General features: G+C 36.7%; 10 protein-coding genes across 30 annotated transcripts in view; 6 read left to right on the forward strand and 4 right to left on the reverse strand.

Moving 5' to 3' along the window:
- The window catches only part of tjp3 (tight junction protein 3), a 19,760-nt gene extending 962 nt beyond the window's left edge, over positions 1–18,798 (forward strand). Inside the window, exons 1-31 of one of the 6 annotated variants that reach the window (XM_079889833.1) lie at positions 2,752–2,913; positions 4,968–5,024; positions 6,141–6,265; positions 6,441–6,543; positions 6,637–6,904; positions 6,980–7,083; positions 7,159–7,348; positions 7,425–7,494; positions 7,574–7,668; positions 7,822–7,903; positions 8,574–8,665; positions 8,810–8,894; positions 9,485–9,588; positions 9,676–9,760; positions 10,508–10,584; positions 11,848–11,935; positions 12,024–12,103; positions 12,232–12,304; positions 12,460–12,524; positions 12,615–12,678; positions 13,355–13,511; positions 13,599–13,707; positions 13,848–14,067; positions 14,185–14,384; positions 14,511–14,606; positions 14,687–14,763; positions 14,873–15,083; positions 15,207–15,307; positions 15,565–16,095; positions 17,306–17,352; positions 17,457–18,798. In XM_079889833.1, coding sequence (XP_079745959.1) covers positions 2,890–2,913; positions 4,968–5,024; positions 6,141–6,265; positions 6,441–6,543; positions 6,637–6,904; positions 6,980–7,083; positions 7,159–7,348; positions 7,425–7,494; positions 7,574–7,668; positions 7,822–7,903; positions 8,574–8,665; positions 8,810–8,894; positions 9,485–9,588; positions 9,676–9,760; positions 10,508–10,584; positions 11,848–11,935; positions 12,024–12,103; positions 12,232–12,304; positions 12,460–12,524; positions 12,615–12,678; positions 13,355–13,511; positions 13,599–13,707; positions 13,848–14,067; positions 14,185–14,384; positions 14,511–14,606; positions 14,687–14,763; positions 14,873–15,083; positions 15,207–15,307; positions 15,565–16,095; positions 17,306–17,352; positions 17,457–17,604 — 3,828 coding nt within the window. In that variant the 5' untranslated portion in view covers positions 2,752–2,889 and the 3' untranslated portion in view covers positions 17,605–18,798. Of the gene's footprint in view, positions 1–2,751; positions 2,914–4,615; positions 4,883–4,967; positions 5,025–6,140; positions 6,266–6,440; positions 6,544–6,636; positions 6,905–6,979; positions 7,084–7,158; positions 7,349–7,424; positions 7,495–7,573; positions 7,669–7,821; positions 7,904–8,573; positions 8,666–8,809; positions 8,895–9,484; positions 9,589–9,675; positions 9,761–10,507; positions 10,585–11,847; positions 11,936–12,023; positions 12,104–12,231; positions 12,305–12,459; positions 12,525–12,614; positions 12,679–13,354; positions 13,512–13,598; positions 13,708–13,847; positions 14,068–14,184; positions 14,385–14,510; positions 14,607–14,686; positions 14,764–14,872; positions 15,084–15,206; positions 15,308–15,564; positions 16,096–17,305; positions 17,353–17,456 lie in introns of those variants that run through there. The other 5 variants (XM_079889834.1, XM_079889835.1, XM_079889837.1 and 2 more) reach the window with 5 other exon arrangements.
- Positions 18,799–20,108: 1,310 nt separating this feature from the next.
- Positions 20,109–37,170, forward strand: arhgap45b (Rho GTPase activating protein 45b). 4 transcript variants are annotated; one of them, XM_079890082.1, is made up of 23 exons: positions 20,109–21,092; positions 21,909–22,305; positions 25,173–25,316; positions 25,807–25,891; positions 27,215–27,287; positions 27,479–27,539; positions 28,164–28,298; positions 28,476–28,537; positions 28,625–28,735; positions 29,837–29,917; positions 30,023–30,190; positions 30,272–30,409; positions 32,237–32,427; positions 32,509–32,630; positions 32,756–32,854; positions 32,973–33,074; positions 33,157–33,320; positions 33,403–33,591; positions 33,681–33,818; positions 34,543–34,781; positions 34,899–35,136; positions 35,288–35,381; positions 36,003–36,829. In XM_079890082.1, exons 1-23 carry the CDS (start codon positions 20,967–20,969, stop codon positions 36,344–36,346), a joined length of 3,501 nt encoding a protein of 1,166 aa, XP_079746208.1. In that variant the 5' UTR covers positions 20,109–20,966; the 3' UTR covers positions 36,347–36,829. The 4 variants fall into 4 exon arrangements, with proteins under 4 accessions (XP_079746208.1, XP_079746209.1, XP_079746206.1 ...); XM_079890083.1 differs by having other exon boundaries at positions 20,110–21,092; positions 36,006–37,170; XM_079890080.1 differs by having other exon boundaries at positions 20,111–20,574.
- Positions 36,897–41,371, reverse strand: polr2eb (RNA polymerase II, I and III subunit E, b). Its single transcript, XM_079890160.1, has 8 exons — positions 40,867–41,371; positions 40,520–40,694; positions 40,283–40,398; positions 38,345–38,425; positions 38,202–38,260; positions 37,987–38,065; positions 37,827–37,902; positions 36,897–36,981 (listed from the first exon to the last, which is right to left on the reverse strand). The coding sequence occupies exons 1-7, from the start codon at positions 40,921–40,923 to the stop codon at positions 37,837–37,839; spliced, it is 633 nt and encodes a 210-aa protein (XP_079746286.1). The 5' UTR covers positions 40,924–41,371; the 3' UTR covers positions 36,897–36,981; positions 37,827–37,836.
- A 15-nt stretch (positions 41,372–41,386) lies between these two features.
- Positions 41,387–47,185, forward strand: gpx4a (glutathione peroxidase 4a). Of its 3 annotated transcripts, XM_079890157.1 has the most exons (8): positions 41,387–41,466; positions 41,537–41,738; positions 42,951–43,045; positions 44,301–44,445; positions 44,522–44,673; positions 45,356–45,380; positions 45,520–45,579; positions 46,828–47,185. In XM_079890157.1, exons 2-8 carry the CDS (start codon positions 41,559–41,561, stop codon positions 46,858–46,860), a joined length of 690 nt encoding a protein of 229 aa, XP_079746283.1. In that variant the 5' UTR covers positions 41,387–41,466; positions 41,537–41,558; the 3' UTR covers positions 46,861–47,185. The 3 variants fall into 3 exon arrangements, with proteins under 3 accessions (XP_079746283.1, XP_079746282.1, XP_079746284.1); XM_079890156.1 differs by lacking the exon at positions 41,387–41,466 and having other exon boundaries at positions 41,590–41,738; XM_079890158.1 differs by lacking the exons at positions 41,387–41,466; positions 41,537–41,738 and adding an exon at positions 42,453–42,794.
- A 2,287-nt stretch (positions 47,186–49,472) lies between these two features.
- On the forward strand, positions 49,473–74,970 carry pip5k1ca (phosphatidylinositol-4-phosphate 5-kinase, type I, gamma a). 2 transcript variants are annotated; one of them, XM_079891168.1, is made up of 18 exons: positions 49,473–49,801; positions 57,568–57,599; positions 57,713–57,799; positions 59,517–59,647; positions 59,724–59,841; positions 59,949–60,101; positions 63,240–63,539; positions 63,619–63,824; positions 64,899–64,982; positions 65,105–65,153; positions 65,799–65,883; positions 66,584–66,745; positions 66,833–66,974; positions 67,064–67,093; positions 67,916–68,020; positions 68,852–69,008; positions 73,240–73,329; positions 73,463–74,970. In XM_079891168.1, exons 1-18 carry the CDS (start codon positions 49,690–49,692, stop codon positions 73,463–73,465), a joined length of 2,046 nt encoding a protein of 681 aa, XP_079747294.1. In that variant the 5' UTR covers positions 49,473–49,689; the 3' UTR covers positions 73,466–74,970. The 2 variants fall into 2 exon arrangements, with proteins under 2 accessions (XP_079747294.1, XP_079747295.1); XM_079891169.1 differs by lacking the exon at positions 73,240–73,329 and having other exon boundaries at positions 73,463–74,419.
- Positions 74,971–75,234: 264 nt separating this feature from the next.
- hnrnpm (heterogeneous nuclear ribonucleoprotein M) lies at positions 75,235–82,242 on the reverse strand. Of its 7 annotated transcripts, XM_079891176.1 has the most exons (16): positions 82,001–82,190; positions 80,750–80,925; positions 79,365–79,417; positions 78,746–78,753; positions 78,559–78,652; positions 78,180–78,458; positions 77,941–78,094; positions 77,785–77,834; positions 77,632–77,692; positions 77,442–77,540; positions 77,301–77,342; positions 76,860–76,931; positions 76,675–76,779; positions 75,998–76,581; positions 75,727–75,778; positions 75,235–75,631 (listed from the first exon to the last, which is right to left on the reverse strand). In XM_079891176.1, exons 1-16 carry the CDS (start codon positions 82,036–82,038, stop codon positions 75,468–75,470), a joined length of 2,031 nt encoding a protein of 676 aa, XP_079747302.1. In that variant the 5' UTR covers positions 82,039–82,190; the 3' UTR covers positions 75,235–75,467. The 7 variants fall into 7 exon arrangements, with proteins under 7 accessions (XP_079747302.1, XP_079747296.1, XP_079747297.1 ...); XM_079891170.1 differs by lacking the exons at positions 78,746–78,753; positions 79,365–79,417 and having other exon boundaries at positions 80,740–80,925; positions 82,001–82,242; XM_079891171.1 differs by lacking the exons at positions 78,746–78,753; positions 79,365–79,417 and having other exon boundaries at positions 80,740–81,856; positions 82,001–82,239.
- A 1,704-nt stretch (positions 82,243–83,946) lies between these two features.
- On the reverse strand, positions 83,947–92,510 carry marchf2 (membrane-associated ring finger (C3HC4) 2). Its single transcript, XM_079890151.1, has 5 exons — positions 92,340–92,510; positions 89,769–90,039; positions 89,446–89,650; positions 88,374–88,583; positions 83,947–87,052 (listed from the first exon to the last, which is right to left on the reverse strand). Exons 2-5 carry the CDS (start codon positions 89,942–89,944, stop codon positions 86,894–86,896), a joined length of 750 nt encoding a protein of 249 aa, XP_079746277.1. The 5' UTR covers positions 89,945–90,039; positions 92,340–92,510; the 3' UTR covers positions 83,947–86,893.
- A 2,821-nt stretch (positions 92,511–95,331) lies between these two features.
- rab11ba (RAB11B, member RAS oncogene family, a) lies at positions 95,332–100,234 on the reverse strand. Of its 2 annotated transcripts, XM_079891280.1 has the most exons (6): positions 100,101–100,234; positions 99,116–99,158; positions 98,500–98,695; positions 96,194–96,387; positions 96,021–96,101; positions 95,332–95,722 (listed from the first exon to the last, which is right to left on the reverse strand). In XM_079891280.1, coding segments are annotated over exons 2-6 (618 nt in total). In that variant the 5' UTR covers positions 99,117–99,158; positions 100,101–100,234; the 3' UTR covers positions 95,332–95,576. The 2 variants fall into 2 exon arrangements, with proteins under 2 accessions (XP_079747406.1, XP_079747405.1); XM_079891279.1 differs by lacking the exon at positions 99,116–99,158 and having other exon boundaries at positions 100,101–100,226.
- A 1,446-nt stretch (positions 100,235–101,680) lies between these two features.
- LOC307169468 (interferon-induced protein 44-like) lies at positions 101,681–104,146 on the forward strand (the record flags this gene model as incomplete). Its single annotated transcript, XM_079890136.1, has 7 exons — positions 101,681–102,200; positions 102,369–102,423; positions 102,497–102,692; positions 102,802–102,954; positions 103,032–103,203; positions 103,280–103,377; positions 103,608–104,146. The coding sequence occupies 7 exons, from the start codon at positions 101,681–101,683 to the stop codon at positions 103,776–103,778; spliced, it is 1,365 nt and encodes a 454-aa protein (XP_079746262.1). The 3' UTR covers positions 103,779–104,146.
- A 450-nt stretch (positions 104,147–104,596) lies between these two features.
- Positions 104,597–107,955, forward strand: LOC307169464 (interferon-induced protein 44-like). 3 transcript variants are annotated; one of them, XM_079890123.1, is made up of 9 exons: positions 104,597–104,689; positions 104,991–105,044; positions 105,410–105,956; positions 106,119–106,179; positions 106,253–106,448; positions 106,558–106,710; positions 106,784–106,955; positions 107,040–107,140; positions 107,356–107,955. In XM_079890123.1, the coding sequence occupies exons 2-9, from the start codon at positions 105,042–105,044 to the stop codon at positions 107,524–107,526; spliced, it is 1,404 nt and encodes a 467-aa protein (XP_079746249.1). In that variant the 5' UTR covers positions 104,597–104,689; positions 104,991–105,041; the 3' UTR covers positions 107,527–107,955. The 3 variants fall into 3 exon arrangements, with proteins under 3 accessions (XP_079746249.1, XP_079746250.1, XP_079746248.1); XM_079890124.1 differs by lacking the exon at positions 104,991–105,044 and having other exon boundaries at positions 104,652–104,689; positions 107,356–107,953; XM_079890122.1 differs by lacking the exons at positions 104,597–104,689; positions 104,991–105,044 and having other exon boundaries at positions 105,375–105,956; positions 107,356–107,953.
- Positions 107,956–142,751: the final 34,796 nt, after the last annotated feature.

The following is a 142,751-nucleotide window of genomic DNA, read 5'->3' on the forward strand; positions in this document are numbered from 1 at the left end:
AGCGGTTCTTTAATAGGTTCTTCTGTTCGAAAGAACCGATTCGTGAGATCAATTGCGACAGAGCTGCAGCACACTCAGCCTCATCTGGCTTAACTGGTTCTGTCACTCATTTGAGTCAATACGTGCTTTGTAGTTTCGCTGTGGTTTCGAGAAACCGCGTTCCTATATATCCACATTTCTCTCCAATGATGTTATTCTCAAGTCTGTGAGTCAAGGATAGGCTAACTTACTAGTTTTGAAAAGCACTTTTGGCTGTTTTTATTTGGTTTGTAGTAGGCCCATAAATCAATTCAATCCTTTATATTTCATTGTACGAGTTTATATGCCCCGAAACTATTAGGTGTGTTGATGTCTTAAGGTTTAAGCCAGACTGCCCAGCTAACAAAAATTTGTTTTGAACATGTTTTGCTAATGTTCCTATTAAGTCTGGACCTTCATAACTTTAAGTTTCTTAAATGTTTTAAAAATGATAGCAATTTTTTGTTGGTTATGCAAATATTCGAGAAAATGTTAAGGAACGTTATTAAAGACCAGATAACTTTGAATGAACGTCCTATTAATGTTAGCATAATGTTCGTTCATAACCTTGTAAGCCAAAGTTCTAAGAGTGTATCTGCTAGCTGGATGCGTAGAAACAAATGACATGTTCTTTGTTTCGTAATGTTCTCTGTTATGAAGCAGAACAACAAATGTAATCAGTTGTGAAGAACTGGGCTGGACCACCAGAAACCCTTGGTCTCCTATTGTGAAGGCGTTACTGTTTGAGGGGGCACACCTTAACACAACACCATCTGACATTTTTTGCTTTCCTCCTACATTTCCTGTCAAGAGTGTTGGGCTGAGGGTGTGAAATGATTCCAGTAATTTTGTTACTTCCTAAATTTATATTTGGTGTAACCACAGAGATGAAGTCCACCTCTTTTATGTGGGAATTCCAGCTGTATTCCCCTAAACTTTGTTTTTATTGTTGCTAAGGTGTGAGAGTGATTTTAGCACGTTGCTATGTGGTTGCTGGGGTGATCTGGGATGTTTCTCTTGTGATATTGTAGCCTCTAGATATGGTTCACCTCCCACCTTCAATGCAAGTCTCGGATTTTTCGCCCGTAATTCGTTTGTTTTTAATGACTTAAAGGGATAGTACACCTTAAACGTTTTACTCAGTCATGGTGTTCCAGACCTGTGTGATTTTCTTTCCTCTGCGTAACACAAAAGAAGATACATTGAAGAACCAAGCAGTTTTCGTTTCCATTGACTTCCATTAGATATTTCTCAAAATATCTTCTTTTATGTCGCACAGAAGAAAAGTGTTGCAGGGCAAATTACTTGGGTCAGTGCTCGTTTTTAGGCCGGGATCTAATAATTTATTCTAAAATACATATTCCATTCGCAAATAATCCTTTAAGTGCATATTGCATGTCTATAATTTCTGAATTAAAGTACATTTTTAAATAAATATTTTTGTATTATGAAATAGTTTAATATTTTGGGGCATATCGACAAAAATCTGGTGTGACCAAAAAAAAAAAAAAAAACGGAAATGATGTCATAGAGAGGACAAGTCAAGGTCAAGAAGTATCTTAATATGTTTACTTTAAGGCAAAGTTAGTTTAGGTTGTAAAATGTCATGTGGTGTGACCTCAAAATGTAATGATATTTATTAATTAATATGATTTTTTTTTTTTTTATACCTTTTTTACCAATTTTTTTTATTTAAATAATGATTGTTTACACATGTATTCAAGGTTTAGAGAAATATGTTCTTTGTACCTCATGTTATGTACTTGACGGTTGTTCCACATTATATTTTTAGAGTTTTTAAATTGACACGTGTTAAAAATTATATAAAAGTTTTCCGAAACCAGCATGAATATAAAGAGTACATTTCAAAGAATTTGGATGTATAGTTTTTTCTTTATTGTGGACAGTGTTGTTATTGTTAACTAATACTAAACCTATTAAAATAGTTTTTTAAAGTTAAAAAAGTTAAACATTCTTTAGGAGGCACTTCCAATTGGTTCACTTTTAAGCAATATGTTAGGGAATATCATCTCCAGCTTAGGCTACTTTATTTAACTAATATTACTAAAATTAAAATATATCAAAGCTAAATAAAACCTAATAAAATGACAATAGTACATGACAAAATTACTAAAACTATATGAAAACTGATATATAAAAAATAAAAGCTGATTCAATAGTAATAAATACTATAATAGTATATAAATAATAGTGAAATGGGCAATTCTATACTGTATGTCACTGACCCACATGCTGAAGTTTAATACTTATCGTTAGTCTTTGTGTTCAAGGCCAATATATGCAGAAACATTCTCTGGGCCAGTGTGCATATTAAACATTAACAGACTGAGGTAATGATTGTCAGTGGAACCAAAGTGCCGTGCAAATCAACGTCCTTCAGGAACTCGCTTCAGAAAAAAAAAAAAAAGCTACTGTTGTGTTTTCTCAGGCTCACAAATGATTGAGGGCATTTTAGGGAGAAAGACATTTTTAAAACCTGGATAAAGAATTGTATATTTAAAGTTAAACACATCTTCCATCCATCGTTAGTCTTCATAAGGTGGCATCGCCTCAGTGAATGGAGACCTTCCCAGCTAGATATCCCAGTTCCTCCTTAATTCCTTGAGGAAAAATGAATATCAGAAAGTACCAAAGGGTTTGTAGACCTAGTGGGCGGAGCTTTCCATGGGCTCAGGTGGGGGTTTATACAATTGTTTTGTTTTTTCCCTCATTACCATTCAGTAGGCTGATTCCTGTGGGGACAACTGCTCGTCATGTAGGCCTACATCTTTAAAAATGGAGATATTATGTTGAAACAGATACTCTGCTTGGTTTACGTTCTCATTCTAGGTGTTTTGTTTTGTCTTGAAAATGGAAGTGAGATTTAAAGGGACGGTAAGTCCATAAAGTATCTAGTTGTTTATGCTAGTTGTTGAATGCGCTTAACATGAGCTGTCTTAAGTTTGCTAAACAGCGTGATGTGTCATCTGAGCCGTGTAATGACAACAGAGACGAGACTGTAAATACTGACTGGCACCTGTTGGACTTGAGTGTGTTGCTTTTGTTGCTGTGAAGTAAAATAGCCTATATTACATACATATTTGTACTATAAATTGATAAATGGTGTACTTATTTGTATAATTGCAGAAGTCATGTGCTTTGCTCAAGGGCATGGTTGGGATTTTAACCCGTGACCCCAAAGGGATGGGCTAAATCGCACAAAAATGAAAATGATCCCATAATTTACTCACCCTCAAGCCATCCTACACTGTAAAACATTATATGATCAATAAGTTATGACAACATATGGTTTTACATTGCGTTAACTCATCAAAATAAGTTACTCAATTTTCTACTTTTTTTTTAACAAGTCAGTTTATTGTCATTTAAGTGGAAATGACTTAAACATCCAAGTTGATTTTACTTAAATTTACGGCAGCAACTTTTTTTCATTTATTTTTTATAGTGTACGTCTACATGACTTTCTTCTTTCAGCCAAACACAGTTGGAGTTATAATAAAAATATCATGGCTCTTCCAAGCTTTATAATGGAAGTGAGTGGCACCTTGTTTTTTGAAGCCCAAAAAAGCACATCCATCCATTATAAAAGTAATCCATACAGCTCCAGGGGGTTAATAAAGGCCTTCTGAGGGATTTTTGTTATAAAAATATCCATAATTACAACTTTATAAACTGTAATAATCACTAGCCTCCGGTAACGTCAAGTTCAATACAGGTATTACATAGTCTGCCGTTCACTTGGGATAATTTAAATTTTTTGGAGAACTAACCCACAATAAATCACACAAAAATGACATTTCTGTGATCATTTCAAACTTTTTTTTTCGTGGAACGCAAAAGGAGATATTTTGAGGAATGTCCTGGCTGCTCTATTCAGTATAAGTAGTGAAGGGATCTGGGGGCTGTCGAGCTCCAAAATGACGAAAAAGCATCATAAAAGTGGTCCATATGATTCGAGGATATATGATACCCGTCCACTTTGTGTCTGTAGGGCTTTAGAGGTGGTGAGCAGTGATGGAATTCATAATCATAAACTACAGCATAGTCAGCAGTATGTTAGAATAAGTAAGAGTCATATTCCATGAAGGGAGTTCCCTGGAAAAGGGTAGTGCTGATATTTGCATCCCTGGTTTCATCAATATGAGCAACTTCCTTTTTGACCATCATTGTTGCCATCAACAGCAGTCATAGTTTCATGATGTTTCATATCAGAAATCTACGCAATTTCAAAGTATTACTAAGCTATTTTGTGGAAACCGTGATACATTCGTTCCGTTTTGCTAAGGTCGATCAGCTTTTGCGAACACAGACTCTCTCTGACCTTTGCAGCCAATAAAAACATGGGAAGCATTCCAGGAATTCTCTAGTCCAATAGAGACTGCTCTCAAAGTATGTCATGATGATGGTTGCAACAGGTCTTTGTTTGGCTTCAAATCAAATGTGAACAAGTTAAAATAATTCAATGCGAGTGATTCAGCCCTTATTTTTTATTTACAATAAAGATATTAACTTACATCAACCGTGCTAATTATGAACTTTGGAGTCGGGTATGCCCCTTTAAACCCTCTTGTAGCCTACTGATAATGGCTTGACTAGTCAATGTTCGGTTTCACTCAACGAATGTCTGCTGAGAGACGCGTGTTGTCAGACTGTTTATTGGTGAGCCGTTGGTGAGGAAGTGTCGGGTATCAGTGTTGTCACGCGCTGGCTCCGCCCCCTTGTACCTGTATGGCAGGAATTCAACAGGTGCGAGCATGTTCAGCTAGAGCCGGAGCTGACAAACAACAGCCGAGAGAGGCCCTCAAAAACTGGCACTTTTCGTCTCAACCGTTTTCCTTTGGTGGTTTGTAAACGTTGTGATATCTGGTTGTTGTCGTTTGTTTGACGTTGCGCTAATAAACGTTACAACCACTTCTTTATCGTTTCAGAAAACCGACATGGAGGAGATGACGATATGGGAGCAGCACACGGTCACGTTATCGAAAGTAAGTTTCGGATCGAGGGTTTAATTCGCCTTAGCCACACCTTATCTCGCTGTGTACAGGTGTGTCTGAGAACGTGACACCAGGTTTACAGTTTCCCAAACAATTGAAAGTCGAGGCGGGTTGAAAGTTTTGTGAGCAATTATGAAAGCTGGAGGGTTTTTTTTTTCCACCTGTCACTGGGAGGCACCCGAAATTTTGGAATGTCAAGTTTAGGGTCATGTGGTGCATTTCACCATAGAAATAAAATTGCCTTTATTCTTTAATTAAAGATTTTTTTTTGTTTGTTTGTTTGTTTATCATTTTTTATTTGTTCATTCTTTTTTCTTTTCTGCTCTTTTGTCTCATTTAATTAATTTATTTGATCTTTTTCTTTTGTCTTTCATGTTTTTTCATGTTATTTATTTTTGTTTGTTTGTTTTGTTTTGTTTTTGTTTGTTTTTTTGGTTAATTTTTAGTTTTTTTTATCTTTTTGTTTGTTGTATTTCTATCATTTGATTGTTCTCTTTTTTTCTTTTTCATCTTTTTCGTTTGTTCATTCTTTTTTGTGTTTTTGTTTCTTTCGCTATTTCTTTTTGGTTGTTCTTTATCATATTTGTTCATTTGTGTTTTTGTGGGTATTTTTGTTTTCGTTCTTTTTTTTTTTTCTTTTTTTTTGTATATTTTTTTTTTCTCTGTTTTGATCTCATTCTTTAATTTGTTTTCCAATTATTTATTTCTCCTTTTTTCTGTTGTTTTTGTCTTTCATTATTTCTTTTGCTATTTCTGTCCTTCTTTCTGTCTTTCGCTCTTCCTTTCTTCTTCTTTTGCGCTTTCGTTCTTTCTTTCCTTCGCTCTCTTTCTTTTGCTCTTTTGTTCTTTCTTTTTTTCTGTCTTTCTTTCTGTCTGTCTTTTTTCTTTCACTCTCTTTCTTTTGCTCTTTCTGTCTTTTGCTCTCGTTCTTTCTTTTGCTGTTCCTTTCTTTTTTGTTTTTATTCTTTTTTGTTCATTTCTTATTTTCTCTCGTTCTTACATTTTTCATTCTTATATCACTTATTTGTTCTGTCATTTTTGTTTGTTCTTTCATTCGTTTTTTGCTCGATCGCTCAGTCTTTTGTTTGTTCATTCTTTCGTTCACAGGATTCCAAGGTCGGCTTCGGTTTTGCGGTCTCAGGTGGGCTAGACAAGCCCAACCCATTAAACGGGGACACAGCAGTGGTGGTCTCTGATGTCCTTCCCAGCGGCCCCGCCATGGGCCGTCTTCAGTGAGTACACGTCCACTTCTCCTGCATTCAGACCCACACTACTTCCTCTCACACATCCTGTGTAATCCTGTCAGACCTGTCAAGGCTGTGTACAAGATGGAAAAACCAACATACTCAAAACATATTTGGCAGATGATTTTTTGTGATAGAGACTCACATGATTCATTGTCCACAGTACACGAGATCAGATAGCTATGGTGAACGGTGTTTCCATGGACAATGTCACCTCACTCTACACCATTCAAAATCTGAGGAAATGTGGGAAATTGGCAAACATTGTAAGTAAGAACATTCCCAAAAACATTGCCAGAACAAATATCTAGGTAACATTTTTGCAGTTTAAAACCATTCTTGTTTTGTTCATTTTGTAGACCGTGAAGAGGCCACGCACAATTCAGATCCCTGCGAGCAACAGACCGACTCGTTCTGCCTCACAATCCAACATACTAGATGACGACGGACCTCAGAACAGAGGTCAGCGTGGCACTGACACCAGCCGTAACCGACGAACTCGAAGCGTGACACCTGACCGCAACGGTCATGACCTCCCCATCATGTCCGGCTTCAAGAGGCTGCCCAATCAGGATGTGCAGAACAAACCCATCAGAACAACCCTGATCAAGAGAAAACCCACAGATGGTCAGAATCCCATTGCTTTGCATTGAGGAATCATTTGTGGTTCTTGCCAAGATTTCAACATGTTTCTCTCTGCAGAGTACGGAATGAAGCTGGGGAGCCAGATCTTCATCAAGCACATGACTCCCACCGGTCTGGCTGCCAAAGAGGGCACCCTTCAGGAAGGAGATCTTGTTTTAAAGGTGAGGAGCAGGTTCTTTAGGAACCGTTCCATCGCGCTTAGATGTTGTGTAACCTATTTAAAACTTCTTGTGTAGATTAACGGCATGACGACGGAAAATCTGTCCCTGCTGGAGACCAAGCACCTGGTGGAGAAGTCTAGAGGGAAACTGACCATGCTGGTGTTGAGGGACGACAGAAAGTTCCTGGTCAGCATTCCTGAAGTGGAGGACAGTCCTCAAAACAGCGCGGACGAGAAGAGGGAAGACAGTAGCTCCGAGCTGGAGGGTGAGAGTCGATGTTTTTACAGCTGATCTCTTGGTTTTTGGAGTGTTGATACTGACTTTTCAATTTTTGCTTGAAGAAATCTCAGACCTGGATTCTGACAACCCCACAAATCGAAAATCCCGTCCAAGAGAACGACGTTCTCGCAGGTGAACACCTCAACTCTGACCTGATTCTCTGACTCTTAGTTAAATGATCTTTGCACTAACAGAGCTCATTGATCCACAGAAGTCGTGCCAATCCTGTGTCTAAACCACGCGAATCTCCGCCTTTGCGCTCTACACTCACAAGACCGCCCGCCCAGTTGATTCCCCCTCGCAGAGGTGAGCCTTAGCGCAAAAACTCAATGGGTCTCATTTATGAAACGCAAGTAAAATTGAATTCAATATGGCATTGTCATGGCCAAGAGGTTTTGACCCATACTTTACCCATAGTTGTTTATGCAATTAGCTGACTGATGCTTTGGCCTTGTGCAGTTCCCTCTGAGTCTGAATCGGACCGCAGCAACTCGCCTCCACCGTCAAGACACGACACTCTCGATAACAGAGACCGATACAAGTAAACATGGCTTCATGTGTATTCAGCTCTGTAATGTATTGTTTTTCATTTGTTTTGGGTTGCACTTTATTTTACAGTACGTGTACTTAAAAACAGTACTTTGCTCGCCTAAGAAAGCACTGGGTAATATAAGGTAACTACATGGGTTAGGGTTAGGTTTAGGTGTAGGTTCAGGGTTAGTACATGGTTATTAACCAGTTATTGTAATTACTATAATAATTATATAGTATGTACATGGGGAACAGGACTGTAAAATAAAGTGCTACCTTGTTTTTTTTTTCAGAAATTGTGATGAAACTGAACTAATAAATGGCTTATAAAATTACTTTATCTCTTTTTGGTTTTTCTCTGTCTATTGGCTTTTTTTTCTGTCTGTTTTTATTGTTTTTAGTTATATGGATGCATGGATTACATGTTATTTATTTTGTGGGGTTTTTTGTGTTTTTTTTCAGGATTCTTGCTTATTTTATTTTGTTATTGTTTTTTTCTGTTTGGGTTGTTTTGTTTTGCTTTTAGTTTCTTTGTGTTTTTTTATTTTGTTTTGCTGTTTTATTTTTCTGTATTTCTTTTTTTTGTGTGAGTGTGTGTGTTTTTGTTTTGCAATTGTGTTTTATCATGCTACTGTTTGTTTGGGTGAGATGCGCATGGGTCACATGTTTGTCTGTTTCAGGGTTCTCTCAGGGGTCTCCACACTGCCAAACCCTCGAGCCTCACCCGTCACCCAGAACTGGAACCCCTCCACTGCCTCACGACCTCGCAGAGGTCTGCCTCAAAATGCGATTTTACCATATTATTTATAAACCAGCTCTGGAATCAAATCACTGAATGATTCAGTAAATTATATGTACGAACCTTGTGGACAATTGAATCTCTATAGTTTAACGACTGTTTGTTTTGTGTTACCAGCTGTTTCTGAGTCAGATTCAGACAGGAGCGCCTCTCCGCCCCCCAGACGTGAGAGTCCCAGAACTGAAAATAACTCCAGATACAAGTATGAGTCAACATCATGAGCATCAAACACCAAATGCAAACACAATGTTACATCTAATGCACATTTTCGTCATTGAATTGTCTGAAAGACCATCTTAAAGGTTTAGTTCACCCAAAAATGAAAGTTCTGTCAATAATTACTCATCCTCATGTCTTTCCAAACCCAAAAGACTATCGTTCATCTTCAGAACCCATATGAAGATCTTTTTGATGAAATCTGAGACTTACAGAGTCTACACAACTACCACTTTGATGCTTTAAAAAGTTCAAGTTAATCTATATGAATTGAGCGGTTTAGTCCAAATTTTCTATAGAGACTCGATCACTTTATATGTTGAACAGATTGAAGGATTTAGGCTTGAGGATGACTGAGTAATGACAGAATTTTCATTTTTGGGTGAGGAACTATCCATTTTAGTATGGTTGTAAATTATTATTCCCAACATGTTCCATTCTTGAAAAATTGACCAGGTCCGAATAATGTTCTTAAAGTTAACGGTTCGAGAACATGCACCGTGACATCCTTTTTCACTTCATAGGATTTCAATAATGTATCTAGAAATATCTCCATTGCCTCTTCTCTTCTCCCAGGGTGCTTCCCGATCTCCCTCCTCCAGGAATGAAGTCTTCCTCTCTTAGCATGTCTCAGGATTTCCCCCGCCGCATGGCCTCCCCTTACAGGGCTCCACCCAGAGGTGATTTTCCCCCCCCTATGGCACTTAATTTTCAGTTCTGTATGCCATTTTAACAGACTCATTCAAGAGCGTGTCTTTCCCACACAGCTGCATCAGAGTCCGAATCGGACGATAGTACCGGACCTCGCAGACAGGGGACTCCAGCCAGCCAGGAGTCCCGCAATAGATACAGGTACACATGAGGGACGCCTCACTGCCACTTTTAACGCAACTCGCACCGGACTCTTTCAGTAGGGCCAGTCATCTGCCTGTACACGACGAGATAAAAGTTGATTCTGTTGTTTTTCATTTATTTGCTTTGTTATTTTTTTGTGTTGCATTATGTTGCTTGTATGCATTCATGTATTTTTCTTTCATTGTGATATCTGAAAATGTGAAATGTGTTCTTTTAAAATAAAAGACCGAATCAACCTGAGTTTTCTCCTGTACTATGTTGATTTGTGGCTCTTGAAAAGGAAATATTGCTCCTAAGACCTAGATAGCATCTTGTATCCAACATCTGAATTCATAAGTATACAATCAAATTATCCACATAATACAATAAACAGCATTTATATACACACATTATGTAAGGTTTTAAATGTTATTTCATTCTCAACAACCAGTGGTGTAATGGAGATAGAGGTATCATAGATATGGATCTAATGATCTTTTTGATACGTTTAGTTTAGTACTTTCTGCTTGTCCATATGAATCATTGATTTTTGGGACTTATAATTGACCCTATAATCAGTTATGGCAGAGGATAGTCCACCCCTTTCAATGAGAGAGAAACCCCCAGAAACCCTGAGGTGAATATCTCCCTCAATGATTTCACATTAGTTCCCACTCTCCTCATGGACAAGCATCATTTAGTATCCCCTCATCCTCCTTTTTCCCATCCTCTCTCACCCTCCCATCTGCCCTCTTTCTCTTGCAGGGCGACCCCAGAGGTCACGGCAGTCCCTATAATGGAACCCCCAAAATGGGCGAAACCCTCAACGCCTGTACAGAGAGGTACGAGCAAATCATGAAGGGAATATTCAAGGTTAAATGAAAAAATGTATGCAATGACAATAATTTTTCTTAATACTTAGAAAAATAATTTCAAATATTAATGTGTCATTTAACTTAAATATTAAACATTATTTTCTAAATAATAAAGTGTACATTGCTGTAAGTTCTGTAATTACACATCATTATTTACACATTAATTTTCCATAATATATAAATAATAAATATTGATGGCATAAAAATTAACTACGAAAAACTACTTAATTTCAATTAAACATTTGAAGTGTACACTGTTACACATTATTTTCCAAATATGAATGTGTAAATTACTGTAAATTTTGTAATTGCATATTAATATTTACAAATTAATTTTCCGTAATATATAAATATTATATATTGATGACATGAAAATATTTTTTCTGTCCGTTTTTTTTTTACCTTGTCCCTCAATCTTAAGTATGCAAAATATTTTTAGATGTTAATGTGTATATATTAAATATGTAAATATCCATGTGTACATGATTGTTATTTAAATATTAGTGTGTAATAACTGTACATTTTGTAATTGTTCATGCAGATTTCACATGATATATGATATTAACTGAAAAATATATTTTTTATATTAAAAAAATTATTTAAATTAAATATTTAAAGTGTAATTTATTACACATTATTTTCTAAATATTAATGTACTAATTACATATTCATATTTGCACATTATTTTTCTGAAATATATCAATAATATATATTGATGGCATGGAAAATGTCATTTTTTTTGTACCTCAATGTTAAGTTTAAATATTTATGTGTAAATATTTAAATATCCATGTGTACAGGATTATGTTGTTTAAATATTAGTGTGTAAATTATGTAATTGTTCATACACATTTCACATTAATATTTACGCATGCATTTCATAAAATATAAATAATAAATATTGATAGCATGAAAATAATTTGACATTTTTGTAAGTATGAAAGATATTTTTTAAAATTAATATATAAATATTTAAATGCTGATGTGAACATTATTTAAATATCATTGAATGAAATTACTGTGAATTCTATCATTTTTCATACACATTACAAACTATTTACACATTCATTTTTCATAGAAGTCATATGAAGTATTTTTGTGAAGTAATTTTTTTATGAAGTAATATGTCATTAGCTATTGCAGTTTTAAATTACACTCTTTGCATTTTAAATTCACTGCCTTTGAGTTATTAGCCACCCATAATGGTCTCTAATTTGCATATTTAATCAGCTCCTTCAGAATCCGAGTCGGATGCAAGTTACAACACTCCTCCGAGATCACAGTCTCCAGTCAGTAAAAACTCGAGAATCAGACAAGGGTAAGATATACTAATGCTGTTTTATTTGTTTTGGATTATTATTTTGCATATAAAGGTGACCACTATTTTCATTTTTGTTTCGTCTCAGAGCTGAAATGCAAGTGCCAATCATCAACAACCGACAAGATCCCCCACTCAGATCCTCTCCTGCCAGACCACCACCCGAGTGTATGTATAATACACTTATTACATGAGTGTCTGAGTGGTCGTTAGAGAGAGATGCCATTCATATTGCCATATGAATGAATGTACATCTTTCTTTGGCCTTTGTAATGTTGTTTTGGTTGATTCGCCAGATTCCTCTGAATCAGAAAGGGCCCCGTCACCTCTCAGGAGATCTGACAGTCCCAGCCACAACAGCGATCACAGGTTCAGAACGCCTCCTATGATCTATATTTATCTAATCCACACTTAAGATAGCAGATTATGTCATAGTGAAGGTCAGCAAACACTTTGGTTGCAACCAAACAATTCCGGTCATAGTCGCTTATTGCGTGAATTTGAATATCGACTCTTTCTTTCAGTTTCCCACATGCTAATGGAACTCTCCGCTCCAACATATCCATTCCCAACCACACCACGTTGAAATGTGAGTACCATTAGTCCAAAAGCACACCCATAATGCATTGCAACTTATTGAGTGACTGTCGGGTACTAAACTGTAACTGTTTTATCTCAGCGAAACCTGTAGAGGAGCCACTTTATTCACTTCCACCAGACGCAGTGCCAACACCAAACCTGGGGTGAGAAATGTAGTTTCTTTGTATGCAGATATATATGGTTTCAGGTTCACATGTGTGTCATATTTCACCCCAAAATTAAATTGGGAAATTTTTATTTTTTACATTTTCACATTTTCTTCACAACAACTTTAAAGCATAAATAAGCAGAAAGACAAAACAACAATTACTACAATGATGTATAAATACTTTATATTTCATTGATTATATGTATTATATTAAATATTTTATATATAAATGTATTGTATTATATATTTTATTACATTATTTTTTATTTATAATTCATTTAAAATAAGCATACATTTAAAATTACAACAAATATTACCATGGTGTATAGAGATACTTTAATTCAAAATATTTTTTATGTTTATAATTAATTTAAAGACATTAAAAAAAATAATAAACATGATGTACATTCATATTTACATTCCTTTTATTATTTTAATAATATCAATATTTATAGTTAAATATAATTTGAATAAGCATGAATGATTTAAATGATAAAAATTAATTAAAATGATTTGTTTTTATTATATAAAATATTTACATTTAATTTATTATATTTTGTTTTTAATATGTATAATTAATTTAAATAAGCATAAATTAAAAACAGTACAAAATATTAGCATAATGTATCAATACATTTATTTAAATAATTTTTTATATTTTTTTATATCAGGTACAGCTCGGACCAGAACCACATCAGCTTTGTGAAGGAGGGCAATGTTGGGTTAAGGCTGGTGGGAGGAAATGATGTTGGCATCTTTGTTGGTGGTGTCCAGCCCAACAGTCCAGCCCAGAGGCAAGGCATGGCCGAGGGTGATCAGATACTGGAGGTAGGACCAAAGAACCATGTACACACATGATCAAATCTATCAGCTATATTCTCCATTCTTCAAGAGTCTTTTTTGGTATTTTGGTAGGTAAACGGTGTAGACTTTAACCACTATACCAGAGAGGAGGCAGCTATGTACCTCATGAACATCCATGCTGGGGAGCGAATCGATATTCGGACTCAGAACAAAATGGACAGTGAGTGCCTTCATGTCCAGACCTTAGGATGTCACTTGTGACCAATCCTTTGCAGTATTTCAAACAAAAAAGTCAAATTAGGGAAGTAAAATGGATTACGAATGCCATTTCCAAATTAATATCTGCTCTTGCCCTCTTAGTCTACAAGAAGATTTTGAAGTCCAGCCTTGGTGACTCTTTCTACATCCGTACACACTTTGACCATGTGGCTGACAGCAGTCTCGGCTTGAGCTTTACCAGAGGTGAGGTGTTCAGAGTGGTGGACACTATGTATCACGGGAAGCTGGGAAACTGGCTAGCTGTGCGCATGGGCAATGATCTACATGAACTGGACAAAGGCACCATTCCTAACCAGACCAGGTTTGTTAAATTGCTACTTTTAAAGTCTTCCATCCATAGATATGGTTAGTCTGTTTGCTTGTTAAGTTAAGTATGTTACATTATAGTTCCTACATGTACTGACTCTCTCTACTTTAGGGCTGAAACTCTGGCCAATTTGGAGCAGGCACAGAGAATAAGTGCGGCCGAGCGCCAAGCCTCCGGCCCCAGAGCCGAATTCTGGAAGCTACGGGGCTTAAGAGGGGCCAAAAAGAATACCAGAAGAACCCGCGATGACCTCCTACAGTTAACGATTCAGGGCAAATTTCCAGCATATGAGAAGGTCCTGCTGAGAGAGGGTTAGTGTTTTGTTTTGTTTTTTTATTCAACTGTGACATTTTTAATGTCATGTACCTTAACAGCGATAGTGGACTATTTCTAATGGAGTTTATGGTTGTAACATGCGTTTGTTTGCTCATATGCAGCCAATTTCAAACGGCCAATTGTCATTTTGGGTCCTCTGAATGACATTGCAAATGAGAAGCTGGCCCGAGAGTTGCCTGATGAATTTGAAGTTGCAGGTATGAAAAAAACGAGAGAATTTTTCAGTTGAAATTTCTTCACTGTCAAATATTGAATATTCCATTTTATTGGCTTGTAGAAATGGTTGCCAGGAGTGGAAGTGAAAGTTCATCCAGTGTCATAAAACTGGACACAGTTAGGCGGATAGCAGAGCTGGTAACCTTTTCTTATGATATAGAATTAATGCTGTCAGTATAAGCCAACATGACCTCAACCAAACACCAACTAGTTTTCAGCCAACAAAGTATCTTGTTTTGACTTGCAGGACAAGCATCCCCTGCTAGATATTACACCAACTGCAGTAGAAAGATTGAATTACATCCAGTACCATCCCATGGTGCTCTTCTTGGATCCTCATAGTCGGAAGGACGTGAAGGCCATGAGGCAAAAATACATGCCAGGCTCCAACAAGAGCTCTCGTCGTCTCTACGCTCAGGCCTTAAAGCTAAGGAAACACTATAGCCATCTATTTTCTGGTAAACCCTTCAAAGCCTGTCTTCAAAGTTTATATTCTCTGCTTAAATCATTTCTGAAAACACTTTCAGAAGCTTTTTATGTGTTCTGAAAGGCAATCTCTGGTTTTTCTGTCTCCTTAACAGCACGCATTGATCTTGAGCCTAATACAAATATGTGGTATGACATTTTGAAAGACAAGATTCGGCAGCAGCAGTCTAAACCCGTCTGGGTTTCAGAAGTAGCGGTAAGAGCCCTAGAGTTTTATAATGATACGCTCACGTCTTGTCGAATTAACGTAATTACGAGTTTTGTCTTTGCTGAACTCTTTGGAAACTCAAAACTTTATGAAAGCTCCAACTTGACCATTGGGACATCATGCAAAAAAACCAACAGCTATGAAACAAATCTCTGCGATAATTCTGACAAGACGTGAATTTAGGATTGGTGGAGAACCTACATGTCATACTTGAATTGGTTAACGAGAACTTGGTCTATGTCTAGTTGGAGGGAGGCGCCGACGAGGAGCTTGATGCATTGAGCCGTGCGAACAACTCTGACTACCTTAGTGGTGCCAGTGACTACGAGGACACTGACGGTGAGGCCTTCACAGATGGCGAAGCCTACACTGACAATGAGGACCTGGAAGAGCAAACACAAGGCATCGCCAGACACCGCAGCAGTGCACTTGCCCGCTCCTCGGAGCCCGCCACTGGGCAGAATCCTAGTCCTGAACCTTCCTACCACCTAGAGCCATACCTGGAGGAAGAATCCGAGTACACCCTACCTCCCGGTGAAGTACCTCCTATCCTCCACGTTCCAGAACCCCGTTCTCCACGCGGTGTCACTGGCTTTCACCAACAAGAAGACGATGTCCCCTCGCAGCGCAGCTTCACGGATTCAGACTTCAGCACCGGTGACATGGCCGCACCACCGGCACCTTCTGATGTGCCGCCCAACTTCAGGGCACCAGATCCCAAAGAAGTCCAATCAGAGACCCCTCCACTGTCAGTTATAGAGGAGAAACTACAACAGGTACCATATATATCTAATACCCATGTCACTGACCAATTGACAACATGATTTATTCAATTAGGACATGTTCTTAAATAGGACCAATCTTCGCCTAAACATACATTACCTCTAAATGCAGAGGGAAATAATAGGTTTCTAATGTTCTTCATGCCACTGATTCTAGAGGTAACCCAAACCTTGAACTTAAAATCTAATTGGTTGATTGATCCACTGAATTACAGTTTGAGTAGCACAACATACTTTAGTCAAATAGGACATCTTCATCCTTAGTAGGTAACTTCACACCACTGATCCCCAGAGGTAACTGACTGTAAAACCTGATTAGTTGATGAATCCACCTTAAGTAAAGTTTGAGTACCGCATCATTAAGTCCTTGGCCCTAAAATCTGACCCTATCTGATCCACTAATATCACAGTTTGAGTAGCATGGCATGATTTAGTCAAGTATGATATTTTATTGGATCTATTGGATTTGATTGGATCTTAGCAGGACCAATAATAGCCAAACTTACTCTAACCAAAACCTACCTATAAAAGCAGAGAGAAATAATTTTTTCATAATGTTCTTCATCCCACTGATCCCAGGGGTAACTCTGAGCATAAAATCTGATTTGTTGATGAATCCACCTTAAATAAAATTTGAGTAGCACGTCTTTGGACTTTGCCAAGTAAGACATGTTCCTGGAACAGCATTCCTCTCTGAATATTTAGCCCTATCCCTACCTATAAACCTAACTCTACCCATTACCTATCCCTAAAATCAGATGAAAATAATAGGTGAAAAACACTGATGTAGAAAGCCTAACCCTGGTTGTAAGCCTAAACTTGACATAAACTGTAAACTTTTAAAGTTACCAAATCTGATTGGTTGGTTGGAATGTTGTTCAAGGATCAACAAAGATGTTGATTCAGGAACATGTTGCACTTGGTGAAATCACATTCACCTAATCCCAGAGGTAATCCTGACCCTAAAATGTGGTTGATTGGTAATTCCGGTTTGAGTGGTACAGCATGATTGAATTAAGTTGTTTGTTTATGGATCTACATCCTTAGTAGAACCAACAAAAGACAAATCCTTTACCCTTACCATAGCCTACCCTAAATCTTACTGTAGGACTTAAAAAGATGGTGATACAGGAACATGTCCTACCTTAAGTCATGTTGAGGTATTTGATTACGCTATTCATCATTTTGTGTGTTGTTGTTTTAGGCCCGTATGGCAGAACCAGAAAGGAAACCTTCCCCTTCATTTGTAGTGTAAGTATTTCTATTTGATCTTTCAACTTGTGCTTGATGAAGAAAAAGTTCTGTATCAATTTATTTTTCATTTTTAAATGCATTTAATAAATCTTTTCTTTTAGATTGGCACATCACGAAGCCATGCAAATCCGGAGAACACAAATCCGAGGAAGTGACAGTGACAGCGATGAAAACGCTAGAGATGATGACGAATTTGGTATTGATGATGAAACTGATGACATTGAATGGGGACCTGCCACAGAGCTCTAATGTACACGGATTGTACTAACATCACAAACAAGCACATGGACCACTTATGTCTTATTCTGGACCTGTACATTTACACAACCAAACTGGAAATAACTTTTGTGTGTGTGTGTTTTTTATCAAGTGTTCTTATGGACTTGTTATAGATAACTAGTCTTGGATTTATTTTAAAGATTTGTTTCCGGAATTGCTTCCTTTTTCTGGGTTTTGTTGTTGTAACGGATGTGCTGAGGTCTTCCTCAGGATTATTTCCAACAGAAATATTACCAGTTGTAATAAAGACCATTTGGGTATGTTTTACCCTTTTCAGTAACTCGCTATGTATTATATTATTGATGTTTTTTTTTGTAATAAATGGAACAAACCATTTAAGCCCAAATGATGAATAGTGTTGGAGATTGTACTGAAATTGATCTAACTTCTGGTAAGTCTTCTCCACAATTTTCTGTCGTTCATCTTACTCAACCTGCTTAAAAGGTGAAGTGCTACATTTCCTCTAGCTGAATCAAATGGAATTGCAACAATTCTAACTTTTTTTTTTTAAGTAGGTTCTTTGAACATTCCCCGAACTCCCACAAATTGATAACCCTTACCCAAACAGACACAACATTGTTTGAGCTCATTTTGCTTTTCTAGGTTGGTCGGGATGCTCAAAAGTGGTTACAGTTTTGCAATATTTTGAAAGTGCCATAATGATACAGATTTGGGTGAAATCAACCTACAAATGATATTTATAGAGTTATAATAGATCTGTTCAGTCAATTTTGTAGACAAACTAGAAGGCTAAATCATGAGTTCCCTCCTAGGGCGTCTCAATCAGCTCCCTAGTTTTAGCTCCACACAATTTAAGCGCTGTCTCAATCACAAAATCCTTCCAGTGCACTGGAATGTTGCCTTTCAACAATGAACAACTACTCTCACTGTGGCTGTGTCCCAATTCAAAGTCTGCATCCTTCGAAGGCCGCAAAGGTTGGACTGAGCATTGTTAAATGGGATGGTCTAGCCTATAAAGACAGTTCTTGTAGTCAAGCACCTGTGACAGCTGCCATTGACGAGTGACAGTAACATTTGTGCTGGCCTTTTTTTGAAGGTTATACTGTATTAAACTGTCTGAAACCAAAACGGGGTTTACAAACTGTCTAAATGTGTTCACCCTGGTCCATTTCTGTATATAATAAAGAGTAGGCTATAAACTATATAATTGCGTCTTAGTAAGATATGTCAACATTTGAACCTCTTTAAAGTTTTTTTATTTATTTATTTGTATCAGATATTTGAGTAAATTGAAACCCAATACTTGCGTTTAAAAGTGTAATTCGGCAATTTCTCTAAAAAAAACCTCCTGTCTTCACAAGCGTGCAATGAATTCTGAGAAAGGCAAGGCCGTGAAGGATCCATCTGTTGTATCCTTAATTTCACAGGAAACGAAGGACGCATTTGAAGGAGCCTTCTCATTGGGACAGCCTTCGTTGTGCCGCGGTGACGCAATCAGCCTTCGCGAAACAAAAAACGCACAAACCAACACAAAACATATCATGTAATGTGACCTTTTTAAAAAGACAAGCAGCATGTAAATTTATTCTATATTTACATTATAGAATAAACCAACATCGCTAGACAGTGGTGAACATTCTAGTTATTCATATATTTTTTTATTTATAATTTATAATATTTCATTTATAGCTGAAATGTTGCAGGATGTAACAATCGAAATAAAAAAATGTAATCGTCCACTGACTTGCCATTCCAAATCTTACCAACAGTAACGATATCTTGTATTTTTGCTATTGGTTGGCTTTAGTGAATTTATTTGCATACTGAATTCTGATTGGCCTTGCATTGCAAAGATTGTTATGCTCTGTCTTTTCAAGACACGGGCAGATCTCGTTTATTTATAATGTAGTAGGGGACAGGATGCTTCAGGTTCTAGCGCATTTGATTGGACAGGAAAAGCTGAAGTGCAGCATGATGTCATCAAAATCATTGATCTATAGGCTAGTGGCAGAAGTGAGAGACTGAGTTTTGAATGTTTATATCTTCTAAAGTCAAATTTTGTCATTGTCTGCATCCGAAATCGCATACTTTCCTACTATATAGTAGGAAAAACACAGTATACACAAGTATGTCCGAATTCACAGTAGCCTACATTCAAATTATTCACACTATAGAACGTATGCCTACTTTTTTTTAGATGTCATGAAGTAGGCTAAACTTGTTCAAAATAAGAGAGCTATGCGATTTTGGACACAACCATTGAAGCACTGGCTTATATATAACAGTAGCCTATAACGCTAACCTATGAATACTAAAAAACAAAAAACTTAAATTTTGATTTCATGGCGACTTTAACACTATTATTTTAACAGTTTGTTTCATTGAAATTAAACGAAAGTAATTCAAATCAGATATTTTGTCAAACAAAAAGATTTCAAGAAGTTTGCGAAAGTGGGCGGTGATTTATTACTTAATTAAACCACCGCAGGTGTCAGACATTAACGACGAACTGTGGAGCAGTTGGCCAAATCTTATCTTTTCGAGTTAAAATGATGAAAATCGCTGCGTAAACGCTGTTTGTTAGTTTCAACAAGCATGCATAATGTTATCCATCCCACATGTTTCTACACAGCAACGCAGTTTCACTTGTCAAAGGGACTGAAAGTGAAAAAACACAAAAGCGGATGCGCCTCAGACTGTTCTGATGTGTGACAGTAGATTCAGTCAATGTGCGATACTATTGGAGGAGCGAGACAGAAGCTCGAGCTCGGAGTGTGTAAACCTCGCATCAGCGCTTTGAAATGGGGAGCCGGGGGGTGGGCAGGGGGGTTATATCGTAAACTAAAAGACATACGCGGCGGATCTAAACATCTAAAGCTTAAAATGTTCTCTAAAAGGACAAGGGAACTGATAAAGACGCACTCCATGTCAAAGAAGAGCCGAACAGGAAGCAGCCAAGCGCCTCTCAACTCTCCATCAGTAAGTCGCACAGCATCTCTCGCCTTTTCCTCCTGCCAATCAACTTGATTGACATTTCACCCTCGCGCTCATGTTTTCGTGTCGTTTTCGACGTTGTTGAAACATATGTGTTTTTATCTGTGTTTTCAAAAACAAATATAGACTTTAAAGCGTATAATTAGACAGTTATGCTACAAAGAAAAGGACGGACTAAACTTCCTCAGTGTGATATGGCGCAGCAAGGTGCAAGAAGTTCAGGTTTTGCCTTACTTTAGACATTTTGTCTTTTTCATTTCTGGTTTGAGGATTTTCTTTAGACTTAATTACTTTTCAAGGCATATGTTGCAATACAATTATGAGAAATGATGGGAAACAGTGTGGAAAGTTGATTTTGTAACGGACGGTAGCTGGAAATGTTAAAGCGTGGATCGAGTAGCAAAAGCTACAGTCCTTACGCCACGAGTCAGAGAGTGAAAAAATCAAACAGCAAAACTAAATTGGACATCTTGCCAAATAGACCAAACGTCTGGCTCAAACAGGTGGGTTTTTATTGAAAACTACTGTAAATGTTTGTATGTTACTGTTAAAAATATGGATGTGTCGTGTAATAAGTTATGACAACATGTTTTTACTTTGCTTTAACTAATCAAGATAAGTCAAGCGATTTTCAACTTTTTTTTTTGTTATACAAGATTAACTGATTTTAAGTCAGTTTAACGTTATTTAAGTTGAAATGACTTAAACATCCAAGTTATTTGTACTTAAAATTAAGGCAGCAACTTTATTTTACAGTGTACAAGTCAACCAGAGCGGTATAACCAGATATTGTAAATTATTATAATTATTTTTTTTTTTTTTACCTTATAATTGGCTTAACATGGAATGTTTTATCTTTGTTCTAAAAAAAATTCTTGCTGTTTTTGATGGGGGAAAAATATAAGCAAGCTTCTATCTATCTGTTTAAATGAAATGTCCTTTTTTGTTAATTCGATTTTGGGATAACACTTTGTTTTTTGGTCTTTTGACACATTGGTTTGTGTAGTGCATAATTTTTAGGTGTTAGTTCATTATAGATGTGACATTTTTGGTTGCTTGTCCTTGTGTTCACTCTTTTAGGAGTGTTTATGGGCCTCAGCTAGGCCTGTTAGTGTGGCATCAGCTCTTCGGGGTGTGACAGGAAGTAGGCCACGGTTGCACAAACGCTCTTGTGAAAGAAGTTCTGTTTACTAACAGCCATCTATTGTAGTCAGCCACAGATCTTGTTCTCCATCCGCAAACCTACGTTCTATGTTAAAGTTTGCATGCCACGTTTATCAGTTTGCTCACACGGTTTCCCTTTTTTCGTCACAATCCAGCTCTCTGCTCTTCAAGAGCAGCCTCGGAAAGATGTCGTCGATGCCGCCGCCTCTTCGCCCCAGACGTCCTCTAGTCTGTCTCCATCCATCCTGGAAGTCCCGTCTTCCTGTCCCGGTACTCCTTTGACCCAGCACACTAAGCTGGTGGGCTGCCCGTCCCCAATGGGCACCCTAAAGCGGCCAACTTCTCTGAGTCGCAATCCTAGCGCAGCCGGCTTCCCTATCCAGTCTTGGGTCTTCAGTAAGGGTGCAGGAAAATCTGTCATCTCCCAGAGTCCTTCACCAGAGACGCCCGAGACCACAGTGGCTATTGAGGTGGAAGACATCCCGTCGCTGCTGCGTATAGTGGAGCGGTTTGCCAAAGCAGTGGAGAAACTGAAAGATGTTGTGCTTGAAGGTAAGATAGATGATGATTTTGTTGGAGAGAATCTATATGACATGGATTATTTGGGGTTTATAAGTTTTATAAACATTTATTAAACGTGTGTCCGTATTTATCTTTTAACTGAGATGTGCACAACAGCACTCCATACTAATCTGCCTCATGACGAATTGCACGTCGTACCGCAAACATCACCTTCCGCTGTGGATCATGTGATCGTGGAGGAGAGAAAGGGGCGGGGCTGAGTTTGCTCAAGAGGCCCTGTTCTTTCTGTAGCTGCAGTGAGGTTGAGTTCCTGTGGTGCGCCACAGTGGCACAGGAAACGGTACTCTCAGAAAACACCCCCTTCCGCTCTCAGGACTCGTAAAGCAATGTCATTTAAGCACCAAACCTGTAGTCGTACCCATAAATACCGAAATCAGTTATTATATTTGAAGCTTTCTGACAACTCGGAGCTTATGAACCGCTTTCTGACAACTCGGTAGAGTCGAGTAGGCTCCTTATAAAAGCACTGTGTTGGTATAATGATAAAGTAATACCATGGTACTTTGAGAGATTCTGTTAAACCTTTTTTTAAACCTTTTTTTGTGGCGAAGAATCCAATGAGAGTCAACCCTTTTAAATAAAACAAAAAGGCAGCTATAAATGTTCACATTTTGGGACCCATTTTGCATTTTATAAATAGTTATTGTTTATATGAGTTGTTTGATTTATTATACTTTATCATATTTGATTGATTAAAGCTATTGAATGATTAAATATTGTTTGGGAAATATTTAGTGTGTATTACACTGAGATATTTGTTCTATGCAGAGTAAAGTTAGATGTATAAATCTGAAGATAAATATTGATCAATTCAAACTTTTTGTATAGCTCTTTTCACAAAAATGTTCCCAACCAAGAAGCAATCCCCTAAAAAGAAAACAAATTCTGTTCAACAATTCTTGAAAGTTGTGTTGCAAGGAAGGAGAGAAGAAATTTGTGTCTTTTAATTTTCTGGCAAACTCCTTTACTCTGCATATAAATGATTTAAAAAAATGACTAAACTAAATTTTTAGTTTAGTGTAGCTTAACTTGATTATCCTGTTTGTCTCAGAGTGGGAATTCATCTTTGACACTGGTATCATACAAATATACATAAATACACCAACATAAAATTACACTAACTTCATAATTCCTTGACACATATCAAGCATCCCATAATAATATTCAAAAGGTTAATCAGAACAGCAAGTTAAAATAGAGCTATAATGCCATTATCTTGGATCAGTTAGAAAAAACATCCTCATTTCAACCATTTTGTCATGTTTTAGAAATATCCAAAGTACTGCTTATGGCATGGATGCGTTTTAGTGGTTGATTGACCCATGGCACATTTTCCACCAGGCCTTTCTGTCTTCACCAGAAGCTTTTTTTCATTATTATTCATTGCAAGTGGCCTACTTTAAAAAAAAAAAAAAAAAAAAGTTCATTTGTTCGTTGTTCAATTGTTCGTTGTTCATGCTTCCCACTGCTGTATAAGTCAGGCTGAAGAGAAACTCAACAATAACAGTTCTGGCCTAGGTGTTTGTACTTGGAGAGTTACAGTTAGGAGATACGACTGGAGGAAGTGGCTTGTAGACGTGTAGACGTGCAGACGAGAAAGCAGTGCAACACAGTGCTAACAAACGGTCCGTCTTGCATCATCTTGACTGTTTTAGGATCAGTGCAGATTTCTTATGCTTCCTGTCAGCATGACAGACATTGACGTTTCGGTTAAAGGGTTTTTTGGGTTCACTAAGAAATATCCTGGTCAGATTTCTCCCTATAAAAGAAACATTTTGAGAAATGATTTAAAACTAAGCCTAATTTATTTTACTAATTTGTTTTTGTTAGTTTAAATGGTTCTTTGTCTTTGTTAATTGTTTGTTTCAGTTTTTGTTCAATTTTGTTAAATAAATAAATGGACAAACAAAAATATTATTTTTAATAAACGTTGTTGTTGTTGTTTTTTATTTGGTAATGTTTATTTAAATTGTTTTATCTTTTTGTTCAGTTTATTTAAATTGAGTTTGTTTGCATTAACATTTTGTTATCAGTGAGGAAAGCAGTTGTTCGCCATTTTGGCACAAATTAGACGTCTTGGACTGAAATGAAGTTTCTGAGCTTGTGTGTCTGAAACCCATTTTCAGCTGATAAGAATGGATGTTGTGTAAAGCTGCACGATTAATCTTTAAAAGATCGCAATCTTGATTCGAACAGCCACACGATCTCATTCCTAAATGAGTGGTTCTCCTGTGTCTATTAAACTTTTGACAAAATCACACTGGAACATTAAAATCTGTGTTCGCGCTGCCGCTGATCCAGAGAGAGCAATTATCATGTATAGGTATGAAACGACTTTGCAAACAGTCTTTTCAACCACACAGTTTTGTTATTTCTGTTACAAATATACCTATTATCACAGAACTGGGGAAAGTTTATAGTTTGGATATAAACACTGATGTCTACTGAAGTGATCAAAATGGAGATTGGCGCTTCAAATAACGATTACATCGTTACGCCAGTAGGTGGCGACAGGTGACTCTGAAATTCAAGAGATTCATTCAAAGAAACTCAGATTCATCCAGTAATGAAACAAGTGAACTATGGAGTGAGCGAGTCATTGAATCATTCACTCAAACCAATTTTTTTTAATAAAAAAATAATTTTAGATAATTAAACATTTTAAATGGACTCCAGCAATTAACATTTTTCAGAAAATCTAGTAAATTACATGTTATTTAGTTTAATCTGTTCAGGTTTGTGGGAGAATCATGATCTCAGTTTGAAACGCTAAAAAATTGTGATTCTCAATTTATCCAGAATCACGCAACTCTAATGTTGTGGATGTTTTTTTGCAGACAAACAGGAGAACCGGCGTCCGTTGGCCCATGAGTGTCTGGGGGAAGTTCTGCGCATCCTTCGGCAGGTCATCAGCATGTACCCCCTCCTCAACACGGTGGAGACGCTCACCGCTGCCGGAAAACTCATCTCACAGGTTAAAGGTTAGAGCAATCATATGCTAAAATACCAAAAAGAATGTGACATTTGATCTTAAAGGATGGATTTGTTTTTTTCTTTGTCAGTAGTGCATCCGGTTTTTAGACTGAGGCACGTTCACACGACAATGATGAACTAAAAAACAGAAATATTTTTCCTTTTCGTAAAGACGACAATGTTGTCAAAACGATCCCCATTCACTCGGATCCACAAAAACAACTCCAGGCCAGTAGTTGATGTCACTTTGTAAAGAAACACTACTATAGACTGAACACGTAATGCGCATAATGTCACCATTTTCACAAATTCGTTTACACTGAGACATAACGGTATCATTTAAAAAAAAAAACGTGCACTTTTAAACCCGTTTTCAAAAGCTTGCATTTTCAGGCGCCCAAAACGCCGTTGTCATGTAAATGAACGGCCAAAATGCATACGTTTTTAGTTGAAAACTATTTTTAAACCATTTACCGACCTATTTTGTTTTTCCTTCAGGATACCACTATGAAGTGTGCAATGAAGCGGACAAGAAAGATTTTGAGAAGGCCATTGAGACCATTGCTGTAGCTTTTAGCAGCAAGTGAGTATGGAGAGCTCAGTGTGAACTGATTACACACTATTAATGCGTTTCTGACTCTGATAAGAAGAGATGTGTGAAGTAGATGTGACTTTATATCTATCTCATCATTGCTACTTTGTTTCTTGGAATTGCAAACTTTACCTCTCAATTGCCTTTTCTTTTTTTTTATATACACGTTTTGCAGTATGCATACTGAGCATTAATTTGCTGAATAATTAGAATACATGGATGGTGTATTACATTTACCAAAATGTGCAGTACACAACCAGAGAACACTGCTTGGGATACTGTATCCCACAATGCAATGCGGGCGACTTGATTTTCTATTTTGGATGTGAACTGGAAGTAATTTCAGGCATGATTTTTAACATGTCTCCTTTAAATAACTTAGTTGATGCCTTGAGTGTCATTTAAATTAAAAAGAAAAATTTTAAAAAATAAGTGAGGTCGTGTGATAATCTTGCATAATTTAGCTTTCAATTAATTCAGGAGGAAATTAAACATTTTGTTTTTTTGGTATTTATTGAAAATTAATTTGGGTTGAAAATTACATATTGTTTCATTGGTATTTATTTATTTAGCTTTTTCAATTTGTTCAGGTGAAATTGCACATTGTTCCTTTTGGATTTCTTTTTTCTTTTTTATTCACTCAGGGGGAAATTACACTTGTTTCTTTGGTATTTTTTTATTTAATCTGATTAATTCTAAGGAAAATAGCATGTAGTTCCTTTTGGAAAGTTTTTTTTTTTTTAAATTGTATTTTATTTTCACAGTCGAAATGAATAAACGCACACAGGAATGTAGTGCCATGTGGCGTTCTTTGCATGCGTTATGAAATCTCTGTTAGATTGACATTAATCGTAGCTCTACAGAAATAACAGGAAGTTGATCTGTGGCTTCTACACTTACAGCCTAAAACCCTCAAGGATCTGTTTTTGAGTTCGAGCTGATCATTATCAGCACCTGATGTGCTGCTGTTTTCACTTCTAGTGTTCTGATTCCTGATGATGTCCTGCTGTCATATTCATCCTGATACACTTCGTAATGGCTGCGCAAAATGTTGCTCAAATGTTCATGAGAATATCTTGCGTTGATTCCCTTGCGGCCGAAACATTAAATCATGCACCAGTGTAGCGTGATGCTGTTTTTGTGGCAAGAACAAAGTAAAGAGGAAGTTGTGAACCTAACACAGGCATCTGATTATTCTCCATGGTCATTATAGGCATTTTAGTGTATAATTCAATTGCAGGTTGACTCAGTTTGCCCTCTAACGTTACATTCTGATACGTTCAGAGAAAGCTGAGATGTTATTTCTGTCCTCAGTGTCTCTGAACTGCTGATGGGAGAGGTGGACAGTAGCACGCTGTTGTCCGTGATGCCCACTGAGAAGAGCAGGGTAAGTGTGTCAGTTTCACTGCCTGTAAAGAGCGGATGTTGCCAGCAGGTTTTGACTTCCTGAAAGTGCACTTCTGTGATTCATGCTGTTGCTCTGTGACGCAGTTGTCCCCTGAAATAAGAATCACATGGAACACAGTATGAAGGTGTTTTACATATATATATGTGTGTGTGTGTGTCTTCTCTCTTCAGTCTATGGAGAACCTCTCGGGTCACGAGCTTTTACACACGCGGAGTGATTCATCTGAGCTGGGTACATTTTGACAAATTCAGACATACAGAAAAATAAGTAGGAATGCAGTGATGTTATAAATGATTCTAATCAAAAAGCCTCCTGCAGAACTTTTAGAATAATTTATTTACTTTTTATATTATAAAACTCACGTATAATAAATATTTATTTAGAGATCTTTAAAAAGTCTCCTGAAGAACGTTTTAAAATTAAGATTTACTTTTATTATTGTACATGTATGTATTGTATTTACTTTAGAACTCATTGTATAATATTTAATAATTCGTTTATTTGATCTTTAAAAAGTCTCCTTAAGAATGTTTAAAATTAATAGTAATTTTTATTGTAATGCGAGAACTTTAAAAATGTCCTTGCTGAACATTTATAATTATAATATTCATTATAAATGCATATTTAGTTTATTTATTTAGAGATATTTATAAAGCCTCCTGAAGAGCATTTTTTTTAAATTAATATTTATTTTTAATATTGCAATAAGAGAACTTTAAAAAGTCTCCTGCAGGACATATATTATTATTGAGTTATATTATATAATATTAATAATTATTATTTCAAATATTACATATTTACTCCCCCCTCCCCCCCCCCCCCCCCCCCCCCCATAAATGTGTTTGTGTGCTGCAGCGATGAGCTCTGAAGAGGTGGACATTATCCTGCAGCGCAGTGAAGGTGGTGTGGACTCGGCTCTGACGTACGCTAAAACCATCTCCAAGTACATGAAGGATCTGATCAGCTATGTGGAGAGGAAGCTTGCGCTGGGTAGGAGCACTATAAAGACAAATAGTGATGTTTCTATATAAAACACGATTCTGATTGCTTGATCCACATTATGTAGTAATTATTGCAAATAATAATGTTTTACAATGTTTTACTTGTTTATTTTCTGCCTTTTTACTTAATATTTTACATATTAAATTGCAATTCATATTTATCTAGAGCTGGAGTTCTCCAAGGGCTTACAAAGGATCTATCAGTCATGTAAACAGACCATCACGCAGGTGAGATTTGATCATTGTCTGCAGTTCTCAGGGTATCTGTTGTTTGTTTGTCTGTCTGTCTCATGCATCTCTTTTTGTGTCCATCAGCCACACATGCCCTTCTTCTCCATCTACTCTCTGGCTCTGGAGCAGGACCTGGAGCAGAGCGCTGGGATGCATCAGGCAGCCTCCACCCTGAACAACCAGACCTTCATCATGGTAAAACAGCCATGTCATCCTTTCATCAATAATAATAGCTGTTGTTATTATTATGATGATGATTATTATGAATATGAAAATAAATATATAATATTTTCATAATTCATATTTATTTATACTTTTTTCATAGTCCTATTATATATATATATATAATTATTTTATATATAATTTTATAAATAAGTTTTTTGAATATCATATATTAACTAATTATAGAATATTATATTGTTTTAAAGTAAGAGACATCTATTTGTTTTAAAGTAAGAGACATTTATTTTTAGTTTAAGATAACTTGGTCTCCTGCTAATCTTATTTAGTGATACAATTAATAATGTATTCATGTATTTACTTTAAAACTCATAATTACGTAATATTATAGTATTTATTTAAAGATAAGAGATCTTTTAAAAGTATCCTGCAGAATATATATTAATAATAATAATAATAATAATAATAATTATTATTATTATTATAATGTGGTTATTCATAGATGTATTATATGTAATTGTTGTTAAATATATGCTAATAATATGGTAATAATTATAATAAATTATTTAATAAAATATAATATTAATAGTATGATAATACAATTAATTATTCATTAAGAACATATGTAATTATTTATAATTGTTAAATATTTGATATAATAATTGTTTAGTTATATTATATAAGTTAATAATATTTTTATTATTATTAGTATTATTTGTATTAATATATAAAATGTATAACTGTAATATTTGATATAATTGTTACATTTATGACATAATAATAATTGGTATTAAATAGATGTTGGAAATAATAGGTGTTGTGGTTAAGTGTTAATAGTCATTTTATTATTATTAAATTTTAGTTGTTGGTGAATATTTTCTTAATACTTTTTAAAGTTGTTTTGTGGTTGTTTTTGTTATTAAATATGTAATGTTGTTGTTGTTGAAAGTTTTTATTATTACTATTATTTATTAATTATTCCTCTTTAATATATGTAATATGTTAGCCCTAATTATTTATTTTTTTCTAATTGTTCACTGATGGTGTTAATATCTTGAAACCTGGAGCATGAAGTATTTTGATTTTTGAAGCATTGTGTGTTTTGTTCATCCACAGCCTCTGCTGCTCCGCAAACAAGAGCACGAGAAGAAACGCAAGGAGATCAAGGAACACTGGCTGAAGGCCAAGAGAAAACTGGTAACATTTACTATCATTCATCTTTTTAGCTATCAAAAACGCATTCAAGCTCGAGCCAGGATGTGTCAGTACAGGTCTATGAACGTTGTGTGTGTTTGAACACAGATGGAGTGTGAGGCGAACTTGCGCAGGGCTAAGCAGGTCTACATGGCCCGCTGTGAAGAGTACGACAAGGCCAGGACTGCCGCTAACCGGGCCGAGGAGGAGGGCGGCAGCTCGACCACCAAAGCAGTCGACAAGAAGAAACGCCTGGAGGAAGAGGCCCGCAACAAGGTCAGCACTCCCTGCCAATTAAGACACAGTAGGAAAAGTGTTTGAGCAGGTTGAGTTTTTGAAACTGTGTGTTTGTCTCAGGCTGAGGAGGCGGAGGCCACGTACCGGACCTGCATCGCAGATGTGACCACACAACACCAGGAGCTGGAGCACATGAAGGTCACGGTTCTGCGGCAGATCCAAGAGGTCATCAAGCAGACTGACCAGACCATTCGCTCGGTATGTGCCTACATAAAGCTCAAAACAAACACTCGCTATAGAAATCAAAGGTTTACAACTGCAACATGATACAAAGTTTCATTTGCATCATAAGAATAATAATCTAGCTAAATTAAAAGATCGGTTACTGTTGCTCGTCTTAGAACAACATTCATTTTACCATCAGAATTTATATTTCTCGATTATAATTAATTTTTTATTCCTTTAAGTCCTGTAACTTAACACTAGAAGTGCCAGAATTCCATAACTACTAGAACTGCCGCAAGCGGTCATTTTGACCACTAGATTCCAAACTCTATATCTTTAATGATAAATACCCAGTTGAGAGATTAATGCATTTATTTTATTAGGATATCTTTTAAAAACAAAACAACACCAAACTGTACATTTAAACAAGTTTAATTATACATCTATAAATAATAATATCTGTAGATGTCCTGAACAAAATGATGGAGTAGCCTGTTTTAATGTTTACACTGTTCGATCGCGCCCGCGCGCGCCTTACACACACACACACACACACACACACACACACGCACACACACACACACACACACCATATTCCAGCCTGTTCATTATAGCCATAATAAAATATAATAATAAAAGTCAACCTAACGTATAAAAATTCCACTGCTCTGTTTATATAGTCAGTAGTAGCCTACAATTCGTACCATTTTGCGCGTGTGAAGAGGAGGATTTTTTCCGTCGATATTGGAACGTGAGTGAAGTACAAAGCCTATAATAAAGAATAGTTTACCATCCAAATACTTCGCAAATTTTGAAACATTTTGATTCTAATTAGTTACGTGAGCCCAACGCCGCTTACTTTCACTTTCGCTTGAAAGTAGCCTATTTCATTTTGGCTTGTTTATAGTTATTTTTTTCATTCTTGTTCTGAATATCATTACATTTAAATGATTTGTTGTGGAATATGTTTTGTATATTTTTTACCACATTTTATTGTTGTGTATATTGGTATATGTATAATAATACCGCAAAATTCAGTGCGGTCAATCTGACCGTCTATGGCCGAAATAGGTAAATATGTTACTTTTTTTTTTTGCCTTATGTGTAATTTATATGAAAAACATTTAAAATGAAAATACAGACACTTTTAGGAAAAGTCAGGTACCAGCAGGATTTTATTTATTTTTTCAACAAAGTTATTGCAGATATAAAATTAAAAATGGTCAAAATGACCGCCATGGCAGTTCTAGTGTTAAGATCTTCCTTTGAATGAACATTTCACAAAAGAAAGTATGATGAACAAAATCACAGTAGGTCTAGGTGTCTTTATTACAAGACTCGCTTATCCTTTTTTGCTGAATTCATCTGTCAAAGCAATTTTCATTAAATATAGTAAAATACAGCAAATATTTTAGGATTTGAAGAGTACAATTTGTAAAAATTGTAAAATACAGCAAACATATAAAAAAAAAAACTATAGCAAATAAGCAAATGTTGCATTTATATTAAGGAAATATTGTAAAATACAGCAAAAATATTTGTTTAAAAAAAAAAAGCAGCAAATATTTTAAATGCAACAAAATATATTAAGGAAATATTGTAAAACATGACAACTTTATTAAGGATTTTTTTTTTTTTTTCAAAGTGATATATCAAGCATAACTATTCCTTACCAGTGATTCAACTATTTTATAATAAAATTTCTCCAGTTAAGGGATTTTTAAACCCTGATCAGGACATTTATAGAGCTTGTTTACTTGGTTAATGACCCAGTCATGCATTACTTGCTGAAAAACAGCCAACAAAAACTAATCTAAATCCAGCTTGAGTGGTTTTAACTGTGTGAGAAACTCTTTCCAGGCCACCATCTCCTACTACCAGATCATGCACATGCAGACGGTAGCGCTGCCGGTGCACTACCAGACGCTGTGTGAGAGCAGTAAACTGTACGACCCGGGACAGCAGTACGCCACACACGTCAAAGACCTCCAGATGACCGAAGAGCCTGAGACGCATTATGATTTTGAGGCCTATTCGGCGTCCTCCAGCCAGTGAGAAACAAGCTCCTACAACGTGTCATATATCATGGAACCGGAGGTAGATCTCACGTTAACGTGTTCTCTTGAATTCAGGCCGTCGGCCAGAGCGCGTACCGACAGCGCTAACGCTGATGCTCAGAACAGCGCTGAAGTGCAGCAGACCACAGGAGAGGCGGGGGAGACGAGCGCCTCTCAGAAAGATGACCAGAAGAGGGGTATGTGCATATCTATATATAAACATAAATATGATATTTATTTATAGATGTTGAGGGAGGGTTGGTGTATGTACATAAAATAGACATGCAAATGGTTTTGATGCATTTTTTAAATTTATTTCCAGCTCGAGGTCTCTTGGCCCACAAGTCCTGGGGCTCCACAGTGAGTGACACTGACAGTGTCGGAGGAGGAAGTGGCCTGGGATCCCCGACTACCAGCACGGGTACAACTTATAAGCATATATGCTTATTTTATGCTTGTGATTGAAATAAACCAGGCCTATTAATTTATTATAATATCTAATTTTCGTTAGGCGTTCACTACTACTTCTTTTTCGGTAGGTGACATAAGTAAAATGGCCCGGACATCATCTACAGGAACTATGTCATCAAACGAAGATGTTGATGAGAAGGACTCAAATGTTTCTTCCTTTGAAACACCAAGTGAGAGAACAGTGTGCACACATTTTCCTTTCTAATCTGTGCCTGTCATCTGGTTTCTCACTGTCTGCTCAACCTTTTGCAGATATAAACGGCATCGAGCCGGAGATTGTGGTGCCCACTGGGCCATTTCGGAACGTGGGGTTGTCGAAAGCCGCTCAGACGCACAAACTGCGTAAACTGCGCTCCCCGTCCAAATGCAGAGAATGCGACAGCTACGTTTATTTCCAGGGAGCGGAGTGCGAGGAGGTGAGGTCCACTGCGTCTTATAAAGTTTGTCCTGTTGTTTCAAATAAACCAGGGTTATTAATGTCGGATTTCCTCTTTGCAGTGTTTCCTGGCTTGTCACAAACGCTGCTTGGAGACTTTGGCCATTCAGTGCGGCCACAAGAAACTCCAGGGTCGCCTTCAGCTGTTCGGGCAGGACTTCTTGCAGGTGTCCGGCAACAGTCCCGACGGGATCCCCTTCATCATCAAGAAGTGCATCGCTGAGATCGAGAGAAGAGCTTTGAGAATGAAGGTACGCAAGCGACGAGTCAGATTCAGCAGGTCTCGGCCAATAGAAACACAATATCTTAATGAGTGCATCCTTCCCTCTCTCTCTCTCAGGGCATTTATCGAGTGAATGGGGTGAAGACGCGGGTGGAGAAGCTGTGCCAGGCGTTTGAGAACGGCAAAGAGCTGGTGGAGCTGTCACAGTCCTCACCACATGACATCAGTAATGTACTGAAGCTTTACCTGCGCCAGGTGAGACTCCATTATATGTAAACATTTCGAAAAATCATTCAATATAATATTGTGGAAATTGGGCGGTTTTGTATATTATATTCTATCATGTAAAATTTAATTATTTTAATAAAAAATTTAACAGAATTTGCATTTGTTCACCCAAATGTAATTAATCTTTTCATTTTTATCTATTGTATTTATTATATTTAATTAATATTAGTAATAAAAATATAACTTTTGGGGCATTTTGGGGTTCCTCAATTATCTAATTTATATTTATTTTTTTCAAATAAATTATATTCATTTATAATCAATTGTTTATATTTTAAATATTATTAAATTAGTTGTTTTTTTTATCTAACTTTTATATATTTTATTCTTTTCTATTTACATTATATTATTAATGAAAATATAACCGAATATGAATTTGTAGCTTCATCCAAATTTAACTCATTACATTTTAATATAATAGAATGCAATATATAAATATTAATAAAAATTATAATTAGAGAATTTGCATTTTTGGTAATAACTATAATTTCACAATTAAAAAAATGTTCAGTTTAATATTTTTTTTAAATATTATACATATAATTATTTACAAATGTAATAAAATGCATTCGCACAAATTTTATTAATAAAATGTAATAATATAAAAGTTATGTATTTTGTTATGTTAATGTATTATACATTCACCCATGTTACACTTAGATTTATTTCTTTTTTTCTCTCTGTTGCTCAGCTTCCGGAGCCCATCATGCCCTTTCGCCTGTACAACAGTCTGATGGGTCTGGCAAAGGAAAGCCTGGCTGTAGTGGGTCCAGAGGGAGCTGAGACCGGTAAAGGGCCTGACCTGGTGGACCTCGGCTCTGAAACGGACCCTGAACTCTTGGCCCTCGTCGAAAGACTTAAAAATCTCCTTAAAGAGCTGCCCAAACCAAACACCAACACTCTCCGCTACATATCGCGGCATCTGAGAAGGTAAGAGGCAAAGAAATGACTTCCTCTTACATTTAAGGGCTTATAAACATACCTTGGCAGATGTAATTAGCAGCCATTTATTAACCTTTTAAATGTGAAATATCGCTCTGTTTTCAGGATTGCAGAACTGGAAGAGGACAATAAGATGAGCCCGAGTAATCTGGGCATTGTGTTTGGGCCCTCACTGATGCGGCCCCGGCCCTCAGGGGCCACAGTGTCCCTGTCCTCTCTGGTGGATTACCCATACCAGGCCCGCATAGTGGAGACCCTCATTGTGTTTTATTCCTCCATTTTCCACTCTGAATCCAGTCGGTCTGCATTCAGCAGCACGACCAGCGCCCAATCCCTACAGCAGGTTTGTGATTCATATGCAGTGTTGGCTGCTGGGAAAAACCTCATGTTTTGTAACAAGTGATCTATTTTAATAGGCCAACTTTTTAAAAAAAAAAAAAAGGTTTTTTTGAAAGTATTAATTCAGAACAAATGTAATGTTTTGGTCTGTGCAGCAATGCAGCATTGAAGAAGAACACTGTTTGAATGATGAACAAAGGATCACAGATGAACCTGGTGCTGCAGAATCAGACAAGTTAGAGGGCCACGGTATTTCATTTCAGTATTTTATACTTATATATATATTTATATATTATTTTATGTATTTATTTATTTATGTATATTTTATAAAAAATATGTATAGTTTTTAATTGTATTTGACTATTATAGTTAGATTAATTATATAATGAATTTATTCATATTTTATTTCTATTTTAAATATTTTATATATGTTAATTTATCTTAAATATTGTCATTTAAATGGCTTATTAATTTAAGTTGGTTTTTAATTGTATTTATTTGATTTTAAAAATACATAATATGAATAAAACAGTGTTTTACATTGTATTTGTTTTGGTTCAGTTTAAAATAATAGTGACATTTAAACTTAGTTTATTTACTCATTTAATTTGTTTTTTAATTGTATTTATTTGACTGCTTTATCAGTTTATTCATATTTTATTTGAATTTGCCTATCCTTCTACAAACCATTATTTACATATATTTACAAGTTGGTGTGTGTGTGTGTGTATATTATGTGTGTGTGTGTACACACAAAAACATGCATACGCACAAGTATATACGTGTGTTTTTATACCTTTTTGTTTTATTTTGCCATTACTGAGATACTTTGTGTTTATTAAAAATGTGTAATGTTGTATCATGTCTCAGCAGAGAGTTCTACAGGAACCCCTGGTTCTCTGGAACAAAGTCTGGACTCTGATTCTGATCCAGATCCAGATCCAGATCCAGACCCAGACGAGGAACAGGGCAGAAGTGAACTACTGCCCCCCAGCCCTACAGATCAGGCACTCGACGGGACCACCGAAGACCAAATGAGATCGCCTGTCCTTCTGGTGAAACTGCGGTGTCCGTCCAGCTCAACCAACGAGCCCCCTGCCCTCCCTGAGACCGAACCACCAGAGTTAGACGAAACAGAGGAAGTACCAACAAGCCCACTGGCAGCGTTAAATATCAATCAGAGTAACGACAGCGCCAAAACACTCAATCTCTGAGTTTCTCCCACACACAAGATTGCTGGGGTTTGTTTGACGTTCCTATGTATTTCTAAAGATGTGTTTTAATATTTAAATACTTAATCTTCACCTTAACATCCTGTTAAATTTACTGGAGTTTATTTTTTTTCTCATTTTCAGCTTTATTTTACAAAAAGCAGTACGCTTACGGTGCCATCAGGCAACGATCTATCATGCGTTGTATCCTATGAGATCACCTTATACTCATTGTTGAATATGGTAAATTTTATGTTTGTGCTCATCTTTTAATAAAAAAAAAAATTCTAAATAATCAATACCTGTTTATAACCAATTCCACCAAACTTGACATGGTTACATGCAAATTATAAACCCAATGAGGAAGAGGTTGTATAAGGTTTCATTTTTCTTTGTTGCCACAAGTAATGCTTGGTTGGTTAGTGAACAACTGTGCACACAGCTTCCTTTTCATTAAACTTGTGGACATTTGCTTTGACAATGGCTTTCAGAAAGAAGGTGGTGAGTACTTTCTTTTTTCCACTTTCCACAATGAAATGACACAAGGAGAGACTGACTTAAAGAACCATATTTATTAGTTAAAGAGCATTATTTAAAAAAAGACCTTTCACTTTCAGCAGTTGGAGAAAATGCCACACCTGTCAAAGGAAAAATGAAACAAATCATTAACTTACAGCATTAGCAACTAAAAATGTGAAATATAAAAGACAAATCATTCATTAGTAAAGACCGTTGAGGTTAATGAGGCTAAAATAACATTGATTTACATAATGGCAACTTGAATTTGGATTATCAATGTTGAAATGTATATAAAAAAAACACAATAACAGCAAATAAAATGCAATTACTCAACATTAACTGAACACTCTAGTAGGGTTTGGTCTCTTTAATTTTAGATACAATTGTTTATCGATTCCAATTTGGTACAGTCAAACATCGAAGGTATGTTTACATGACGACAACATACTAAAAACAGTAAAGTTTTTCCATCGCGTTTTTCGCGTACAGACGACAACGTTGTCAAAACGATCCCGTTCACACAGATCTGCGAAAACGACTAAACGCTGTATTACGCTGCCAGGCCAGTAGGTGGCGATGTCACTTTGTAAAGAAACACTATGCACCTAAGGACTGAACATGTAATGCGCATGACGTCACCGTTTTCACAAATTCACGTTTTTGTAGTTTACAAGGAGACGATGATGGTATATTTCTCAAAAACTTGCACTTTGAAACACGTTTAAAAGGATATTTTGACAATTTTGTGTGTATTTCTCTCAATTCAGAATTAACTCAATTCAGTATTCATGCACAATCAGGCAGATTTTTATGCCTAATTGAGTTTTCTTTTACATCTTGTGCTTTAAAACCACATTAAAATAAACACACAGGAATCGATAAGTGAAATTGTAAAAGTATCCGATTCCAGAATTGAAATAGATTTTTGATTCCCAAGCTAATGAACTAAACCAGAAATACTGACTTCACAAGCATTACTGGACCAATCTGTATGTGATGTACCGTCCAGCAGTTTCACTCGGTCTGATGATCTTAACAACCTGAAAAAACACGGCACAAGTTACTAACCCCAAATATTTTCAGAGATGTAAAAATAAGAAAACTGCACTTTAGATATTTCCCACCTGGCCTCTTTTTAAGCCAAAGTAACGGGCGACAGGATCCCCAGCTTGAATTCTGGGAAGCTGGCTTTCCTTTAGTTTACTGGAGAGGAGCTGGTTAAGGCTAACCAGCAGTATCCGATCTAAAGCTATAACTACAGATACTTCTACAGTAAACCGTTCAATTGTGTGTGAGCAGAGAACCATGACCACATGTGCTTCCAGGCACAAAAGGATACTATCGTGCCAGTAACTCGGTTACTTCCTCTTTAGTCATCACTATGTGCTCTGGAACAAGCTGAAAAGAATAAAATCACATTGTCATTGCACAAAAAACTGGCTAATAATTTAAGTCCATGTAAAAATGCAGGTTTCTTCTCACCTCGTGTTCAGTAATGTTGATTAGAAGCTCCTGCTGAAGAAACTGCTCAAGTATGTACTTTGGCGCCATGTCTACCAGAGACTGAAATTTGAAAGACAAACCAAGTTAATTATCTTGCGTGATGCCTGCAGGAATCACATTTGTGTAGGCCACAACTCAGAAACGGTTTGAGCACTTCCGGTTCCATCGTTTGGATGTCAATGGTTCTTTCAAATCGCTCTCGCTGTACTTTGATGTCATAGACCCATTGGTCTGTGCAGCCACAGACTCTCTTGACTCTGTTGTTAAACACGATTCTTTTAAAAAAAAAGTTGAAATAATCTTAACCTCGGAGTCGGACCTCAAAGTAGGACTGTCTTGTGTTGTTACTGTTAAAACCAAATTAAGGGAGTTTTTAGTTTCGGAACCCAACGTTTGCCCTCTATAGCTTACATTTACTTCTGGCGACAATAATTAGGCTTCAAAATTCATTAAAATTGTTCATTTGTGAAGATTGATAATGAACAAAACGTATAAGAATCAAACTTCGGTTGGTCACAGAGCTTCTTTTCTGCAATAATCCAAAAGCCAATGTAAAACAGTTTGCTGAGGTAGCCAGGTTGACGCTAACTTCCGGTTGGCCTACAAATTTATTTTTTATTTTTTATTTTTTTATTTGATTGGGACAGTGCATTTTAATGAACATAACATGGAGTACATGCATGTAAAAATGCCGGATTATAGCCAAAGGCTAATTTCCATCCGTAGTCCCACGTGCTAGGATCACACAGCTCACAAAAACATTGTAAAATAAAATTTACATCTACAGTCAATTCATAAATTAGCTAAGTCCTATATACAATATTCAAACAAGACTACATTCAACTTCACAAACACTCATCCATATACACATTACAACGTAAAACAATTTAAAAAAGGATAAAACATACATACTAATGTGTACAGCTTTGATTTGCCCATAGCCATTTTTTCAGCTGGACTTTAAACGAGCTATATGTAGTACATTCTCTTAGTGTTAGAGGAAGACTATTCCACAGGTTCCCACCCCGGACAGACAGGACCGTCTGACCGAAGGTGGTACGCCTGTGAGGTATTATCAAGTCTCCTCTAGTAGAGGCTCGTGTGGTCCTCAGAGAATTTTCTTTGGATTTAATAAAGTCCTTCAGAGGTGGCGGAGCGAGGGAGTGAAGGACCTTATATATCAGACAGGCCATTTTCAAATTAATCATATTTTGAAAATCTAAATTTTGAGCAAAATTCATCCCTGCAGCGTTCTAATAGGCTTGTTTGAGATGCGCCTCGCCTGAAGAGTAGGCGACTGCAGAATCCAACATGTCTGCGAGTTTTTTGACATCAGAGGACCACACTCGAACATTTCTAACCGGCTAACCGTGATTGGTTCTGCACAGATTTTGCTCATCTCAAACAAGCCTAATAACCTTCCATATAGAGTGGTGCAGGTATGACATCACTTCGTAGGCCTTGCTAACAAGGTGCTAAATGGGACTACAGAGGCAGTTGGGGACATTGAACACCTTCACGCTGAAAACCTAAACTCAGTCCACTTTTATGCTTATAATTGTGCTCTTATAAACTATTATAATTCAAATGTTCTGGGAAAATATTTTTAGATAAAAACTGAAAGAGTTGTCAGTCAGAAGCTTAGCGGTGGTGACGTAGAATTCGTGGGACCGCGGTGTAGTTCGTTTATAGCCTAGCTTTAGCTTTTCACTTCTGGCGACTGCATTTAGGCTTACAAAACGTGTAAATATCACAGAGCTTGTTTTGTTTTTTAGCAATAATCCAAAAGCCTATGGGAAAACCTTTTGGGATTTTGTCGAGGGAACCAGTGTGATGCTAACTGCCGGTTGGCCTACAAAGTGACGTCATACCTGCGACCTTCGATGTCGCAGTGAATATGCTCGAGGGCTCGCTCACCTGTTTGGCGGAGGGCGTCATGCCCATCTGGACTACAATAATGGCCCGGGTGATGTTTTCTTCCTGCATACGCTGACAATACATCTTTATGGTTTTGATGCCAACCTTTGGTTCCTCTGAAAGCAAGATAACAAATATGATGTATAACTAGTCCTAGACATCCGATTTATATCAAACATCCATCAATAGTTCTTAATGGAAGCGTTAAACAGGGCTTCCGTTGAAGATACAACATACCAGGGAAGAACACAAACATCTGGTCGGTTGGATCGTCGTTGTGGGCGACCAGGACGGTGAGGTCGGTTCGCCGAGGTCGACCCTCACTGGGTTTGTCTCCAAACTGGCTTCTGAACTCATCAAGAGTCTGATCCAGCTCATCTTGCGTCACCAAATAACCACGATCGTGGCAAAGCTACACCGAGACGACATACACAATAATAACATTACATATTTGTTGTTGTTTGGATGTGTACTGCAATAATGAAGCATTAAACTCCTGCGGATCGGAATAAGAGCCACAATAACGGTCTACGCAGCATCATGGCTTAAGTTACACTAAACAAGTTGTGTTGCTGTTCATTTACCTGCATTATAGTTTTCCTAATTTTCCATAGTCTGTAAGTCTCTTCCTCGTCATCCATATCGCGTTAAAAAAGATGATTAATACAAAATATTTCGATCAAAACAGACCGCTGATTCGAGCCTTGTACTGCACGTTTGCGTACCGCTGATGGCGCGTGTATATGACGTCGGACGTTACGCCACAGCCTAACTACAACGCGCACTTTGATTTCGTATGTACAAAACAATACGCACTTTTTTGTAAATAAATAAGCTTTTATTACAATATCATGTTAATAATAGCAAATAAATGCGATATTAAGTTAGATTGGTGGTTGTTATTACACATTAGAGCTAATCTTCATTATTTTATCGTTATCGATTTATTCTGAAAACAAATATTAAAAGTGAGGAGGTTTTGTAACAATCCAGAAACAGTTCTGAGTATCTTGAATTTCATGTCGAAAGCTTATTTTACTGTCTATGGTCGAAAGTGCGTGTGATTTCAGCAAATAGGTTCTTCGTATCAAAGAACCGGTTCATAAAGTGATTCATTGATTCCTTTGTCGTCCCTAACATCCTAGCATTAGATATTACATTCACTTAAACGCTCAAATATAAGGGTACGTATTGTTGAATAATTACATTTTATTAGTACGGGAGATTTTTGTAATTTCATGTGTCCTCTTTTAGTTTGTCAATCGGATCATACTCTATGAACGAATCGTTCTTTGAACCGGTACAACTAATTCACTGGAAAAGAATCGACTTAAAGGAACGATTCATTTGGTCATCACTACTGGACTTTTCGAAGCGTAAAGAACAAAAAATGGGTTTTATCAATCATGTCTTGCTGTTCGGGGCTTTATCGAGCAGTGGGATCATTGGCGCAATGGTATCGTAAATTTAAATACTTCTGTAACTTACATTTACCAATCTGAATCATATTACGTAATCTGGTAAATACGAGCTGTGTGCTGCATAATAACGGGGATTTTGTAAATGTTTTATCATCAGTACACAGACACACAATCAGTCCTATTGTGCAAGATGAGAGTCTAGTTTCACTGTATTTATGTATTTAGTCTTTGTGCCAGTTACCTCGTCTGTTATTTGAATAATGCGCAATAACAACAATAATAATCTAATCTAACATTGTTTTTTACATTTTCTTTTTGGCATACATTACTAGAAACATATAATGTCTGTTTCTATTTAATATATGTATTGGATCATTTTATATTTTTGTATCCATTATATAGCCTATCCAAATGTTACAAAAGCATCATGTATCAAATTCAAATATTCATGATATATTGATATATAAAACAAATAGGTTACTATTACTTAACAGACCATAATGGCCAAAATGCCATTAACAATTGCCAAAGCACTTAGTATATTCATGGCTGTTTTATTGCAATTAATGTGTCAAAACATTATTTTATGTATTATTATCCTATTATTATAATATCTTTGTTGCATGAATCCATCCCTGAAGGCAATAAGTCAATATCCATATGTTTACTACATTTGCAAAACAGTATAATTTATATAATGCGAACATCAGCGTCTTATCTGATATGTGGACCGAGTGCCAACATGCACATCAAGCTATCAGCTTTCTCGGGTTGTGTAAGATCGTCACCCAGTGACCTTTGACCTCAAATTATTTACCATCAAATATCCCGCATGTTGACGAGTTACAAGCATGAAGTCAGCAAAAATTCAACCTATAATGAAGAAACAGCCTCCGTAACAAGTTAATATTTATCTGGAGCCCTATATATATATGAGGGGTTTTCAGTGTTCTGGATGTTTCTGGAACATACGGTACTTAGTAAGAGGATTTGATCGAACACGCTGCCTGCTGTTTCAGTATTAGTACTGAAAGGCAGCCATGCGTTTCTTAGGCTCTGCTGTTGTTTTCTCCCTAGTGTTGCAGACAGTGGTAAGAATGATTTTAAAATGTATGAATGTGAACACTGGATAAACAGGTTTTCAGTTGCAGTTGGAATTAAATTTGTTTAAATGGAAATCTTTTTAAAAAATATATTCAAAAAATGTCCCACTGTTTACTTTACGCTGGCTTGTTTTTTTCCCTCAGTCTGGACAGCTAGAGGACTGGCAGACGGCCAAATCCATTTATGACTTCACAGTCACGGATATAGATGGCAATGAAGTTTCTCTGGACAAATACAGGTGAGAGATGGAAATGAGCGTGACAGAAGTACAATTGCTTTTTATTTCATTTATAAAGCCTCGAGGCTGAAATAAACTAGTCTGGAGGAGGTGACGCTAACTGATGAAAGTCAGAGTCGGTCTGCAGTTTTTTGCAATTGGAGTTGACAGATTTCTATTGAAGCCCATTTCCACTACAAAAGAGAAAAACACATGTTTTGGTAAATCATAAAATGAGATTATGAGATGAATTGACAGTCAAAATGAACATAAAATCACAGTATGACATACTAAGTCATAAATATGACAGTTATGACAAAAAGTTGAAATTGCGAGATGAAAAGTTGAAATTATGAGATGAATTGAATAGAAATGTACAAAAATCACAAGTATGACATTAATTCATAAATATGACACAAATAGTCACAGTTATGACAAAAAGTTGAAATTGTGAGATGAAAAGTTGATATTATGAGATGAATTGAGAAGAAATTGACAAAAAGTCAAAATTATGAGATGAAGGTTTTAAATGATGATATAAAAAGTTAAATTATGAGATGAAAAGTCAAAATTATGAGATGAATTGAGTCGAAATTGACAAAAGTCATAAATATGTTATAAAAAATCGTTATATAAAAAGTCCAAATTCTGTTATAAAAAAGTTGAAATGAAAAGTCGAAATCATGATATGAATTGAAATGAGATGTCACAAATATGTCAAATATGATATAAAAGTCATTGTTGAAAAGTTGAAATTATGATATGTCATAATCATGACAAAAAGTCAAAATTATAAGATGAAAAATCATAATTATGACAGAAATCTTGACTTTTATTATGACTTTTTATCTCATAATTTTGACTTTTTATCTTGTAATTGACTTTTTGTGTTTTTAAATTATGACTTATATCCTAATTGCAACTTTTTACATCATAATTATAAATTAATGTCATAATTATGATTTACCAAAACATGATTTCTATTTTATATGGTGGAAATGGGCTTCTATAGATTTCACAGAAAGTGTATGACAGGCACAGACTCTGATTTTGTAGTTTCAGACTACGATTCTGTCCACTTGGAGAAACATGTTTCATATTTTGAGCCAATTTTTAAAACGCTTTGTTTTCATTAATCATGCTTCTCCCAGCAATAAGGCGTATGTTTCTGCGTGAGTGTTTTCGAAAACGACTTGAAAGTCTGGGAGTGTTATAGTATCATCAGTCGGTCACTGATTTGTAACACTAACAAAATCCCATTTACTGTATATTTTAGGGGGAAAGTTGTCATCATCACTAACGTTGCCTCAAAGTGAGGCAAAACCCCGGTAAACTACTCTCAGTTTGCAGAGATGCACGCCAAGTACTCTGAGAGAGGTTTACGCATCCTGGCCTTCCCATCCAACCAGTTCGGACACCAGGTACGGAAAGCAAAAACGTTTTTAACGCTCTTCAATCAAATGAATACCATGATCCAAATCATATGTTTTTGTTCAGGAACCAGGAACCAATTCCCAAATCAAGCAATTCGCCCAGTCTTACGACGCAGAGTTTGACATGTTCAGTAAGATTGACGTGAACGGCGACACCGCACATCCTCTGTGGAAGTGGCTGAAGGAACAACCCAATGGAAAAGGATTGTTTGGAAAGTGAGTTGCCAGATAGTTGACTTGTAAATTATGTTTAAATAAATGCTTATTTGATATCATTCAAGGGATAGTCCAGCCAAAACTGAAATTGATGTCATATCTACCCACCCTCATGTTGTTTCAAACCTGTATGACTGACTTTCTTCTGTGGAATGTAAAAGATAATATTCTGAAGAATGCCGGTAAGAAACAGTTTTGGTTCCTATTAACTTCCATAGTTTTTTTTTTTTTTGTCCGTACAATAGTAGTCAATGGGAACTGAAACTGTTTGGTTTCCAACAATCTTCAGAAAATCTTGTTTACTGTTCAACAGTAGAAAGAGAGCGCTACAGGTTTAGAACGACCTGAGGGCGAATAAATCAACAACTCTCGGAAGAGTTTAGAATGGTAAATTCAATCTAGTCTCTTCAGAAAATTTGGACTAAACCGCTCGATTCATATGGAATAGTTTTTGAAGAGTCGAAGTAGTAGTTGTGTAGACTGTCAATGAAAGCTCTCAGATTTCATCAAAAAGATCTTCATTTGTGTTCGGAAGATAGGACGAAAGTCTTACAGGTTTGGAACGACATGAGGATGAGTAATTAATGACAGACTTTTCATTTTTGGGTGAACTAAACCTTTAAAAGAGCTGATGCATTCTATATTTAAATGTCTACTGACTGTTGTTTGTATTCCATTATAGTGGCATCAAATGGAATTTCACAAAGGTATGTGCATTTTTCCTTTGAATTATGCCAATTCAAAGTGTTTTAGGAGTTACTAAATCTTGTATGTTAAATAGTTAAATATTTTGTGGCTTCATTGAAATAAATCCTTAAAATCAATGTGTTTTTGTTTTATTTTCAGTTCCTTATTGACCGTGAAGGCCAGGTTGTGAAGAGATATTCTCCACTGCAGAATCCAAGTGTACGTTCTTCAGTTTCTACTAGGGATGGGACGATACACTTAAACTCACGATACGATGCACCTCGATATGCCAGGGTCACGATACGATACGTCACGATACGATATCAAAAAAGAAACAAATATTACTGTATAACAACAACTTATTATGGTGACGTTGAAGGTGGTGGTTCATGTTTGATGTGTTGGATGTGGTGTACGGAATGACAGCATGGCATAGCTTACACACAGTCTTAAGGCCATTGCACACTGAGTCCGAAATTCGCATTTGAAATTTTCGCACGTTAAAAAAAAATTCGACCTCACGTTATGTCAATCACGCTTGCACACTGACCTACGAAATTTTCGTCCGTAAAAAAATAATTCGGATTGGGTCCGGTTTTCTGCGTTTTTCGCATCCACAGACAGTGTTTTGAGAGGTTTTTTGAAAATTCAGAGCCACCGTACAAGCGAACGACAAAATCCAGAATGACGTCTGACAAGTTGATACACTTCGTCTCGCAGTACTGTATGAAAAACAAAATGCGGATTACAAAGACACTGAATAAAATATAACCTGTATACAGCTGTTCTGTCTGCCCAGCGCTTCTGTGTGTATGTGTGTGTGTGTGTGCGTGTCCGTCCATAGACATACTGCCTGTTCAGGATCGACTGGTTCACGGAAGTTGGTGGTCTTCTTTTTAATATGTGGCTCCAGTATCGCTAGCAAAGCATCAAACTGTTCCACTGACATTCTGAGGTAAATTTTGAATCGCTCGGAATAATTTCGCAACTCCTTGATAAGGAGGTGAAACTCTCCTTCCTCTCGGCGCAATCTCAGGATTGGATGGACCCAATATTTCCTTTCTTTTTTTCTTTTTAAGAAGAAAGAGTGCAACAAATTCATCCTCACTGCTTGACGAATCTTTTTGTATTTTTTGCGTTTTTTTCCGCAAAGGTTTAATAAATACGCATCGGACTCAGTGTGCAAGGTTTCTGTGCGTGACGAATTTTAAGGCTGACGAACACGAAAAAACGCATACGAAAATTTCGGACTCAGTGTGCAATGAGGTTTTCGACCTCGATGCGTTTCGTCACGTTTTGTATCGCGATATTTCGTCAAACGATATTTCGTCCCATCCCTAGTTTCTACTCATCGCTGATTGTATTTTAGTCATAAACTAGGTCATGTTTGCGATTAGCTACGGTGTCTAATTGTCACCGCGATATTGGCACAACATATGTAATTTATATCAGATATTTCTTTTTCAGGTGGTGGAGAAGGATCTGCCTAAATATCTCTAAGGAGAATCATTAGCTGAGTGTCAGATGACCCCACGCTGCCCTGCCGCCCCTCTTCATTCTCCCCGACTGACAGCTGGGAATCAGTGATGTCGTCTCATGGAATAATGATGGTTTGTTTGGAAACCCGTCTTGAGGAAAAAACAGACCTGATGCATTTGGCGTGCAACCCCTCCTGAGAGCATCATCAGTGGCCAGCCGTCAGTCTGGAGAGACACCCCGTCCTTAAACTACCCCAGGGCTTTTAAATGAAAATATGTACATTTCTTCAGCACTAAACATGTTGTCATAACATTTCTTAATAAACGCAAAGAAATTGATTTTAAAATTTGTGAATGTGATTTGTTGGTATCAGTGAGCCAGTTTATTTACATCAACTTATCCGAAATGAAAATGTGAAATGTTGCTTTGGCAACTAGCAAAAATTGTATTGTTCGTTTTGGTTAACTATAATAACCGTGCACTGAGCTTGGAATGTTTTATATATGATTGCCTTGGAAAACTGAAAAGTCATCACTGAGACAGAAGTGGACAGTAACAAAGTACATTTACTTGAGTACTGTACTTAAGTACACTTTTTGAGTATCTGTACTTTACTTGAGTATAATATTTTCTGGAAACTTTTTACTTTAACTTCACTACATTTTAAAGACAAATATCGTACTTTTTACTCCGCTACATTTCTGTCAAGGTCCTTGAGTAGAAAGTAGGAATGTCAGTCTGGGGATGATTTTGGTTGGAAATGAAAGTCAAATTGACGTCAACATCCAAAGCCGGACAGACGTTGGATTTTGGTTGGAAAGGAAAGTTGGGTTGACGTCAGGACCCGAGGTAGGTTTGACGTCAGAACCCGACGTCAGATTGATGTCAGAACATGACATCGGATTGACGTCACCATCCAAAATCGGACAGACGTCGGATTTTGGTTGGAAATGAAAGTCGGGTTGATATCAGAACCCGACGTCAGATTGACGTCACCATCCAAAGTCGGACAGACGTTGGATTTTGGTTGGAAAGGAAAGTTGGGTTGACGTCAGAACCCGAGGTAGGTTTGATATCAGAACTCGACGTCAGATTGATTTCAGAACATGACATCGGATTGACGTCACCATCCAAAGTCGGACAGACGTCGGATTTTGGTTGGAAAGGAAAGTTGGGTTGACGTCAGAACACGATCTCAGATTGACGTCAACATCCAAAGTCGGACAGATGTTGGATTTTGGTTGGAAAGGAAAGTTGGGTTGACGTCAGAACACGATCTCAGATTGACGTCAACATCCAAAGTCGGACAGATGTTGGATTTTGGTTGGAAAGGAAAGTTGGGTTGACGTCAGAACCCGAGGTAGGTTTGACGTCAGAACTCGACGTCAGATTGATGTCAGAACATGACATCGGATTGACGTCACCATCCAAAGTCGGACAGACGTTGGATTTTGGTTGGAAATGAAAGTCGGGTTGATGTCAGAACCCGACTAATGTTGGTTTCTGTAGTCAACCCAATTTTCATTTTCAACCCCAATCCAACCTGTCCAATGTTGGAGATTAACGTCAATCTGACGTTGGATTCTGACATCATTCAACCTGATTTTAATTTTCAACATTGGGTTTGGTCTTCTAAATGCGAATTTTGTCATTGTTTTGGAGCACACTAGCTTATAGGTAACAGTAAGGCTAACATATTCATACTAAAAGCCAAAAACTTTAAATAGGGCACTATTTTTAGGGTGTCCGAAACCATTGTGGACGTTATTGAGTGCACTTATTCAATCTCACATTCAATCCCACTGTGTTCTAGAAATAAATTTTATATTGATATGAGGGTATATCGCATAGATTCAGAGGCATATGGTACTGTATTACATACAACAAAAATAAAACAATGCATAGACATACTTTTGATACTTAAGTTCTTTTAAAAATGAGTACTTCTGTACTTTTACTTGTAACAGAGTAATATTTGACCAGTAGTAACTGTACTTTCACTCAATTCTCCAGTAAGGAAGTCGTGTACTTTGTCCACCTCTGCAAGACAATAATTCTCTAATATAAGAACATTTAAGAGAATTACATTTACAATAACATTTGAATTATATATGCTGACTGCTTCATTTAAAGCAAATGGAGAATTCACTGAACACTAATTCATATTTTGTAGGTAGGCTACAACCATAACAGTGAAAACAACGCTGTTGGAATATTATAGTGATTCACCAACAGAGAGCAGCAGCAGCCTCATCTAAACACCCAGCAGCTCCTGTAGGGAAGTGAGATTCATTTGTACGAATCGATTCATTCGATTCGCGTCAATGAACCAGTTCAAACAAACAACAATGTTTCAAATAATCGTGTTCTCCACTGTTTATCACTAATATTTTGGCTATAGTCTGGCAAAATATAATAGTTTTCGTCAAAATACCACATTAGTTACAGAAAGTTCTGCTGTAAAACTCTAATAATCAGTAATCGTAATTTCTTTCAGAATTCCTTTATTTTCAGTACCAAGTTACCATAGGCTGACAGACAAACAGCGAAACCAGCCCAAAATTATTTGTTCGTGGCTTTCCAAATCGGTTCAATTGAACCATTCAGTCTCTTCAAACGAACGATTCGTTCGCGAGTCGAACATCCCAATCCTGTGCTTGACAGCTCAGAGGAGAGGTCTGGAGGACCACGACGCGCAGGAACAGTCCTCAATCTCTCACATTATTTTTTTGTCAGTTATTCAGATCCATATATAAATATAAAGGCCGCAGAAAGCTGTGTATAGATTGAAATATTCGCTATCATCGGTTGCCAGCGCTCTCGCTCAGAGTATTCATCCCGGGATTTTGAATGGAAGTGGAGGCTGAAGGGGCGGCCAGCCTGTGTGAGGCCGGGGATGGGAGTCCGTTATCCGGGGCAGCATCATCCGATGACGCGGGGACGACAGACGACGGGGATGCGGGTAACTAGCCACTCGGGGTTTGATTCGATAGAGGGGTTTAAAAAGACTTCGGTTCATGCAATCTCATCTGATTGATTCATAGGTGGCTGGGATACACTTGGATAGAGCTAGCAAGACTAGCATTCATGCATGGAGAAGGGACACTGATGCATGTGATATATCATTCCTGCATCAGATTGTTGGGATTCTCATGCAGCCATAGAGAGAGAGTGTACTGTGCGATTATAATAGGCTATATAGTTTTATGGGCATGTTGTTGTCAGGTGGATGGTTTGATATGACGGGTTAAAACCAGAATCAGCTCGCTAGCCATCAGCATAGCAGGGACACTAGGTAGATGACAGATGGGATGATGGGGGTTTCAGGTGAGAAATGGGGTAAAGGCTTAATAAATGCCATAAAATGTGCATATGCATATGCAAATTTGAATGCATAAGATGTATTTTGTAGACTAGATGGCATTTTATAGCAATGTTTTGTTTTCAGAATGATTTATTAATCTTCCTTAATTTATTTGAGTGTGGTGTCACCTTGGTGTAATGATGGTAAATTGTTATTTAGCCTTTTTTTTCACTTCAATTTATCATTTTTGTTATTTATTTGTATTGTACAAAATACCAAATTATTTTCCATATATAAAAAAGATATATATGTCGTCTATGGAAAATAATTTGGTATTTTGTACAATACAAATCTTAGTGACCTAGAAATAGTGCAGTCTTAAATATTTCTTAATGTATGTCTTAAACTTTTTGTTTATATATATAGGCTATATTTATATTTTTTTCAAATTTAAATTTGATTTTGTACCCCACTGTATGCCATGGTATATTAACAAATACACACACAAAAAAACTTGGTTCAATCTGATAATTTCATTTTTTTCACTTTCATAACAGAGTTACTTTATTTATCAAATACACTCTTGTTTCTAAGAGAATGTGCTATTTTCTTCTCGGTTCCCCATTTGCGTTTTTCTGCTGTTAATAAGTCACGTATCTGTGTGTGAGGTGTCAATGAGTGTGTTAACATGCACACTACGCAGATAACCATCAAAAATCGCCTCATTCTGTAAATCCAGAACACTGTAAAAAATATATATATGATCAATAAGTTATGACAACTTTAACTCATCAAAATAATTTAAGCAATTATCTACTTTTTTATAAGTTATGCAAGATTCAACTCACTTTTTAAGTCAGTTTAATGTAATTTAAGTTGAAATGACTTAAACATCCAAGTTGATTGTACTTAAAAATTTAAGGCAGCAACTTTTTTTACAGTAAAAGGAAAGAAAGCTACGTTTTAAATGATCAGTTTTTCCTCTGCTTTTAACATGAATATGTAAACAGATATACACAAAAAACAAAACTATACCATTATTTTCTTGTGTTGTTAAACATAATCAGTTTAAGATAGTTCTTGTAAACGCACACAAGTCATCTTATTGAAGAGCACAAAATGTGATCCACTCCAAAAAGAGCCTATGTTCAGCAGTATACTTAATATTGACCTTTATCCAACTCATTGTTGACAAGGTTTGTTCTTTTGCATCTGTGTTGAAGCTTTGCAAACTGCATTGTGGTTACCGTTGTTCAAAGACATAAATGTCAACGTATCTGGCTCGTAGTAAATGTCACATACTCTCTTGTAGTCCCATCATCTTCTCTTTAATTGCTAAAAGTGCATCCAAACACTCCCTGAACTCCCCTGGCGTCTCCTGCCTCGGCATCCTCCTGTTTTCATTGGTTTTCTCCCCGGGAAAACATGCTGACTGTTGAGCATGCAATCACATGACATGGCCTGTGAGTCATTTTCTCACCTGAAGTGACATTGACACACTCTAAAATTAGATTCAATTTTAGTGAGTCTAATTGAGTTCGTTAGCAGTGTTTATGTCCAAAAAGGTTGCTAAATCTCACCACAATGGAATTAAATGTTTACATTTGTGCTTAAAATTATTAGTGTTTTTTGTGTTTTCTGAATGTTAGATGATGGCAAATGTGATCTAAATGTCCAAATAGGCGAAATAATGCACAGCTGAATATCCAATTTTGATGGATACGATAAATTAAGAAAAAACTATTATCGGCCGATAGCCAATATGATAACAATATATTGTTATTGTTCGCCTGTGCAAAACTCACCGCCACAACACCAGGATGGTAGCCGCATACTTTTTTTTTGCAAGTTGCAAATTTAATTTCTGCGAAAAAATTGGAACATCGCAAAGCAATTTTCGAATAAGCTATTTTTGCTCTGCTGTATTGCAAGTAAATTTGTTTCTGACGTACTTTATTCATGTCTTCCGAGATCGTTTTTTATGCAAATTTTGGAATTTTGTTGCGTATTTATTTGCATCTTAGTGTTTCCATCCAGTTTTTTTTATGCAGTATCGCAAAGTTTGTATAAATTCATGGATATCTCTGGTTTTTCCTTCAGTGTGAAGAAATGTGTGATTTATTTGTTTATAATATTTGTTGGTTTATTGCCTCGAAAATTGTAAGTTACAGAAAAGTTGAATTAATCAACCTTATTTATCAATGTGGAAGTGAACTATGAATGTTCTGTTACATATGCTCCTGTTTTATTATTCTAGCGTCATGCATTTCTTTTTTATCGACACTTGAATGTGTGTAAGTTTCATAAAAAAAGCAACATTTTGAGCAAAAAGCTGAGAAAATCACGTTTTTGTCAAAGACTATGTCTGGATCGGATTCGGAACGATGATCAAAACACAGATGGAGTAGATCGAGTTCATCTACACCCCAAAGCTTTACAGTCCTATACCTCGTCCTGGTTCGCATTTCATTCAGTAACATTAGGCATTTTAGATGTATATGCTGTTTAATGTTGGTGATTGCGTTATTTTACATATGCATATGATTACATATGATATCGCTTGTTTCTGTTTCTTCTACGCCTGTGCTTTGATCAGGAGATTCAGTACTCTTTCAGAAGGTGTGTCATAGCGCCCCCTACAGTACAAAAGTGAAAACACGGAAAGCCGGAAATGTCCGTTAATGGCGGGGAAAGAGTTAACTGTAGTAGGTCAATAATTAGAAGAATAACAAAGTGCAGTAAACGGTATCTTTTATAAAGATCAAAGCTTTAACTATGAGCAATAATATTAGTCTTTACACGTAGTAATACAATGATTGCTCCTGATTCGACCCGTCTGAATGATAAATACATTGCTGTTCTGTTCAGAGTCCGTCTCGCTCGGCTCATTAAAAACAGAATTGAACGGATGAAGACTGAGATAGGAAAAGATCTATATTGTAGATTAATTATAAAAGAATTTCATTACCGCCAAACGGACCGTCTCAAGCACCACTTCAGTATCATCATGTGGTGGTGGTGGTAAATGTACACAATTAAAGCATCTGTGAAATGCAGACATGGCTTTCTCGGTCTATACACATAACATCCCATGAGATGCATATATAATCAAACCCTAGGCGATACTCAAAGCTGTAATAGTGTTTTGCTCGCTGATATCGCTTTGCAAAACAGGGAAGGTCTGTCTGCACACTCCATCTATTTCCTCAACACGTGTTATTCTAAGAGCTCAGACTGCTGGGAGTTTTCAAGCTCCGGTGGGAAATGGAAAACAAGCAAGAATTGCATAATGGTGTCTCTCTGTATTCCTTGCCCCCCTCGCTTATGTCCCGAAGAGGATGGAGCTTTTTATAGGCCAGGGCACTGGAAGACACTCAATCCCATCGGAACCTCAGAGGGAGTAGAGTGTCTTTTACTAGAGGACGCAGAGTCCCCCATTGACATATTTGTGTTTAATGCATTGTAAGTGTAACCAACCATCGTTTATGAAGAGTTACCGGAACAGCTATTGTAAATGGTTCCCAGAACGTTGTCAAATAGTTGCTAAAGTGTAGTGTATTGTTGCGTGGTGCACTCTTAAAAATAAGGGTTTCAAAAGGGTTTTTTTGCTGTGATGATGAGATAGAAGAACCATTTTTGGTTCCTCAGAGTAACTTTCAGTCAGTTCTTAATAGAACAAATTTTTTTTTTTCGTATTGTGAAGAACATTTAAAAATCTTTTTGCACTATAAAGAACTTTTTGTAGAATGGAAATGTTGGGTTATCCATGTCATCCATAAAGCAGAGCTGGGTAATATCTGATTACATGTAATCTGGATTACGTAATCAGATTCCTAAAATATAATAGTTGTAATAATTCGATTATATTACATGTTCAAAATACTTTTAATCACTCTACAGTTACTTTTTTATTGATTACATTCACTGATTCTCTCATTTTTAAAATTCTTCCTAATTTTATCTTTAAAATGTTTTACTTTCTAAAAAGCCTATTGTTTATATATAGAAAGTCTTCAAGTTTTGTGGAGTTGAACACACAAGAACGGTCACTAGTTAGGCGGCTATAATTACATGGAAAATTGAGAGGAATCTTTTCTTTTTTTTTCCCTTTTTTAAGAGTTTTATTTGGATTGTTTTATTTTAAAATATTTTCAATTTGATCAATTTGCTAGTAATCATCCCAGCACTGCCAATAAAGGACCTTTATTTTTTAAGAGTGTATGATATTCTGTTTGGTTGCTTGGTGGTTTCTTTCTGGCCCAAAATCTTTTAGATTTTCTGGTCCCTACATATAGCTTATGTGCCTTCTTCAATATGTATTTGAGATACTTTTCACCTGTTTTATCGTCGTAGGCTAAAATTGTAAAAAAGCAAACACCATTTAATAGAGTGCGTGAACACATGCGCACTAGAAAGTTTCATCCTTGTCCAGTGTTTAAACTATTTTGTTTTTCCATAAGTTATTAGAAAAAAAAATCTTTGTATTTATTTAACCCCCTCACACAAGTGTATCCATTGGTAAGTGTGTCTATTGTTGTTGCATCTCCAGTAGTTTGTTGTTGTTCTGCCTCATCCGTAGGCATAAAAATGAAGTATACTTTGGGCTTAAGTCTGATGAACTTTGAATAAAAGCATCTGTTGAATGGCGTGTTACTTAAATGAAATTTCCAAGAGGAACTTGGTTTTGTTTTCATCTCTCAGATCAGAAGTGAACAAAGAAAATGGTTTTGTGGCCTTACTGGTAGGTTTATAATCTCTTGTTTCCTTTGGTTTGCTTTATACAGTTCTGTTTTACCAGATTATGAACAGTTGTTCATATGTCTTGTCATGGTTTTACTTCATGTATTTCGATTTTTGCCATCATACCATGTGATATCATTCACCCAGAGTAGCATATACATGCTAAGTCTTTGGTAAATTTAGTCTCATTTAATTAATGTTAGCTTGAGGTGTCAGGTGACACCTCGAAGATTCTGTCGTCAAGTTCTTCATTTCAAGTCCATTTTGAGCTGGCTGTGATCACACCTACCCAAAGCATATGGAATTTCAGGAGGTGTTATGCTAATTCATTAGCACTGGAGATGTTTTGAGCTCTTACCCGTGTTTTAAACGTTTTTTAAGTTCATTATGGCTTGACATAGAAGTGTCTGAACATTTCAAGAATATATAAAAGTGTAGTCTTGAGTAACTCAATGCTAGGCTAACTCAAGGCTAGGCTAACTTTAGGCTAGTTTAAGGTAATGTTTGTAGTGCTTTAGCTAAAAAATAATATTCCCCTAAACTCTGTTTAACTAAATTTCCCTTCCACAAAATCAGTTTCTGAACCTTGATGTTTGTAACCACTTTTAACAGTTTATACATTTTGTGTGTCAAATATGTAGCTTAGCGGTTAGCACATATGCTCAGACACTGTCTCAAGTAGGCAGTTTAAATCTCAGTCATTTTCTGTCTTTTCTTCTTTACCTATAAATAAAAAGCACATTTTTGCTGGTCTTTATTAGATGTGCGGTCGACCCTGGCTAGTGGAGTATAGCAGAAATCCTACAGCATGTTTGCACTCCAGCTTGAACTGAGGCCAAACCTAACATCAGCGAACAAGGTCTAGGAAAAAGCTCTTTTATGGAGAACCATAATGTTGCCCAAACAGTCCATAACAGTTTCAGGAGCCCACATTGACAGCTGGATCCAGAAATAACAGGAACTTTTGGTCATGAGGTTTGTTGGTGTGGATGTGCTATTTCAGAGGTGAAATGGGACATTGCAGCCTTTATGTTTTTACTAACTTTGAGCTTCCAACTTTACAACAACGAATTCAGCTAAAACGGGAAGCTTGCAGGTGGAAAATCCATCTTGTAATGAATTTAGCAACAAACCAGCTTCCAGTTGGTTATGTCATGTTAGCTAGTCTTCCAGCCTAGCCATCTGCACCAGATGGTTGACCAGATGGAAACCTGCCATGATGTTTCAAAACAGTTACCAGCTTAAAAGTATACTTAGTTCACCAAAAAATGATTATTTTCTTACAATCTTCCAAGTTTGCTGGTAATCGTTGCAACTGTATCAATGAGTCAATATGTCAAGAACTGATTCAGATCCATTCTGAGTGGTTTCAAATGATTAATTGAATTTCGAACTTGTTAACAATCACAAGCTAACGTATTTAGAGCATATGTTTAGATTTTCCTTTCTAGCTAATAATCATTTTAACTGGGCCGAAAGTCAAGAACTAATTAATTCTGATTTGTGAACGAATTGTTCCGATTTTGTGAACCATTTCTAATGATTCATTAAAGATCTGACAAAAATAAAATACTTTTTTTTGTCAAAATAAAAGTTTGATGGCTTAATGTTTGAAAATAACCATACATTTTAGTATTGTAATTTTACAGTTGCAAGGGAAGATAAAAGTAATGTATTATTATAAATTATTTTACAGTAGAATATTACAATAGTAATTTGTTTTTTAGTAATTATTATATTTTTATTTAGTAATAATAATTATGTTTTTTTTGTTTTGTTTTATTGCCATTTATATAACTTCATTTTCTACAACAGCACTTCAAACAAGCACAGCAAACTTTTTTAAGTCACAGAATAATTGCAATTACTGTAGATTTATTCCCCAAGTCGTGCAGCCCTGATATTATGTTTTTATGACCTTTCTGAAGTTTAAAACTTCCAGACTAAAGCCATTGAATAGAGTAACCAGTAAATTTCTCAAAATTTCTCCTTTTCTGTTCTATAAACAAAAGAAACTCATACAGGTTTGGAACGACATGAGGCTGAGTAAATGGGGACAGAATTAACATTTTTGGGTTGATTTTTCCTCAAAGCTGTTTTTAGCTGGATTTTCCAGCATGCCCGTCATCTTGGTTTTGCTGTTGCTTTCTCACTGCATGGCTATGAGCTGCTCTGTCTAGCGGCCAATGCCCTATTTAGAGCAGCATGTGTCTGTTGATGCCACATGCATATACAAACTCTGAGAAAGCTTGTTGACCTTGATTGGGATGCCATGGAAACCGAGGAACTGAATGGGAGCGTGTGCAGATGCGTCTGGGACGACCGCGGGGTGAGAAGCACGGCTCAAGGAATCCAGCCGTCATCTTCACATGGTGTGTTTTCATCAAATCATCTTTGTCAACAAACATCCCAGTCGCCGCTGACAGCTGCTGCTGATGCTCGAGGGGCAGCGATGGAATATAAATGGAGGCTGAATAATGAAGCCGGCTGATGATGTCTGACCCGTTGACCCTTCAAGTCTGGTTATAAGTTCTGATGAATATGTCTCAAATAATCACAGGCACACAAATCTGGTTTTAAATCACGACTGTCTGAATTTTCATTTTGCAAACAATGAAATGTAATCCTTTAATTGAGAGAGTGTCGTCAATACCCGGTTAATCACTGTTCTTTTTCTTTCCTAGACACGATATCGAAAAAGGCTTTCATCACAGAGGTACATTCCTTTACCTCATATCACGAATATTTACTATTAGACTGCAATGAAACCTGTTCATTTAGGGATTGCAGGTTGGTGGTATCACATATTTTTTGTTCTTTTTACACCAGATGCCTTCATCGTCAGGCCAGCCGGCTCATGGGAAGAAGATCGGTCACAGAGGAGTGGATGCTTCAGGAGAAACCACATATAAGAAGGTGCATTGCTCCAAATCAATCAAATCAACAACTTTTTCTAGATTCGATACTGGTTCCATTTAGATTATTTTAGTAACTTATAGGGAGGCACAATATATTGGTACCATACCAGCCAATTATTATTATTATTTTTTAAACGTTACATTTTTTATATATATTAAAAAAAAAAAAAAAAAAATATATATATATATATATATATATATATATATATATATATTAATTTTTCAATTTTTTTTTTAATGTTTTATATTGGTCAAAATAGTATTTTTAATTGTACATGCTCATTTATTGATTCCATTCAGATTGTTTACTTTTTTTTTCCAAAGTTTTATATCGGTTGATGTTGTATATTTAATTGTACATGCTTATTTTCTCTCGTTACATTTAGATAACCTTTGCCATCATCTATATAAAAACACTAATAATTTAATGACACAGTGACATGTAGGGCCCTATCTTGCACCCACCACAATTGACTTTGTACACCGACGCATGTATCATTCCTATTTTGCACCCGCGCACAGCGGACTTTTCCCTCCACTGACGCACGTCGGTAATCAAGGGAATGAACTTGCGCTGCGAAAAGAGGAGGCGTGTTCCGGCGCAAACGTTTCCTGGTGCTATTTTGCAGGTTTAGAAAACAATTCTGCCACTGACCAGGAAAAAACTAGTCTAAAGTAAGTGGCGCGTTGCACATGTTATTCATATGCTATTTTAAGGGCGCACGCTTGGCCATAACGCGCATACACTTTGCTTATCTTATCTACACACAGACGCAGCAGTTCTCATTTTTAGAAAACCATACATTATTACAAGGAAAAATATTACCACACGAGGGAAATCATTGTTGTGTCCATGAAGATGTGAAAAATCTAGCTTACACATTTACCCAAATTATTATACTCCTGTTTAACGAAAGCTAATTTGGATGGGTTTCTCCCATCCCCAATGTCACTTCTCTGTGTTTTATGGCCCTGACAAGAACGTCGGTCTCCTCGGCTGTGAACCGCTCCTGGCGTGCGCCTGGCAAATCCGCTGTTATAATAGCAATCCGCCATGGAACAAGCGCACCTGCTTTTAAAGGGAATATGAGATGACGCTCTGATTGGTTTATTTCACGTTACGCCCAAACCACACCTATGAATAATGAAGCTACTTCAGACCAACCCATTTTAGATTTGCGTCGGGCGCAAGAGTCATTTATCCCGCCGGTATAATAGCAACAGCGCCCAAGACCCGCCCACAAAGTTACTTGCGAAAAGTTTCGCGCTTGATACTTGCGTTTCAGATCGTTAAAATAGGCCCCGTAATCTTTAGCAAAAATAAATATTCCCTTTTCATACTGCATATTTAAATTTTGTAATGCCTAAATTCACTTTAACATTTAAACCAGTTGATTTTAGGTTAACGTTTTATTTGTTTTTATTTTTTTAGACAAAATAGTGCTTTTTTTATTTATTTACAATTGACCATTTAATACATAAAAATGATTGTATATAAATAATTATAATTATAATAATAATATACAAACTAATTATCGGTTTATCTGTATCGACCAGAATTGTAATATTGCTTAAAAGCTCGTTCTGCAGAAATGTGGTACTAGACGGTATCAGAACAAAAAACGTAGATTAAAAGATCAATCTCTGGGTTAATATTGAAGAAAATGCATCTCAAGTCATTTATATCTGGGTTTTTTTTTTTCTTCTTTTTTCAGACCACATCTTCAGCACTCAAGGGGGCCATTCAGCTTGGGATTGGCTACACGGTTGGCAACTTGAGTTCCAAGCCTGAGCGGGATGTCCTGATGCAGGATTTCTATGTGGTGGAGAGCATCTTCTTCCCCAGGTGAGCTATCCGTCTGAGGTTGAGGGTGGATGTAAAATTTCACATGCAATAAATGTTCTTCTCCTTGTTCTTCCAGTGAAGGGAGCAACCTGACACCAGCCCATCATTTCCCAGACTTCCGCTTCAAAACCTACGCTCCCGTGGCCTTCCGTTACTTCAGAGAGCTCTTCGGGATACGGCCAGATGACTATTTGGTGAGAAATCTAAGCTAAAGGCTTTTTAATACTAAATGCTTGCATTTATTCGGGACCACTGAAGAATCGCTCAACCTGAATTTATCTATATTTGTGTTGGCCTTTAGTATTCGCTCTGTAACGAACCACTGATTGAGCTGTCCAATCCGGGAGCCAGTGGTTCAGTCTTCTATGTCACCAAGGACGATGAGTTCATCATCAAGACAGTTATGCACAAGGAGGCGGAGTTTTTGCAGAAGCTTCTTCCTGGATATTACATGGTGAGTTGCTGTACTTTGACTGATGCATTTAAATTGGGTTTTTAATGTCCAATCCCGATATCTTGAGAACAGGGTGTATATATTATACAATACATTAATACTGCATTATTTAATACAGTTATTGACAGCAAATTATATGTAGCCCACATAAAATTAGTCAAATACTTATTTTACACAATATTTAATTTATTTTTGGAACTGGCACAGTGGTGAACTAATATTTATGTCCAAATATTAACCGATTATCTGCCTGGCAAATATTTATTGGTGTATCACTAATGCAGCCTTCTACTTTTTATGTTTTTCAGCTACAATAATTTTACAGTAAATGCACAGTTTATGTTGTTACTTTTTAAGAAACTATATATCGGTAGGATATCGGTTATTAACCGATATTAGAATTTATTTAAAATCATCGGGCAAAGCTTTAGTGTGATAAAGTGTTTAGAGTTTTATATTTAGTTAATTCTGACAATAAATTATCAGCTGGCCAGAACAAAAATTATTACCAGCCAGAATTTTTATAGTGTGTATCTTTATTTGAAACTAATGGTCAGCTAATGTGTATTTTCAATGTCCTATGCCGATATCTATAGAGCAGGGCAATAAATACTGCATGATAAAATAGTTTAATGATAGCAAACAAGATATATCCTATATAAAATTAGTGAAGTAATTATTTTACTAAATTTGTAAGACATTTTAGAACTGACACACAGTAAATACAGAGGTTATGATGTTATTTTTTGGCATGTTGTTACTTTATGAGAAACAATATATCGGTACCATATCATAATTATGATACAGTACATTATATGATACAATATAATGATAGAAAATAAGATGTAGCCTTTATAAAATGACTTTACATTATATTCAATATACATATATATATATATATATATATATATATATATATATATATATATGGAGAAAAATTCTGTATATATATATATATATATATATATATATATATATATATATATATATATATATATATACAGTATATATTATCAGCCTGTGCGATATATAGGTGTATGAATCATGGAGATCTAGTTTTTCAGCTACAATAAGCTAGGCTAAAATACACAGTTTATGCTGTTATTCAGTACTTTTCGAGAAACATGCTTTCCAGCTTATTAACACATGCTGCCACAAATCAACCACCTGGTTAAACAACAACACTGCTGAATACCCAACAAGCTATTTCGAACTAATTTCTCCCCTGAGGCGATTTGTCTGCTATTTTCCTGAATAATAAAATAAATGACACAATTAGCATTGAAACCGTGCTTGTTCCAGCTTTCTGTCTCCATTGGACCAATGCAATAAACACTATAAGTACAAAAGAGTTTGGTTTCCAAGAGAACATGGGTTTTTCTTTCAGTAGATGATGCCTAAATGGGTTCTCAGTGTCAGCAGAGTCTGACCAGTGACTGGCTTGGCTTGTTCCATCCATTCAGCTGGAGCTAATGAGCCCATGAATAGTGACGGATCAGTTGTTGTTCAGCAACAATGCTGACCTTGGCCAGTTCGCCTACAGAAACCTGTCTTTAACACTGTTTAGCTCTTTTCCACTTTCTGTTTCTCCTCTTTGATCATATCTTGTAGGACATGTCACCTTGGTGATGGTTGTTCCACAAAGCTCCTCTAGGTTGGGTATCTGCTTTATTGCTTTGCCTTTGTGTGGTGCTTTTTAAGAGGATATAAAGTCCAATCTAATTGGAATCAGGTGGTTTTACAATGCTCTGGAACATTAGCTGGCAAACTGAATGCCATTGACTTGAGGAAGCGTTTTTTGGGGGTTGAAATGGTGTGTTTTGAATCTGAAATGTGGGAAAACAAATAATGATTACTTCAAGATAATGCATGAATGCTGTTATTGAACTAGTATTAACATTTAGAAGTGGTCATTAGCAAAAGTTGGATTTGCATGTGATATAAAAACTGATGTGTGTTGGAATATTGACATAATTTTAAGGAATGGTATCAAAAAACTAAAATTCTGCTATCATTTATTCATCATGCCGGTCTAAATCAGTGTGACTTTCTTTCTTCCGTGGAACACAAAAGAAGCTGCTCTTTTCCATACGTTGACTGTGAATACGGTGACTCCATCAAGGCTAAAAACATGACAAAAAAAGCTATATAAAAGTATCATTCAAGTACTTCTTTTTGTGTGAGGAAAAGGCTGAAAAGATGAGATTCTTATCTGTTCTTCCGTGGAACACAAAAGAAGAGGTTTTGAAGAATATTCACGCTGCAGTTGTCCATATGGTGACAGTGAACCTGGTTGCCATTAAAGGGATAATTCACCGATTAGCATTAAGCTTTGTATCAGTAGAAACCGAAATGACCGTGCTTCCCTCCATCATGTCCCTCTGAGACGAGAGATTTCTGTATTGTGTGCCTGGAAAAAAAACTCGTCATTTTGCGTCATCGGAGGCTTTTTTGGCCAGAGGCGAGAGACTACAGCCAGTAGGAGGAGCTCGTTCCGCATGTTTTCAACCCGCCCATAGGGGGATCTCACGATAAAACGGCGTCTTTTCAGTGTCGAGTCGACTAGTAGCCTAGTTGTATCGTTTCTTCCGATACTGCCCTCTGTAACCGGTAGGCGTGGCTTGGGAGTGGCCTCGTAGGGCAGCGAAGCAAGTGCATTCTGGGAGTTGTTGTCTTTCATCCACATGAGCCAAAAATACATTTTCTGGCTTTTCTCAGTCTAGAAGGCACCAACTTCTAAAATAATTTCACATTTCTACTACATAAATGACCCAATTTAAATACACATTCATATTTCCAGCGGTGAAATATCCCTTTAAGGTTAAAAAATGACAAAATAGCTAAATAAAAGTACTCTTTTTGTGTAAGGAAAAAGCAGACAATTTGAATTTCCAAGTTCGTCGAACATGGCGCAACGCATTTTGGCGCACAACATTTTAGTATCGGGTCAATAAATGATGGCAGAATTGTAACTATTCCTTTCAAGATTAAATAAATGAATTACACAATGCATGTAACCAACAAATACTAATTACAAACGTTTTCCCACAGATGTGTAGCACTGCATGGACGACTTGCATTTGAATATTCGTTCACTCCGACTGGGCATTTGATTTTTCAAATGTTTGTTTCCTTCAGAACTTGAATCAGAATCCTCGCACCTTATTGCCCAAGTTCTTCGGGTTGTACTGCGTACAATCGGGCGGCAAGAACATTCGAATGGTGGTGATGAACAACGTTTTGCCCAGGGTGGTGCGCATGCACCTCAAATACGACCTGAAGGGATCCACCTACAAGCGACGGGCCTCGAAGAAAGAGCGGGAAAAGGCGAAGCCCACTTTCAAAGACCTCGATTTCATGCAGGACGTTCAAGACGGTCTCCTGCTTGATACAGACACGCACAGCGCCCTGGTCAAGACGTTACAGAGGGACTGTTTGGTAAGTTTTGTACAGTGTGCTGGTGTCTAGAGAAAGGATGTGTGAATGGGAGGTAAATTGATGTGTTTTTGATGTTTAGGTCTTGGAAAGCTTTAAGATTATGGATTACAGTTTGCTGCTGGGAGTTCACAACATCGATCAGGCGGAGAAAGAGCAGCAGATGGAGGGATCTCAGGGCAACAGTGATGAAAAGAGGCCGCTGGCACAGAAGGCGCTCTACTCCACTGCCATGGAGTCCATACAGGGAGCGTCGGCCTGTGGAGAGGAGATTGACACTGACGACACGTGAGTGGCCCAAATCAGTCCATGTTTTGACACATATTAAGGATATTTAAAAAGTAATTGACACATTTTCAGATGCATTAAAAATGTATAAGTGAAAGGGACGCAATGACAAAATTCTAGCTGATACCATTAGCCTGGTAATGATTTTCATGTTATTGCCTATAATCAATACATTGAATTCTATACTATTTTGATACTATTTTTTTGCTTTATAAAATCTTTTTAAAGATTCATTTTACAGTTTAAAAAAAACAAACATTTCTGGATAAAATCAAGTCCTGTCCTGTCAGATATCATGTTTCATCTGGAATTGCATTTATTATGGAAGGTAATGGATTGTAAACAACAAATTTATGTTAACTAACCAAACAATTCAACTTTTTAAAAACGAATAAAGACATTGTTTTTGTTTTGTGTTTTTTGTTTTGTCTGGTTGCTTTTTGTCTTTTGTTTTGTCTAGATGTTTTTGTATTTGTTTTGTCTTTTGTTTATTTGTGTTTTGTTTACAACCTATTTATTTTTTGTATTTTATTTGTATTTATTTTTTATTAATCAGCCATTTTTTCCTTTTTTGTTCCCAGAAGTATAACTACTTGTTTTCTATTTTTTATTTTGCCAAAATAAATTAAAATTTATTGTTGTTTTTTCCTTCATAAAAAAAATGATGAATAAAAAAAAATGTTTGCCTCCATTTCCTGGCTAAAATCTAGTCCTGTCTGTTAGATATCCTGTTTCATTTGGAAATGTGTCACATTATGGAAGTAAATGGATTGCAATAAACTTATTCATGTTGACTAAAGGGGCGGTCACTACACATTTCGTTCCACACAAAAAAATATATTTTTTAGAAGTGAACAGACATTTTGTTTTGTGTTTTGTGTTTTTATCTTATTAATTAATTAATTTATTTATTTATTTATTTTGTATTTTTGTCTTTTTAGCCATTTTTCTTCTGAATGCAGTTTAAGATTTAAGCGTTTCATTTCAGTGTTTAGTCAGGTTTAGACTTTTGAGTGCTTTAGGCCATAAAAATGTTCATATTCATTAATTTCCTCATGTTTTTTTCCCTGCCAGGATGGGCGGCATTCCTGCAGTCAATGGAAGAGGAGAGCGGCTGTTACTGTACATCGGAATAATCGACATCTTGCAGTCTTACAGGTGCTTGCGTCAACCTCTCCGACTCATGTCACTTATGATTTACATCATGAGGCGTATGATTCATCATATCCAGTATGATTTAAAAGCACCATGGAGTGACTTTTTTTTCTTTTTCTGTTTAGGTTAATAAAGAAATTGGAGCATACGTGGAAGGCTCTAGTCCACGATGGGGTGAGAATTTCCTTGAATTTCAATGGCTGTTATATATCAACACCATTGTTCCATGCAATCACTCTGGATGAAAAGCTTTGGCCAAGTTAACATCCAGCTGTGTTTTGAGACTCTGTGGTCTTTGACCTTCACTATAATTCGTCCTACTTCCTACATTTTCATGTTAATAAAGCGGGGTCAGCTGCGGTACGTTAGCACAAATGGAGTTTAGTGAGAATTACGGGGTTTTGGAGGAAATGCTTGTAAAATGTGCACTAATTTGGGACCATTTTTTTAGAGGATGTGCCAATTGGGCTATTGCTGGATATGAGACGCACATGCACATACCACACACACACACGCACACACTCATTTTCTCCTCAGCTCAGCTGTTAATAAAGGAGATTTCTCCAACCCTGCCTGTGACGCATCAGTCTACGCCGTACTGTGAATGGCTCAAGATTAATTTGCATGCTAATTAAGATATTTATAGACCCAGAGCTGGTATATCTTGATCATGTCAGCTCTAAGTGTTGACTGGTGTCTCCATGAATAATGGATGTTTCACTGGAAACCTTAAGTTTGACTTAAAGCCTGCATGAAAATTATTAGTATCGCACAGTATTTAACTGTAATTTTCCATTTGCTGTCTCTTTCACTCTTCAGGACACAGTGTCTGTTCACAGACCATCTTTCTATGCGGACAGGTTCTTCAGGTTCATGAGCACTACTGTATTCAGAAAGACCTCATGTGAGTTGAATTTATATTATTGAATCACATAGATTCATTTCATGTTCTGCATGAAGAATTAATGATAAAGTAATAGGATTTTTTAGGACCAATTTGAAAATTCTGACCGATACCGACAAGACGATAAATATTTATTTTAATGACTTTCAGCCAATAAATGACCGCTAAGTCTACCACAATTGGGCTATATAAAGGAAAAATAAAACACTACTACAAATTACAGCTTTGTAGTGTGTAGTATGAAAAAGGATATTTATTTCCTTTAGATTACATATAATCATGTTATTATTTTATTTAAATAATTTGTGTTTTTAAAAGATTAACTTAAAATGACTGCAAAGGTAATCTAAATGTAAAAAAAGAGGAAATTATCATGCAAAATTAAATATTTTGTACCAATACAATATATTTTTGAAATATAAAGGTACTGATATATGTTGCATTCCTTAATGGTACTTTAAAATTTACATCTAAAATGTATGTGCTAAATTAAATGTAAAGAAAACCAAGATATTTATTATCAATATAATGTACAAGATTTTTATTTTTAGATAATAATGAAAGTCACAGTGTTAACAGTTTTTTGTAAAATCCTAACTGTAACCCTGCGAATGAAGCTTCACCTACTTTCATTATGATAATCAAAGATATTGAAACTATTTTTAATATTTAAGTGCATTTGTAAACCTGTTTCTTTCAGCGTTAAAATCCTCTCCGTCAAAAAGGGGTCGTGGGGGTCTAGCCGCGGGCAAATACGGCGGCCCCGGAGCGGCCTGGTCGGCCAGCCAGCTGCCCTTCGTGAGAGACGAAAACATCTACGACTTGAGAGGAGCCCGTAGCTTCCCCACACTGGATGATGATGGTAAACAATATACGAAAAACATTCTTCATTCTCAACTAGGAGGACTTAATGGTTACAGTCACATGTTTAAACTCTGCCTGGTTTCAGGTCGGACGGATGTGCTTCCCTGCACCCCTCCCTCGTTCGAGGAGGCCACCACAGCCTCCATCGCCACCACGCTCTCCTCCACCACCTCTCTGTCCATCCCAGAACGCTCCCCCTCGGACACCTCCGAACAACCGCGCTACAGGTAAGAGTGAGACCCTGTCTGTCGCTCTGTAATGTTCCAGCGCCACGGCCGTAGCGGGTACAATAAACTCTCTGTTCTCTTCCGTACAGGAGACACACCCAGTCCAGTCACGAAGAAACGTAAGTAAAACGGAGACTGGTCTGCAATATGGTGTAGTTCATGAAAAAATATAATCAAAAATACTACTTATTAGAATTGAACAAAGACGTGTTTTGTTTTGTTTTGTTTTGTTTTGTTTTGTTCTGTTTTGTTTTGTTTTGTTTTGTTCTGTTTTGTTTTGTTTTGTTCTGTTTTGTTTTGTTTTGTTTTGTTCTGTTTTGTTTGTCATGTTTTGTTTTGTTTTGTTTTGTTTTGTTTTGTTCTGTTCTGTTTTGTTTTGTTTTGTTCTGTTTTGTTTTGTTTTGTTTTGTTTTGTTCTGTTTTGTTTTGTTTTGTTCTGTTTTGTTTTGTTTTGTTTTGTTCTGTTCTGTTTTGTTTTGTTTTGTTTTGTTTTGTTTTGTTCTGTTTTGTTTGTCCTGTTTTGTTTGTTTTGTTTTCTTGCTTTGTATTTATCTTGGGTCTGTTTTTATTTATTTATTTGGTTTTTGTTTTTTCAAAAAACTTTCAAAAATTAGAATTCGGCTTGATTTTTATATTTTTATGTTCAGGGATAGAAAATGTATAAATGGCTTGAATATTCGATTTCCACGTTGGTCAACCAAAGATCAACCCGTGCCACTTTCAGATCTCTCACAGTTCTGTGTAGAATAACATTCGTCCGCTTCTACTATATAAGATCGTTTTGTGCGATGAACAGACCAAAATTATTCCAAAAAGAGAGAGTTTATGTTGCATAACACTTTACAATGTTTATTGCCCTCTTGGGCTTGATCTTCTTCTTAATGGAAGGATTTGCTCTTAGTGATGTGGTTTGGCTGAGCCCTCTGCTGGTGTTGTTGTAGAATGCAGGATGAGGACCAGCAGACCATCACAGTGGAGGTGGAAGTGGAGGGGCGATACGACAGCGAGCTCACCCTCGTGGCTCCCCAGGTATCGCCGGAGAACAGGTACGCACTAAAAACTGAGAAACTACCTCCACAGTCATGAGCACTTATTATATATTTACTTTTGAACACTAGATATTGTTGAACACGTTGAAAAAAAAAAAAAGATCTTAATGAAGTGTATTGGAATTAAGGGCGATGATTTAAATGCAAATGCACTGTGTCGATGAATCCAAGAGCAGTGTGGATGTGAGTTCAAGGGTATCATGGGAATGAGGAATTAGACGTGCTTCATTCATCTGAGCTCACCTGCTGAAGCTCCTCATAGTGATGGCAAAACTACACCATGGAAACTGCCACAGAGGAACATAACCAAACAGAAAGCGCTTAATCACACTAAGTACCCAAACGTTTTTGTGGTTGCCAGGCACATAATATATATATTAATGTTTTATCTATCATTGCAAATCAATATGCCTTTGAAGAAATTTTGAAGAAAGTTCACGCTGCACTCTTCCATACAGATTTGCATTAATTAAAACTTGTAAAAATGATGTTCAGTAATTGAAATAAGGCTGAATTGAAATAAAATCCAAATATTAGATGAAAAACTTAAACTTAAAAATATATAAATGTTTTGCTATGATAACTAACAAATAAATAAGTTAACTAAAACTGAAATAAAAATAAATTAAAGCTATATAGAAATATTTTTAACAACAAAAACTTAATAAAATGCCAAAAGCACATGACACAATTATTAAAATTAAAATGAAAACTAAAAATATTTTTAAAAAGCCAATTCAGTATATTAATAAATAATATAATAGTATATAAATGATACTTGAATAACACTGTATAATTTTAATTTTTTTTTAACTTTTCCACATGTAGTGAAGCTCCAGAGACGTTTCCAGAAGCCTCGTCCTCCTCCGTCCCAGCGAGCCCCAGGATAGTCGTAGAATCTGACAGCGCCAGTCTGGCCTCAGGCTGTACGAGCCGTGCCTCTGTGGACGAGGATGATGATGTGCCAATTACAGACATTTATTTCGTAAGCCCTTCACTCATCTGAACTAAAAATATGTATTGTTTTTATATAGAAAAAAAATGCATCAGAGCAGAGCTAGAACCACCTGATGACCTAATGTCAAAGCATAAAAAACATAATCAGATTTGTCCGCACTGCAAAAAAAAAATGTTTTTGTCTTGCGTACAAATAAAAGTATCTAAACATCCTTAAAACGTGATAAATTTACTTAAAAAGCAAACCAGCTATTGCATTAAGACTATATGAGAATAAATCTTGAATTAAAACGTTTTTTTTTTGTAACGCATTGTCAAATATTTTTCTTAAATCTAATATCAAGCATAAATCTAACAATATTTAGTGAGGTTCATAGTTAAAAATAAGAAATAAATTACCAATGCTGTAACTTTAAAATTCATAATATATTCTACGACGAAAAGTTTTATTATTATTATTTTTATTTTTTTATTTTTGATTGATTGAAGGATGTTTATATATTTTTACTCGAATACAAGAAAAATATTATGATGATTACCTGTGTTATATTTCATTTTTAAAAGAAAAAATACAAAACTTTATGTTCCATAAAGAAAAATGAACATTATTTTTATGACAATTAAGAACATTTTCCCCCTGATTTTAACAATACTATTAAATGTCACGCAAAAAAAAACAAGAATGCATAATTTTAATAGTATGTATGTATAAATTATGATACTATTGTATGTATTTTTTTTATTTATATATATATATTTTTTTTTTTAAGAAAAATCATGTGTTCAGACCTACAGATCTACATGCATTATGATATTGAGAATGAGAATGAGGTATGTTTTTTAAATGAGAATTTAATTGTCATGGAAATAATGCCATAATAATACCAAAAAAAAAAATCTTTCTAATATTTACTTAGAGTAAAAATATATTCATTTTGGGGTTAAACATGACTGTGACGTGTTCTTGATAGACTTTGTGAGATTCTCCCAAGTAGTAAACAGTGCTAATGTGACCATTGTTGAATTAATGGTGACTAAAGGAAACGTCTCCAATACGGGACAGAAGACAGAATCTCACAGAGGGTCTCTGTTGGCACGTGGGTGGGTGGGTATGTGTGTCCGGAGGTGTTAGGAGCTCCTTTGGCTCTTTATTTTTATCTTCACTTTCTGTATGACTGTATAAGACCCATTTAAATGAAGTTTGAGTCCATTTGTTTATGTCATTATATGTGTGGTAACTTTGAAGAACACTCATACAATACACACATTCTGGCCCATGAACTACAAAACAAACGGACATGCCAGTGAATCCACATGGATGTTTCTGAGAAATGGCATTTGTTAGACACATCAAGGCCCTTCGGGTGCCTCCTAAACTCAGTTGAATGCTGAAAAGAGGCCTAGAGACACGCAAGCGCCATCTCTTGAATTATTCATCCATTAACACCCTGCACCAGCTGCTCTGTCGTTCTTTTCTCTTATTAATGGAGCTGTCAATTTTTTCATTTATCGACTGCTAAACTGCACTCCATCTCCTTGGCATTTTCATTACCATTCTGCCATCTTTCTTTATGTGTCTGCTGTCTCTGTCCATCTCTCTTTCTCTGCCTCTTGTAAGTTCTCTGATGGCAGCGTCTGTGTTTGTCGGCCCATCACACACAGAAAAAGGCACAATGTAAGTTTTAGAGGAAACTAGTTTTAGAGGTAGTTTTAGAATTAATTGGCTCAAGTCAAGATAGCTTTTAATGTTCATAGTTTTTAGACTATTTTATCTTTTTTCCCACGCTTTGATTATTAGAATTAAACAGGCTGTTTTTGTTACTGTACCTTTAAGACTTTTATATGCAAATTAACTCACTATAATAACTTTAAAATCGTTTTGAGGTAAACAATTGCAACGGCTCAATTTATACAACTACATACGTCAAGTCAGTCTCAAAGATTTCAGTACGTTGTTCCAACGTTGTAAAAATGTTTACATAGTATTTTTAGTACAATTTTCCATTATTTTCCCCTTCTTTTATTAGTTTACTAGCTGCTAGCGTGATATTAACAAGCTTCGTGCCTGTTTTTAATCAATGTACCTGGTCTTATTGTGCAGGATTTAATAGAACTGTTTAAAAAGATTTAAAGAATGTTTTATACATTGGTGTAAAACATTTTATTGTGCAAAATGAATTGTGTGAACAAAGAAACATCAAGTAACAGAATTGAACATGAAATTTTGAAGTAGACAGACTAAAAATTTTAATTTTTTACAGTGTAGTCTTTGATCAAAATACAACCTTCTCTACAACTGAAATGACTTTTCTTGTTTGCTGATGTAATGAAAGCCATGTGGGCGGGGGGAAATAATAGTAGCCAATAATATCAATGTTAGTTTATCGTAATTCAATCAAATCCTGAAATGAAGTCCTGCCCTACAGTATTTCCCATTAATTATTCTGTTTGAAAATACTTGCGTTATATAGTACTAAAGTAAAATGTGTCGCGTTTCGTAATTTGATTAGTGTTGTCTTTACGAAGTCTATTACAGCTTGTGATTCTCATCACTTCCTTCTCAATCAAAGTTTCTCTCTTCTTTGACTCTCCAGATTACAGCTTTTGTTAATTCATTAAGTCTAGATTTTCATCTTTCCGCAGTGGCTACAAAAATATACATATCGATAAACTTGTAAAAATATATATATCGTGGCCACAAATTTAGATTTTGTTCCCACAATTTACTAATTTGTTCACTCGTTTAAGTTAAATCATGGCCACTAACTTAATAATTTGTTCTCTCGTTTTAGTAAGTCGTGATGTACTTATTCGTTCACTCGTTTAGGTTAAATTATAGCCACAATTGTATTATAGCCAAATATATAGTAAATTATAGACACAAGATATTTAAAAAAAATAGTTGGTTCCCATTACTTATTAATTAGTTCCCTCGTTTTAGCAAATCGTGGCCACGTTGAACTAATACGTTCCCCTTGTTTTGGTTTTATTACATTTTTATTTAAAAAAGGGAACGAATTATTACAACGTGGTCACGATTTAGTAAAACAAGGGAACGAATTTGACTGTGCACAAGATTTACTTAAAGGTTTACTTTTCACCCAAAAATAGTAATTACTCACCCTCATGTTGTTCCAAACCCGTAAGACTTTCGTTCATCTTCGGAACACAAATGAAGATATTTTTGATGAAATCTGAGAGCTGGCTCACTCCTCCATAGGCTTCTATGGGAACGAAACTTGCCGGCCCAGAAAGTTAGAAAAGACAATGTTTAAAATAGTCCAAGTGACTACAGTGGCTCAACCATAAGTTTATCAAGCGACAAGAATCATCGATTCAACACATGACCATCGTCGGCCAATAGTGAGCCTACGTTCTGACCTACAACCCAGAAGCGCTGCGCTGTTACACTACGCGTGAACTCACTCAGAGGCCCACACATAAGAAAATGAATAGTGGAAAAAAAAATTTGCGCACAAAAAGTATTCTCGTCGCTTGATAAACTTAAGGTTAAGCCACTGTAGTCACTCGGACTATTTTAAACATTGTCTTTACTAACTTTCTGGGCTGGCAAGTTTCGGTCACCTAGAAGCCTATGAAGGAGTGAGCCAGCTCTCAGATTTAATCAAAAATATCTTCATTTGTGTTTCGAAGATGAACGAAAGTCTTACGGGGTTGGAACAACATGAGGGTGAGTAATTACTGACAGAATTTTCATTTTGGGGTGAACTATCCCTTTAATATGAGGGTACAAACTAGTTAGCATTTTCACCCATAAATTTGCATCATATATAAAAAAATGTATATTAGTTTTCCAACCTTATTAACGTTAATAACAAATCTTTTACTTGTATGTATATTTATATATATATATCTTGACCACAAAATAAGAATTCGTTTCAACAAACTAAGTATTCGTTCTATCGCTTTAGTTGATCATGGCCACGATTTACTAATTTGTTCCCTCGTGTTAGTAAATCGTGGCCACATTGAACTAATTCATTCCCTTGTTTTGATTTAGCTAAATCAAGGGAATTTATTATTTCAACATGGCCACGATTTACTTAAAACGACACTTTTTTTTTTCACCGCATGTTATGTGCGGGGTTCCGTATCTATCTCTACCCACTGCATTTCTAATATTCCTCTCTGCCACTCTTGTTTCATGTCTGTCTTCCTCTCTGCATATTTCTACTGGCTGCCTCTGTGTGTCTCCACCCCTTCTGGCTCCCTCTGCTGTCTTGGTTGTGAACCAGCAGCCTCCAGAAGACAAAAGCTGGGTGTATTCTCCTCTGCACTTCAGCACAGGGTCAAAGACCCTTCCAGAGGACGAAGAGGAGAGTGAAACAGTAAGTGCGCAGCGTGTCGTGGGTCGACCTGGGTTTGTAATTCTTGATGTCGACAGTTGACGATTAGTCCTTGCACATTCTTTAATTTACACTTAAGCCACAGTATTCAAACGCTATTAATGTGTCCCAACAGTAATCAGACCTCAGGAGAGAGGAGCAGCTTCAAGGTTTGGACTCCTCAGACTCGTCACGTCCGGAAGCTCTACTGGTCGGATGCTACTGTCGGAATTTTCGCAACTCGAGCTTCATTTTCATCGTTCTATCACCCACTTCACAAACAACACCAAGCGAGTAGCAATACCAATGTCCAGATGTATTTATGAGGGAAAATTAATATATTTGTTTAATTATTTTATTTTGTTCCATTGTTTTGTTTTTCGTTCATCGTCTAATTTACATACTGTGAACGTGTTCTCCGATTTGAGCTCTGGGATGCAAGACTCCTCCTAAGAGTTGGCTGTATGCTATTTTTTTATGATTTTTTTATTTTTATTTTATTTATTCTTTTGGGCTGTAGGTTATGTGACCTTAATTTAAAAAAGAAAGACATTTATGCTTTATTTATGCTACTCTGGTTGTTAATGCACGTTGGTTATCAGTAGCTTTGTTACTTAACCGTTGAAAAAAAATACAAATTCGTTTGTTTTATTTCTAATTAATCTGCATTCTTGCAAATGATCCCAAATGACAGTTCATATTATGTTCCATTTCTGTTGCAGTCTTTTAATACTAATTTTAATTCATATTTCCCCACCCCCAAAATCCAGTACGTCATCGGGGCTATTAAGATGGGTTAAGCCGGAAGATGGGACCAAATTATTGTGTGGGAGGCCAAATATGTAAAACAAATTGTTACCATATCACAATCATTTCACTATTTCAGTTAAAAAGTTTGAAATTGTAAATTCACGTGTATAGAATTTGTGTGTGCCTATGCATTGAGCGTGTTTGTGGTTTTGAGTAAGCGAGTGTATTATTTTACAATGGAAGTGTGTGACACTGATTCTTATAATGTGGCCAGTTGTGATTGCTGTTGTATCTAAAATAAAAGGACTACTGCAGCAATATATTTGTAAAGTGTAGCACACACAAATTTTGGTTGCCTTAATTTCTTTTGCCAACCTCAATCCTATTGTAGTTATAATAGATTCACTGATTCAGTCTTTTTTTCTGTCTTAGAGAATTTGTATATAGATCTTTAAATACATATAAAATATATTTTAAATGTTATTTGAACTTTTATTTTGTATTTTATTTTACAAAAGATGTCCAAGCCTAGGTTCACACAAAACCCACCCATTCTTCCAGTGTTGAGGACATGCGCCATTTTCTTGTGTTAAGTCTAGGCTTTCTTTGCATCATATGTATAAACTTTACAGTTCAGATTGTAAAGTCTATACGTTCTCAGACATACAACTGTATCAATCGCTTACTCTTCCAACAGTTGAGCTGTGTTTGTGTGTGTGTGGTCAAAACGCTGTGCCCCCCCCCTCTATCAAGAGCATGACAAAACATGAGTCTACTTACATCGATGTAAAGCATAGACATTTATCCTACAAAAAAACAAAAAAAAAAACTACCACAACCAATGGACCCGTGTATGTACATTTGTTAAAACCCTTAAAATAAATACAACTCTTGATTCACAGGTTTCTTGTTGATTTTTATATTTTAATTACCGTAGTCGTTTCTTGTACCATTCAGAATTTCCTAAGTATTATAAAAACGGTTGTTAATGTGGAAAAGGGCTTAGCGCCATGTCAGGTTTTAAACAATTTTTCATTCATTTTTAAACACTTCTTTCAATAAATGCAAGTATCGTCAGAGCAAGTTAGCCAGGTTTGTGTAGCCGCACCAGATTTGCAGAGATAATGACATGACTAAAAATGACCACACATCACTGTGTAAGTTCTCAATGTTGAGATTTATTAGCAAACCTTTAACAAAGGCAATTTCTTGGAAAGCATCACAATAAAAAGTGGGGAGAAAAAAAACAAAAACATTTGGTCTCTAAAAGTCATAAGCAAAACTAAAAGTGTACCGTTCGGCACAAATACAAATATGTAACTTGACAAATCAATTGGAAAGCATAGTGAGTGGGGTGGAGGGAATCATATGCAGAAGGCAAAAGACGACAATTACGCGTTTCTGTCAATCCTGACGTCAATCTCTCGTCCATTGAGCCGGTAGCCGTTCATGGTACGACAGGCTCGCTCGGCAGTATCCGGGCTATCAAAGCGCACCACACCACAGCCCTTGGATTTGCCATTCTCCATCTTTATGTCTGCATACTGCACAATGCCTGGTAGAAAGATGCACATCATAACGATTAATGAAACGAGAAGCGTCAATGCAGAAAATGGATGGGTTTGCTATACATGGAAAAAAAAGTCTCACCACATGAATTGAAAGTGTCCTTCAACATCTTCCAGGTGAAGTCAAAGGGCAGCTGTAAAAAATAGACAATTACATTACAAATGGGGCAAAGTTTTATATATGACATTTGGAAGAATATATAGCAAAGGCCGTGTGGGCAGGAACAAATATCAACTTTTTTACTTTCCAATCAAATCCTAATGTGTAAACTTTGGAACAACAGTTTGTGATCATACATGCTTTCCTGCATTTCTTTATGATTATCTTTAAAAAAGTAAGATAAAATGCTTACATTTCTGACAAAAATCTGGCAGCCCTTCCTGGCATTGGCTCCACCAGCCCCTGGACCTCCTTGTCCAGACCCACTGAAAGGAGTGCCGAAGTTGCCGCGGTCCATATCAGCAGGTCTATCAAACTGACCACCAACGCCACCAGAGCCCATACGATCCATGCTGGTACCCATGCGGTCAAGACCTGAAGAGGGGAAGCGGTCCATGCCACCGGAGCCCATGCGGTCGAAGTTTGTACCCATTCGGTCGAGGCCCGTGTTCATCCTGTCCATACCCATAGGAGAGGCAAAGTCCATTCCGCCACTCATGCGATCCATGCTGGACGGGCCCAAGCGGTCGAACCCTGCAGGGCCCATGCGGTCCACACTGGAGCTCATGCGGTCGATGCCTGATCCCAGCCGATCCATACTGGGCCCTAGCCGGTCAAGCCCTGAACCCATTCTGTCGAAGCCAGTTCCTAACCGGTCCAGATCAGACATGCGGTCCATGCGATCCATTCCCATACGGTCTAGTCCTCCCATGCGGTCCATGCCACCACCAAGCCGGTCCATGCCAGAATTCATGCGATCCATTCCCATGGTGTTTCCTGGCAATCAATTAAAAAGCAAAATTAAATATATAAACTTTTAAATAAAATTGTTTAATAAATGTAAAAGAGGAAAGATTAAACATCACTAACCCATTCCTCGGTCAAAAGAGTCTCCGAAGTTGCTACGGGACATTCCCATATCATTGCGACCACCAAATTCTCTATCAAAGCCACCGCCAATTCCACGATCCATATCTGCAATAAAAAATTTAAAAAAAGGTTTCAAACTGAAGAGCAAACGAGATTTAAAAAACAACAACTGTAAACGCATTTACCATTCATTCTTCCCATTCCAGATGGGCCAAAACGATCCATGTTGTTCATACCTCCTCCAAAATTATCCATCCCTGAAATATCAAAAAAATTATAATTACATACTATATACTTTTCATATACATGTAATTTTCATACTATATAAACTACGCAAACATTTTTTAATCGATTTAGTACATAAAATAAGCACATTTTTGCTTAAATAAAATGTAGCGACTTAAATATATTTAAAAACGCTGAAGATAACACTCTTCTGCTCAGGAGTTACTGCACAGTTAGTATTTAATGCAGTTTGGATACCACCCATCCAAACGGACTGACCGCCATTTGAACTATGGCATGCAAATCAGACCCCTGCAGGTTCCTTCCAGATCTATAAAAATGTCCAAAACAGGCAAAAAAAAGAAAAAAATGGCTGATGAGATGTCCTGAGAAACACATACCTCCCATTCTACCCATGCCACCAAAGCCCATTCCATCCATTCCTATAAAGAAAATTAATTCATGGAGAGGGGTGGGGAATGATGGTCAGTGTACATGCAGCACAAACAATCCAAAAGATTCAACAGGCGACATGCTTTTACCTCCTGGTCCCATGTTGCCCATTCCACCCCGGTTGAGCTGGGTAGCATCGATGGGTTGACCGCCGGGTCCCAGACCAAGACCGATACCGCTAAGACCACCTGCATGAGATTGTGGGAATTGGTTTAGGGGAAAAAAACTAGCCAATTGCAAGATGACTGTTCACATGGCAAACGTGAAGTCAACACTTACGAGGGAGTGCTGGAGGACGATCTGGGGGTGCAAAGTCACCTTTGGGAAGGGATTTCTCATCCTGAAAATACAATGACCGATGTGAAGAGGCAGATTTTAATGAGCTTACAATCATATTACCAATGTATCGCTAAACCTACATGATTTACTTACCAGTTTGACATGCATGACCCTGTTGAAGAGGAGCTGTCCGTTGAACATGGCTAACATCCATTAAGGAAAACTTTAAGCATTGCACATTTTATATTTGCACATTAAATGACCTTATTCCAACCAATTCCACATATTAAAAGCTATTGTAAAGGATACAGACTGCTTGAACCGCCTCAATGGGCATCTCAAACGTGACCGTTCCCATGCCTCTGCTTTTCCCATCCTTATCCTCCAGGATATCAGCACGCACAACCACTCCAGCCATTCCGAACACCTCTTTGAGCTTCTTCCAGCCAACCTTGTAGTCCAGCTGTGCAGACAAGATACCATATGAACAATCATGGTTCACGTTTTAAAACTCAACGTTTGGTTACACAGTGAATTCAAATTCTTACATTGGCCACAAAAATGGTGCTTCCGATTTTTCCAGACTGAAGTCCATGGATTATCTCATTGGGAATGTTGGGGTTGTTCATGAGACTGGGAGGGATGTTGACCAGTGGAGGAGCGCCAGGACCTGGGCCCATTCCCATGCCTCCACCCATGCCTCCTCCCATTCCTCCACCCATGCCTCCTCCCATTCCTCCACCCATTCCTGGTGGTCCACCGCCGCCGCCACCACCACCCCCGTGCGCCCGATTAGCTTCACGCTGGGCAATCACTCCATCTGGATCCTGAGAGAGAAATACAGGGGGGTTATTTATAATTGGGCTGAACAATAGAAAAAAATGCTGCACAGGTTGTTTTTTTTTCCCATCTACAAGATGCACTCACCTCCTTGACCTTAAGAGGACGGCCATTCATGACATGTTTGTTGACTTTTTCTACAGCCTTTTTCATGAGTTCTTCAGTTCTGAACTCAACCACACTTTAAGAAGAAAAAAAAAAAAAAAAAAAGTGTTAGCAAGAGAAGTGCAGAACAGACAAATGAGAAATGATCGATGGGCTGAATGATACTTACGCACAACCCTTTGTTCAGTCAGCACACCAGCCAGGATGAACGGACAAATAAAACGGGAATGAGAGAGACAATTAGAAAAAAAGCCACAGGACATCAATGACAACTGACTCAGGAAACCTTTAAAAATACTCCAGGCACACTAAATTCATAAAAAAAATATATGTATTTATTCATATAATACTTCTCTGTGGTGTTCAAACAGTTACATTTAGTGCATAATTACATCCAAACTCAAAATGGCTGACAGGATTAATTGACCAGAATACACAACCGGCCTTCAGTTCCAATTACACATTCAAGCTCCATTTCTGTTGTTATCCCACTAGATTCGCTCAACAAATCATTGACGCCATGTTATCCTTGTTTAGTTACTGAACACCACCTGAAGTCCGAAATGAGACTCGCAGTGCAATAAAGCTACCTCTTAAATCAAACAAAAACCAGAATTACTATATAACTGGTTCCACACAGAACCGCAGTCGGCGTCCATTTTTGTTCGAATGCCACCCAAGACAACACATTTTGAACTCTCAACCCAGTCCTGAACATCCCACATTAAAATCTAAGAGTACATGTAAGAACTCAAGCGGACAAAGGGAGGTTCGTCTCTTGCACTTACCCTTGATTTGCCTTCTCCGTCCATTAAGTGTTCCACGTACGTTACCTCACCCACTACAAATCAGATTCCAGACGACACACACCAAGGGGAGAGAAGCCGAGAGAACAATTGGGGTTTAGAGCAGACACAAACGGGGGGACGGTGAGAGTGAGCTCGGCCTGCGAGTCCAGAGCCTCCTCCCCCAGCACCTCAGCAGCACAAATTCTGGTACAGGTCTACAAGAAGCAAGCTGTAAAATGTTAAGGAAAACTTCTTAAGCTGTCCTTGCTGGGATCCTCAACATCCAAGACTGACCAAAAGGATTTTACCTCCCGAGCCATTGAAAATTGGATGGATTGCCAACTAAGGCCTTTGTTGGACGTCAATGAAAACGTCTGTTAAGGTTAACACGTCTTCGGCTACCTCCAAAACATTCAACACACCTAAACCGTGTCGATAAGGCATAAAAAAAAGTAGCTAAATAAAAATAGCGAAACCTATGTTATAAAATAAATGTTTTGAAATTACAGAAACTGAAACCTCATCCACCTGGAACCAACTTGGCTTCCCAACTAAACAATTGGCATTGAGACTCTTGAATTTAATCGATTAGCCAAACCAGCTCCAACAAGTCCCGTTGGATGAACACTCAAGAATAGGATTAGATGCTGACTTTGCATCCGATGAGACTGCAAACCAAAACAAGGTCTAGTCTGTTTGTCAAAAACTACATCGAAGAACCACCTGGCATTTCTCCAGCAAGAACGTCTGTCCATAAGATAAAACAAGGACCAGCTTAAGAAGCTGCTTTACTCTGTAGACCTGTACCCCCAGAAATCAATCACACATCCATTTTTTTTATGGGCACAATAATGAAGATCTGCTGCAACAACATTCACTCTGGCAAACCTAAAAAAGAAAATGCAATTTAATTCTACAAGCAACAATTTCCACATGAAATTCCCCATGCGTAAGATTCATTAGGCATGGAGGGGGTACTACACATGGATTGGGAAAAAATGTGACCACTCATGGGTTGTTCTGAAATACTATCCAACAGGTTAGGGTGAAATCTACACACTTTCTCCAAAGCCAAAGAGACCGATTGATGGCATCAGATTCAAATGAATGGATTAAACTCTGTTCTAAATGTATGTGCAGTTCGCACAAGTTTAAAGTGCCATCAAGCCACATTAGGAATCTTGAATAATTTAACTTTTCCACAACAGCCTTTTTCCCTCAAGACACTTTTCGAACAGCCTTTTTTTCCAAGACCACTTCCCCATGATGGGATGTTTATCCTCTGACCTAAAGCAACTGTGTAGTTGGCCACCTTCAAAACCCCCAAAACTAAAAAAGGTCCTAACCTAACCTGGGATATACAACCAAGCAGCACAAAACCTTACCTTTTTCCTTCATGAGATCTTTCAGCGTTTGCCATTTAACATCATAGGGAATGTTGCTGACAAACACACGGTATCTCTTGTTGGGGTTTCCGTAAGGTTCAAATCGTCCCCCACCACCACGCTTTTGGGGCCTCTCCTTTCTCGACTCATGGTTGGACTTGCCGTTCACTGAATTTCTGTATGGAAAAGAAAACATGCAAAATCAACAAACCAAGGAGATAAAACTACATTTTGTGTGAGCAGTTGTGTTTTTTTATTCATTGTACAGAGTTTTAATTTTTCCACCCTAAAATTTAAAGACTCAATTTGTGACACGTTTTCTGTGTTATACACTGTAAAAATATGTCTGCAATTAGTTATAACAACTTAAAATTTGTTGGGATAACTTAAATATACAACTTAACTAAACTAAAGTTCCCTGACCTTAATATTTTAAGTCAAGCACAAACACATACTTTTTTAACTTGAAACACATTATTTCTTATTCTAATGTTGAATTTGAAGTTGTGATAATCACAGCAATAATTTTTAGTGTAGAAATAAAATGTATTAAAGAAATAAGTTCTAACAGGGTTGAACATTGTGTCATTTTAAACCATCACTATATCTAGTTAAATATCAAATGTTTTTGTTGTTTCCGAAATTATATTCGGCATTAATATAAGAATAATATTTGTTTTATCTAACAATAGCCTAGCAACAGGGTTGAGATCGCAGTTACAGAGATAGGTGAAACTGTTAGAAACCGGTAAATATTACATTTCAGTAGATCAAATTTATCATAAATTGATTGAGTTTTTAAAATATATAAAATAATATTTTTAAGTGAACGGTTTCTTAGATGTTAATGCGTTTTAAAAAAATCAATTCATTACTATAACGAGGGCCACAATCTTAACAGACATGCAACGTTAGGCCAAGCAGCAAACAAAGGACGCTCGTCTTGTGCTTGTTACCTAAAAAAAAGTGTTTCATATGTCGTCTATATGCTTAATTTCGTGTATAAAACACATTTCATGCATGATGTTTCCTTAGCTTGTTTCCTGCCGTTGGGAATCCAACGACTCTTTGTTTCAGCAGGATATGAACCAACCAAACGATTTTGTCCTTAAGCAAAAAACCATGATATTTTACTGCAGCTGAACTATTACGATTATTATCATTAAAAATGCACTCGACATCTAACACTATTTTAAACATATAAGAAGCAAAACGTGTAGAGAAAAAAAAAACAAGCAGTTGTCGCGTTACCCTTGGCCTGGTTTCTCTGGCGAAGCCTCAGTCGACATTTTGCCTTCAGATGTTTGCTGTTTTCCTCCTCTTTCAGATAAAGCTGCTCTAAACCACTCAGACTACGTCTAGATAAAGATAAACACGAATTTAAAGTCGTAAAAACAATGCTCAGACGTGTTGCTGTCTCGGTGAGGTGATGTTTCTCCTCTACTGCAAATAATGTTCAGCCGCTGCTTGAGTCCTTCGTCTGGTGAAATGGCGGCGACGCAAAGGGAGCGAAGCTGATATTGGAGGCGAAGAAAGGCATGATGGGAAACAATGTGTGACGCGCGTTCTCGTTCAAAACGTACAGGAACGCGGCCCGTAAGTAGGTGTTGTTATAATCATTATATTATGACATTAAATGTATAGTTCACCCAGAAATCACCTGAATGAATTTCTTTCTTCTACTGAACACAAAAGAAGATATTTTGAATGTCAGGACCCAAACAGTTGATGGGCCCCATTGACTTCCATAGTATGTTTTTTTCCCATACTATGGAAGTCAATGGGGGACATCAACTGTTACCAACATTCTTCAAAATACCTTCTTTTGTGTTCAGCAGAAGAGAGAAACTCGTACAGGTTTGGAACAACTTGAGGGTGAGTAAATTATGACCGAATTTTCATTTTTGGGTGAATTATTCCGGTAACACGACTTTACAATAAGGTCCATTAGTTAACTACCTTAGTTAACATGAACTACGAATGAATAATACTTCTACAGCATTTATTAATCTTGAATAAATACTGCAACAAATGTATTGCTCATTGTTAGTTAATACATTATCTAATGTTAACTAATGAACCTTATTGTAAAGTGTTCCCACTATCCCTTTAATGGGTGGTTTTCTATGTACAAGTTTCAATCTCTTCTTTTTGTTATTTGAAGATCTATGGAAATAAATACACCAAATACGAAATTAAATGTTTAAAACCACCTTCTAATCAAAGAGTGAAATAATCATTCAATATTTATTATTAAAAAATGTGGCTTTCCCATAATTTCCGCCACATTGAACAATTTTGCTTCTAATGTACAGTATTTTCAAAAGTTACATTTGTGTATCATCAAAGAGTGGTGGTGAAAAGTTGAAATATGTGAGAAGGAATCAAGGTAAATATCATATATTGTTTGTCACTTCAATTCAAGCTGTTATTTTGTCAAATGATGCACGTGTGGAAAATATTTCTTTACATTTAGTATACACATAATGCAAATTATGTAAGTATCTGTTAGCATGAGATTGTCATGTTTTTTTCCATAAATGTTTGAAATGTCATTTCCATCACAGAATGCTATTAAACAATAGATGTTGTGGAAATGACACTTTGGTGGGGGGAAAAACAACAACCGCACAGTTATCAGATCCAGAGCATCATTTTTAATTTGCTTTGCACACTTTTCTTGGCTGATTTAAAGCACCAACATATTTTGGTGAGGACATTACAGACATCTTTCTCTTAGCCACTGCACAACATAAACATTGTAGTATTTGCAAAAGTTCAGAGTGATAAAAATCCTGTGCTCCATGAACAAATGAAAACAAAACAGAAGCAAAATGATATACAGTATGAATACATTAAAACACACACTGGCAAAATTAGAGATATTTCAACTGAATCAACAAACTAAGTGAACATGTTTACAATTAGCCTAAGTTCAGATCCGCTTTGTAAATGTCTCCTTTTTAAAACGGCAACAAAAGCTAAAAAAAAAAAAACTCAGAAATTTACAACAGAAACCGCATTTCCATTATAAATTAGTGAAAGTGCCATTGTATTTAAATAAGAAAGCATGCATTGGAGGAACAGATAAGTTTGGTTTTATTAACATCATTTGAGCTGCTGAACTGCTCTTGCAGGGTTGCATATTGTGGCCAGCTCATTGGCATCCACTGCAAGTTAATAAAAAATAAAATAAAATGAGTTCAACATTGTCCCTCTCCTCCAAAAGTCCTTCATATGCAACAACATCTACATCTATGTCTATACCATACGTGTATTGTTAAGGTTATAGGTAAGAATTGCATTGTAATATTTTTGAAATTGCACTCTTGATGTATTTGCCTACATTGCAAAATAACCAGGGTATGGCCCAAAAAGTGAAGAAAGCAGGTGGAAGCACAACAATGAGACAGCATTCCTCAAGTTAGCAGTAAGCTGGAAAAGTTGCCTGTCGTTTGGTGATCCAAGACCACTAGTTAAACCTCTGTGGTTTGAAATAATGGTTCAAATCAACACAAAAGAGCAATGGGAAAGAGGACAATGATAAAGATGGATTATTCCTAAGACCCTTTAAAATGACCAAAATTATCAACAAATAATGCCATCATATTTTGTGTATCTATTGCACAACTTTTTTCCCTTACAAAAAAATCCATTTAGAGAGGAACACGGTTTTGCATTAAAGTTTTTATTCCTCTGGTGACATCTCTCCCATTCTCCAAAGCAAAATGAGCTCATGGGAGACGGGGGGGATGGATGAATTTGAGGGGAAAACATTTGCATGTTTGAATTTTCAACTACAGAAACACCTTTTGGTTTCAAACTCACTTGATTTTGGCACTGAACTTTGTCAGCGCCGCGCCGCCGCGTGAACTACAAGCGTCTAACCGCAGGCCGATCAGCTGCGTTCTTTAAAAAAAAAGTGGTCAGCAAATAATCCAGACATTCATGGGCCTGTCTGCTCCACACACACACACACACACACACACACACACACACACACACAGAACCCTGGACCTACAGCACACAACACTTCTTAATAACAGAGACATCAGTTTATCTACACATTTACAATTGAGACGCATCAGAATTTACAATAAAAAAAATGTATGGACCTACATATCTTAGGTAGCTCATTTTATTAGCTTTAAGGAACAGTTCAACAAAATGTCATTATTTACTCACCCTCATGTTGTTCCAATCTTTTATATGTGAAACCCACAGATGTTTTCCAGAGCGGTTATTAAAAAAGTGGTCCATACAACTTGTGCACTATATTCCAACTCTTCTGAATTCACACAAAGGCCAAAATTTAAGCTGTAATTCACTTTCAAAAATCAACTAGGCATGGCAAATCAGCCATTTCTGACACTAAACATAAATGCAAATTAGATTTCAGAGCTTCAGGAAAGAGTCCCTCTTTAATTTTGTTCTGGTTCTCTCACCAAACTATCATATGGACTTGGAAACAAGCACATGGTTCATGTGGCGGTAGATGTAGCAGTAATGAAACGATTCAAATAACAGCAGTCAAGATTGGAACGACATTAAGGTGAGTAAATAATAACATTTTCAGGTGAACGATTACTTTAGTGACCTTTACCGCCAAAAGTTCAAGCCTCAAACAATTTGCGCACTTTCAGACCTAGATCTTCCACAGCGTAAGGTGCAAAAAGTCTACTTTAGGAGTGGCAAATGTGCAATTATTACAAAACTGCGTATCCCAAAGAACCATTCCCACAGGTTACACGTTACATTACTGTAGGGAACTAAAAGCTCTGATGGTTGGTGTTCTGCAGATTCTTCTTGCACCAATACGACACACAGCTAAAAGACACCTTTGCTTTCATGGACGACGGTTTTATTACTGGTCTGGCAATGATGTTTGACTTCCTCTGTTGCTTGACCTGCATCTTTCACAAGATAAACTGCTACAAAATTCCAAGTATGCCATTCTTAACCTCAGCCATTTTATACTAACTAAACAGCACAAAGAGCCAGAGCTTACAAAATGCACACTGTAAACACACATACACATTCGTCTTCAAACATACTGAAAATGAAGGAAAAAAAAAAATGTATTAGAGCCATTTGAAAGTGATTCAGAACAATGAACTGTAGAGGTCTGTTTGCATCTGCACTTACCACAACTCAACAACAACAAAGAAAGTTGCCACACATTTGCATCCCAAAAAGCGTACACGCATCTACATTTTATCAGCTCACATCTAGGCTACGTTGTCAGAAAGTGCTACGACTTTAGAACCACCGTTGTGCTGTTTTACGTTGTTCGGAGACCATTCGATTTGGACAAAACAGCCTTCGATTCGTACGCAAAATTGACACGAACAGTCACCAATTTGATGAGATTTGTAAAATGAAATAGGCATGCATGAAAACCTGCGTGTGTCCACGGCAGAATCATGCCAATGGTGGCGTGTTATTGCACTCTTTTTTTCATCAACTGCCTACATTTTGAACATCCGCTACATCGCAGCAGAAATACATCAGCCTCCACATTCATTGCCCAGGACACCTAACAAAGTACCCTAAATACTCAGGTCAACTGAAGCTTAGAGCTTACTCGTTCACTTAGTGTGTATATATTTATACATTTATATTGACTAAATCGTATAGGAGCCACGAGGACTAAGTTCGCGAGAATCGCTTAGGAGCGACTCCGTCGGGTTAAGATGGAAAGTACTTGAAGGTAGATGAGTAGAAAAACAATACATCAAAAATGAAAGAAAGGTTTGGTTTTAAGCTTCAGCAGCCGTACGTACTCAAGTCGTAATCCCTCGCCGCTGTGCTCAAAGGAATTGTCTATACACATAAGTTAGATTTCTGATTGTTTCAAATACAATGCATACTGAACGGTATGGGGCCTCAGCCTGGCTGTTCAAGCCCCAAATAAATAAAAGGTTTCTTTAAAACAACACACTTATAAAGGCTCAAAAAAACATTAAAAGAGACTGATGAACAAAAAAATGAAAATAAATGAAGTGCTCACATATTTAGATAAAAAGGATTAAATAGAAAAGAATGCATCCAAAAGTGCCGCGGTTCTAGTTGACGACGCCGCGTCGAGAACCTGAAGCACGCTAATACCACGCGATCGGGCCACGTTCCCCTGCACCACGTCTCTCATACTATGGTCTCGTCTGCTGTCTTTTTCAGCAGCTTTGTGGAAAGCAGGGAATGCTGGGTAGAGTGTGCACCCTTGGTGTCAGGAATGAGCAAGCGGACTTTCTGATTGGTTCGTCTCCACTCGGAGTACAACTGACAGTGGTAGCGGAATGAGACCTGCAAAACAAGGACAATTTTTTTGGTTTAAGAGATTAGAATGGTGAATCTCATGAAGAACATGCCTGGGTGACATTTCATGGCAAAATCAAAAGAAAACAAATGTGAAAAAAGAAATTATAGGAATATTCCCTCCAACTCTCATTCTGGAGTATCATCAGTCAGGACACAAAGATGATTTTGTATTAAAATCAGAATAAATTTAAGGCATTACAAAAAAATATTACTATATATAACAGTAAACAATTTGTATTTTCTAAGAATTACAGTAATGAGATAGGTTTTTTTGCATTACGGTAATGAGAATCAGATTCTGAGAATCAGAATGACTCATAAGTACAAGATTTTTGCAATAACATTTCAGACAGAATGCAATGATTGGACGAACATTTTTTGGTCCTGAGACTTCCACAGAAGATATATGAACATGTTTTAATATTTAGACCACTTTTAGAGAGTTTCAACCAGTATAACAAAAAGTGTTTAAAAACAAATTGCCTACCCTACCTTTAATCGCGATCTGCTGTGTGACGTCACAATCTTGTTGCATTGTGGTCTATGGATGTGCCTGAAGTGTACATATTGAGTAGACTCACTCCCTCTGTCAAAATCAAGGGGTCGAGGGTCTGTCCAAATAAACTTCCCTTGCCCAGTTGAAGTTTAATGCACTTCAAAACATCAGAGGGGATTCCCTCAAGGGAAAGTGCTTAGAGAAGTTCGCAAGTGTATTTCTAAAAGTACAGTTAAAACGCAGCCCTTGAATAAGTGGGTTCAGGTGTGTTTAAATAGGGTTAGAGTTAAACTCAGAAGAACAGTGATCCTCCAGGAACTGAGTTTGACAACCGTGATTTACACTGTAAAGGAGTGGTTACAGTGTCAGGAGTGAGATTTTTTGCAATACGTTAATGAGAACCAGATATTTCTTTGCACAACAGTATTAATAAACAAGAATTCTTTGTATTACAGTAATAAGAACAAGATTTTTTTTCTGGACTATTGTAAAGAGAATGAGATATTTTTTGCATTGCAGTAATGAAAACAAGAAATATTTGTATTACGGTAATGAGAACAAGATTTTTTTTTTTGGACTATGGTAAAGAGAACAAGATATTTTTTGCATTGCAGTATTAATAAACAAGAATTCTTTGCATCAAGGTAATGGGAAAATTTAAACATAATTAACACAAAGGATTATTTCTTATTTATTTTCTATGGATTTTGGGAAGATTTTTGAAATATGACCCAGACATGTTCAGACAAGTCAATTTAAGCATTCTGAATAAAACATGCAAATCCATTTGAATGGTTTTTAATACACTACCAGAGTCCAGAGGACGTAGATGGTGAAGAGTGCGATGGTCAGAGCGATGAGGCCGACTGCCTCCAGGCGACTGTTGAAGTGCAGGTGGTCCTGTGCGCCCCGTAAACACAGCCAGCCGGAGATGGCTGCCAGGGGCGTTATAAACAGGAAGCACACCATGTCACAGAAGAGGGTGCGCTTCTCATTCCGGGGGCCCGGGTCCCTAAGCCACTATTGAAAGATGATGTGAGGTTTAGTGATAATGTATAAACAGTAAGGGTGTTACAATATCGTTTCACAATATATTGCAATACAAAAATGCAACAATATGTAACGTGGATAGTTCACCCAAAATAAAAAAAATTACTGTGTGAGAGTCAGTACTACATTAAACTACTATATATAACGTTGAATATAATGAATAATAGTGCAATGGGGGAATATTTGTGGGTCCTGATAATGCCAAATGTCTTATGTTACCAGTAAAAAGTGGCCTACAAAGTTATTTATTTATATATATCTTTGATTTGTCAATCATGTGTCTAAATATATCTAGTCAGTGACAGAGTGCAAGCATATTCGTCTAAAATCTATTCATTTACACCCACAATGTAATATCAAATTTAGCATTTTAATCAACAGTTAACCTTTCATCATGTCTTGGGAGTACCGCAATAATATCGTATCGTGATATGTATCGAATCGTGACATGAAGGTATCGTTACACCCCTAATAAACAGCAATTTTTTCCCAAAATCAATAATCGATATTACAATTGACATTCTTAGATACAGACCAGTTTGAACAATATTTTTACCGCTTAATTAAAAAAAGTGCCCAACAATGCTATTCAAAGGTGAAGTAACTTCTTTAAATGCATTGTTTGGATAATTTCTCAACTGAGACATGTATAGCTTAATTAGACATGACAAATCAAGGATATAAATAAATAAATAACTTTGCAGAAGTAGAAATGGCATAAATAACAACAATAATAATGACAATCATTATTACAATTTTATATATGTAAATGTACAATGGAAAAGTGAGGCGGAGCCATGCAGACGTGGCTAAAGGCATTAACCTTTGTTACCTCTGTGAGGGGTCGGGGCCGGCGCTCAATGGTGAACTCGGTGTGGCACAGCTCACAGTAGCTGGTGTTAGAGGAGGACAGCCACTTCTCCAGGCAGCTCTTGTGGACCGTGCCCAACGTGCCTGTGCAGTCGCATGGTGAGAGAAGCCCCTCGCTGTTGCACACGTCTTGACCCTCGTGGCAGATCCGACAAATTGGCCGATCACTAACAGAGAACAAAGTTAACAGCTTTATCTCTAGGTCAAGGAAATGAGAATCATGTGACTGTATTTGTCAATACTATGTTAAATTGCATGCTTAATATTACACAAAATATTGTTTACCTCTGGGTGCCCAGGGCTTTGATAACAGTAGATAGTAGACGTCCATCCTTGGCCGTGACCTGGGTGACGTATTGGGCCCGGCGGTTGTCAGCCTCCTCCACGGTTTTGGACAGGGCAGCGTTGCCAGTGCAGTCACACAGGGAGCCTGGGAGGTGGCAACACTCCCCTGTGGTCATTTCGGGGCCGTCCAGGAGGGCGGGGGGCAGGGGAACACCGGGGGGAATCAGGGAGCAGCCTCGCTCCCACACCTCAAGTCACAAAGACCCTACCACTGCAGAGAGAAGGAACATTTACACTGTAATTTTGAGGGGGAACAGCCAGTTCTGGCAAAATTTTGCAGGCAAAAATGCTAAATTGTCTATCATCAATAGTGTAGTGATGTATGAAGCCCACAGCCCACACAGGAGTCAATGCTGTGAATCCATGAGACCAACTGAAACCAATGCAAAATCTGCATGAGTAAATATCTCACCTATATGCAAATTTCCAGATTGTGTGGATTCGTAATGAAATTACTTGATTTCACTCACAAAAATTCACTGAACAGAAAACACGACTGCACCTTAATTATATAACTATACTTTGAGCTATTAACGAAATATTACGTGCTCAATACAAGTTTAGCTCAATAAACAGCATTTGTTGCCACAAAAAATATCTTGTCCATCCTTTTCTTACAAAAGAAGCAAAAATCTGTGTTACATTGAGATACCTGCAAAAGAAATTAATGTGGCCAATTTGTAAATGATAAAATACTTACTGTTTCAATAGTATAGCTACAAAAACAATGTTTTTTTGTTTGTTTGTTTTACAATTTAACATGCATGAGTTATTTTTCATAAAATATCAACGGCTAAGTTTGTTGCCGTTTGTTTGTGCGGCGTGAATTGGCCTTTACAGGGGTAAACTCTAAAATGATTATTTAAAAAGCTTTACAGCTCAAACAAAAAATATTGTAAGTGAATTAATAAAATTATAAGCTCCACATTTGTGCTTTTACATCATCCAAAAATGGGCCCATTCACTTGCATTGTAAGTGTAATTATGTTTTTTGCTTTTTTTAGGAATACAATAGACGAGTCAAAATATAATATATACACACACGGAATACAAATATATATATTTTACTTTTAAACATGCACTATAAAAGTCCCACAAAAAAGAATATAATCCAAACTTAGTCTCAGAAACATTTTAAAATCAAAAACCTGATTTTAATTGATTTCAGAGCTTGACAATCATAATCACTACATGCTTTCATTATGTACAAAAAAAAGTGCAGCTTGGATATTCCTCAAAACGTCTCCTTTTGTGTTACACGGAAGAAATTCAGGCAAGGTTTAAAACACTGTGAGGATTTTTAACACAATGTGTCATCATAATCAGTGTCGGGTAAGTTGGGTAAGTCATAATTACAATAAAAGTCACAAGCTACTAATTGCATCTTCAACCGTGTAATTAGATTACTGTACTAATTAGACCTACTCTCTCTAAAATGTAATGCATTACTTATTACAAATTACTTTCTAAATCCCATATCAACCTCAACCAGTTGAACAATACAAAGATAGACATGAAACTGCTCTTTTAATTCTTTCAAATAAATAAACTTGCATAAATTATTCCTGAACTGGCCACAGTATTTAAAGGGAGAAGGTTACATTAAAAACAAAACAAAAATGTCAAGGGACTAAAGAAAACCTAGTGAGCGGTCTACCTTAGACAGCATTATTTAACACATCTTTTGTGGGATGGCAACTTGCTGGACTATGAAATCTAAATCAACCCAACATCATAACATGGGACTATATGGACAGAAAAAGACAAGAAATGAACAGCATAAATGCACATTTTAGATTAAAGGCTCCCCAAACTGCAAATTAAACACACATTTCTTCCAATGTATAGATTTCAGACTATTATTTTAAACAGAAATAGAAAACGGAGCGTTGCTTCAGAGTTTTCGTCAACAGCTTTGTTGTGATTAACCGTCTTTCGAGAAGTGCCTATTGTTATTATATCTAAGGGCTGTTCATTGCTCATGTGGAGCTTTACGTGTTGTGATGGAAAACATATGGTTTGATTTGAGAATCATACTTTAACACTTGTCTTTAATTTAGCAACAGTGAACACAATGTGTTTATGCATTAATTCCTGTAATATTTCATTTTTCAGTTTAGTGTAAGAACGTGCACTTTTATACCCTGTATTTTATATTTTTATCCCCCAAGATATTAAATCCACTACTTGTGCTGCCATAGTGTCAGTCCACATTGAAACCATCTGATCTGGTTTGATCTGTCTGACACTGGTCTTGGGTGGGCCTTTGGCACACAACACAAGCTGCAAATGAAACATAAATGTCCTCTAACACAGCGCTAAATGTTGTATAGATTTCAGACTATTCGTTTCAATTGAAATTAAAACGATTCTATACGTATTAAGACACAGTCAGAGTGAATGTGGAATAATGCAGCTGCATTAGGCTGCTAGTTACATTAGCCATGTAGCAAAATATACCACCAAAGCCTGGGATTATAGATTAAAACAACATTTCTTGTCTAATCTTACCTTCTGAATCTCCATGTTGAGCTATTGTGTTTAAATGTGAATTCCTTTTGAAAATGACACTTGTTTTCAAGCGATAAGGTAAAAGTACAAGCCTTGTTTTGGGTTTGATCCTTTCAGCAAACGACTCGGCTCGGTTCGGCCTCCTACCGACGTCTCTGATTAGCGCTGTGTAGTGTTTACGACAAGAGCGTAGAAGGAGGAGCTTCTGTACGCAGCGCTGCTTCGGAATTTACGTAAACAGCTTTGTGAATAACCGTTATCCGAGAAGTGCTCGGTGTTGGTGTTGTTTCTAATGACTGTTCACTTCTCATGAGGAGCTTTTATGTGTTGTGATGGAAATATGGTTTGATTTGAGAATCATTCTTTAACTTAAACACTTTCTTTATTTTTTAGCAATAGTGAACAAAATGTGTTTACGCATTACTTACTGTAATATTTAATTTTTCGGTATTGTGCATAAGAATGTGCACTTTTATTACGTCTTTTTTAGTTTTTACCAAATTGTTTAAGAAATGTAGGCTAATCTAAAAAAAAATTTTTTTTTCAAAAAAATGTTTAGGTTTTTAATTTTGTGCTTAATTTACGTGCTTTATGTGATTTTTATCAGATTGTTTAATGTTGAGAATCATTCTTTAAATTAAAAATACTTTTAAAAAGTCTTTTTAGTATATTTTTAGCAAGTGAACAGTTTATGACAAACTTTTTAGTGCTTAAGATACACTTTTATTCCTGAGTTTTTAAGAAATGTCATCTAAAAATCTTAATTTTATTTCTTTTGATGAGTAGTTTTCTTTGATATGAGGCTGTGGTCACATTGTTTTTGAACAAAATTAATGTTTTTTTAAATAAAAATGCGTCTTGGGTCAATTATTTTCGCATGTAATTTTTACCAATTCTTGGATTTAAACACTTGAATTAAAACTAGTTTAAAATCCTAAATAGCAACTGTATAATGCTTTTTCTTATTAACAAAGCCATAATAAAAAATAAAAAAATAAAAAAAAACATCAAGACATTAATTTTGACATAGATAAACCATTGTTATTTTAGTTCATTATAGATTCATTAATATTTTGAATTAGCTTTAATTTTGATATATTTTTAGTTCTCATGTTAATTTTAGTTTATTATTTAGCAATTTCATTATGTGCTTTTGTCATTTTTTTTAATTATTAATATTTAGGTTTAATTTATTTTTTATTTATTTAGTATTACTTATTTAATTTAATATATTTAAATTTTTTCCCAGTTATTAATTTGAGTGTTTCAACAGAAATATTTCAGTTTATTTCCTAGTCAATTTCTAATTTAATTCAGAGTTTATCAATGAGTATATTTATATTTTATTTTATGTCAGCTTTATTTTAATTAAGAGAAATGTTTTTAATAGTTTTAGGGTACATTTACATGACAACAATGTACTAAAAATGGATAAGTTTTTCCTTCGATTTTTTTCGTGTACAGACGACATTGTCAAAACGATCCCTGTTCACACGGATCAGCAAATTCACGTTTGTTGTAAATGTAGTTTACACGGAGACAGTAACGGTATAATTTTCAAAAAACGTATCCTTTGAAACCCGTTTTCAAAAGTTTGTATTTTCAGGCCCCCAAAACGCTGTTGTCGTGTAAATGAACGGCTGAAACGCATAAAAAGTTTTACGGTTTTAGTTGAAAACAGTGTCGTGTTAATGATAACCCCAAACAAGTCTGAGGTCTATTTGTATTTATCCAGGTGTATTCTTTGTGACATGAAAACTAAGGGGCCGTTTACTGACAGAAAACTTTTATGTGTTTTGTATTATTATTTACACGACAATGCCATTTTGGAGGCTTGAAAATGCTAAATTTTGAAAATTTGCTTTAGAGTTTTTTTTTTTAAATGATGCCATTATCGCCTCAGTGTAAACTACAAAAACACGAATTTGTGAAAACGGTGACGTCATGTGCATGTATTTTACATGTTCAGTCTATAGGTGCGTAGATTCTTCACAAAGTGACATCGCCATTTACTGGCCTGGCGTTATAATACAGCGTTTTTAGATAGTTTCTCATACATAACCCTCACAAGACCCATGAGTCATGCCAACCATGACACATGGTTATTTGTCATGACACTTATTTTAGGTACAGATTTAGACATACATGTCATGCTGTGACAGGTGTGTTGTGCAATATGGAGTCAAAAAAAAAAAGAAATCATGATAGCAATTGTGACAGTAATTTGGTTTATTTTCCATTTTTACGTAACCTGATAAAAGGCAAAACAGCTGTTGTGACTTCATGAATGTGTAAATGTCACATAACCACACTTGAAAAAGGCATCTTAATCACAGTATGGGAAAACATAAGGCATTTCCAAAATAGCCATATCACTTAAAGTCAAACAATCGAATATATAGTGACGTTTTCACAGACCGGTGAAACAACTGACCATCTAAAACACTGCGGAACATTGCATTTTCCCACTGAAGAGCTATAATACCTCAGCAATGCAATGAATAGTTTATATATATATATATATATATATAACTGTTATTTGAATAATTTCTAATGAAATGCTTAATAGACGCATTCACATAACTGCTATATATACGGCAATTTGAACTCATCAATCAAATTGCACTAATTCACACCCGTCAGCCCTGGCGTAAAACATTGCAGAATAGGACTAGGGGTGTGATGCTTGAAATGGATAAGATTTGAAATAAAGATGACAGCAGCCCTCCTTTGGTATCCCCGTGATCCAAACAAGACGAATTCACAAATGTGCACTTTTTTCTCCAAAGAACTTGCCCATTTACTCTGGGATCTGGCTCAACAGACGGCGGGCGCTTAGTGTGGATCCCAGAGGATACCCATCAGAGTGGCTGGAAGCCGAAGACACACTGATCCCTCACCATCCCTTTTCCGTAGGAGCGGATCACACGATCAGCGCCCGAATAATCACTTCCGAGAAAAAACATTTTGCCGAGCAAACATGAATTCAGAGAGTGGATACTAGTAAAGAAAAAAAAAAACAGGGACAAACAAACAAAACCCCCTAAAAAAACAAACAAACAAGGAATGTTACCTAGAGATTCACGCTTCAAAGGGACGTCTAGAATTTGCGTGGAAATCACAACAAGGTAAAAAGAGGAAAGAGCCGTAGCCATAGCACAACACACAGGAGCAAAGCCGAGATAAATAGAGGGGAACTGAAGCCCAAGGGTCGGGGTAGAGCCGGGGGAAGTGGGGTCACAGGTTCTGACAGCACTGAAATTTGTTGCCCTTTAACCCATCAGTAGTGGGCGGCACACTGATGTCCACTACGTTGTTCCCGGGAGACTCGTCATGCATGGACCTGTCGGCGATCTGCTTCTGTGACACGATCCGATAGATTTCTGCAACAAAAAGAGCCAAAAAGAGACATTTCATTTGAGATGCCCAATGGGAACGTGTTACGGTGTGGTCACATTTATCATCAACTGCACATTTTCGGGGCAAATTCCAGTAATTTCAATTGCAATCCACTGAATTTTCCGCAAGGGCGAAAGATTTCCCAATGGGTTTGAGTTGGTCGAGCAGATTCGCCATGTTGACCAACAAAAATACGTTACAAAATTACTTGCATTTTTGTCTACTAAATTGTTCTGAAATTTCACTAATGTGATCGCACCTTTAATCAGAATCAGGACCCACCTGTTAGTATGTTTTTAAATGCCTCCTCCACATTTGTGGAGTCCAAAGCCGATGTTTCGATGAAGGAGAGATTGTTCTTCTCTGCATAACACAAGATGAGAGATATTTTAAGAGATATTTTAAGTAGATCCGTTCTTATCCAACATCATGAAAAAGCCGGAGGAGACGCTCACCTGCAAAAGCTCTGGCCTCATCGGTGGGCACGGCCCTCAGGTGCCTCAAGTCGCTCTTGTTGCCCACCAGCATGATGACAATGTTGTTATCCGCGTGATCCCGCAGCTCCTTCAGCCAGCGCTCCACATTCTCGTAAGTCAGATGCTTTGCGATGTCATAGACCAGAAGAGCTCCAACTGCACCCCGGTAATACCTGTAAATGAGATCCACACAAAACACACACTGAAAATGGATATCATACAGGATCATATTCAGTTAAGATAAATGGATGTAAATATTTGCTCTGACAATGACTCAAAAGTGATGCAGTACATTAAGAATTAAATTATTTGTAATCAATTTTGATATTTGTATACAATTCATCTATGAAATTACTTAATACTTCTATACAAGAATTAAACTTATAATAATATTAAATAGAAATATAATTAATATACTTTTTTTAAATTTGAACCATAACTCTGAAATGGCTTCATAGAATTATTACTATTGATAAATTACAAAAAACAACTACTTCTACTACTATTATTATAAATAATAAATTAGAGTATTCTAAATATTATAATTGCATCAATAATGATTAATAAAATTACTAAATGGTGCAGTGGATTATTAATAGTTCAGGATTAATAGTTTTTGATATTTAAGTTTTATAGAATGATTCATTATTATTATTTCTATTGTAATTCTATTATTTTATAGAATTATTAAACTAAAATAATTTTATAGAGCTATTACTATTGGTAAAATAGTAATAAAATTGGAATACATTTTATTTTACTATTATATAAAAATCAATTATCAATAGTTATAATATTATCAATTATATTTCTATAAAATAAATCAAATTATCATATTACAGTTTTTCTCAAATCGCTTTGGCTCAATTCTTAAATGAGAACAACAGGTTCTAAACAATAGGTTCAGATCTCTGTCTGAACAATTAGTTTCTTGTTCACATCGGATTTGAATTTCTTATTGATTTAAGCAAATTGTTTTGCAAAAGAGTAAGTAAAAATGTCTACAATTTGCACAATGACTAAATGCACATGGCTTGTTGATCAAAACTGACGAGTTGATTCTCAGTAAAATTGTCAAACTTCTAAACATTCTTTCATCGTGTGAGCAAACACATGCAAAATGCTCCATTCAGTGATCAAAATCTATAAGACATGTTATATTCCATAAATATTTATGACATGTAATGTTTGCTAAACTGGCAAATGCCCTGCCGTTGTAACGAAATAGGAATGACAATCTTACCAATCAAGTTTGGAAACATTATATATATATATATATATATATATACACACATTTGTTTCTAGTGTATAGCAATAGGAAGATATGTAACTAAGAAGATATGTACTGTATGTGTTAGAGAAAGACATAATAGAGTGTGTAAAAATGAACAGGTAACTAAGAATTATCAGTTTACATGTAACACGTTTCTGCAAAAATAAATGTACTTTAAAAATACAAATGTTCTTTTTTTTTGTGTATTACAGTATTGACTTTTCCCAGTCAATTTTACCTACTCTCTGAGTCTGTATTTACACAGACAAAACATTCTTGTACAGTATAATAAGCATATTATTTGTATATAACAAATATTTCCACAGTGAAAAAACATCTAAACATTTTGACCAGTGTGCCTCACACGATGACAAAATCACCTTTTATTTTGGTGCCATTGGCCAACTTACTGACACAATAACTAGGTTTTGAAGCATGAATTAAATGTTATGGGTGAGTTACTACGTTTTGCAGACATGCAATAGAGTTCTGATGTTCAAGAAAACAATTGTGACAATTGAGCTTACAGTTTAGAGAAAGTTAAGACTGTTTCAAAAAATGTGCCAAAGCGATTGAGAAAAACTGTACATGGAATTCAAATAATAAAATAATTTAAACTTTAAAATGATTTATCAATATTTCTAACAATTACTTTATAGAATTATTACTATTAAAATAATTTATATTTATTTTGAATGATAATAATTTTAAATATTACAACTATTTTAACAATAATAATTCTTACATTTTATTATATTATTAAAATTATAATAATTTTATAGTATATAGTAATTTTTAGTATTTTATCAAAAACATTCTATAAAATAAAAAATAATAATTGTGTTTTATAAAATTATACATTTTTATATAATTATGTTATTATTGTTTAATAATTATTTTACCCTTTTTTAATGTATTTTTTATTATTATTTGTATTATTAGATCACAAAAAAAAGCCTTTCAACCTTATTTTGGGACCTTCTGTGTGTGCTCCCAGTGCTCATGTACTCACGCTGATGTGATGGCTCTGTAGCGCTCCTGTCCTGCTGTATCCCAGATCTGAGCCTTTATGGTCTTGCCGTCCACCTGGATGCTGCGGGTTGCGAATTCCACACCAATGGTGCTCTTGCTCTCCAGGTTGAACTCATTCCGAGTGAAACGGGACAACAGGTTACTCTTCCCCACACCCGAGTCTCCAATGAGTACCACTAGAAAACAGAAGAAAACATCAGGCTGTTTCGAGCGAGAACTGATATCTAATAACCCTTCATAGCTGCCCTTATATGAAGATATTATTATAGCCATCCATCACCATACGAATAAAACATAAAATGAAGGTCAGAAAACAGAACAGTCCTTGAAATTAAACCACAAACCAAAGTGTGCATCCAAAGCATATACAATGTCATCATTTGAAAAGCAGAAACACTAGATTAGTCAGTCATCCCGGTTACTTCCACACGACGAGGCCAGAGAGATAAGAGAGAAGCCATAATCTATACAAACACACACTTCCACTGTCATTTTCCCTTTGCTCCATCAATTTGACACCATAAAAACTGAAACATAGGCTTAGTCAAATTGCATAAAGAATGAGAAATGCATAGAAAATATCAAACAGCTCATACTGTGTCTGTTGCAACGTGGTCACCATTCACTTTTCCTAGAAACCTGAAGTAATTCACAAAACGGTTGTAGATAAACACGTCAAAGCTTTCAACAAGAAATCTTAAGAATAACCAATGTGGTACATCTGTGAAACCTCTACAGTTATTTGTGGTTTCTCACACACTCAAACTTTTTAAAGGCTTTAGTGTAAAATCAGGAACTTAATGGAGCCCAACAGGAACAAGGCGTATTTGAATGGGCAAAACACACACACACACACACACACACACACACACACAAATGTTTTTAGAATGACGTCATGATAATCTACAGTTGTCAACTTCACATTACATAGTTCATCTGTCAGATTAATGATTTAACTAAATTACGAGTTGTAAATACGTCCCAGCTACAAAAATGCTTACAATTGCAGGTTAATGACCAAATTTGGCCTGTTGAACATCAAGAAGGGACTCTTGAGTAATAAACGACAAAAAGTTTCATATGGCCTAGCAACACAACCACACTAAATATTAAGCAACACATTACTAAACGAATAAGAAAGTTGCCCGTTTTTCGACGTTATTGGTATAAGTTAGACGCATATTCCGCTAAAGTGAATTGAACAGATTTTGTTTGTCGTTTAGGTACGAACTGCTTATTAAAACAGAGTGTTTTATATAGTTCACTTTAGCTTTTACTGCAGTTTGAGAGCTATGTAGCTTCTTAGCTAACATAATACAAACTAAATTAATCGAATTGCATAATGGTTAAGTGAACACTGTCAATGCAAATCATGAAAATCACTATTGAGATGTATTAATCTACTTTTAACTTATGATTCTTGGAAAGTCACCGGTTAATATTTCGATAGCTAATGTCAGCACACTAGCATTCCAGCTAAACCAGCTAGCTACAGTCATCAGGAAACTTGCTGTTTTCTTTGATAATAAAGGAAAACAAAACCAGTCTATTCTTCTCTTTGATATTACATGAATCACTGACCTTTAAACAAATAATCGTATTCGTCGTCACGGGTCCCCATGGTTGGTTTACCGCACTGAAATGGTGTTGTTGTTGGCGGCGGATCTCCCTTGATTAGCGATGTCCGATTCGTGAGCGAATCGCTTTTGAGTCGGATCTTTTTAATGTCTGTTTGAACCGGTTCACAAAACAAACAGAACTGATTCGAACAGAGAATTACTTTCTATTTCGGACAGAGCAGATAAAACACTTCATTTCATCAACGCATGCAAAAACGTTTGGAGCAGTGAGTGTTGTAATGTTATACAAATTATTTATCTATCAATTCAGATAGATAGATGGATGGATGGATGGATGGATGGATGGATGGATGGATGGATGGATGGATGGATGGATGGATGGATGGATGGATGGATGGATGGATGGATGGATGGATGGATGGATGGATGGATGGATGGATGGATGGATGGATGGATGGATAGATAGATAGATAGATAGATAGATAGATAGATAGATAGATAGATAGATAGATAGATAGATAGATAGATAGATAGATAGATAGATTTGGTTACTGCCCAAAGATAATTTCCGCTGTTCTGGAGTATGTCATAAGTAGCCAATAGGAAAGGCCAAGGAAAGAGAAGGGGCTGGGAAAGCGATGGAAAGGAAAGGCCAGATCATGTTTTATAGGAGGAGCAAAGTATATGCCTTATTTCATGCTGATGTATGATCTTGTACGAAAAGAATTTCAGCGTTTGAAGCACAAAGGGACCGCTAAAAGGTAAGCTTAGACGATATAAATAGCCTATCTATCATATGTCATTAAAATCAAAAATTGTAATGTTCTATAGGCTAATCTAAAACGTAGGCTAACTAATTAATGCTATCTTTTTTAAACACAAAAGTAGTTTCTCAGATCTAAATAAGTATTTAACTTTGGTAACACGTTATTTTACAGTGTCCTTGTTACAAATGTTAGGTTACATGTAGGCTATAGGCTACTTACCATAGTAATAACAGTAAAATTATGCATAATTACATGCAACTAACCCTCAACCAAATCCTAATCCTATACCCTAGGATTATCTGTAACAATGACACCTTGATATATAAAGTGTGACCTAAACGTTTAACAAACTGTTATTACATTGCAGTGATTATATAAAAATTCATTCGTCCAGTCATTCTTTGTCGATCTGATTTCAGTTTCATTTCTAGGTAAACGGTCTTTCTGACAGTGCGGCTTGTTCATGTGGCTCCACCCTGAGCTCCATCTATATTAAATAAACATCTTCTGTTGAAAATGTATTAGTTTATGTTGCATTAATTAAAGATTTGTTTACTGTTACTCTAACTTAACAGTTGTGTGTGTGGTTACTTCTATGAGTGAAAAAAAACTGAAAACATGCACAACTAAAAAAATTTTTAAGGATTATTTATTCAGACAATACTACTTGCTTTATGTATTCGTAAAGATGGAGAATGCATCATTGACAAAACTATAAATAATCAATAAAAAATAACAACAAAGTAAATTAAATCTCTATTATACATAAAAGATCTGTAATTTCTATTGCATGTCTTTTTGTCTTGTCTTAAAGATGAACTCCCTCACTTCTAGTTTACCAGAAAAGCAGAGAAAGCGGCTCTGTGGTTTGCTGGGGAATGTTGAACTGACTCTTCTCTACAAAGCTTCTGTTCATGGATATAATGCTTCGACCTTCCATCAGCGATGTGACCGTCAGGGTCCAACTTTACTTGTAGCCTATAACAGTTCAGGCTACATCTTTGGTGGATACACTAGTGTAGATTATACTCAAAGTGGACAGCAAATTACAGATGAGAAAGCTTTCCTGTTCAATGTTCAAGGTGGAGCCCCTCTCTGCATCAAAGTTAATCGTGGATGTAATGCACGTTATGATGATGCTGGAGCACCCAACTTTGGCCAACAGTTGTACTTTTGCTACAACAACCAACCAGCTGTGTATCATCAAGGACAGAATGTAGTTGGAGCATATGGTGGATATGCAGGGAAGGTTAATCCATTCAATTTGAATCCTGCCACACTGTATGGGAACGACGCTCGGCTGAATGAATGTGAAGTGTACAAAGTGGAGGAGAGTAAGTAATTTAACAGATTTTTTTTTAATGATTATTTATTGAATTTGAAATACACACATATAGTTGTGTACAGTAAATTATATAGATTCAGAGTCCGGTATTTTAAAATGTACTGCTGTTAATGTTACGGTGAAAGTAATTTGTATAATAAAACGTCCTCAGAAAAAGCTCCTCAGATCAGTGTCAAGATGAAGCCATGGAGAAATGTTCAGTGGACAGAAAAGTAAGTTTTCACTCAGTGTTGTTTTGCTGCTGATTTCATACAGTATTGTACAGTAATAAAATATCTGTTGTAGACGAAGAAACGAGCTCTTGAAAATGATCAGGAATTATAAACCTGTGATGACATCTATGAGTCGGGTCAGAATCCTAATGATCGGTCCTGTCGGTGCTGGAAAATCCAGTTTCTTCAACTCCATCAACTCCGTCTTCATGGGCCGCATGACCAGCAAAGCCATGTCAGGATCTGCAGGCACTAGTCTCACCACACAGGTACAGATTCAACAGGATTCATCGTGTTTCCTACAGAAGTCTCTCTTCAGGTCGAGGAACAGCTCTTGATGACTTCAGATCTTGATGTGTTTCTCTTCTTGGTTGGTAGTTTCGCACATACCCAGTGAAAGACGGTCGTGAAGGAAAGCCATTGCCATTTGTGTTGTGTGACACCATGGGACTCGAGGAGCAATCAGGTGCAGGACTGGATATTGATGACATCAGCAGCATTCTTCAAGGTCACGTACCAGACCGCTATAAAGTAAGTGCACTATTCTCCAGAATGAATGAAGGTTGAAGTATGAATGATAACATTTTTGTTTCATGCTAAATCCTCAGTTCAACCCCACAACACCATTTCAACCGGATGAGCAAAAGGCCTTCAGACCTGCATCTCTACAGGAGAAGATCCACTGTGTGGTGTATGTGATCGACGCCACCAAAATCTCCCTCATGTCCAGCAAACTAGAGGAAAAACTCGCTGCCATACGTAAAAAAGTGAACTCACTGGGTAAGTTACTTGCGGTTTGTTGTGTAACTCTTTTCTTATGCCAAATGTCCCAAGACTAACTAATGGTCATTTTCAGGCATTCCCCAGATGGTTTTGATGACAAAAGTAGATGAAGCATGTCCTGATATGGAAGATATTCAAAATATTTATATCACTTCTTACATCAAGACGAAGGTGAGGCATGATCACCCGATCACATGGACTTTTCGTTCAGGACTCAGTGACTTGTTGTTCCTTCACAGAGAGCACAAAGTCATTCTCCATAACCTTCAGCCTCTCTTAAACCTGGCATTGTATACTACGAATGTTGTCGGTTTTGTGACAAATTGCTCACCTTAGTCACTTTGGATAGAAATGCCTGCTAAATGTATAAATGTAAATGAGATGTTGTTTTGTCTCTGCAGGTGCAGGAGGTGAGCTCTCGGTTAGGTGTGCCGGTGTCTTGTGTGTTACCGGTGAAGAACTACAGTCAGGAGCTGGAGCTGGAGCTCAACTGTGACGTCCTGCTTCTCACGGTGCTACAGCAGATGCTCAACTTTGCAGACGACTATCTGGATGATGTTGGTCCTATTTAGGACAATCTTATAAAGTGCTACTAGTGGAGTTGTATCTCCCTTTGTAGCTGATTTAATATTATATTTATGTGTAAGCTTACTTATTATCGATGTACATCTCTAGATCACCATAATAAGGCATCTTAAGATTATTCTGTTCGCTTTGTCCATTCTATTTCTTTAAGAATCGTACATACTCATTCAAGGAAATGATAGGAAGTGTAAACAAAGTTCTTATATCACTTAAGCATGTTGCATTATTGCTGTTGCTTGTTATAATTTTGTGCCACAATATGTTTTTTGTATAATACTAATGAATGTTAGTATTGTGAATTAAGAGAAATCACACCAACAACTGTATAAGCATACATTTTTTTTATTTCAATAAGTAGGACATTTGTGATTCTGTTTGAAAGTTTTGTTCAAAAAGGTTAAAATAAAAAATTAATTATTATACACATTTTTATGACTAAATTACTTTTACTTCTGGATAGAAAAATATATTTAATAAAATATACTTTATATAATGATAAAGTTATAGCCTATATTTTATCATTTTGGAACAAGTGAGTGATAAAAGCCTCTCTTGAAGGTCATGACTTTGTATAAACAGATGTAATTATTTTAATACATTTACTAACTTTACAGAAACCTAATCACAGAACTGAATAAGCTGAGGAAAAAAATTACAGCGGCAAATGTGGTACATTTTATCTCTGTACTGTTCCTGTCTCACTCCTTTCTCTTTTCCTGGCCTTTCCTATATATATATCCTATGGGAAAGGCAAGGAAAACGGGAAAGAAATGGAAAGGAAAGGGCAGATCAGTGTTTTATAGGAGGAGCTTAAAGGCTGCATGCCTTTTTTCATGCTGATGTATGATGTTGTACGAAAAGAATTTCAGCGTTTGAAGCACAAAGGGACCGCTAAAAGGTAAGCTTAGACGATATAAATAGCCTATCATAAGTCATGAAAATCAAAAATTGTAATGTTCTCTAGGCTAATCTAAAACGTAGGCTAACTAATTAATGCTATCTTTTTTAAACACGAAAGTAGTTTCTCAGATCTAAATAAGTATTTAACTTTGGTAACACTTTATTTTACAGTGTCCTTGTTACAAATGTTAGGCTACATGTACTTACCATAGTAATAACTGTTATTACATTGCAGTGATTAAATAAAAATTCATTCGTCCAGTCATTCTTTGTCGAGCTGAATTCAGTTTCATTTCTAGGTAAACGGTCTAGTTCTGACAGAGCGGCAGAAACCTTATGCAAACACTGCAATGGTGAGGCTTGTTCATGTGGCTCCACACTGAACTCCATCTATATTAAGTAAACATCTTATGTTGAAAATGTATTAGTTTATGTTGACATGTGCATTAATTAAAGATTTGTTTACTGTGTTAGTCTAACTTAACAGTTGTGTGTGTGGTTACTTATATGAGTGTAAAAAAACTGAAACCACAACTAAAAATGTTTTAAGGATTATTAATTAAGCCAATACTGCTTGCTTTATGTATTCATAAAGATAACAATAAATCATTGACAAAACTATAAAGAATCAATAAAAAAATAACAAAGTAAATGAAATCTGTATTATACATAAAAGATCTGTAATTTCTATTGCATGTCTTTTTGTCTTGTCTTAAAGAAGAAAAGAAGTAAGCGAAGTCTAAGCTTGAACTCCCTCACTTCTAGTTTATCAGAAGATCAGAGAAAGCGGCTCTGTGGTTTGCTGGGGAATGTTGAACTGACTCTTCTCTACAAAGCTTCTGTTCATGGATATAATGCTTCGACCTTCCATCAGCGATGTGACCATCAGGGTCCAACTTTACTTGTAGCCTATAACAGTTCAGGCTACATCTTTGGTGGATACACTAGTGTAGATTATACTCAAAGTGGACGGGAAATTACAGATGAGGAAGCTTTCCTGTTCAATGTTCAAGGTGGAGCCCCTCTCTGCATCAAAGTTAACAGTGGACAGTATGCACGTCTTGATGATGCTGGAGCACCCAACTTTGGCCAACAGTTGTACTTTTGCTACAACAACCAAGCAACTGTGTATGATCAAGGACAGAATGTATATGGTGGATATAGTGGATATAGAGTGAGGGTTAATCCATTCAATTTTGATCCTGCCACACTGTATGGGATCGACACTCAGCTGAATGAATGTGAAGTGTACAAAGTGGAAGAGAGTAAGTGATTTATCAGAATTTTCTTAAATAATTATTTATTGCATTTGAAATACACACATATAGTTGTGTACAGTAAATTATATGGATTCAGAGTCCGGTATTTTAAAATGTACTGCTGTTAATGTTACGGTGAAAGTAATTTGTATAATAAAACGTCCTCAGAAAAAGATCCTCAGATCAGTGTCAAGATAAAGCCATGGAGAAATGTTCAGTGGACAGAAAAGTAAGTTTTCACTCAGTGTTGTTTTGCTGCTGATTTCATACAGTATTGTACAGTAATAAAATCTCTGTTGTAGACGAAGAGACGAGCTCTTGAAAATGATCAGGAATTATAAACCTGTGATGCCATCTATGAGTCGGGTCAGAATCCTAATGATCGGTCCTGTCGGTGCTGGAAAATCCAGTTTCTTCAACTCCATCAACTCCGTCTTCATGGGCCGCATGACCAGCAAAGCCATGTCAGGATCTGCAGGCACTAGTCTCACCACACAGGTACAGATTCAACAGGATTCATAGTGTTTCCTACAGAAGTCTCTCTTCAGGTCGAGGAACAGCTCTTGATGATTTGTGATCTTGATGTGTTTCTCTTCTTGGTTGGTAGTTTCGCACATACCCAGTGAAAGACGGTCGTGAAGGAAAGCCATTGCCATTTGTGTTGTGTGACACCATGGGACTCGAGGAGCAATCAGGTGCAGGACTGGATATTGATGACATCAGCAGCATTCTTCAAGGTCACGTACCAGACCGTTATAAAGTAAGTGCACTATTCTACAGAATGAAGTATAAATAACAAAATGTTTATTTCACTCTAAATCCTCTTGATTCAGTTCAACCCCACAACACCGTTTCAACCGGATGAGCAAAAGGCCTTCAGACCTGCATCTCTACAGGAGAAGATCCACTGTGTGGTGTATGTGATCGACGCCACCAAAATCTCCCTCATGTCCAGCAAACTAGAGGAAAAACTCGCTGCCATACGCAAAAAAGTGAACTCACTGGGTAAGTTACTTGCGGTTTGTTGTATAACTCTTTTCTTGTGCCAAATGTTCCAAGACTAACTAATGGTTATTTACACATTTTCAGGCATTCCCCAGATGGTTTTGATGACAAAAGTAGATGAAGCATGTCCTGATGTGGAGGAAGATCTTCAAAATATTTATATCACTTCTTACATCAAGACGAAGGTGAGGCATGATCACCCGATCACATGGACTTGGTGTTCTTTCATATCAAGGCACAAAGTCACTCTCCAGAACCTTCAACCTCTCTTAAACCTGGCATTGTATACTACGAATATTGTCGGTTTTGTGACAAATTGCTCATGCTCATCTTAGTCACTTTAGATAGAAATGCCTGCTAAATGTATAAATGTAAATGAGATGTTGTTTTGTCTCTGCAGGTGCAGGAGGTGAGCTCTCGGTTAGGTGTGCCGGTGTCTTGTGTGTTACCGGTGAAGAACTACAGTCAGGAGCTGGAGCTGGAGCTCAACTGTGACGTCCTGCTTCTCACGGCGCTACAGCAGATGCTCAACTTTGCAGACGACTATCTGGATGATGTTGGTCCTATTTAGGACAATCTTATAAAGTGTTATGTCCCTTTGTTGCTGATTTAATATTATATTTGTGTGTAAGCTTGTACTACTTATTATCGATGTACATCTCTAGATCACTACAATAAGGCATCTTAAGATTATTCTGTTTGCTTTGTCCATTCTTTTTCTTTAAGAATTTTACATACTCATTCAAGGACATGATAGGAAGTGTAAACTAAGTTCCTTCATCACTTAAGCATGTTGCATTATTGCTGTTGCTTGTTATAATTTTGTGCCACAATATGTTTTTTAGTATAATACTAATGAATGTTAGTATTGTGAATTAAGAGAAATCACAAAAACTGTGTAAGCATAAAAAAAAAGTATTTCGATAAATAGGACATTTGTGATTCTGTTCGAAAGTTTTGTTCAAAAAGGTTAAAATAAAAATGTATTTATTATACACATTTTTATGACTAAATTACTGACTTCTGTATATAGAAAAATATATTTAATAAAATATACTTTATATAATGATAAAATTATAGCCTATATTTCATCATTTTGGAACATAAAAGCCTCTCTTGAAGGTCATGACTTTGCATAATTAACTGCATGCTGAAACAGATATGATTATTTTAATACTTACTAACTTTACAGAAACCCAATCACAGAACTGAATAAGCTAAAGAAAAAAATTACAGCGGCAAATGTGGTACATTTTATCTCTGTACAGTTCCTGTCTCAGGTGTCTACTTTCCACTTTCCTGTTACAGACATATACGTATATATATTCCAATATGGCGGCGATGGTGGCCAATGAGGCGCCTCTGTATTTATATGTCTGTATGTATGTATATATATATATATATATATATATATATATATATATATATATACATATAAACACATAGATGCCTCATTGGCCACCATCGCCGCCATATTGGAACTCTCAAACGTGGACTGAGAAAAGATGCCTGACTATTTTGAGGTTCAACTCATCTCTAAAAAGTAGGAGATTTGATTGCTTGTCATCAGGTCTAGGTTCATATAAATATTTTTTTCTTCCATTTTAGCCACATGGCAACCAGGACAACACAAACCTCAAGGAAGTCTGAAGAGAGCCTGTAATACTTGTAGAGTATATTGACTGTTCTCTGCATTTCCAAGAGACTGTACCTATTCTGCCTATTATATAGTTATTCTTCAATTCATGCAATTTGCTATTACTGTTAGTTATTATATTACTACTATATTATACTCAATATACTCAATTGTATTTTAGGCTATTATTATTAATAATAATATAATATAGAATAGAGCTGCCAAATACTGTAATATTAAATCTGAAGTTAAATTACACTTATTACATACAATGTATTACGTAGCTGTACAATTTTTTTCACCATATCACATACATGTTAGTCTTGTCTATGTATACGTTGTGTGGAATGTCATTGGATTCACCTAGTGGATTATTAAAGCCTGTTAATTTTCATCATCTTCATGCATTTTGTTTCTTAAAAAGGGGAAATAATGACACACACATTCACACACCTGAACACAATGACGAAATCAAATGAATTACCATGACGACAAACAAGGCAGGGAGAAACGGTGTAAACAATAAAATGAAAGTCTAGTGGTGTGACAATAACGCACAGACTTAATTTAGTCTTTTATTCAAATATAAACATTGATCAGCAAACATAAACAGAAGCTCAACCGAACCTGTTTGAAGTGTGAGAACAAACCTCAATGGTTCTTGCAGAAGGTCAAACATCTTGCAGATGGAAAACGGATGTGTGAGATGATGTGAATGTTTAAAAGCCTAAATTCAATCTGTTCATCATATAAAGCGATCAAGTCTCTTCAGAAAATTTGGACTAAACCACTCAGTTGATATGTATTAGTTTTACAATCTCTTTATGAACTCTTTGAAGAATCAAAGTGGTAGTTGCATAGCTGTCAATGGAGGGACATAAATCTCTCAGATTTCATCAAAAAGATCTTCAATTGTGTTCCAAAAATGAACGAAAGTCTTACGGGTTTAGAATGACATGAGGGTGGGTGAGTAATTGATGAAATAATTTTGAAGATTTTTGGGTGAACTATCCCTTTAAGGATTGTCTTATAATCAGGTGTCCAAGCTGTGACTCTTTTAAACCCAATTTTTTTCTATTTGTTTCCATCCAGTAGTTTAGTTTATTTGTAGAACTATGGTGTAATGACACTATATTTTTTATATAATCATTGTACATAGAAATCTGTGAAATGCAGATAGATCATTACATTTGTCACTTTTTTAGACCCCAATACAGCAAAAAAAAAAAAATCACCAGACATGATTAAATATAATGCTGTCCATTTAAAATGAAGAGACAAATTCTTTGTCACGATAATATTGTCACAGATCACCCTGGTCACCATCCTCTTCACTACACATCCCAGCATCCCTCCTGGTCCCCACCTGCACGTCTTTCCAATCACTCACACCTGCACCTCATCATCACCCTCATCACTGCCACTACATAAGCACACACTTAACCACAATTCGCGGTCCGCTTTTGTTTCTCACAAAGTGGACTACTCACCTTGTGATCGCCCTGTCTCCAGCTTCTTCCATTTCTCTGTCTCCCTCCAGATCAACAGGTGTGGCATATCAAGATGCTGATTAGACAGCATGAGCAAATCACAGGTGTGCCTTAGGCTGGCCACAATAAAAGGCCACTCTAAAATGTGCAGTTTTATTAGCCTGGAAATCCAGACCTAAATCTAAAAGATTAATGGTCTGGCGTCGACTAATGAAAATCGGCCAGCTCGAGGGGCGACACCAAGCATGCAATTTGAAAATCTCACTGCACGCAATTGGATAACACTACGACCAATCACAACAATAAACCCCATATGCTTAGCTACCAGCGGAGCTAACTGGTAGATTATACTCTCACCATATCCGGTCGGCAAAACAGCAAAAACGTCCTTCTTGCAAAGGAACGATTCGAGCAGCGTCTTCTGTTCCTGTTTTAGATAAAAAGCCGATAACTCGTTAACTGTAGCGGCCAAACAACTTTTATTTATCCATTTTATTTAGCCATTTCAAACAACTGGTATTTATCCATAGCCATCTTGCAATGTTTACTAATGACTTCGACGTCACAGTGTTGTCGTCATCTGTTCAGCTCGCCTCTGGCCCGCCTATATCAGATAACCCGATGTGATTGGTGCAGCTCAGTTCGAGGGGCATATTTAATGAGCATGGTTACTCGACACCAGAGTAACTCGCTGAGCAAATTCAACTTGTGCTCTCGTGAGAACTCAAAGTTTTTATCACAATGCCACAGATTGGATAGAGCCTATACGACATAAACAAGAAATTAAGGATGACTCACACCAGGCTATCTTATAAACATTTTATTAGGGCAAAAATGATTAATAATAAACAATATTAGCCTATACGATCATAGGTTATTCGCTCATTGTTTGCTCTGATGTGTCCTTATTTATCTGAATGCCTGTAATCAATCAGGCAAAACAGCTCTGACGATTTATCATATAACACAAACTATTAATTGTTTTGAAAATGTGAACTGTTGCAGTTAATGCTTAGCATTAAAACTTCATTACCTTTTTGAAACAATCCATTAAATGAGTTGCGATTTGAGGAGCGAGCACTAATATTTTCAGTTGCATTCGTTTGTGCTTTTTCTAAAGGCCACGCCCACAACAGGGGAAATATCATGAATGTTCATGTTGACTCCACCCACTTGAACAGTTTGTCACAGGAACCGAATAGGCTTAAAGGGATAGTTCACCCAAAAATGAAAATTATCCCATGATTTACTCACCCTCAAGTCATCCTAGGTGTATATGACATTCTTCTTTCAGACGAATACTTTATATTAAAGTTATATTAAAAAAATCAATCCTGGCTCTTCCAAGCTTTATAATAGCAGTGAATGGCTGTTTCTGTTTTAAAGTCCATAAAAGTGCATCTATCCATCATAAAAGTGCTCCACACGGCTCCGGTGGGTTAAATAAAGGCCTTCTGAAGCGAATCGATGCGTTTGTGTAAGAAAAATATATAGTTTCATTCATTCCCTTGTGACCCAAGCGTGCAGAATAGTGGAGCGGCTAAGTGCTTTTGTTTGGCAGAATCGTTCAGTTTATGATACAAGCGTGAAAATTGGCATGAGCAGTCTCCATGGGTCACTTGACAAGAAAATTGTCCGAGCCACTTGAAATTTCAAGATTGTGGCCATTTTTCAAGATGGCCGACACCTTAGTGGAGCAGTTAAGTGATATAGTGGTTTATTTGGTGATACAAGCATGAAAATTGGCATGAGCAAGCTCTGTGGGTCACTTGACAATACGCCACCTACAGCTACTTGAAATAAGCCTAATTGCTCCACTAAGGTGGTGGCCATCTTGAAAAATGGCCGCCATCTTGAAATTTCAAGTAGCTGTGGGTGGCTTATTGTCTAGTGACCATCAGAGACTGCTCATGCCAATTTTCATGTTTGTATCACCAAATAAACCACTATATCACTTAACTGCTCCACTAAGGTGTCGGCCATCTTGAAAAATGGCCGCCATCTTGAAATTACAAGTAGCTGTGGGTGGCTTATTGTCTAGTGACCATCAGAGACTGCTCATGCCAATTTTCATGCTTGTATCACCAAATAAACCACTATATCACTTAACTGCTCCACTAAGGTGTCGGCCATCTTGAAAAATGAAAAATCTTGAAATTTCAAGAGGCTCGGACAATTTTCTTGTCAAGTGATCCATGGAGACTGCTCATGCCAATTTTCACGCTTGTATCATAAACTGAACGATTATATCACTTAGCCGCTCCACTAGAACAAGTCCTGAAAAGTGAAGCCAAAGCATCTCGATCGCCCCCCGGTGGTTGGTCCCAGTATAGGTCATAAACCTGGGACTCATCTCTGGGACCCTCTCCATGTAGTCTAATGAACGCGATGGACACTATAAACAATCAAATTACACTAAAATTTTTTTTTTTTTACACATAAATTTTTTCCAAAGATGCTTCTGTCATTTTAGGTAGTTTTTATCACGCTGATTTAAGCTTAAGTGTTTGTTTTTTTAATAAGTTTGTTCTTAGTTATTTGATGCTATAAAAACGGGAATGTGAGGTCATGATTGACAGCTGTGATTGACAGCTTCTCTAAATGAAGTAGTCACTGAGGCACCAACGGACTTTTGGGGGGATTTTCGGGGTGAGATTGGACTTTAATTTAAATCTGTTTATTTCTGCAAGATGTCAGCGGTGATTATGGTGTGACCTGTAAAGGCACGTCCACAAACCTCTTGCGTTTCGTTTGGTCACAACGTTTTGGTGTCACTGTGGCCTCAAAGCTTCAGCACTGCAACTTTGAGCTCGATTGCTGATGTCTGAGGTAACCCCCCGACACACACACACCCCCACCCCCACACCCCCATTAGCATACAGAGAAAGAAATGTATAAATAAATAAATGTATAAATAAATAAACGTGGAAATAAATAAATGTAGACATAAATACATCATACTACTGGGGTCCTAGTAGACATAAATAGGGGAGAGCGGGGCACAAAGTAACGCTTTTTGACTTTCTCAGTTTGTGTAAATCTACTTATGGTTCAGAGTATTTATTTTTTCCCACATTCATTTCCCACATGTCTACTACAATTATGTGTTTTTGTTTTATCAATACAGTGTATACTTTTTTCTTGATATACCCCGAAAGAATGGAAGTGAAATGTGACAACATGCCCCATAGGTGGGGTACATTGTAACATGTGCAGGGGCACATTGTAACATGACCATATGACAGCTTAAAATGTTATCTGATCTAATAAAAAAAATATACAAAACAATCTAAAATATTTTCTAAATAAAATACAATTAAAAAACTTTTTCATATAAAATAATGGCAATTTTTAATAATTAAATATAAACTCATTTTTGAGTTTTGACTACGAACACATGAAAACACAGCTATACAACATAGTTCAAAACAAATAAATAATTAGTAATTTCTGAACATTGACTCTCAGTCTTTATTCACATTTTTCTCACGTTTTCTCAATAAAATTAATAAAAGTATAGAATATAATAGCATATTTCTAATAGGGGCACATTGTAACGCAGTGTTACAACATGCCCCCGCCTGCACAACTGGGATTTAAACCCTGCTAGTGTCTTCTGCTAGTTAGCGGAGCATTAAATAACTATCTCAACTGTTAAATAACTATCTCAACTGTTAAATAACATCTTGGAGATTAAAATAATATCAGATTTGTCTTATTTTAAATAAACACAAAAAATAGAGATGAAAAATTAACTTAAGTAAGAAATTTACTTTTGCTATGGTTTAATAAATGTCTATGAATATCTTCCAAAATAGAAATAATTTTGGCGGATTTTTTTTCTATGTAGTGTTGATATGGCAACTAGTAAATACACAAAGTTCCGTCATCCAAGCATGTGCGGAAGTATTTAAAACAAGCGTGTTACAACTAACCCCGCGTTAGGTTGTGCCCCGCGCTCCCCTACATCATACTACTGGGGTCCATCTCTTTGCTGGGACTCAGCACTTCACCACACTGGCACCCAGTTTGCACATCTAAAATATTGCTTTTATTAATGAGCATAAGCCTTTTTAATGAACATAAAGGTCCATGTTTAATAAATGTTAACGAAACTAAATGAAAATGTTTAGTGAAATAAGAAAATATTTAAGAGATCATTAATACAATTAAATTTAGTTACATAGCCATGTTCTCATATTCATATTTTGTTCAAATGTCACAAGTTAGGCCTAACAATCTCAAGGTTTACTGGGTTTTACACGATTCTTGTGTGGTATTGGTGGTGTACCTACTAAAATAAACGTGTGTTCCTTTCCTCTCATTCTGGTTCAGGGGACATTGACAATTACTCCGAGTCGCCCCCTGTCGTTTCAAAGAGTAGTACATCGGCGAGCGCTCGTCCGTTTGGGGAGGTCCAGTGGGCGGAGTCCACTCTGATTATATGTATATGGGACAGGGAACTTGTAACGTTATTCTGGCATATTGACAGTCAGGAAAGAGCTTACATTTACATGTTTATGTTGCACAAAGAAAAAGGTAAGCATCGTGGTCTATATAAATATTATAAAGGTAGGCCTATTAAATATTGTATGTTGGCCTAATTATTCTACATTTTGAAAGTAGCCAAGGCAATTTGATCGTAATCGTATTCGGTTTCAAACGTGAAATGCTTTTTTTTTTTTTTTTCTGATCTGAAACTAGTCTTTAACTTTTAACTATTATTGAATCACAGTGATGAAACAGAATTAGTTTCAGTTTCGATTCTGGTGTTAAGTTTCGACTCCCCGCGTTGAGTCTGCTGCTACCTCAGAGAGAATATAGGGCACTATATGTCACTTTGAGTGATTTATGACCCTTAAGCCCCGCCCCCTTTTTGACGTGGGATTTTTTTCCCACGCTTGCCCCGCCCCCTTTTTGACCGTGAGAACTTTCCCACGCTTGCCCCGCCCCTTTCTACCCCCCTCCCTCCCACCTCCAGACAAGTCATGTGACCGTGAGAATTTTCCCACGCTTGCTCCTCCCATATGGGTGTGAACAGAACCAGGGATATATTATAAATTAAATTATATATTAAATGATATATTTAATAATATAAAACATTGTATAAAGTTAAAATACACATGTGTTCTCACACATTTGTAAAACACATTAGTTGCACATTAAAAACTTTAAAATGTCAGTGACAAAAGTTTAATTTGCATTTTCTTAAAGATATCAAAATGTAAAAAAGCTATCAAACATTAAAACATATCAACCATTATGTTAAAAATCACAATATTAAAAAACAAGTATTAAAAACTGACTTTGTTGAAAGAAGAACAAAAGTTTTTTATCCGTCTCCAAAGGCTTAGAGCTTTTAACTCCAAAATCCGAAAAAAGCGAATAGTTCTATTTTCTAACACACATTTAAAGAAAAAGCAGTACTTTCACAATTACATTGTGTTTAAAGGTGTATAAAACATTGTTTAAAGTTTAAATTATATTTTCTTAAAGATATCAAAATGTGTTAGTATTAAAACATCTAAAACAACATTTTATGTTAAAACATAAACCGTGGGAAATTTTCCCAAGATCCACATTAAAACATCTAAAACAACATGTATTAAAATTATACCGAGCAAATAGTTCTATTTTCTAATACATTTGAAGAAAAGTTGTACAATCACAATTACAAGAAAAAGCTGTACTTTCACAATTACATTGTTTAAAGGTGTATAAAACATTGTTTAAAGTTTAAATTATATTTTCTTAAAGATATCAAAATGTGTTAGTATTAAAACACCTAAAACAACATTTTAAAGATGTTAAAAGTTTAAATTATATTTTCGTAAAGATATCAAAATGTGTTAGTATTAAAACATCTAAAACAACATTTTAAAGATGTTAAAACATTAATGAAAAAAGTTTAAATTATATTTTCTTAAAGATATCAAAATGTGTTAGTATTAAAACATCTAAAACAACATTTTATGTTAAAACATAAATGTTAAAACATTGAAAAAGCAATATTCAGCTCCGGACCGTGGGAATTTCCCATGGTCCCCTTCCCTACAAACATCCCCACCCCTCCCCACTTCTGTATTGTTTAACAGATAACATTATGACAATGTATATTAAAAATTTTTTAAGAAATGTACAATAAAGACAACTTTGTTGAAAGAAGAACAAAAGTTTTTTATCCGTCTCCAAAGGCTTAGAGCTTTTAACTCCAAAATCCGAAAAAACGAATAGTTCTATTTTCTAACATACATTTAAAGAAAAAGCTGTACTTTCACAATTACATTGTGTTTAAAGGTGTATAAAACATTGTTTAAAGTTTAAATTATATTTTCGTAAAGATATCAAAATGTGTTAGCATTAAAACGTCTAAAACAACATTTTAAAGATGTTAAACATTAATGAAATAAGTTAAAATTGCATTTTTCTCTAAAAGAGTTATTAAAAATGAGTTAAGATGTTAAAAATCAATAATTTACAGAAAAGTAAGTGCATCCATCCATACAGTATTTGTAAAACTGTTACATAAAACACAAACTAGTTTAAAAAGTGTCTCAAACACATAATATTAAAACCACGCCATGTTAAAAATCACAGTATCTAAAAATACTAATCCTTACGTTTTTGTAAATCCGTTTGTTGAAAGAGAGCCAAAAGGTATATCCGATGGTATTTACCACATCAAATGTATATCCAGAAGGTATATCCAAGACCAAAGGTTTATCCAACAACAAGGATATATCCATGACCAGAGGTATATCCAAATATATATCCAAAAGGTATATCCAAGACCAGAGGTTTATCCAACATTAAGGGTATATCCGGAACCATAGGTTTAGAGATTTTATTTACAAAAGTTACAAAGTCTCGTGAGGAGTTCAGCAAAAAGCGTCCACACGGTTACATCCCAAAAGTTAGACTGACCTCTGTGACATCTGCCCTGTAGCCACAGGTAGACCACTCCCACCCTAGACCTCTCCCACCCCTAGAGACCACCCACCCCTAGAGACCTCCCACCCCTAGACCCCTCCCACACCTAGACCCCCTCCTACACCTAGACCCCCTCCTACATCAAGATCCCTCCCAAGCCAACTATGTTTTGCTTTAATTAAAAAAGAGTTTTGTTTTCCGCAATCATTTAAAAACTTTTTAAAAACAATGTATGTACACTCTAAAAACTGCTGGGTTAAAAAATAACCCAACCTTAACCACACCGCTGGGTCACTATTGGACAGAACACGCGCTGGGTTGGTTTGACCCAAGTGCTGGGTTTTACCATTTAACCCATATTTCTGGGTCATTCATTTGACTCAACCAGTGGGTGAAATTAACCCTCTTGCTGGGTTAAGTCTTACTCATGTGCTGGGTTATCTCTTGTCTCATTGCCTTAATAAAATTAGTAAGAAATATTTGTTATATTACGAATGTAAAAAAATTATTATCTCTGTAATACAATAAACCAGAGAGGCCACAGTATATGTGATTTCAATCTCATTTAATTTTTTAAAAATTTTATACATTTCTTTAATACTTTTCGTTATTGAATACAAATGTTAATCAATGTCAAAGGTCTGACATGTCCCCCTCATTTAATCCCTGAGGCACAGAATGTGCAGCAATTCACCAGTCATCTTATTTTGTAAATATTCAACCATGTTGGCCCTCACCTGTTGATTACACAAGTCAAGTAAAGTCATCTTTAATTATATAGCACTCTTTACAATACAGATTGTATCAAAGCAGCTTCACAGTAATACTGTAACATGAAAATAATACAACAAAGTTTGTTTCTAGATGAAAAATTGCGTCATTGTCCACCTTAAGGCAAATCAATAATATTTTTGAATATTAAATGTCCCCAACTAAGCAAGCCAAAAGCCAAGGCAACAGTGGCAAGGAACCAAAACTCCATCAGGAGACAGAATGGAGAAAAAAACCTTGGGAGAAACCAGGCTCAGTCGTTCAGTTCTCTTCTGGCCATCGAGCGAACGGTGTATGATTATGATTCAGGCAGCATTACAGGTCAGAGGTCAGATTGAATAAGAAAATTCAGAATATTTATCCAGTTCCATCTGGTTGGAAGTCGGAGTCATCACACCGGTATGGAGACGAGTTTGTTGAGGATCAGTCGTGTCGATGAGGCCTTCACAGGGCTGATGAGGCTGGCCCTTCAGGGATGCGTCATGGATGGGTCCAGGCGCAGGACAGGTCCACCTTCTGATCTGGATATGGCCTGGATCCGGCTGACTTCAGTAAACTTTAGAATGAACAGAAAGACAAAAATTAGCATAGATGCCATTCTTCTTATTAAATAATGAGTACATCAGGTGTTATAGGAAAGTGTCCCTGGTTCCGGCTGACCTATGCAGCCTAATAATCATTTAACTGATTTGAATAATAGAAATGTATAATGTTCTATATGAATACCAGGTAAAAGATATGCGTTTTAGTTTAGATTTAAACTGACAGAGTGTGTCTGCTTCCCAGACAATCACTTAGAGTGTTGCAATAAAACTGACATGCAAGTTAAGTTTTTTTTTGTGGAAGTATCAATTTATTATTGAATATGCAATTAAAATATTGCAAACATTAAATGACCAAATGTGAAAAACAAACAAAATGTGTATTCAGTATTTGCAAACTGAATTATAGTAATAGTAATAAAAGAGTAATTTGGACAAATATTATCAACATTAAGGCATTCAAATAAAACATTACTTTATTAAAAGTAAAATATTACTGTAATGTTGATAGTGTCTAACGTTAAAACTCACAAACCCACAAAGCTGCTCGGTAATCTCCTGACTGGCGCTGATGATCGCCTCGTTTAGATGTTACACACAATAAAATACTTCGTGTAGGCTATCATGTAAGTTTGCATTTTTTAAGTTTTAAATATTGACGATCATTCGTTCAACTAAACGGGTATAATTTTCTTCTCAAAACTGACGCCTGTCCATTTATTTCTCCTTTCCTCAGTCGCTGTAACGTTATATAAAGATTGCAAGTCATATCCTACATAATAAAAACTAGGCTATATCAAGCTCTTGAAAGCCTTTTTTTGGCAGAAACGATGGTTCGAGACATTACAGAAGACACACGCAGACTGTGCTGGAACTTGCCTCAGTCACTTCTTCTGACGAGTATTTCTAAAACTACGCCAGCAGACTTTTCACTCACAACTCACTAGCTAGCCTAGAGACTCATTTCCCGCTGATTTTACGTGCGAGCCCTGAGAGGAAAGTGCGCGTATGGATTTCATACAAAACGCTTATCTCACTTTTAAATACGCAACGTTCACAATGAATAGGCCTACGATAATTACATGATGAATTTAGAATTTAAACTGCATATTTCAAAAAGGCTGCTGATATTGCTGGTTTAATTTCAACTAAGGATTTAACGTGGCATTTTGTCAAAAAATTCTAACCGGCTAGCTGTGGCTATTTAATGTTTCACAGAAATAAATAGTTACCCCTCACACTTCCATATCAACGACTGTATGTTGAACAGTGAAATTAGCTTGCTGCTACCACCACAACTTATTAAAAATATAGGTAAACATTCATATTAACTTACCATAAAACACTGCCTGCTCCGAGTGGCGTGCTCCTCGAGTCAGAAGTGAAGAATCCAGAAAGTTCCACAAAGAATGAAAAAAGTAACCAGTTGCTGGGTCAAAATAACCCAACCAGCGGTTTATTTGTGAATGACCCCCTTACAACTCATTTGACCCAGCATGATCAACCCAATAATGTGTTTACAGTACCCCAAACAGCCCAACTTTTTGACCCAGCATAATCAACCCAACAATTTGTTTACAGAAACAACCCAGCATTTTTTTGAGTGTATAAAGTTAAAATACAACGGTTTAGTATTCGTACGTTTACAACGTTATCTGAAAAAGCTAGAATTAATAGCTAGATTTTAGTTAAAAATACATAGGTGTAGGCTAGTATTTAAAACGCTAGGCCTATCAGAAAAATGTAGACAATAATGTCTTCTTACGTATACAGATTTTAAAACCTGTTAAAAACAAAAAAGTCAACGTTAAATAATTTAAAACAAGTTATAGAATGTCTTTCACGAACAACTTTTAAAGATGCCAGAAAAATGGTAAATTATGTTTCAAACGTGAACAACATATCAAACAACAACAGTTAAAAAATAATACATAAAGTGAATAGTTTTAAGCAAAACTTTTTAACATTACAATTCGCTATAAACTTTTGTATAGATCTTAGCTAAAATAGATCTTTCACTGTCTCGCAAAGCATCCTTGCGCTCCGAAAGCACAACACGAATGAGAAATCGGTCTGTGAAGCGAGTCTCCGCCCACCTAAAAACTTTGCCAATGCAAATACACATGTGTAGAGGTATAGCTACAGATTTAAATCTTGGTAAAAAAGGCTTAATCAAAACAACATTTTAAATTTTTGTACATTTAATTTAATTTAGTTATTAATCCGGTATTAGATCTTTCTAGCCTAATATTGTTTGATGTGTTATGCCTAGATAACGAAACATAGTCCATACATGTTGTGTTCGAGAAAAGTAATATTGATGTAATCTTTGTGAGATCATACCCACAAACACAGAACTTTGTGTTGGATGCTCGACTTTACTAAAAGAAAATATTATGGAAGTCATTTTCAAACTGTAATTATACCATATTTTATGTATTAATAGTATGGATCCATTGGGGTTTAATGTTTTAATGTTTGTTTGTTTGTTATTAACTAATACCTTTTTTAACTAAAACACTTCAACATCCTCCACAAATTAAAGAAACATATGAGGTAAGGCTAGTCTCAGACCCCAGATAAACAGATAATGGAATGTTCACAAGTAGGAGTTATTCTCCTACTTCGTATGTGTGTAAATAGTTGCGCTTATGGACTAACTTTAAAAAATCATCTTTATACACGAATCACGTGTGTCCAAACATTTGTGTAAGATTCAAAAGACCAAATCACTAGGGGAGACAACAAAGACACCCTATCGTGAAAAGTGACCGTTCAGCACAGTGTCCGAACTTAAATGACATATACATTAACGGGCCAGAACGTGACACAGACTCCACCCACTAACACGCCTCTCAAAGGTGAGAGGTCTGTTGCGATTTAAAGGTGTGCGTAAAAAATGACGCCGATGGTTACATCACGTGGGAATTCCCTCCCACAGTGTGACAGAGTTTAAAAAGGAACTCAAGCACTACTAGAGATACTTCTGATTTTGCATACCAGACAACCTGCAATGGCTACTGCGGCACCGAAAACACCTGAGAGAAGGATTACTGATGCTATGGAGGATTTGACTTTAGCACCACGAAAAAAACGGGAAACCCATGGGCCATGTTTAACGCGATTTCTTCACGAGCCTGCAGATTCTGTGAAATATACTTTTCACTTGTCTGAAGGACGTGCGTGTACATATGATTATGACAAAATCAACAGAGAAGTCAGATTTTTTAACGTGGATAACAATGAGAGATTCACCATGAATTCAACGGATGATCCGGCATTAAAATTCACTGAAAGAGATTGGTTTTTATTCTACTCAAAAGTATGGCCAGATTTACAGGAAGGTAAGGACACGCCCCTTTTTATTGGTGAGTGGGCAGGATTAACAATGGGTACTAGATACCGAATTCTGGCTGACCAGGTAAATAAACATTCGGACGACTATGTTTATATTCTGTGTAGCGACTTTGGAACGTACCCAGAATTCACCTGGCCGATATCTGAAAAAGATCATTTAAAATTATATGATCTGAAATTCATGTTCCAATGGAAGGATCTACCTGTGATGGCTGAGATTTTTTCCAAGATCAATCAGTTTTTCCAGTGGACCAGCGCGTATGAGCGTTACAGCAACATTAAAGTGAAGCTCTTCCATCCCGAGTGGGAGGTCCCGTGTAGGCGGGGCTCCCAGATAACTCCTCCCACGATCTACAAACATTAAGAAACTACTCTCTGGACTAGCCGATTCATTCAAACGTATCGTGACTCAAGGAGGTGACTCTTCTTCATCATCATTCCAACCCCTGGGAGGTACGACGGATACGTACCAAAAGGATTACCGGATGCAGCAAATGGATTACCTATTATGACAAATGGATTACCTCAGAAAAGCGTCGATTGGCTAAATAAATTCTGTACTGAACTTGGATATCACAAACTGGTGTTCCTTACAAGGTATGGAGTTGGAAACACCTGCCACAGTGGCCGAGACCCCAGACACGTCTGTCGATGAGACGGTCGGATGCCATGGAACTCACAGGTCACCGGATTATCAAGTCTATTTTGCGTGTCATTCTAGAAATTTATTTTTTTGTGTGGATAATAGACTATATAATTTGTCAATGTAACCTGCTTTTTTTAAAATACACGTATAAATTTGCCTTTTGTTTGGACAATATATAATATGTCCTTGAGTGTTTTGTAAAATGATTAAAAATGTTTGTAAAATGATTTTATATTTTAGGTGAATGCATCATGGAGAAGAATTTGAAATGTCTGTGAAATTAAATTTTGTTTGTTTGTGATATAATTCATATTATACATGTTTTTAACTTTCTACTTCTTACATTCTAATAAAAGAAAAACATTTTTGTTGTTTGGAAATGTTTTGTAACTTTTATGTAGTGAAAAATGTTTGTGACTTTTATATTGTGAAATAAAAATGTTTCTGACTTTTATATTCTAAAATAAAATAATGTACAACTTTGTAACATGATTGATTCTTATTGATTGAAATCTCATAGCGCCTACATGACAGAACTAATAAAGATATTTGACTATCCTTCGGATTCTGGTGTTTATAAAGATAGATTAAAACAGACTGTGTTACAGGAATATGGCGTAAGATTATCAGATCTGTCTGTATACATGCATTCTCTAAAGAGAACGTCAATATTAAATATATTCTAACTATTATTGATATTTTTCTTGAAATGTGGCTGTACGAGGTGTTACGAAATAAATCCACGCCTGAAGTAGCTAAGAGCTTTTTAATATAGCCTACCTGTAAAGTTACAAACAGATAGGGTTCAGAGTTTTTAATAAACACATATCTTCCTAGTGTTGCACATACATGGCAATATGTCTATCTTTTTCAAAACATAGTCTCAAAATCATAATTATTGTATTTTCGTTGTGTGAATCAGATTTAAGAACGCACAACGACTCAGACTACACTTGTATGGTTTTATTTTACCATAGGAAATCGTCACCCTATAAACCCTATAACATTTTTGAACAGAATTTTACATTTTACTTTTGTCGGGTACTTGTGATTTTTTATGTGAATTGTAACAGAAGACATTTATCTGAGACAATCAGAGCATTTTGTTTTGTTCAATGTAAATAATAATAATAAAAACATATTCAGAGTAGTGATCATCGTCATTTATTAAAGAAGACAGTTGTAATTTCATTGTGTTAAAATACATCAGTCTTATAGCATTTCATTCATTATGTAAAATGTTAAAACACCATTGAAATAAGTTAACACTAGAACTGCCGGAATTCCATAACAACTAGAACGACCATAGACCAATTTTGAGCCTGCATCACACCGACTCCACATGACTGTGACGTATGCCAACAAAGTACCGCGAGAGCTGCACTGCTATGGTTTCAGGGTTGAACCAGAGAATGTCTAATAGGAAGAGAATTGGCACTCTCTGCTTACTTCCGGTTTCTGGACTGGCTGCAGTTCCGTTAGAATTCCACTGGAGGTGATCACGGGCGAGATGCATGCTGGTTAGTAAACAACCATGATGTATTGTTCTCTTTTAAAAGGTTTGATTTTAATAAAACACTGATATTATGTTTTATGTGTATACGTTATGTGGTAATATTCCCAAACTATCTCAGTGCGATCTCTATGGGTTATGCAATGTAATTTTTATAAAAAATAAAAATAAAAATAAACTGATAAACATGTATTTGGAATGGAATTAAATAAGTAGGCTACTTTCGGTGTCTTGTTCATTATATTTATTTTCATATAAAAGCAACAGAACTTAAATACCACCCAGTTTATTAGCAACACTGGGGATATTTTGTAGTATATTTATACCGACTTCATCAGTCTCTGAAACCTCTTCACAAAGAATGGTCTTCTCAGTTGCCATAGTTGCAACTCTTGCGTCACCATATAAAGTACACACACACACACACACACACAAACGTTGACTTGGTGACAGAATGTCTACAAAGGTGTTATCGCATCACTACCACACACACACACACGGACACACACATATGCTAACAAAAGATAAGAGGTTGATGATAGATTAAAGGTAGATAGCTAATCGAAAAGTGTAAAATAAGATGTACGCTACCGACATTCTTATTACTACTTCAGTTCATTTTACACTATTTCAAATTATATCTGTATCATTTAGATCGGTCTTTTTAATATAGGGGTGCACGGTTGACAACCTAACGTTGATGTTAGTTAACACGTTTGTTACTTACTTCAGCACATGTTTGGATGACAAAATTTTGTGTACTAGTTGCTATATCAACATCATAGCCTTTAGAAAAATACCAGCATTTTTTTTTTCGGAAGATACCCATAGACACTTTATTAAACCATAGCAAAGGTAAATTTCTTACTTAAGCTAATTTTCATCTCTATTTTTGTGTTTATTTAAAATAAGACAAATCTGAACATGTTTAGACCCCGTTTACACGATGGGAAAACGCAGATATTTCCCTGCGTTTTGGCCTGTCATTTACACGAAAACGCCGTTTTTATCCCAGAAAACGATTATTTCTAAAAACTCCGGCCAAAGTGGAGGTTTCTGAAAACGCCGGTTATGTGTTACCGTGTCAACCGGGAGAAACGGGGTTTTAGGTTCTCAAACGTCACATTATGCGCCAGAAAATGCTTTCGTCATGTGAGCGCCCTATGTTTAGAGTTTGTTTGCCAACTATTTGATCATGGATGCTGTTAAAGTGGTACTCATTTTTACTTTTGTGCAAACGCTTTTGGTCTGTTTGCATTTGCTTCGCTGTCTGTCCACACGAACAAACCTCGCGCCATGTCTGTTGTTTTGAAAGGAACAGGAAGTCACTCGAGCTATTCGTTGTTGTCGATTTTGAGGATTCTGATTGGCTTGCATGGCTTTATCCTTCTCCCTACACTGCCACCCATTGTATTTATGCGGGTTGATGTAAACGACAACTTTTTTGAAAACGATGTTGTGTGCACGATGTTATTTTTGAAAACGGAGGGGGAGAAATATTCGTTTCTCTAAATACCCGGCTATGTGTAAATGTGGCCTTAATCTCCTAGATGTTATCAGAGACAATTTATATGAGACATGCCACTTCCTCAATCCTCAATACAAATATATAAGGAAAACCCGTAACGGCAAAGATGGCGGTTGTATGCACATGTCCCGCCCCTCCCGCTGGAAAGCCAATCATCTGCTTTTAATAGTCAGCAGCTGACCACTAAGGAGCGAATGTACAGTGACGTGACATAACTGCCATATTCAACCTGCTTTCGCGCTGTGACTGGCGCTGAGCCAAAGACGGACGCGCTCAGCGCTTGTCATAGGCTATATCACAACTGTTCAGTGTTTTTAACCACATAATGTTTATTTTAGGTTTCAGACATTTAAATACATATAATTGTTTAAGTGCTTGGCACAACACCGGCATTCTGGATAGAGACGTGAATGAAGTTGGTGTCGTGAACGTGAATCCTTGCGCATGCGTAGTAAAAGTATAAACTGTGGGGGAAAAGGCGTTTTAAACCTTATTTTGGGGCAAAGTCATCAAACTTTTTCAGCGATTTTTATCATATTTTACTGCTGTTTCTATACATGCAGTTTTTATGTCCCGGTGTCCAGTGAAAGTGCAGTTCTGACTCTCTGCCCATTCATTTAGATAGGAGCCTGGTCTTGTTAGTCCGAAATAGCTGCCCGGAGGCGTTGCCAAGATGGCGGCCGAGTGGCACGACTTGCCTAAAAGGACTTTGATGTTATTTAACAGTTGAGATAGTTATTTAATGCTTCGGTAACTACCAGAAGACACTAGCAGGGTTTAAATCCCAGTTGTGCAGTCGTTTTTATTAATTTTATTGAGAAAACGTGAGAAGAGGTGAATAAAGACTGAAAGTCAATGTAGCCTACAGGAATTAATAAATATTTAGTGTTTTAACTATGTGGTATAGCCGTGTTTTCATGTGTTTGTAGTCAAAACTCAAAAATGAATTTATATTTAATTATTAAAAATTGTCGTTATTTTATATGAAAACGTTTTTAATTGAATTTTATTTAGAAAATATTTAGTTTGTTTTGTATATTTTTATTAGATCAGATAAGATTTTAAGCTGTCATATGTTATGTTACAACTACCCCCACATGTTACAATGTGGCATGAAATCTACTAAATAAACTTATGTGTTGGTACAAAGTTATATTTAAAAGTTTAGAGCAGTGAGTTTTTAAGGATTTTAAACACACACACACACACACACACACACACTTGGCGGCACTGTGTCTGCATTGGTGTTAGCATTCACATATCTTATTTTTCTCTTTTGACGGATTTGTGTGAATTAGATTATTACAGATCTTAGTAAACGAGATGAGATCAGATCCGTCATACGTATTTCTAGTCATACAATCACCTTTCAGAATCTCTACCACCTACAGAGATAGACGCCCTTTGAAAATGTGGCGGGTAAAAAGGTGTTTTAAAATGGCTGTACAGTCTTTAAAATGAGGCTGTCTAAATCATTTACGGAACTCTATGCGAACGAGACAGACCGTCGAAACACGAATTGTAAGTTAGCCTGCATTATGTCTGGAAATCAACGCGAAGCAGAAGTTTCATCGGATCAGTGCTATGATGAAGATTTATCACAAATTTTAAACGATCTTTGTAAGTATTTTCAACAAAAGGTTTATTACATTTTTATGGAATGAATTTGTCAGTAACCCGTGCCTAATAACGTTGTATATCTTTGTTCGGTGACCAGATGACAGCTCATTTCCCGATGGTGTTTTACCCAGTGAATTTTTTCAAGGTGAGTGTTTTATTTTTTCAGTATCATCTTTCATAACTTTTTAAAAAAAGGAAAAAACTTACACCCTTTACAATATTTCAACAGGTATCCCAGAGGACACAGTGGCTCACAACACTATCAATGCTGCGGAGTTATCTACATTGGTTGATGTTCCCGGTGTGTCGGCCTACGAGGACATAACCCCATCTTCCACCCCTGAACAGTATGCCTACGGACAATCAGATCAGGAACCAACGTGCAGCTACGGGCCGATAACTTCTACCGAGCGCATGAATTTCCGTGTATCCGGACGAGGCGTGAAACGGCTACGAGATGTTTACGGAGAATATGATTCGATTAATGATAGCCAATTACACTATCCTGACGAGGGTACGTTATATTTAGGGTATTTATTTTTGTCTTATCATAATATTTTTATTCATTGAATTTTAAAATAATAAATGTTATTTTCCAGAACAAAGCATTCCTGTAGACCTACTGTCCACGTCTGATTACCATGGGGCTTCTGGAGATGCTTATAGAAAACGGATCCCGGGTTCACATTACCTGTGTTCCAGTCCCAGTGTAAACTCATCGGAATATACCGGTAAGTCGCTATACATTTATTGTATTTTATCTATTAAACATTTCATTTAATAAATTATTTTTATGTTTGATCCTAGAACAAAATTACGCCGAAAGAGAATTGGAAATATTCCTGGATTCCCAAGCAGCCGTGTTGTGTCAAGTCAGCGATTCTGTGTCGGAATCGTCAAACTCCGATGAGGATAACTCTGTACGGAACGATACCCCGTTATTCAACGAACGAGATCTTCACAGACTGAGTTATGATACATTACGCAGTATCAATAGAAATGTTTTGGGTATTTTAGGTAACGTAGCACAACCATTAACCTACCAGCATATGGAGGAGATTACATCAGAATCGCAAAGAGACGTCGTAACGATTCTTCATAGAATTTTAGATCACCAAAATCAACACACGAATGAGTTAAGGAACAGTGTTGAATTTTTTGGGATCTGCCACGGGCAATTATTGGACGAAAACAGACAATTACGGAATGAGCTATTAAGCGTTCATCAGGAGATTGAACAGGTGAGAAGCGATCAACAAATGTTAACAATTGCATTGTCATTCATTTCTGAAAATCTAAACGTTGTTCAAAGAATATTGAGAGAATTACATGGTCCTTTTATGAGAAGGTAAATTTCGTTTTTTTTTTTAATTTGATTGTTGTTATTTTTAAAACAAACTCATTTGATTGTTGTTATTTTTAAAACAAACTCATTTGATTGATGTTATTTTCCATATGATTTCTGTACATGTTACGTGTATGTGTAACTGTATTTCTATTACATTTGTTATGTGTAAACATTAGTTGGTAATATTAGACTACTTGTGATGTACATACATTTTAAATATAACAAATCCAAACACACATTCTAAAGGTCGTACTCTTTTAGTGGAAAAGTATTATTGAAATGTTATTTACACTTGTCACCATGTGTTCAGTTATTTTCAGTTCTAGGAGCTTGTTGAGTTTTACGTGTTCCTAATTGTCACCGCTTGCCACTCCATCTGTTGGATTATTGTGAATAAACTTTGTGGTGGAATATATTTGTCTACCTTCCAGTTTGTCAGTTATAACAAAAAGAAAAGTTGGTTCTTTTAAGAATTCCTGGTAACATTTATTATAAGGTGACAAATTTATACGTTACTACATTTACTTAATTGTAATAACAGTAAATTACGTTACAAGTAACTAACCATAAGTCAAACCCTAACCGTAACTATATAACAGTTACAATTAATATTAAGCAATACAAGATTATATTGCTTTAGGCATAACACATCAAACAATATTAGGCTAGAAAGATCTAAAGATTAATAACTAAATTAAATTAAATGTACAAAAATTTAAAATGTTGTTTTGATTAAGCCTTTTTTACCAAGATTTAAATCTGTAGCTATACCTCTACACATGTGTATTTGCATTGGCAAAGTTTTTAGGTGGGCGGAGACTCGCTTCACAGACCGATTTCTCATTCGTGTTGTGCTTTCGGAGCGCAAGGATGCTTTGCGAGACAGTGAAAGATCTATTTTAGCTAAGATCTATACAAAAGTTTATAGCGAATTGTAATGTTAAAAAGTTTTGCTTAAAACTATTCACTTTATGTATTATTTTTTAACTGTTGTTGTTTGATATGTTGTTCACGTTTGAAACATAATTTACCATTTTTCTGGCATCTTTAAAAGTTGTTCGTGAAAGACATTCTATAACTTGTTTTAAATTATTTAACGTTGACTTTTTTGTTTTTAACAGGTTTTAAAATCTGTATACGTAAGAAGACATTATTGTCTACATTTTTCTGATATGCCTAGCGTTTTAAATACTAGCCTACACCTATGTATTTTTAACTAAAATCTAGCTATTAATTCTAGCTTTTTCAGATAACGTTGTAAACGTACGAATACTAAACCGTTGTATTTTAACTTTATACATACATTGTTTTTAAAAAGTTTTTAAATGATTGCGGAAAACAAAACTCTTTTTTAATTAAAGCAAAACATAGTTGGCTTGGGAGGGATCTTGATGTAGGAGGGGGTCTAGGTGTGGGAGGGGTCTAGGGGTGGGAGGTCTCTAGGGGTGGGTGGTCTCTAGGGGTGGGAGGGGTCTAGGGTGGGAGTGGTCTACCTGTGGCTACAGGGCAGATGTCACAGAGGTCAGTCTAACTTTTGGGATGTAACCGTGTGGACGCTTTTTGCTGAACTCCTCACGAGACTTTGTAACTTTTGTAAATAAAATCTCTAAACCTATGGTTCCGGATATACCCTTAATGTTGGATAAACCTCTGGTCTTGGATATACCTTTTGGATATATATCTGGATATACCTCTGGTCATGGATATATCCTTGTTGTTGGATAAACCTTTGGTCTTGGATATACCTTCTGGATATACATTTGATGTGGTAAATACCATCGGATATACCTTTTGGCTCTCTTTCAACAAACGGATTTACAAAAACGTAAGGATTAGTATTTTTAGATACTGTGATTTTTAACATGGCGTGGTTTTAATATTATGTGTTTGAGACACTTTTTAAACTAGTTTGTGTTTTATGTAACAGTTTTACAAATACTGTATGGATGGATGCACTTACTTTTCTGTAAATTATTGATTTTTAACATCTTAACTCATTTTTAATAACTCTTTTAGAGAAAAATGCAATTTTAACTTATTTCATTAATGTTTAACATCTTTAAAATGTTGTTTTAGACGTTTTAATGCTAACACATTTTGATATCTTTACGAAAATATAATTTAAACTTTAAACAATGTTTTATACACCTTTAAACACAATGTAATTGTGAAAGTACAGCTTTTTCTTTAAATGTATGTTAGAAAATAGAACTATTCGTTTTTTCGGATTTTGGAGTTAAAAGCTCTAAGCCTTTGGAGACGGATAAAAAACTTTTGTTCTTCTTTCAACAAAGTTGTCTTTATTGTACATTTCTTAAAAAAGTTTTAATATACATTGTCATAATGTTATCTGTTAAACAATACAGAAGTGGGGAGGGGTGGGGATGTTTGTAGGGAAGGGGACCATGGGAAATTCCCACGGTCCGGAGCTGAATATTGCTTTTTCAATGTTTTAACATTTATGTTTTAACATAAAATGTTGTTTTAGATGTTTTAATACTAACACATTTTGATATCTTTAAGAAAATATAATTTAAACTTTTTTCATTAATGTTTTAACATCTTTAAAATGTTGTTTTAGATGTTTTAATACTAACACATTTTGATATCTTTACGAAAATATAATTTAAACTTTTAACATCTTTAAAATGTTGTTTTAGGTGTTTTAATACTAACACATTTTGATATCTTTAAGAAAATATAATTTAAACTTTAAACAATGTTTTATACACCTTTAAACAATGTAATTGTGAAAGTACAGCTTTTTCTTGTAATTGTGATTGTACAACTTTTCTTCAAATGTATTAGAAAATAGAACTATTTGCTCGGTATAATTTTAATACATGTTGTTTTAGATGTTTTAATGTAGATCTTGGGAAAATTTCCCATGGTTTATGTTTTAACATAAAATGTTGTTTTAGATGTTTTAATACTAACACATTTTGATATCTTTAAGAAAATATAATTTAAACTTTAAACAATGTTTTATACACCTTTAAACACAATGTAATTGTGAAAGTACAGCTTTTTCTTTAAATGTATGTTAGAAAATAGAACTATTCGCTTTTTTCGGATTTTGGAGTTAAAAGCTCTAAGCCTTTGGAGACGGATAAAAAACTTTTGTTCTCCTTTCAACAACAACAAAACGGAAATATAAATACGTAAGTCAGTTTTTAATATTGTGATTGTGTTTGAAACACTTTTTTTTAAAGATGCTTTATATAAAATACTAAATGTATCTTTTTAATGGGGAAAAAACTCTTAACTTTTTTACTTCTCCGTAAGTGTGTGTGAACGTGTGTGTGTGTGTGTGTGTGTGTGTGTGTGTGTGTGTGTGTCAGTCTTTAGTGAAGCGTGGGAACTGTTTGTCGTCTTTTCCCACGCCTCTTCACCACCTGACGTGGGAGTGTCTTAGTGTGGGAGGAGTCTAGGGGCGGAGCCTAGGTCTGGCTCCTGTGCAGCGGTAGCTATTGTCAGTCTTGACTCCTTTCCCCCGTGTTCGGACGTGTTTCATTGAGCTCCCAGGATATTACTTTACACAAAGTTGGATAAAACTTTGTTCTTCTTTCAACAAGTGAAATTGTAAAAACGTAAGTCAGTTTTTAATTGTACGTGTGTGTTTATGCGTTTGATGTGTTTTAATATTTGTTTAATGTCTTAATACTAATACATTTTGATAGCTTTAAGATAATGCAATTTAAACTTTTTCATTAATGTTTTAACATTTTACAAACGCTAAAGACGTGTATTTTAACTTTATACAACGTTTTATACACCTTTAAACACTATGTAATTGTGAATGTACAACTTTTGTTCAAATGTATTAGAAAATAGAACTATTTGCTTGATATAATTTTAATACGTTGTTTTAACGTTTTAATGTGGATCGTGGGAAAATTTTCCCACGGTCACGTGACCTGTTCAGAAGTGGGGCGGGGTGGGGATGTTTTGTAGGGAAGGGTACCGTGGGAAAATTCCCACGGTCACGTGATCTGTCCGGAGGTGGGAGGTATGGGGTAGAAGGGGGCGGGGCAAGCGTGGGAATTTCCCACGGTCAAAAAGGGGGCGGGGCTTAAGGGCAATAAATCACTCAAAGTGACATATAGTGCCCTATATTCTCTCTCTCTTACCTCATTGATGATTGGATAATGTACATTATCTATATACATAATCCTACATCTTATCGTAAACTTAAACACTGGTGGGACTGAAGGAGGTTATTGGCGAGCAGCGTATAAATAACGTAAATATAGCATTAGGCATGCCGCCTATTTCATAATGGAAAAGCTGCAAAACTGTAAAAAAGGGAACACTACAAGGTTCTGTACGTTGACATTAGTAAATTCATTAGGGATAAACTAACAATGAATATCTCTTCACGTTCACACAGCAATGTTTCATGTTCTTGATTTATGTCCATTCCAGGACTTTTTTAAAAGGAGAAGGGAACTGTGCAGAGAGCGGCCAAGTTCAGGTAGGCTATGTTCTTGAAATGTCGATTCCTAAAGATAAACTATAATGAACAATATGAAATATATAGACATTTTTGAAAGACGTCTGTTATGCTCATCAAGGTTGCATTTATATGATATAAAATACAGTAAAAACTGTAATATTGTGAAATATTATTACAAATATATATATATATATATATATATATATACATAGGGTGACCAGATGAGATTGGCTGAAATTCGGGAGGAGGGGGGGGGGGGGATGTGTTGTTTGGGGAGGTTTTGGGGTAGTCCTACTAGACTACATAACCTATAATAAAATGAATTTTCAAACCTGAACCAAACATATTTTTATTCAAAGATCAAATGTCTGTCATTAAAATTTAGTCTGCCACAAAAAAACAACATTAAAATCATGAACTCAAATGTCATTGTGACAAAAAAAAAAAAAAAGAAAAAAGACTGTTGTAACAGTGCGTAAATCAGACATTTCAGGCTATAGTCTAACGCTAGCCTTATGCCAAAATTATTATTATGACGAAATTGTCGGTCATTAAATAAGAAAACGTAAGTTATGAATATAACTGTGGATCTGTGAGACCGAAGGATGACCGTCACTACGGTCTAATAGGATGATAACCTTCGTTCCGCCTTCTCTCGAGACCTTATGTAAACAAAGTCATGCCCATGACCCGGAAGCGGAACGTCACACGCTATAAAAGGCGAGTTAAACTTCCGACTCGTTCTCTTACCTTGAACGCCCTAGAATTCCGAGTGACAAGAATAGTGACGGTCATCCTTCGGTCTCACAGATCCACAGTTATATTCATAACTTACGATCTGTTTCGACCTCACTCTGACCGTCACTACGGTCTAATAGGATGACTCATGTCAACAGGGTCGCGAGGAACTACAGACTCCGAACTATTCAAACCTCGCTGGGCAACAGACATCAAAACTGCCGTGCTGACAGGCGTTGTGCTAGTTACGTCAACTCTATAAAAATTAGCAAATGTACATGGTGTAGACCATGATGCTGCAGCACAAATCTCCCCCACCGGAACTCCTTTTAGTGCGGCCCATGAAGTAGCTACACCTCTGGTTGAGTGGGCCCGTATTCCCATAGGAACTGGAAACCCTCTTTCTGTATAAGCCTGGGAAATAACCTCAACCAACCAATGTGACAACCGTTGCTTAGAAAGTGGCAACCCTAGTCTGGCCTTTCCATAGCAAACAAAAAGCTGAGAATGAGACTTCCTCAAGGCCTGAGTAAAGTTTACATAGGTGCGTAATGCTCTTACTGGACAAAGGGTAAGCAAATTCTGCTGATCTGCCTGTGAAGGGGGTTGAAATTGAATTAACTCCAGAACTTGATTTCTGAACTGAGGATTAATTACTTTAGGTAAAAAGGCAGGGTTGGGCCAGAGTGTCACTCCTGTGCCATCCGGCCTCCAACGTAAACAATCCTCACTGATAGATAGCGCACACAATTCTCCTACCCTTTTAGCAGAGCATATAGCCAAGAGAAAAGCTGTCTTGAGACACAAAGCTTTAAAATCTGCATCTGCCATAGGCTCGTACGGGGGCTTAGTGAGAGAGTCTAGTACTAAAGGCAAATCCCAATTGGGTACCCGCAGAGTGCGATTTGGACATAAGCGACGAGCTCCCTTCAGGAACTGACCTACCAAGGGATGTCGGCCTAATGGCTGGCCATCCACTCCCCTATGAGATGCTGAAATAGATGAAGCATAAACCCTGATTGTGCTGGCTGCTTTGCCCTGATCCAGTTGAGCCTGCAGGAATCTAAGGACAAGTGGCACCGAGCAGGTTATTGGATCAACATTCAAGCCTAAACACCATTCTGAAAAAATTCTCCACTTTATCGAGTAATTAGCCCGAGTAGATGGAGCTCTGGCGTTATTCAGTGTCTCACGTACAGTTTCATCTAGCTGTTGAGGGACGGACTCTGTAGAGGCCATACCCACAATCGCAGTGCCATCGGGTTTGGATGCCAAATCTGCCCGTCTATTTGGGACAGGAGATCCACCCGTGATGGAAGTTGCCACGGAGGACCCTGAATCAGCTGAACTAGGTCCGAGAACCATGGTCTTCCTGGCCAGCGTGGAGCAACTAGTAGAACTGTGCAATGACCCTCTCTGATCCTCTGGAGGACTTGGGAAATCAGAGGAAAGGGGGGAAAAGCATATAATAAGCCTGTCGGCCACTCTTGCGACAGAGCATCCAGGCCTAAACTGCCCTCCTGTACCGTGAGGGAGTACCATCCCAGGCAATGGGTCGTTTCCCTGGAAGCAAAGAGATCTACATGAGCTGTCCCGTATCGGGTCCACATTTGGGCTATTACCTCCGTGTGCAACCGCCATTCCCCTGGGAGAGGCCCTGTTCTGGACAAAATGTCGGCTGCTCTGTTTGTCACACCCGGGATGTGGATTGCTCTCAGTGAGGACAGCCGTGGCCCGGTCCACGTCAGCAGGTTCATTGCCACCTGGAGACAGCGTAGTGATTTTGTCCCTCCTTGGTGATTTATGTGGTAAACTGCTGAGGTACTGTCCGTTCTCACTAGCACATGCTTGTGGCGAAAAAATGGTAACAGACCCTTGAGAGCAAGATGAACAGCCCTCAGTTCGAGCACATTTATGTGTTCTGATGACCAATGGGGATCCCATTTGCCCCTTACTGACCTGCCCTCCCAAACGGCTCCCCAGCCTGTCAGTGATGCGTCTGTTGTTATCACTGATCTTCTGTGAGGAAGATTGCCCAGTGGGGTTCCCCTGCGGAGAAAGTCCTTGTCCCTCCAATGGAGTAAGGCCCGCATGCAGGCCTTTGTCACCAACAGCTTCGTTCTTCTGTCCTTTTTTGGATGAAGACGAAAAGAATTGAACCATCTCTGTATCGGGCGTGTCCTCAGTAGGCCTAAGGGAATCACTATTGATGCTGCCGCCATCAGTCCTACCAGCTTCTGAACCCTGTGGGCTGTCACCAGCTTTCCCTTCTGGAAGTGACCTAACGCCTTCTCCAGGCTGTCTATTCTCTGTGGAGTGAGGCATGCTTCCATTGTTATGGAGTTAAAATATAGCCCCAGGAATTTCACCTGCTGTTGAGGCTGGAGACTGCTCTTCTTCCAGTTCACCATGAACCCCAGGGACTGAATGTGAGCTAGTACCTCCTCTGTGTTCCTGATCACCTGTTCTCGAGAAGGAGCACAAATTAACCAATCGTCCAGGTATGGCAGGATTTTGATACCTCGCAGCTGAAGGGGAGCTAGGGCAGCTGAGATCACCCGAGTAAAAATTCTCGGTGCCAAAGACAGGCCGAACGGTAGAACCTGGAACTGGAAGGCCTGGCCTTGAAATGCAAAGCGGAGAAAAGGCCTGTGCTCTAGACAAATTGGAATGTGGAAATATGCGTCCTTTAAATCCAGGGACGTGAACCATTCTCCTGCATGTATGGACTGCATTACCATCTTTGTATGAATCATCTTGAATGGAAGAATTTTTAAGTACTGGTTGAGGTGCCTGAGATCTAGAATGGGACGATGACCACCATCTTTTTTTGGAATTATGAAATAGGTTGAATAAAACCCAGTCTGCTGTGCGTTGAAGGGCACCTTTGCAATTGCTCCTTTTCGTAAAAGAGCTTGCACCTCTTCTCTCAATACGGGCTCCAATAGTGGGTCCTTGACCATAGTCATTCTGACCCTTGAAAACGGGGGGGGGGGCGCCGTCGAAACTGTAGCCGATACCCGTGAGTTATTGTAGATAAAACCCACTGGTCTGAGACCACTCTCTCCCAACTGGCCCGTGAAAGTTGGGAGGAACAGTCGACGGTCAGCCCCTGACCCCTATGCAGGGCCACCATCACGTCCTGCACCCCTTCGTGAACCTCTCTGTTGGGTTCCCCCACGGGACTGAAATCTCCTCTGGGGATAAGTGGCAGAATTTTGCCTTTGGCCACGAAAGCTCTGCCCCTGAACACTAACAGGATTGCCACTCATTTGTCTAGACCAAGCAGGTTGCTGTGGTCTTTGTGTCTCTCGAAACCTTGGTCTGAAGACTGGAGCTGGTCTATGACAAGCCCGCTGGACAGCTTCTCTCGTTGTAATGGAGCGCTCAGCCTTATCCAGCACCTCCTGAGAATTTGAATTAAAAACGTGACCGGGAATTACTGGCAAATTCATTAGTTCGCTTCTTATGGTCTCTGGCAAAGAGGTTTGTGCCAGCCATATCTGTCTACGACATAAAACAGCCGAAGACATAGCGTCCCCCACATCACGTGTCAATTGTGAGTGGGCTGCCAGAGCAGAATCAACAAGGTTCCTAGAATCCTGGTCATCCGAACTTACGGTTTTCCGTAAGGCTGCTAAGAGGATAGCCAAAGCATTGCCTGTACGAGCTGCACGTGCAGTGGCGTTAAAGGATCGTGAGATCAAACGGTCAGTTTTCGCACACTCCTTCTTGGGACAGCGAGGGTTAGCTGATGCATAGGCTGGTCCCAGAGTTGTCCATGATGCTATTTCTTGTTCTACCGGTGGCATGTCCCCCAGTCCAGTTTCTTTTGGGTAACGGGCATTGGCCAACCGTCTGCAGCCTGCATTGAATTGAGGCTTCTGAGATGGTTTCTTCCATGCTGTCCTCAACATTGAGGTATAATCATCTGCCACTGGAATGCAAGATGGAGAATTAGTCTGAGGTATGCCTTCCCAGACACCCCCAACAGGAGCAGGGTCAGACACAGAAGGCTGCAAACAAAGAATTTTTGCTGCACTAAATACTCTAGCCACCAGAGAATTTGCTGGAAAATCATCCTTCCCAGTTGATTCGCCATCCACTTCAGCAGAATCTGAATGGGGTCCTTCTCCTTGGCTCCCTCCTTCTGCCTGCAGTGCATTATCAACCAACGAGTGGGGAGCAATAAGAGATAATACATCAGCATCTTCTGCGTCAGTGTCAGGATTACCCTGCTGCGCAGGTGGAGGAACACATTCCTGACCAGAAGGTAGTGATGGTGAAAATGAGTGGCGAGCTTCAACTCTGTCCATCCTCTGTGCTAAACTCTGAATAGCAGCCGGGATCTGTAGTTGAGTGTCTGTGTTGCCACCCTCCGCTGGTGGAGCAGGAGTTGGGTGTTTAGCCACTTCCACCACTTTCTCATGGCCTGATCTGTGTGATTCATGGCGATCATGTGAGTGCCTGCGAGAACGCTTATGACTATGCCTGTCCGATGAGCGTTCCCTCTTCCTACCACACTCAGGTACAGAACTGCATACTCTATTAGCGTGGTGAAGTCGTTCCCCTCTGGGCAGGTCACAAGCTGCACTGCAGGGATTATCCACATCCGCTCTTAAATGAGCCATCCCCAGGCATGAAGGGCATTCCCTATGTCCATCACGAGGGTCCATTGCTGTTTGGCAATATCGGCAGCAATGAGATGCCATAATACCCCCACAGCAGGTAAGGCCACACACAATCCCACTGACTGCGCACAGTAGTAAAGGGTATATCAAGCCCACACAAAGCAAAGAAGGCCTGCACTTAGTACGCGAACGTATTTAGCAGGCCTATATCAACCCCCAACAGCTGCGAACAGTGATATAGGGCTCCAAAAGGAGAAAATACTCACCAAAATTTTGTAATGAAGTATATTCACTATGTTACTGATGGATACTCTGAAAGAAAACAGAAATAACCCATAATATTGAATGGCTATTATGTGTCTAGAAACTAGCCTCAGAATATCTGAATAATACAATAACTAATCCCAATTCATAAGCACATATAGCATGAATTGAGTGTTTGTATTTAAATATTGAATGACTAGTATGAACACTAGCCTCAAATATCAATAAAACTTATCACAATTCAAGCATTTGAATTAAGTGATTGCACAGATAAACAAACATAATACAACAAAATAAAACACCACAATTCACAGGGGCACAAGGCACCTGCACCACTTGGGTGATGAATTGAATGGTAAATAACAATATAATTAGGTTCCTACCTGTACCAGGTCTCTAAGGCGAGAAAGGTAAAGAGAACGAGTCGGAAGTTTAACTCGCCTTTTATAGCGTGTGACGTTCCGCTTCCGGGTCATGGGCATGACTTTGTTTACATAAGGTCTCGAGAGAAGGCGGAACGAAGGTTATCATCCTATTAGACCGTAGTGACGGTCAGAGTGAGGTCGAAACAGATCTAAATAATTGTGTAGATGATTTGCTTTGTGTAACCCAACATCAGACATTAGGCCGAAGTTTTTTTTTGCACACAGTGCCGCGACCAATCAATCACTCCTTTAGGCTACTGGCTGCCTGCACATTCACTGTACTCGCGGCTGCGACAACTCGCGCTCGCTTATCAATGCATTATAATTCGCGCCTACGGTATTCTTTGTAGAACTTCAAAAAAAGAAAAAAAAAGATGCTGCAGCCAATGAGCAGCCGGCGGGGGCTGGCTGCAGGACGACTCAACCTCCACGGACAGTTTTTAATGTTTTATCAGACAATAACTACTCAAGAATTTGCTTTAGTATACTTTTCGGGACAATTAGGGCCGGATTCGGGATTCGGGACAACGGCTTAGATTTCGGGACTGTCCCGAATTATATATACATCACTACATCGCCCCCTGTCGTTTCAAAGAGTAGTAGATCCAATAGTATCTGTCTGCACCCCGCAAGACTTCAAGTTATGCCCACTTCAAGTTACGCCCACTTCAAGTTACGTCACGCCGTAAGCCACGCCCCTTCAAGTTACGTCACGTCCCTTCAAGTTCCGCCCACTTCCGCCACGTCCCTTCAAGTTACGCCCACTTCCGCGATATGACGAGATGACATCAAATGACCGTGAGAGCGATTAGAGAAAAGTATGCGATTAGTTTCGTATGCTTCTTAATCGATCTCGCATAAGTTTAACTGAACATATTCAAATGCAGTGCACTAAACTGACTCTTAGCTGTTCAAGAACATAAACCTTTGAGATGACATCTTCAAAATGCTTGTTTTTGTCTGTATACAGTAAAGCAAGTTTCAATATGCATTTATGCCACTGCCAAGGTATTGATAATGTATTGCTAGAAACCATATTGCAATGTATTGTTTTTTTCTAATTGTCCCACCTCAACTAGACTGTGGAGCAAGTACTAATATAGATATTCTTTTGAAATTTGGCTTTGTCTAAAACATTATTTTTTAAATAAATATTGTTAAACATCTTTTCATGTTTTAAATAAATAATTTTAAATATCTGTTCATGTCATATTGCCTGATGTGCTGACAAACGATTTTTTGACAACACTAATAAACAGTTAAATGCACTACTGTCAAATATCTTATGATACTTTGAGACAAATTAACTACAAGCAAACTTATCACAAAAAAACTTTTATTGAAAGGCAACACAAGGAGGGTTTATGCAAACCCAATCCACAATTTATGTCACTAATATTGTCATAGAAAATCAGATTGTGCCTCCAGCCACATAAAAACAGTCCATGCAGCAGTATCCAGCAAAATCATTTTCAGAGTAGAACCCTTTAGGTTTTCCTCTTTGTCCACTTCCCCAGTATCCTTTAAGGAGAACTCCGGTCAATTTTAACATTGAGCTCATTTTTTTGTACATTTGGAGTGCTGTCAATACAGAGAATAACGACAAAAATCGGTGTTGTCTACACCGTGTTATCCTCCTTTTAAAATTTGCACCCTGTTGACTTCAATTGGGCAAGTTTTAAACCTGCTTTTAGCCTCTTAACATCCTTTTTTTTATATTAAATTTTCAAAAAGTGTTATACAAATATTGTCAAAACCTCACACGATACAAAACCCAAACAAAGTGTAAAGAACATAAAACGTACAGTAAACAATGATTATTTGATATTATAAAAAGTATATATAGAGAGCATGTATCACACATTCAACATGAAACAAATAAAAACAGTAATTGACAAGACAAAAAAAAAAAAAAAAAGAGTTTTTTGGGATAGATTACCATGAGGGTGGAGAAGGAAGGCTATGTGTGTGTGTGTTAGAATATACATTACTGTGCGTGTAAGTTTGTGTATGATTGAGTGTTTTGTGTTTGAGTGTTGAAATCAGCAGGATTGGTATAGTATGAATTGTTGTAATTAAAGTATTGTGCCCTAGTTATATAAGGGGATGAGTTGGGTTGAGATGTGAAAGATATGAATAAAAATTATAATATTTCAGCCAGCGCTCATACCTGTATTTACATCCTGTTTTCGGTCGAAGTCCATAGTAATCAATTGTCGAGTTCATGCGCGTGATCATAGGTAACTAAACCTATGTGCGTGAACTCGACAATCGATTACTGTGGACTTCAACTGAAAACAGGATGTAAATACAGGTATGAGCGCTGGCTGAAATAACATAATTTTTATCCATATCTTTCACATCTACTGCAGTCAGATTCACCGTGTTCACTCTGAAGGAATCACTCACATGGCTGGGCACTTGTAATGACACGTCAAGGATGTTAAGAGGCTAAAAGCAGGTTTAAAACTTGCCCCATTGAAGTCAACAGGGTGCAAATTTTAAAAAGAGAATAACACAGTGTAGGCAACACCGATTTTTGTCGTTGTTCTCTGTATTGACAGCACTCCAAATTGACAAAAAAATGAGCTCAATGTTAAAATTGACCGGAGTTCTCCTTTAACAGTCTTTGTACAAATCATCACATTGAATGCAACGGGAGATCAGATAGGGAATGCGGTAGGTCCTTTTATACTCCCCTGAAAAGGAGTTCCAGTTTACCACACCTGTTGACAAAAGAAAAGAAAAGTTTAAGTGTAAAACATGTTTGCATTTCTTCTTTTTTTTAAATATGAACTTTTCTGGTAGCACTGTTTCCTCAATATTAAAGTAGTTCACTTTTAAAATGAAAATTCTGTCATCATATACTCACCCTCATGTTGTTTCAAACCTGTATGAATTTTTTTCTTCTGCTGAACACAAAGGAAGATATTTAGAAGAATGTCAGTAACCAGACAGTTTTTGGGTCCCATTGACTTCCATAGTATATATTTTTTCCCTACTATGGAAGTCAATGGGACCCAAAAACTGTCTGGTTACTGACATTCTTCTAAATATCTTCCTTTGTGTTCAGCAGAAGACAGAAATGCATACAGGTTTGAAACAACATGAGGGTGAGTATTATATGATGACAGAATTTTCATTTTAAAAGTGAACTACTCCTTTAATTTGCCACCATAACAAGACAATTCAGAAATGAAAAGAAACACTTATTGCCTAAAACAAAAAGCATTAGTCTAATGTAGAAGTGAATGTTACATTATGATAATTAAAATAATTTTAGCACTAGAACCTTGACTTGAATCATAACTGTGGCCCACACAAATGTAGAAATCTCCCATTTTGCTGCACAACTGGCATTTGTTTGGATTTTTTAAGATACTTTAAACTGTTGAATGAAGCTAGAGGAAAATAAAATAAGAATTAAAATGATCACAAACATTAACATTTATTGTTCTGGTGAACAAGATCTTCAGAAATACTGCGGTACATTCATGTAAAAAGGCACCCGTCAAGTAATCACAACTAAACTTGCATTATTCTGAATGCAGCGATGTGTGAGGGGAAATAAATAACATTACACGTTACACGTTGCATGTTACAGAGTGAGTTCCCGAATTAGCCTAATGTTTACCCTGGCTAACGTTAGCTAGCTTATATTGTTTTTATTGCCTGCCATTAGTTAACTTATGTTGCTTTCACGTGCTATCAGAAATGTGATATTTACAACTTTTGAAATCGTGATTTCGAGCTCATTGCATTCAAGTTCGAAATTGGAGGGTGTTCATGTACATTTTATACCAAGGAAAGCCGTTTTACGCCAATTCCAAGAGCAAGGCAGCATTATTATTACCACGCCAGCCAGTAAAATACTTAACAACACCAAGCGAGGACGGTTTAG

The sequence above is a fragment of the Squalius cephalus genome, assembly GCF_949319135.1.
Source record: "Squalius cephalus genome assembly, chromosome: 13".
NCBI lineage: Eukaryota > Metazoa > Chordata > Actinopteri > Cypriniformes > Leuciscidae > Squalius > Squalius cephalus.

Coding starts and splice junctions, on each gene's coding strand:
- arhgap45b (XM_079890080.1), top strand. CDS start 20,323: ATGTGCGATACTATTGGAGGAGCGAGACAGAAGCTCGAGCTCGGAGTG. Junction 29,918..30,022: donor TGAAGGCCAAGAGAAAACTG/GTAACATTTACT, acceptor GTTTGAACACAG/ATGGAGTGTGAGGCGAACTT. Junction 32,428..32,508: donor TATTCGGCGTCCTCCAGCCA/GTGAGAAACAAG, acceptor TCTTGAATTCAG/GCCGTCGGCCAGAGCGCGTA.
- polr2eb (XM_079890160.1), bottom strand. CDS start 40,923: ATGGATGACGAGGAAGAGACTTACAGACTATGGAAAATTAGGAAAACT. Junction 40,399..40,519: donor GATGTTTGTGTTCTTCCCTG/GTATGTTGTATC, acceptor TCTTGCTTTCAG/AGGAACCAAAGGTTGGCATC. Junction 38,426..40,282: donor TGACGCCCTCCGCCAAACAG/GTGAGCGAGCCC, acceptor TTCAAATTTCAG/TCTCTGGTAGACATGGCGCC.
- pip5k1ca (XM_079891168.1), top strand. CDS start 49,690: ATGGAAGTGGAGGCTGAAGGGGCGGCCAGCCTGTGTGAGGCCGGGGAT. Junction 59,648..59,723: donor GAGAGCATCTTCTTCCCCAG/GTGAGCTATCCG, acceptor TTGTTCTTCCAG/TGAAGGGAGCAACCTGACAC. Junction 69,009..73,239: donor CAATTACAGACATTTATTTC/GTAAGCCCTTCA, acceptor GTGAACCAGCAG/CCTCCAGAAGACAAAAGCTG.
- hnrnpm (XM_079891176.1), bottom strand. CDS start 82,038: ATGTCGACTGAGGCTTCGCCAGAGAAACCAGGCCAAGG. Junction 77,835..77,940: donor TGAGGCGGTTCAAGCAGTCT/GTATCCTTTACA, acceptor AATGGATGTTAG/CCATGTTCAACGGACAGCTC. Junction 77,541..77,631: donor TCGTCCTCCAGCACTCCCTC/GTAAGTGTTGAC, acceptor AATCTCATGCAG/GTGGTCTTAGCGGTATCGGT.
- marchf2 (XM_079890151.1), bottom strand. CDS start 89,944: ATGACCACAGGGGAGTGTTGCCACCTCCCAGGCTCCCTGTGTGACTGC. Junction 89,651..89,768: donor AAAGCCCTGGGCACCCAGAG/GTAAACAATATT, acceptor GTTCTCTGTTAG/TGATCGGCCAATTTGTCGGA. Junction 88,584..89,445: donor GGCCCCGACCCCTCACAGAG/GTAACAAAGGTT, acceptor ATCTTTCAATAG/TGGCTTAGGGACCCGGGCCC.
- rab11ba (XM_079891279.1), bottom strand. CDS start 100,140: ATGGGGACCCGTGACGACGAATACGATTATTTGTTTAAAG. Junction 96,102..96,193: donor TGAGGCCAGAGCTTTTGCAG/GTGAGCGTCTCC, acceptor TGTGTTATGCAG/AGAAGAACAATCTCTCCTTC. Junction 95,723..96,020: donor ATTTAAAAACATACTAACAG/GTGGGTCCTGAT, acceptor TTTTTGTTGCAG/AAATCTATCGGATCGTGTCA.
- LOC307169464 (XM_079890122.1), top strand. CDS start 105,386: ATGTCTTTTTGTCTTGTCTTAAAGAAGAAAAGAAGTAAGCGAAGTCTA. Junction 105,957..106,118: donor AGTGTACAAAGTGGAAGAGA/GTAAGTGATTTA, acceptor AAACGTCCTCAG/AAAAAGATCCTCAGATCAGT. Junction 106,449..106,557: donor GCACTAGTCTCACCACACAG/GTACAGATTCAA, acceptor CTTGGTTGGTAG/TTTCGCACATACCCAGTGAA.